At 41.4% G+C, this 144,179-nt stretch overlaps 1 protein-coding gene and 1 non-coding gene across 2 annotated transcripts; one reads left to right on the forward strand and one right to left on the reverse strand.

Annotated features, from left to right (window-relative positions):
* Positions 1-33,907: 33,907 nt before the first annotated feature.
* Positions 33,908-76,076, forward strand: APOB (apolipoprotein B). The gene is made up of 29 exons (XM_059729267.1): positions 33,908-34,018; positions 35,795-35,833; positions 37,113-37,228; positions 37,804-37,949; positions 38,700-38,853; positions 39,019-39,174; positions 40,937-41,061; positions 41,249-41,334; positions 41,672-41,891; positions 43,198-43,425; positions 43,591-43,708; positions 43,828-43,974; positions 44,789-45,000; positions 45,362-45,599; positions 46,435-46,611; positions 47,250-47,441; positions 48,379-48,549; positions 49,400-49,611; positions 50,110-50,292; positions 50,592-50,713; positions 52,162-52,372; positions 53,727-53,902; positions 54,044-54,231; positions 54,526-54,671; positions 59,384-59,757; positions 61,571-69,148; positions 71,077-71,191; positions 71,612-71,795; positions 73,129-76,076. Exons 1-29 carry the CDS (start codon positions 33,961-33,963, stop codon positions 74,953-74,955), a joined length of 13,899 nt encoding a protein of 4,632 aa, XP_059585250.1. The 5' UTR covers positions 33,908-33,960; the 3' UTR covers positions 74,956-76,076.
* Positions 76,077-125,130: 49,054 nt separating this feature from the next.
* Positions 125,131-125,212, reverse strand: TRNAS-AGA (transfer RNA serine (anticodon AGA)). The gene has a single exon. It is a non-coding gene; the product is annotated as a tRNA-Ser (tRNA).
* Positions 125,213-144,179: the final 18,967 nt, after the last annotated feature.

Here is a 144,179-nt window from a genome sequence, read left to right on the forward strand (position 1 = left end):
TTTAACGCTATGCATCTTAGAGAAAAGGAGACTGAGTAAGCCTTATGCTATATGCTGCACTAAGACGCTACTGCTAGGTAAGGACCTCTGACATGAGAAGTGACTGGCAAACCTGTTTTATGATGACCCTATCATTTATACTTTAATATAACTCAGCTACTCTTTCTAGTCAGCATGTTGTAGAAAGAGGAATTATCTCACTACCTGGAAAAAACATGAAACCAGTGACTTACATATTATCATTGACTCTCCATGGCATAGTGCAGATTCAAGCAAACTTTTTCTTCAGATTCTGTTAGGAAGAGAGGAATTGGACGACATTCCTAAACATTAAAACCTGAAGAAAAGTACTACAATTTAGCTATATAGTTAGAAATAGCCCCAAATCATTCAGCTTCCTTATTTCTTACACCTATAAATTGTGTTTTCTTGGGATGAATAATCCTTTAATTGCTAAGATTCGGGCAAATAAATAGTTAATGATGAGGGCAGCAAAATATTCAGTGAAGAAACAGTGACCATCAAATTAATTTTTAACTAAAATGTATTTACCCTGGGTTTCCTTGACAGAGGTCCCAGGACGCTGAAAAGCACACAGAAACCTCCCACTTTTTACACTTCCCAGCATTCTACACTTTTTAGAAATCAAACTTGCCTTAAATTGCTGAAAAGTAGCTATACTACCCATTTTGTTTCTGATAAGAATGAGTTTGGAAAAGATATGTTTTGTTATCTTTATATTATTGGTTCCTGTATTCACGTTATGGATGTTTTTTAGTTAAGGATGCATGTCTCACTATCTCTCCAAGCATTTTATAACTAGTCTCAAAGTCCGTGGTGAATTTGAATCTTAAACAGTCCAGATTCAGTCGTTCTCTGTCTCCATCAGTCTCTCTCTCTCTCGCTCTCTTTCCTAATGCATCTTGAGTTGTAAATGTTGAGCTTCTACTTTGTACTGGGGGGAGCAGAAGTATGCACCTTCCGTAAGAAAAACCCTGCGGTGTATACATAAAATGGTGCTGTCACTGAGAGGCATGGACGGAGACTAGGAGCAAAGTGAAGCCAGACTGGACATATGGTCAAGGCTCCACATGTATTTCACAAAGTTCTTACCTGTGGCTCCTGATCTTATGTACAATTTGAGGGGTTTATGGTATGTACTTTCTGTTCCAACCCAGCTCAGATATGGTATAAAGTAGAAAATGTAATGCCAGAACAACCACAATTTTTTTTTCCTAACCACTCTCCTTTAATATGATTTTTTTATCCGACACACAGACCCCACAACTTTTTGAAGAGTGTGTTAAGGCCTTGTTGTAATTTTCTGTCAGACTCAAAGAGTGGAAGCCTGGTTCCATTTGAACTAAATGGCAAACTTCCCATTGATTTCAGTGGGATAGGATTTTGTCCAAAGTGCATAAGGTAAGTCAAAGTGTAAGTACGCAGACTTGTTATTAAAGTCACAGTTAATGCAGCAAGCCAAAAGCTATATAAGTACTTTGAGAGAGTGTGATGCAGTTTAGATGCCAATACTCAACTTTCTTTTGGAGTCTATAAAGGGTCCAGATGCCATAGTTAAAATTCCTCACATTCAGTCATCTGGGTTTACTGATTACCATTAAAGGGAAATAATTAATATAGACAAAGTGGTGGTGTGGTGTTATTTATGTAACGGCTCAGAATTTTGTGGCCATTAAAAGCAATACATTGTTTTTTAACTCAGGGCACCCAGCTTTCATTTTGTACACTATTAACTCCACCGTTTCCCAGGAGCATGTAAAAAAGAACAAATGGAGCAAACAGTTTGTAGATCAGTAGGGTCAGAAAGTTTAAACATTTCAATAAAAGTATAAAACGTGTGGAAATTTTAATAATTTCCTTTCCATTTTCCATCCAGCTCTACAAATATCTTAATATTCCTTTATACAATTTGTTACAAATGTGTCCCTCCCAGCTCCTAACATCTATGAAACTATAAAACTATGAGCTTATTATCAATACGCTTATACACACAAAAAGTCTAAGCAATTACAGATGGTTTATTTCTGATACATCATTTTAGCGTGTCCTCGAACCAGTGTAAAAGGTGTTTCTTTTTTCCCACTCCAGTGCAAAGAAGGACTCTGAACTATTCATCTGGGAAGAATACCTTATGTTGTTATTTATTTAGTCTAAAATAAATAAGCAAATAAATAATTGTTATTTGTGTTATTTATGTTATATTGCTAGTGATGTTTGCCGTACAGGTGTACAGGAGATGCTCTATCTTTTATAAAGCTAGAGCCCTGGAGATAAAGGTTTGGGGATTATTCTGTAAACTACTTTTGTGGTGGGGGTTTAACCCTATCTTTAGCATGCTGACCATATCCAGGACTAGTGACAGGGGACTGATAAGCCTTTGAATTCTTCACCTTGGTCTAATCATTTCCAGTGTTCTTTCTCACTGAAAGAGTTTGCAAGTCTGGAGTCACAACTCAGGCCAAACATCAAGAATTTTAAGGTGAAAGAGGCAATGCCAATATTTCTGGCCTGTATATGTTAAACGTCCGCAAGGGTTAAAGATCTTAGATTTGTAATGTACATAAGGAGAGGTAAGCTTTACAGATGAACTTAATGTTTGTGTAAGATGAACTGGCAGCCCTCGGCAGCAGCGGTGTAATGTAATCTCTATTATGCAAGTTGCTTTCAGGCTTGGGCTATTATGATCACGGTTAGGGTTATAAAACTGGTTAACTATAAGAAACAGTGCATGTGTCTACACATACCATTAACGCGGAGCAATAAACTCTGGGGCTTACACATGTGCCTGGACAACAGCACATTGAGATGGGTCCGAGCTGGCAGGGGATCCAGGGGGATAGCCTGCCAGCCTGGGGCTGCTCCAACTGGGCTCAGTGAGCTGTGGAGGGGCTGGGGCACAAGGGTGCTTCAGCATGGGGCTAGCAGGCAGGCAGCCCCTGCACTGAAGCACCCTTGTCCACCAGCCAGCCAGGTCAACATCCACACATGCACTGCTGCACATGAAAAAAACTCTGGACAAATCTTTACAAGTCCTACCCCGCTGCAGAATAATTGTTTCCTGCAGCCTAATAGGGCCATGCACGTAGATGCTGAGACATTTACTGCGGAGGTCTGCAGTGAACGTCCTGTATAGATGTCTCTGCCCATTGAATCCTTTTAAGTAACTTATCTCCTCAGTCATAAATAAAAGGTTCCAAGTAACAGCAAGAGTTTACTTTTCATTTTAGGTTTAAAAGCATGAAGTACATGACACAAACAAAAGTCAAAAGTCACAACAAATTATTAAACTTTGGAGCATTAACTTGACTGCCTGTTTCTTTACGCTCCTATGAGGAATTCTCTTTTGCTGCTAAGATATCTGAGTGGCACTTGTATATCTATAGGTCTCAAAACAATATTATATTTATTCTCAAGTAAATGCCTGAATCCAACTAATGAGTCTAAATTTGTCATGAGCCTACATTTTCACTTGTTTAACTTTGTCCTAGTGTGAATGCTCTAGGATGATGCAATACAGCCAACAAGGTATTCAACTCTATTTTTGCTCTGCTGGTACTCAGTAACCTGAGGAGGTACAGATATGCCATGAAACCCCCCTAAAACTGTAGTTACCAAAAACTATGACTAGCAACTATTTGCTGATGCTTAGGACGAGAAGCTTACATTTTGCTGACTACTATACTGGTAAACCATCTGCTGAAGACTTGAGAGACTTATTGTTGGGGCTATCTTTGCCAAAGGGTATTTGAATCCTGACCTCAGACTCCCACTATATAAAACAGCTTCCTTACAACATGGCTGAGAGAACTTTCTTTTTCAAGGTAGGCCACGGCATTGCCATGAGGGAAAGATTCGTAGGAATAGAAGAAAACAAGCCTGAGATGGCAGCCAAGGAACATAGACATTGCCCTGGGGAGAGGCAGTGAATGCTTGTTCCCAGCGCTGCTTATGGATTTGTTATTACAAAGTCATTGGGAGGGCAGGGAAACTCCATAAATAATATTGATAGTGGAGACATGACTTTGTCACATGGTATTTCATATGCTTGGAAACTCCACTCCCCACCCCCCAATGGGGCTAGAATAGCTGTTCATACACTGCATTGGAGAAAGGAAACTATAGCCTAGTGAACTGTTAGTCACAAACCTCAAGATCCCTGACTTTCCTTTCAGCAAAAGTAAGCTATTGTCCTTTATAGACCACCAGCTTACTCTACTCACTGCCAAATCTTGCCTGAAATCATGTTTCTGCTGGGGGCACCTCCCATAGTATGTCCATCTGAAGGGTGGAGTGGGTATACTAAGCGTTGGTGACCAATGTGTTTTCAGATCTGCCTGTGTACACTGGGTCAGAGTTCCTTCTCAGTTGCATTGATGCAACTCTACTGGACCAGACCTTGTCTTCTTTTACTAAATAGTACTAATAGTACCGTTACTATTGGTGGCATTACTGCAGTTCTACATCAGTGCAAGTTGTGCATTTGGAATTAAATAGGTATTGGATAAAATCGACAAACAGTTTTTGGAACAGTCACCAGAATCCAGGACTACTTCTCTGTCAAGGCAGTGCATACCTTCTTGGGCAACAGAGCTGTTTCCCTCTTGCTTGTTCTTCATCTGGTTCCAGGACTCTTTGCCTCTTGGTTGCCCAGAGGGACAACTTCAGTAGGTGGGAGTGGAAGGGAATCACAGCCAGGCCTGCCCATAGCCTGATGATACCTATGATAGTGTACTTCAAGACAGGAGATTTGGGTTCAAATCTTTAAGGCTGTAGAAGTCCTGGAATCCAGGTCTGCAAAATCAAGGGCAAGTGGGAGCAGCAGCTTTCAGCTGAAGTCAGTCCAGTCTATTAAGTAGATTTTGTTATCTATGTAGAGATGTAGAAGTCCTGCTATGATGCGTCTGTTTTATGCGGTCAGGAGAATTCCCAGTAGGTGGACTCATTTTAGCATAGATTACAACTCCTTATTGAAATGAATGGAGGGCTGTAAGGCACTGAGGGATCTAAGAAGACTAAAGCCTGAGGGAGGATGGACTGTTTTAGAAAGGACTCTTTAGAAAGGACCAAAGCAAGGGAAATCCCAAAACTATACAACCTGTAGTCTACCCTGATGTATAAGGAAATGTAGGAAGGAAGGAATTAGCAGAAAAGGGTTGGACTCCAATATTGAATATGTCTGGAAATAACTGTGTGTCCTTGGCAAAGATATGTGGACCACACGCCCAACATCAGAATCTTCAAAATTGGTCTATTAATTTTTGGATGCCCACCTTGAGAAATTTGAGGCCTGATTACCTGAACTCTAGTGACAACCGTTGATTTCAAATGGCATTTTGATTATTCTGTACTTAAGAAAACCAGGCATGCAGGGTCTAAAGTTTGGCTCCAAAATACTGAGGCACTTTTGTTGATATATTTGTCTTCACCTCACCTTTCAGGCCAATGACAATTTGCATTCTTCAAAGGGGTGTTTTGAGAATCAGTTAAAAGGAATTTGAAGCTATGGAAATAATTATTATACTAAAGACTGGAGTAATACTGGAATAATTTCTAAGTCATGAAACATTCATGTGGACATCCATGATTCATGTGAACTATGGCATAATTTGCAATGTTGGGTGGTATCTTGTTAGTAAGAATGAGGCCTTGCAGCGACTTCCTTCTGAAGTCCATTCCTCAGTCCAGGTTCTCTTTTATGTATAGTTTTTATCAGTTTCATATTGGTTTACAAAAATGATTTCAAAGCACTTCCAATGCTTATTGTGCCTTCATTATCTGCTGTCTAGCAGGTTCATGGTAAATTTATTTATAACACTACTTATTATCCCATACACTTTGCTCCCTCTTTCCTTCCTGAGCAATCCCAAGTATAACTTGGGTTACATCTAAACCTCGGGGAATACAGCTCACGTACGCATTCTGGACTAGTGAGCTCAGGTGCTGATAGCAGTGTAGATTCTGCTACAGAGGGTTCAATAAAAGCTATCCACCCAAGGATATACCTAGCTTCTCAGATGGGTATTGGAGGTGGTACTTCCATTCTCCCACACAGAGGCATAACTAGCAGGATTTGTATCCTGGGCCAAACCTTTCTTAGGAGGGGACAAAAGGGGCTCAGCATTACATGTCCCAGGCACGCAAAACCCCTAGTAGCTGCTGACACAGTGGTCTGCCTAGCTGAGCTGTTGCTACTCGTGCTGTTACAACAGCAGCAGTACAACTTTTATTGGACTCCTTGAACCCTTATAGCCTCAAACTCCTTGAACAACTTATAGCCATGGCATGTGGGTGCTGCTGCTGCAGCACTACAGACTCCCCAGAGATCTGCTAATCTAGTGCCCTCTTCAAGTGGATGTCCTGAGCTGGCGCCCCACTCACTCACTCCAAGTTACATTGACGCTATCAGTAATATCTGAGTTACCTAGTTTAATCTTACATGAGCTACCATCACTGTAGTCTTGGTAGTGTAGACATAACACAGAAACAGGATTTTTGGTTCTGTCTAGAAAAAATAGTCTTTAAAATAAGAAGAAGGAGAATCAGGAGAAGTAGAAGACAACTGCTATTACTTGTATTCTACTGGCAAACACCATATCAGAATTGCACCTCTAATGTATTAGACATATAAAAAATTAGCTATTCTACTGAAACAGACACTACATATTAATGTTATATAGCTGATATTATATATATATATCAGCTTGAATAGCTCTATTTGCAGACAAAAGCACAATGGACTTGTTATTAATCCCAGTTCAAGGGCAAGGTATTAAAGACGGGCAAAGCCTACACTTACTGATATCGGTCCACACTATCTCCTACGCATAACACACAAAAATCCCTGCTAATTGCTATACTGCATTTTACGTAAGACTTTGATACTGACTAAACAGTAGACATGATAAAAAGCCAGCTGATGCAGAGTGGAAGGAACCAACTTCTCTACATCTGGAGTTACTGGAACATTGCATTGTGGATATTTACCCAGTAGTTTATGCCCGTATTAAAAATAGTTTAAAGAATAATATATTGAATGTATTTTTGCTTTCTTGGCCAAGTAGTAGCTGAAAATCAGGGCCTTACAAGTCAGTTCTTCATTTGGGAAAGGTAGCTGTGACAGAGGCAGATGTCATCTTAGTGTAATTTGTCTACTTACAGAACCAGAGATTCTTTTAACATCACATAGCATACTGGCATCTTCTTTTTTCAGGTCTATTAGGGATGAAACCTGTTCTCTAAACCAAAAAACAGCTATTTTCAGTTTTTGTTTGTCTTTCAGGGCTTACACAGACTCTCAGCCAAATACAAGGTCTGGATTGCAAACTGCAGTATAGATTACCTGAGCTACCTTTAAACATTTTTGAACAGGTCAAATTAACCTTCACTATGCTCCATACCAATGTGGCTTCTACTTTCATTACTCAAACTAGATCATTTAAAGTTAGTTTGAGAACCCAGTATAGACATACCTACAATTTGCCTCCTTCAGTGGCCTATGCCAAATACAGTGCCCTGACTACCTAACTCATAGGGTTGTTTCACTCCTGTATTAGCAATGAAGATATTAAACAGGACTCAGGACAGACCCTTGGGCAACCCCACTTGTTACCTTTCCCCAGGTGGACTTTGAGCCATTGATGACTATTCTTTGGGTATGATGATCTAACCAGTTATGTATTCGTGTTATGATCTGTCCTCTTTAATATACAGCCAACTTTTCTGGACTCCTTTTGTACTCAAACTTGCCTCCCAGGGAATCTGCTCACCAGTTCCCTGAGTTTTTTAAGGTCTGCTTTTTTTGAAGTCCAGTGTCTTTATTCTGCTTTTTTCCTTCCTTCCTCCCCTTAAGATCTTGAACTCTATCATTTTATGATCGCTATCATCCAAGTTACCTTCCACTTTCATATTCTCAACCAGTTCCTTCCTGTTTGTGAGCAGTAAGTTGAGAAGAGCTTCTTCCCTGGTTGGCCTCTCCACTGCCAGAACCAAAAAATATCCCAAACACACTCCAGAAATGTGCTGAGTTGCTTATGCACTGCTGTGTTTCCTTCCCACCAGATATCACAGTAATTATTATATTTAGGAAGGAGATATATTGGATATTTAAAGTGGGAGCAAGAAGTGAAAATTCCTTTTGACTTTATGGATTCCAGTGTCTTTAAAAAGAAGGGCATACCTCCTCCACCTCCAGATTAAGTTTATATTTTGATGCTAACTGTATTAAATTAAATCCAACAGTGAAGTTATTTCTAACTAGTATCCAGTCTGAGGCACTGAGTTCCTGAAGACTTAAGAAACTAAGGATAAAGTTTCTCTAAGGAGGAACAGTGATTTCTTATATGTAGCCTGCATTTTTTCCCCATGAAATCCAGCTGCTGGGAACTGCAGTGCACATAACAGAAAAGAGATACAGGGCTAGGGCTGTGCTAGGGCTGTCCACAAGCCTGGTATCTGCCCATGTGGGGGGAGCCCCAAACCAGAGGTCCCCCGAGTCTTGGTTTGCCCAGCTGTGATGGGACTGACCCTCCCCATGCAGCCCCGCTGGCATGAGTTACTGATGGGCAGGGCGGAGGGGAGAATGAAGCCCCCCACCCTGTTCTTGGCCACCTGAGCTGAGGTCTTCCTAGCTGGGGATGGCCAGGCCCTGAGGGGCGGGGGGTCCTCTCCCCACCAGCTGGACTGACTCCATAGAAAGACTATTGGGTCCTCTTGCCCAGCATGAGCTCCTGGGACAGGATGGCACATCTTGTCAACTGCTGCTGGTACCAGGCTCTGGTGGGATGTGCCAGGCAGCCCAGGGGGCTTGTGCTGGGGTCCAGTCCTTCCCTCTGTGGAGTGCTTTCCTCCCAGCTGCCCAGTGAAAGCCCTTTGGGCTGCCTGGTATGTCTTGCCAGAGTCCAGCACCTTCAGCGGCTGGGGGCTTGTGCTGGGTGGTAGGGTGTAATACTTCTTTCTATGGAGCTGATCTGGCCATGCAGGGGGGTGAGCAATCACCCCCTCCCCCAACACACACAATTGTCCAGACCGGGGCTTAGGAGGATCCTGAGCCAGCCGAGGAAAATATCCGGCTTAGGGCAGCTCCATGTTGGGGGACTCCTGTCCCCTTTCCCTCAGCTGTTCTATGACTTGTGCCAGCTTGTCCAGGGGGTTACACCCCCACAGACCAGCTCTCAGGGTTGGGGGTTGGGACTTGGGCACTCTGCTCCCCTGCCTCCCCCCTCCACCTGCTGTGCCACAGAGCTCTGACAGGCATAGGCAGGACCAGCCTGGGGAGCATAGGCATTGCTGCCTCAGATCTGTGGCAGCTGTGGGGTGAGACAGCACAGCCCAGGCTAGTCAGCTTGCCCAGTGAGTGGGGCTAGCAGGGAGCCCCAATGCATCTGGGGATGCTGGGGGACTGGGACATAGCATGAGTCAGGAGGGGATCTTGGACAGAAGTTCCATAGACTGGTTTAACCAAATCAGTTAAATCTGATACTACATCTACCCACGTTCAGCCATTTTGAAACCAGTTTATGTGAACTGAACTTCTGTTCTGTTACAAGTTTAAACTAGTTTCTATCACTTATACCGTTTATGTATAACTTGTGTCCCTAGCCGCAGGGTTCAGAGCAATGAGCAGGCTCCCTACCTGCTGCTATTCTGTTACATACTATAAGGAATGATCTTTTTTCCTTTATTCTGCCTTTCAAAAACAAGGTGCATATTATATTCTGAGCCATGTTATATGCAAGAAAATATGGTATATAGGAGCTGTTTCAGTATGAAGGCCAGCTACTGATTATTAAATAGCTCTTCCAAGTGCAGAGCTGAGCACAAAACCTCTTGTTTGTGTCCTTTAAAACTAGACCGCACATAAGACTACAAAAAACACCATAAGACAACAATCATGAAGTTTAATTAATTCAAGGAGTGTTTTATTCTGCACTTAGCCTAAGTTTAATCATAACTTAGATTTTGTTTTTTTTAATCTTAGTTGGGGTCTTTTCCATCATTAATTTCTGTATCATCTGTAAGTATAAGTGGAGAACTGGTTCCCTATTTTAATTAATTGTAAAATATATTGGACAGTTCCTACTGTGTTTCTAAGAAGCACTTACACTTTTAGACATCTAAATCCTATTCTTGCATAACAAGCACCAAATGACCAAAACATCTCAGTTGCGTATGCATCTGCATTTTGACTCACTATGCATTCCCAGAAGCAAACCTACAAAAGGTCTGCCTCACATGCTCTGAATTGATCCTAATCCATCTAGGAAGTACACATACAAGCACCTACTTTGGACTCTTTTAAGAAACATTTGGTCGTCTATCTTGCTGGGATCCTTTAACCCCAGCTGTCTTCCTGCCCTTGGGGCAGGGGGCTGGACTCGACGATCCTCCAAGCTCCCTTCCAGCCCTAATGTCTATGAAATCTATGAAATCTATATTTTGGCACATCTCCAAAACTTTAGTAACAAATAACCCCTTGATTCATAATTGTTTGATGAAAGAGGCCCTGCTCACCTTTCAGTGCAGTGACTAGTGGTTGGGGCATTTCCTCTGAATATGGGAAACCCACGTTCTAGGCCTTCCTTAGCCAGAAGGAGCAGGATTGAAGCCACATCTCCTAATTCTCAGAACTGCTGGATAGGACTCCACACATAATGTTGACTTTTGGCTCCTGGTAGCCAAGAGTGAAAAAATTAGAAGACTACAGAAAGAACATATAGAGATTGAACATATTTATTGAACATATAGAGATACATACAAATGGTTCCAGGCTGGTGTTTCTTTGGTAGCAGCCTATTGCTGGCTTGCAATCCTCACTGCCAAGAGTCACACCAAACCAAGTCCTTTCAGACCTAATGCTATCTTCCAGTCCAGCAGGCTACACATATTAATCATACCATTGTTTCTTGTATACAATATGCCCTGAAATATAATGCTTATTTTGTTTTTAAAAGGCAGTGGGCACATCTACACAACATGCTACATTGCCATAGCAACTATGTCACCGTAGCTCATTGCTACAATGACGTAGGGTCAGAAACAACCCATGCACCGCTGGGACTATGCAGTACTGGCAGGTACTGTGCAGTCATTTAGCAAGTGCTAAATGGCTGCGTAGTACCAAATGCACAGTCAGGGGCACATGAAGACACGCTCAATATGAAGGGAAAAAAAAAAAACTTTCCTTGTAGTAAGTAACTGAGTAGCAGCAGCTAGGTATTTGATCCTGCTCATTGTTCTGTTCCCAGTGGATCTCTGCAAATTTAACTTCCAGTTTTACTGGGTAATTAGCAGTATTTCTCACATATAATGCCCACTGCAATTTCCAGCACCTGTTTTTTGGGGAAAAGGTGCATGTTGTACATGAGAAAGTATGGTATATTTACATTAACTTGCATCATAAAGCATATGTATTCCTGTTTGGAATGTAACAATGCCACTTTCTTCAGATGCGCTAGAATGTGGCTCTATAAATTTTAAGAGAAGTGTCCTCAGTGCCCGTGCCTATACAAGACACTGACCGCACCATAGCTCTTTACTATTGTGCAGTAGCATCATATGCCACGAAGTGTGAAGCGATGTTACTGCACAATAGTAATGAACTACTGCACAATCAGCATCACCAAAAAGCCATTTGGGGATGCTACTACACAGTGATGCTGATTACTGCACAGTCATTTAGTGCTTGTGTATGCAAGTACTAAAATACTGTGCAGTAATAACTGTGCAGTCAGTGTCTTGTGTAGACACAGCCAGTGTACACCAAATTTATACTCAGTAATTTGTCAGAAATTATAGCCTACTTCAATATTTGTTAGTTGCAATATCATAATTGCTTTAATCATACAGCAATTGCAAAGCTCAAGGTACATGTATTTTTATCTAATGGAAAACACCTTTGTGTTAGTAACCCACGTGAAAGTAATGTAACACGGCTCAATTCTACAGCAGTTGTTCAGGCTGATCACCTTCTTAGATCAATAGTTTTGTTATTGTAACTGTGTATATTATTATACAAAATAAAAGTATCATACAGCAAAATGAGATGCAAAATCTTTTGGGCAGAAACAATGGAATAGACTTTCAAAGGAATAAAAGGCACTCAGGCACACAACTCCCATTAACTCACTTTATTGCTGTTTGTACCTTCAAAATATCTACCCTTCTTCTTTTGTGCTTCTACATTGCCACACAATCGTGTACCTAATTATAATAAGGAGTGCAGGGTTAAACTTGAAGCTTAAATAACTCATGAGCTATTTAACCTGTTTTATTCTATACATTTTGCTGTACTTATAGCCATATCTAATTTCTAAGGCTGCTTTGAAATGCAGCCTTTGAAATTAGACATGGCTATAATGTTAGATACAGCATTCCTCAAACCTTTCCACTGATATTAAAGAACAACTCACTACTGTTTCAGGAAAAATGCCATATGATTTTGCAAGCAGGGGATTCACTTTTCAGGTTAATGGTTAACATTGGATAGAAATCAGTCAGATAGAAAGGTCTGTCTGTAAAGAATCTATAGTTGTATGCTTCAGTTGAGAGTGCCCTTTTCTGCAGCTTCTCCAGTATAAATACATGTACCCAGTGTTGTAGATGAGATCTTACCAGTGCCTTGTACATAAGCATCAGCATTTTTCTATCTGTCTTGGAAATATGTAAAATATTTTTGGATCATTTTTGTGCTTTTGATGGCTACATCACACCAGTTGCTTACAGTCATCCTGTTACTTAACTAATATTTCAAGGCCTTCTTCATTCTTGGTCATGTCCTACTCATGAGCCCCCAGGTTAAGACATCAATTCTTAGTGACTTCTATGTCCATGGCCTTGTATTTTTGTACTATTAAATTTCACCTTATTTCCATTGCTACAGTATTCAAAATTGTTCAGTTTTTTCCCGGATGATGTGATCCCCTGTGTACTGATAATGCTTTCCAACTTTGTTATCACCAACTTTTATCAACATACTTCTGCTTTTTGTGCCAAAGTTATCAATGAAAATATTAAAGAAAATTGGTCCCAAATCAATCTTTGAGGAACCTCATAAGTGACCTCCTTCCAGCCCGATAGCTCTCCTTTCCACAGAATCCATACCAGTCATGTCCTTACATACCCTCCAGTTCTCATCCTAACATATGACTCACAATCATTCCCAGTTTACCTAACAATTTTTCATTTGGTGCTTTATTGATAGACTATATCTAACGTATTTTCTTTGTCTAGTCAATCATTTACCTTTTTAAGGAAAAATTTCAGCTAAGTCTAGCATGGTGAACCCATGTTGTATTTGTCCCATTTTCCACTTATCTCCCATTTCTTTAATCTTTTCTTTCAAATTTGTTGCAAAATCACAGATGAGGTCATACCAATTCATTTGTAATTGCTCAGATCACTAGAACCATGAACAGAAATTTAGCTGCAGAGGGCAAATTTACCTGCACAAGGAAAGAATGGGGACACAGAGGCAAGTTAAACATCAGAGCAGGATTCAGCCCATTGCATGGGGTGAAGTAAAACATCATTTCAGACCCTGGTTAACCTTCGTGGTCTACGCAAGAGATTCACTGTGCAACTGCCTAATTAGCATCTCAGTAAACACCTCTCAACATCTATATGTGTGGCTGTATTAGGCTGCAGGAAACAAATGAACTTGACAGCAAGTGTAAATACAAGTACTATTCTGCTACAGAGTTTTTTTTTAGTGTGTAGCAATGCACGTGTAGACACCAACAAGGCTGGCTGCCGCTGGATAGCCCCACACTAGAGCACCCTTGTACCCCAGCCAGTCTCTCTGCAATACATTGAGCCAGGCTGGAGCAGCCCCAGCTGGCAAGCTGACCCCCTGATCCCCTGCCAGCTGGGGCTACTCTGACCTGGCTCAGAGTGCTGTGGTTCTGGGCACATATTCAAACATGGTGCCCAGGAGCAAAAAACTCTGGCACAAGACATGTTGGAGTTTATTGCTTTGAATTAATTGCATGTGTAAAACTGCCTTGAGACCTTGCCTTGACACCTAAAACTGTGTAAGTTCCTCTTAGAAGTGAAGTAGAAGTATCTTTAATCACTATGCTGTCCTCACTGCCTAGAGGTCTATCACCTCTTGTTGGAGAAATATATTAGCACTCATAAATAAATATCTGGCCTCTGCTATGAAAGATAGCATTTATGGGAACACTATAGCTGGGAAGGTCAAGTTTCGTATAATTATACAATTCCCAATTGTATTGATCTCTCTAAAAATGTCGAGGAGCTCTCCATCCATATCCAAATGTGATTCCTTCAGGTCATTAAAAAATTCTTCACACTATTCAAGAAGGATCTTGTTTTCCGTCCTTCTCCATTGTGGTTTTGACCCAAACCAAGTCTCTTTTCGCCAAGGAATCCTTTCATGTAGGGCTTACTGTTATTTCCTGCCTGCCTGATTAGGACCACTGCCAAAGAAGCAATCTCCACTCATATTCTTTCTCCGCATTCATCTAAGCCTGCAATTAGGTGGAGTAAACAGTTTAGAGACGTGTGCCTGATTATTCTTATCAGACTCCATGTTTCAGGCAGGTCTGAGAGCAGCACTGGAGCACATGAACTGAACTCTTGGGAGTTTATTGAAGCTATTTCCCTGCCCTAAATGCCATGGCTGGGTGTGTGCAAAGCAGAAGTCAGAAGGTCAGGACTGGTTCTTTCAGGCTAAGTACAGATATTCATGGGGGTTAGAGGGAGGTTAGATCATGTGAAAAATTACCACCTGATCTAACTTAGCTTGACCAGTGTGGATGTTACACTGAGACCAGTCTCAATGATTGGTAATCACAAAATCATAGAAAATTAGGGTTGGAAGGGACCTCAGGAGGACATCTAGTCCAACCCCTGCTCAAAGCAGGACCAGCCCCAACTAGATAATTCCAGCCAAGGCTTTGTCAGGCCAGGACATAAAAACCTCCAAGGATGGAGATTCCACCACCTCTCTGGGTAGCCTCCTAGTGAGAAAGTTTTTCCTAATATCCAACTTAAACCCCACCTGCTGCAACTTGAGACGATTGCTCCTTGTTCCATCATCTGCCACCACTGAGAACAGTCCAGCTCCATCCTCTTTGGACCCCCCCCTGCAGGTAGTTAAAGGCTGCTATCAAATCCCCCCTCAATCTTCTCTTCTGTCAACTAAATAAACCCAGTTCCCATAGCCTTTCCTCAGAAGTCATGTGCCCCAACCCCCAAATGACTTTCATTGCCTTCTGCTGGACTCTCTCCAACTTGTCCTCATCCTCTCTATAGTGTGTGCGGTGGGGAGGAGGAGACAAAATTGGACAGTACTCCAGATGTTGCCTCACATCAGATCCAGCTGTGGCCATCACATTAGATCCTGCGTGCCCCCCGCCCCTGTTCATCCCACAGCCAATCCCTCCCCCAAGCCTGCTTGTCCCCCACTAAGACCTCCGCATCCTGATTTACCTTAGATTGGGTGGCCATTTTTAATGTGATGTAACCACCTCCTAATCCCCTGAATGTCTGCACTTAGCCTATCAGTACATAGGTAGGCATTATTGACAAAACCATACAGCCTGTAACATCACTAATATACAGTGCTACCCCACTATCTTTGCCTTGATTTCTATCTTTCTTCACCACACTTACCCTTAAATACTCTTATTCAATCATGTTGTTATCAACAGAATCATAGAAAAGTAGGGCTTGAAAGGACCTCTGAAAGTCATCTAATCCAAACCCCTGTGTCAGGAAGAATTATCCCTATCTCAAAACTATTCCATACAAGTCCTTGTCTAACCTATTTCTAAAACTACACAATCAGTCTTGTTGTGTAGTTACAAGTCATATTGACCAGAAGCGCCTAAGCAGCCACAGGGAAAGCAGGTGGATAACAGTGATCAGTGTTCTGCTGTTACAAGGACTCTCAAGAGATCCAAGGAAGAGTGTTTTATTTGTGCTATTTATACAGTATCTAGTTTCACATCCTCCATCAGTAATTGTATGTAATTTTTGCATTTTGTTGCTTAAAGGTCTTTAACAGGGTATGCAAGAAGCTCAGTTATTTCTCAGTGATTTCATCCAGTCTCCTAGAAGAGGGAATACAGTTTGTTTATTGACTATAGTGTCTCCTCTGCTATCTATACTCCTTTTTTTGTGCTGTCTGTACTATACTAATCCTCTCGTTTCTTGTTTCCTGCTTTGAATAATATATCCCCACTTATTTTCCTCTTCCTGCTTGTTAAAACCTAACCTGGAGATTAGCAAGCCTCTCCCAATCTTCTGCCCCATTTCCTCAAAGGTTTAAAGCTCACCTTTTTAGTCATGCCAGCTTAAATCTCAAAAGGAAGCACCTCACATTCTCAAGTGGTATTCCCTGATGAAAACATGCCTCTTTCTTTGAATACTTCCCAATGATTGAATATCTAAAAAATGTCTGATTAGGAACAACCTTTGAGCTATGTGTTAATCTCTGTGACCTTGAAATAACTTTGTCCACCTTTCCTTGAAGAGTTTTAATGAAAATCACCTAAGTCTCCATTTCTTTGAGTGCCTTCTCCATTCTGTGTAATCATTCTTCATTGTTTCCAGCATGAACATGGCAATTGTCCTTGCATGAAGGACAAGCAATGGATTTTTGTCTGGTCCCATCAAGAGACTTGTAAACCTCATGTGCTTGTCCCATGTCCTTGCTGCTGGCAGACAGAACAACATTCTGTCTTTGAGTGGACACTGGTGGCAGCATCTTGATCCTTTTCAGTAAAGAGTTCCCAGCCAGCAGATTTGTGTCTTCCTGTTGGCTACAAATGTCCAACTCGGGATCCTTAAAATTCTAGTTTATTAGGCGGATTGAAACACTGTAATCATAAACCTTGGGGCTGGTCCACACACACACACACACAGTAGCAGGCTACAGAGTCAGGTATACCTATCCTACAAGCGCTGGAGTCTGTCGTTGAGGCTTCTTTCGGTATGGTGTTATCTTCCAGAAGGGGGTCGCCGGCTGGTCCTTCTGGCTGGACAGGTCTGGTCGAGTTGGAGATCAAGAGGGCGCCACTGAGGGTCACTTTTCACTGCCTTTTATCTGTCCCTGGCAGACTTTGGTGACTCCCCAGCTTTCTGGTTTGCCCAATCCAGGGGTCATTGACCCTCGTGGGACTTCCCCCCCCTCGGTGGCTACTGGACAGCATCTGTCAGCCCCAGGGGTCGTCCGCATGTACGTGCAGGTTTGGGAGTCCGTTGATGAATTTAGAATAGGGCTCTGGGAGTGGTCGATCTGGAGATATTCAGCCCAAAAGTTGGTCTCTGGTGTTGATTAAGTCAGGCCAGGGCTTCTAGCCCTTGATCAGTGAGGTATAGAGATTTCCCGGTTGTTACACTGTCTTCTATTGAGTTCAGCTTCCAGGTGATAATTGCTGCCTGCTTCCATGTTACACATTCAATCACTGATTCACTCACTCTTTCAGAGGCCAGCCTAATACAGGGAAGGGCAGTTTGATTCCTGCCTTTGTTAACAATGTTACAATGAATAACTTACTAAAACACATTTAGTTGAAAGTTGAAAGGTGAGGAGTATAAAATATAAGCTACAAATGCCATGGCACACAAATAGATAAAAATACCAAACTACAAGGGAAGATATAAAATGCACACATACACATTTTAAAATACAATTCCTTATCTTAAAGTGAAAGAGAGAGGAAGGAAGAAAAGGTAGAAAAAGAAAAACATATCCAAAGAGGGGAGAGCAAATGCAGGCAAGAGGAAAAGGGGGCTTTCTGCTACATTAGAGGAAAAGGGGGCTTTCTGCTACATTATTCCCCCCCTTGACATTGGCCTTACACAAGGGTGATGTCACTATACTGTTTGAACACCATTGTTCAGCTATATAGACAGGAGCTGTGTCATCTTCAGCTGGTTTGAAGTTAAAACAAAACTTAGGCAGTTAAAAGATATTGACAGAGAAAAGCCTTGGTGGGGCAGGAAGAGAAAATAACATAACGAGGTTGATTTGAACAGTTACAATGGTATAGTTGTCTCTTTGCTTATTAAAATATGACTTTGAATGCAGTTTTTTTTTTTACACACATCTTATTATACTGATATTCTAAATAGCATTTAAATCCTTAAGAGAAGTACAGAGAAAAAACAAAACCAAAAAAAAAAAAAACCCAACAAAGTACACATGACCCTTAATAAATATCGTTTTGCTAACCAAGTGGAATATAAAACCTTTTGAGAATTGCTGCCCTTGTTTCAAATATCAGAACAACTTTCCAGTCCAACCGGACGGAAGTGTTCTGGTCTGGGATCCACAGACAGGTCCAATTTTTAGATGAGGTATTCCCAATTACCCTTATATCTTTATGATATCATATCTTTTTAAACTGACAACTTAAAACAAACCAGACAAACAAACACAAAACATATAACAAGACAACACAAACAGACAAGACAATTTTTGCCATGGCTGTGATGAGGAAGATGCTGCTGATAGTAGTGAGGCCTCATGGTTTCTCGGTCACCTTTGACTATACTGTGGTTTCTGCAAAAGAAAACAAACACACACAAACCTGCCAAGGAAAACTCCTTGCAGCGGCTGATTATTCATATTTACAAAGTGCAATGCTGACATGTGCAGTGGCAGTGCACACAGCATTTTCCATTTTTTTGGGGTACTTTTCTTTTATAGTGAAAAAGTGGAGCAGTTACCTACAGGAGGGTGGCCGTCACAAGTCAAAGGCTTCTCTGGCCTTTTCCTGCCTCAACATCGAGGTGGGCACTGATCAGCCTGTCCGATGGGTATTTTCCAACGGCTCAGAGCCGTTCCTTCCTGCTAGCCAAGAAGGGTGGCCGGCAGGGTTAAGAGATTGTTCCTCGAGGGTTAGGTGGTTGGTGGCTCATTTTTTTTTTTTTTTTTCTTTTCTCCAAGCTGGGTCACTGGGATGCTCTCCTCATGACACAAAGAATCCTATTAACAAGGCTAGATTCAGGGTTAGATCTATTCTGCCCCCTTAAACAGTTTCTTGGGACACATGTACCCATTTTCCTGATTTAGGTCCCATTTCCTCCCATATACATTTAGTGCAGCTCCGGTGTTCAGGAGTGCACTGGTATACCCTTGAGTTCCCATCGTAACAGGTATTTGGGGTCTCCCTCCTGGATCCCAAATGAGGGTCCCCCATTTCTCCCATGAGCCAGGGCTTTGCTCAGGGGTCCCATTACGGGGGCTCCATCAGTGCTCCTCGGAAACCGGGACTGAGGCTGCTACCCTGTTAGAAAGGGGAGGCAGCTCTGCCATTCTGATAAGCAGCTCGGCTAGAGGCTTTCCATGCCATCTCCCTTTTGGTTCCCCATGCTGCATTAAAAACTTCCAAACTGCTGACCGAATCCCATTTTCCCCCTCTCTTTCCTTTGATACCCTGGGGTTAACCCAGTGTGGGCTGGGGCAATAATTTGGACCCCCAACTCCCCTATCAGTTTTGGGGTATGCACTTTCATTAGAATAGGTAACCATATAATTTGGTGTGTCATTAAGCTTTTCTCTGAACTGGGTGGCTGCAATCACCCCCCCTTGACGTCCAATTAACCTCTCTGCATCCTGGGCCCAGGCTAGGACTTCTCCCAGCACATATCTCCCGGTCTCTCAGAGCGGCCCCATCAGTCCAATTATGGGCTGATGCATGCCTTCCTGTACCTCCTTCCAAAACCCAGGAGAGTAATCTATACTTCTTATGTCTGATGTCCTTTTGTTCTCCTTGTCTAGGGGCAGAACCGTCCCTGACAGCAATCCCAGCATAACACACCGGATCACATAGTCTCTAACAGGTTCCCCAGGTGTCTGGTGGCTAGCCCCAAACTGTCCCTTAAATGTCTTTCTTCCCAAACTGATCCCCAAACCCACTATGCTCCGGAGAATACTGTCTCCCCCAAAGCTGTCCTCCTGATTCATAGCTGCCTGAATCTCTGGGGTGGCACAAGCCCTTAGTAAGCGGTGCCATTCCCGGACACTCAGGGTTTCACACTCCACTACATTCAGGGATTTCTGCAACCACTGTCCCAAATTCCTAATGTTAGCAGATCCCAGGGTCTTGCCCAGGGCTGCTAGATCAGCTCCGCTGAGGGGGACTGTTACCTGTGTGGTTTCTGTGGGTTTTCCCTGAGCATCCCGAGTGACTGAGGTCCGCGTGATTGCGCTCACCTCAGGCACCAGGGTCCTTTCCTGATCAGACTTAGGGTCTTCAGGAGAGGGCTCCCCTGCATCCTCTGGATCTCCCCATATCTCCCCACCCCAAATCTCTCCTGGATTGAAGGGGATGTCTGGATCCCTGGCTTGGTCTCCCCGGATGACAGCTGCTACTTGCAGGCTGCGCTCCTGGAGTTCCTTTTTTAAACGGTTAATGGTATTTAGACAGGGGCCATGGTTGACCTTGGCTCCCTTCTCGGCTTGGTCTTTAGCCATTATTTTTACCAATTTTTGCAAGGCTTCTCGGCTAGCCTTTTCTTGGTCCAATAATTCCAATTTTGGGGCATTGTCTTGATTTATTTTTCTCAATTGCTCATTTTCATTTTCCAAATTCCGAGACAACCCCTTTAGAGTCTGATTACTAGTTTCCAATTGAATACATCTATCTTTTAGAATTTGGATTAGCTCCTCCTTTTCCTCAATTTCAGAGGCTCGCTGAGCTTTTTCCTCAACTGCTGTTTTTACAGCATGCCACAGCAGCCAGACCAAGGCACTGTGTTGCCTTTGAACCGAGGGTTTTTCACAAAGGCAAAATCTTTCAAATTGAGATTCAATGTCCCCTATGGAAAAGCCTGGGGTGCACACATCCTCCCTCCATGGGCTGGGTCCACCCTTCAGAATCTCCCTATGGAGAGGGGGAATTTCCTCCTTCCGTACTCACTTATCTTCTTGGCCTCCTGCTCCAACCTTAGGGGCTTTTTTCCTAAACAAAGACATTTTCCTCAACATGCCTCTGCCTCTCAGTTTCCTTGAGTCCTCACGCTCCCAACCGACTCTGCCCCTGCAGTTCTATAACCAAATCCCTTCCTTGAGATATGCTCACCCCCTTGGATGACAACTAAATCCAGACCCCTCCTTGAGTCTGCCCACCCCCTTGGGTGAGTCTAAATCCTAATCCACCCCCTTGGGTGACAACTAAATCCAAACCCTCCTTGAGTCTGCCCACCCCCTTGGGTGAGTCTAAATCCTAATCCACCCCTTTGGGTGACTATTGCCCACCCACCTCCGTGGACGTGGGTTCTATCTGGAGACACAGTCTCCCCAATTACCAATCCGCTAATAATCCTAGAATAATGCCTGCGTTCTCCACCAAATAGTGTTGGCTACAAATGTCCAACTCGGGATCCTTAAAATTCTAGTTTATTAGGCGGATTGAAACACTGTAATCATAAACCTTGGGGCTGGTCCACACACACACACACACACAGTAGCAGGCTACAGAGTCAGCCTGAAAGATAAAAATACCAAACTACAAGGGGAGATATAAAATGCACACATACACATTTTAAAATACAATTCCTTATCTTAAAGTGAAAGAGAGAGGAAGGAAGAAAAGGTAGAAAAAGAGAAACATATCCAAAGAGGGGAGAGCAAATGCAGGCAAGAGGAAAAGGGGGCTTTCTGCTACATTCCTATTATTGTTTTGAATATAATTTTCTCGCTCTTCTATTCTTCCTTCGTTCTGCCAATCACCATTTCTTCAATTTTCCTTTGGAGCTTATATATAAAAGCTCCAAAGGAGCTTCATTCCACATTGTGCTGTGGTCCCTGGACATAATTATCATCTTTTCTTTCTCTTCTGCTGTTGTTGCATTCCCTTCCTGTCTTTCTGGTCACCATATATTCTGCCTCCTCCTTTTCCTCAGTCTTCAGTGGGAAACCTGTTCCACACCTCTGTGTCTCCTTTGCTGGTGAGTTTCTTCTTCGACCCTAAGGCCAGTTCTTCAAAGAGCCACCCTCGTTGTCCTAGAAGTCAGATCCTCTGGTTCAGCAGGTGTCTGTAAATTTTAAGTTGTCTGTGTAACATCCTGTCCTCCATCATCAAATCCCCATCTGAACTCTACCATTATCTCCAGCTGCATTGCTAACCCTGAGCTCTTCCCTTCTATGAGCTTTGTCAGGCAATATTTCCTACATAGAAGCATAGACAATGAAGGTTGGAAGAGACCTCAGAAGGTCATCTAGTCCAAACCGTGCTCAAAGCAGGATCATCGCCAACTAGATCATCCCAGGCCAGGTTTATCTAGACGGGTCTTAAAAACCTCCAAGGATGGAGATTCTATCACCTCTCTGGGTAACCTTTTCCAATGTTTTATTACCCTCCTAGTGAGAAAATTCTTCCTAAAATCTAATGTAAACTTCCTTTGCTGCAACTTGAGATCATTGCCCTTTGGTCTGTCATCTGCCACCACTGAGAACAGTCCAGCTCCATCTCTTTTGAACCCCCTTCAGGTAGCTGAAGGCTGCTATTAAATCCCCTCTAAATTTTCTCTTCTTTAGATTAAATAAACCCAGTTCCCTCAGCCTCTCCCCAAACATTATGTACCCCATCCCCCAAACCATTTTTGTTGCCCTCCACTTGACTCTCTCCAATTTGTCCACATCCTTTCTGTAGTAGGGAGTCCAAAACTGAACACAGTACTCCAAGATGTGGCTTCACCAGTGTTGAATAGAGTGGAGTAATCATTTTCCTTGACCTGCTGGCAACACACCTACAAATGCAGCCCAGTATGCCATTAGCCTTCTTGGCAACAAGGGCACACTGTTAGCTCATATTCAGCTTATTGTCCAAAGTAAACCCCAGGTCCTTTTCTGCAAACCTGCTGCCCAGCCAGTCAGCCCCCAGCCTGTACTTGTGCATGGATCGTTCTGTCCTAAGTGCAGGACTTTGCACTTGTCCTTATTGGACCACATGAGATTTCTTTTGGCGCAGTCCTCCAATTTATCTAGGTCATTTTGAATCCTAGCCCTACCCTCCAGTGTATCTACTGCTCCCCCCAGCTTGGTGTCATCTGCAAACTTGCTGAGGGTGGACTCTATACCATCTTCCAGGTCATTGATGAAGACACTGAACAAAACCAGCTCCAAGATTGACCCCTGGGGCACTCCACTTGATACCAGTGCCAACTAGACATTGAGCCATTGATTACTACCCACTGAGCCTGATGATCCAGCCAATTTTCGATCCACCTTGCTGTCCATTCATCAAGCCTGTACTTCCTTAGCTTGCCTGCGAGAATGCTGTGGGAGACTGTATCAAAAGCCTTGCTAAAATCAAGGCAGACAAGGTTCTTCGGGTAAATCAGGTATCTTATTTTGGACCTCAAATAGACTCAAATAATTGCGAAAATCCCTCTTTGCCAACTTTGGGTACAAACACCAAAATCACATCCACTGGTAACCCTGCATCCACAGAGCCAGTCATCTCATCATAGAAGACAATCAGGTTGGTCAGGCATGACTTGCCCTTGGTATATTCATGCTGACTGTTCCTGCTTCGAAGAATGACATAAGAAACATGTACGTGTAGGCAGTTATGGATAAACCTTTTGAAACCTCTCGGAACAGCAAAAAATCCCAGAGATATCAGTGAGCGGGAGGAAGAAGAGACACCAGACAGATGATGAAAGCTCAGGTGCCGGGAGAGGCAGACCTAGAAGTCATCAACACAGAGATGGCAGTTGAGCTAAACAAATCAAAGCAGAATAGTCAGGGAGACAGTATGGAAAGAGAATAGGGGTCAGCCGGGCAGGAAAGAACAGGATTTAGATACACAATTACATTTGTATATTCAAAAATGAGTTTTGCAAACTGCAAATGGATAAACTTGCACATTGTATGGGATGAGCTTTTAAGAGCCTGCTTTAAAAACTCCTAGTCCTAAAAATATATCAGATTTGCTAATGCAGCTAACAAGAAACAACCTGGGATCCTCATATGGTATGAAGAAGCATATTTCCATTGATTCAGCTGATTTCTTTCATCCCACAATCTGGGTCATATTGTTCTTAGTGACAGATCAATGCTTTAAAAATGTCAGGAAGATTATTTTTATATCAGATGTCAATCCTTTCGTTTTCAGTTACCAGAACTAATGGAATTTATAATATCTTGGTACTTATTGCTAAACAAAAATTTAGGTGTTCTGCTTACCTGGACTAAACTTGTTTTCAAAGAACAACAAACAAAAAAAATGTTTAACTTCTGGAAGTTTTCCTTTTGTTACCAAATAACTTCTGAACAACAGTATGTTCCTTTCTGTTTTCTAAGATACAAAGCTGTTAGCAAAAGATAAACTCTAATCTATTCATGCAGTTTATGGCTTCTCTTTTTGATAAATAAAAAGTTGGTTCAGATGAAGAAATAACATTTTGATGAATCATTGGGCTGGAGACAGCAGACAAAATTAGATAAAAAATGTACGTGCATGCATGACGTAAATCAAAGCTTCTTCAGTACTAAAACATAGGGCTCCCTGTACATGTGCTTGGGGATGAGGTGCTGGGGAATTTTAGTTAGAATGGTTCCCAGACAGCCAGTCTAATTAAAATAGCTCAGCATCATGTGAATTAAGTAAGTCCCCCACAACATATTTCAAAATGGCTACAGGGGTGTTTTAACTAAAGTTCATTCAACAAGGTTTAGTTAAAGCACCCCTGTGGCCATTTTGAAACATGAGACACTTAATACACATGATGCTGAGTTGACACTAAATTGTTCTAGTTAAAACACAGAGCAGACTCCATTAATGAAGTCTGCTCCAACATGTTTTAATTAGAATGCATTACAGCATGTCTATAGGCAGCCTAGGTGTCTACCTATCAAGGTAAAGGTGCTCTGGTCTAGGTGGCGACAATGGGCTCTTTATGATTTCTGTGGGCCATACAATAAGGGCCATATGAAAAGGACACAAGGTACATATTTTCCAATACTCAGCACCCAAAACTGAAGTCAGATTGAAGCTGAGCCATTTTGACAATCTAGTTCCCAGGAACAAAATTGTGCATGTGCAAAGCCAGTAACAGACATTGTACTTTCTAGACAAAGACATTTTTCAACTGCATTTTTTCAATTTAAAGGACAAATATTACAGATGTGTCTCACTCTAAACCCCTAATCTGGGAACACCTGGATCTGGGGGGAAGTTTATCTCCAGAAGTGTGTGCATGAACATATGCTATGTCCAAGCAAAGACATGGTCATTCCAAATGCCAGATGCTTGCAATCCCACTCCAGAAATGGTTTCCATGTGAGAAAGCAGATACCAGTTTTATTATTCTGAATACATAGATTTGTCTCGCTCACACTGAACCTTATCCAAAAGGGCAGTCGTCCATAAAGAAATTGTATTTCCACTCCATCAGAATAATTCTTTTAGCTGCCAATGCTGACTTCAGGAGCCACATTTTTTTCCTGTTTATTGAAATTACACAGGCTGTGGGTTCATCTAAAAGAGATGACTGCTGCTTTTTTTGTAATCTGAATTGGTTTCCATGGACTTTCTCCATTTGTCTGATACACAGTATACAAACTCACTTTGTAGAAAGGGATGAATCTGGCTTTGATTATGTTCCTAAGCTGGGAAAAATGTAGGACTACATACTTCCCTTGACCCACAGAAGATCTCTCAGTGATGTGAATGGGAGGTGTGTAAGAAGATCAATGGTTAAAAAAAAAAAAAGCCTTTATTTAGTAACACAATTTTTAGCTCTCATTGTTTTATCATAGTTCAGGATCTACTTGGAAGTTTTTAAATTCCAGGCTATCACTACTGGCACAAATCAGGAAGTATGACGGAACCCAGGAAAAATTTAGATCTGATATTTTGGGACGTGAAACCTAGAATGAGAAGTTTAAACATAGTTGGCCAGGAAATGATTTAAAGAGGGGACTGGTAAGATAAAAACAGTGGGTAAAGGGCAGTAGAATAATTGGGGTGGGTGAAAAGGACACCCACCCTGGGCACCAAGTTAGGAGGGGCACCAGAAATATCCTCCACTCCCATGGAGTCTGTGCCCCAAAACCAAGAGCAGTCCCACAGCTTACCCATGCTGGGGACTCCAGAACAATCCCTGGCTCCTGCTGGTGCTTTAAGAGCAAGAGCCAGGGAGGGCAGAGCACTTGTCAGCAATGGCAACAGCTCAGCTGGAAACTGTTTAAGAGTTCCCAGCATGGCTAGGACTCCTGTGCCCTTCCCCTCCCTGCCCCACCCTTGGAACAACATGTACCCCCCGACTGCTCTGGACAGGCATTCCCTTTGCTGTCCTACGTTGGCCCAGGATGCCAGCTCTGCTTGTTATGCCTCTGGTAAAGGGGAGAATCTATGCAGCAATATTTTAGTTGGGTTTAAGGGTTGTGGTAAGGGATTCAGATGAGAGAAGAGGAGATTTAACTAATTAACTTGGAAGTTGAGTAGAGCATGGACAATTGCTTTGCAAGAATGAGCAAATATAAAGAACAAGAAAATAATAGTATGGCATATATTACATGAATTACTGCAACCAAAAAACAAGTGGATGTTCATTTACCTCTCATTTTAATCATATGTGTAATACTCCGAAGTGCTTTCATTACCTGCACTATAGCAAGGCTAGATATAAGTAATATCATGTATTAGATTAAATGCATCCTAATTTTTTAATCATAAAACTTTAAAAGGGTACTAATTAGGTTAGTTGTGCTTTAGAAGGACCCTAATGATGACCGTGCTCCTCCTCTTGAAGGTTTTTGATCAACGCTAATTTCTGTTTGTTCTGTTACATATATATGTATTAAAATTTTAATTGTGGTGAACTGAATTGGGTAGTTTAATCAGCAAAGCACTTAAACATATGGAGAATTTTAAGCTATTTGCATGATTAAATTGAAAGACTTGGTCGAATCCTGGTCCCTTGTCTTCCATTTAAATTGGGACAGTCTTTTCGGGTGGGAGAGCTCACTGCCCGTGTTCCTTTTATCCTTAGCCTGTACCAGGAATTCAGTTATGCTGATTATAGCAACCTGTTTAACGTTACAAACATCCAGGAAGTGAACTAACACCATAGGTCATTATAAGGCCTACCCCATGCCGTTTCACCTAGGGCGGATCAAGAGAGACCTTGACTCAGGAGTCTAGTTATTAGGACATGGAGCTGGGATGGTGTCCTGTGTTCTGGTCTCTCACAAAAGTGCTACTTAACTCATTTTATTCAGTAACCATTTAATGCAAAATGCAGAGAGAATCTGGTAACAGGAATATGAGCTCTTCTGACATAGATTCCTAAGTTTAAGGCCAGTGGTAAGCAAAATCAAAGGGATCTTGGAGACAAAGCAAGGTTTGGACTTATGGTTATACATACAAAGACAGGTAATAGATGAATGGCTTTTGGTGGTGTTAGCACCAACCAGGTTTACTTGTTGTCTTGGCTATTTGGTTTATAGAAACATCAAGCATTGTAGGTGGTAGGAATGCCAAGAGCTACAGGAATTTATGATCTGCTCCATACTTTGTCTAAAGTTCAAACCCCACCTAGCATCTATATCTTCTCTGTCTCTTTATGTGTCACTTGTTTTCCTACCATTTCTGGTAACGTCATGCAGTCAGTAATAGATGTCAGGTTTTTTTCTTCTTCATATTTTATAATATGAATCTCATCTTTAGGTTAAGGAAGATAAGAGAAGGTTTAATTCCAAACTGCGGGGTTTACTCATCACACAGCATTTGTTAGTGGCCTGGAGGGCTGGTTAGTCACCTAGTATTAGCTCCTCTCCCTTGTTTTTGACCAGTAAGGAATATTAAGAGGTATTTAAAACCTTCAGTCCTTTTCTGACTTTCCTTCCAAGCTAGTGAAGTTGCTGCAGGGATATAATGCGAGGAAGGAAGGTCTAGGAGTTAGATCACTAGCCCAGGACATGGGAGACCTCCATGAAAGTCCTTGCTCTGCCACAGATTTCCTGAATAATGTTTGGTTCATTGCTTAGCCTCTCTGCACTTCCATTTGCCATTCATATGGTGAGGAGAGTAGTACTTTTCTACCTCTGTGTGGGGAACATATCTTCAAGAGATTTTGGCATGAATTGGAACTGGTTGTTAAACAGCTCATATTATACAATACTGCTTGCCTAAAAAACAGCCGGTGAATAAAGCAGGCACATTGGCTCTGGGTGATTACTGAACACCCCGTGATGGTAGGGCTTAGAAAATATCTTGACTGGAAGAATGGAGCAGTTAAAAGTTTCACCAGAACTGAAACCCTCTGGGAATGACTAGAACAACTGGAGATGGTTTTAACTCTGTGTCTGCAAGGGCTGCCAGCAGACAGGGAGACAGTCTGAAGATTGCTTTATTCCTGGCTTTTGAGTCACTTGGTGTTTCTAACGGTTTCCATCTAATGCAAACAGGGGAGATTTACTGTGAAGCCACATTGCAAGGATGTGAGAAGTACTACATACCCCATGAAAAATGAAATGTGTAGGAGATTTGTTTTAAAACAGAAGCTACAAAGAGAAACTAGCACGTGCTACTGCTCTAAAGCTAAAGACCCAGTCTTGTAATTTTGGTTGGTTAAAAGGGACAACAGATCATAACTGGGAACCAGGAACATCTCAGAGTGAAATTCCTGCAAGAGCCAGAACTAATCCTTGAGAAAGCAATTAGCCAAATACAGGCTGTAACTCTGTTGAGATTGAAGCTTAAAACTGGAGCCCTGACACTGCAAACATGACAGGAAAAGGAATCTGGGGAAGAAAGGCTTGTGGAACTTAAAACCAAAGTCCATAAAAACATCCCACAGAGATGCCCAAGCTGTGGCACTACATCGTTTTATGTCATTTTACAAGCATTTGCACTAGATGAGCAAAGAAGATAGCAACAGCAACACATGCTCAGAGTGATTCTTCAGGGAAGTAATAGACAAGGCTGAAGTAGAAGATGACTAGACTGTCCACCTGGAAGTGAAGGGGACCTTTAATCATTTTAAATTGGACGTGGTTGCACCAGCCAGAAACAACGATAGAAGCACTGAAAGGGAAAGCACGAGCAAAACAGGTATAATCTGAAGCTTACTGTAAGGTAACTCCAGGATAGGAGCATGTGAGCTAAATGCAAGGTATATAACAAACTAGCAAGGACACCATTTGTTAATGTACCATAGGACATGTACTCATTAGTGGGATAAAGTAATATCAAGCCTTAAGCCTGATAAAGAGGGTGCGCTTTAGACAGAGAGAAGACCAAAACATGAGTATGAGTTGGGGAACATCTTTGGGGAGATGAGGAAGCTGTCAGCCCAGTACAGAATGGAACTGAAATAACCCAAATGCCCCACAATTCATGCATCTAGGATAGTATCCCTTTCCCAGAGGCTAAAGGAGGAGCTTGATAGATTTCTTGTTTGATAAAAAGTAAAACACGTAAAAGCTCTAATAGAATGAGTTCATTTTATAGTCAAAAGATAAGAGGCCTCTGCTCATGAATAGACTCAAAAGAACTAAATAAATATGTCAAAAGCAGAGAAGCTCTGGGAAAGAAAGCTGATGTCAAATATTTTTCTATGTTTGATGCACCAGCAGGGTGCTGGCAGGCGCCCCTAGAAAAACACACGTGTCTGTGTTTGTGCACATTTGACACCTCCTTTGGGGGAAACTGTTGGGTTAGGGTCAGCACTTAGGGTGTTTCACAGGACAACACAGCTAAGTTTTGATGGTGAAAAGGGTACTCCGGTTTATATACAAAGACATTTATTCTGGGCAAAATGATAGAAGAGCATGACCAAAACCAAGCAGCTTTGGAAAGAGCAACAGCAAGGGTGAGGCTATCATGAACATGCCAGTTGCAGTGCACGCAACGAATTCTTATCCCCCGTGGAATGGTGAAGAATGCAAGGACATTTTTAATAGACACGGCTGCTTGAACTAGCAGCTTGAGAGTGCTCCTGTGCAAATCCCACCCCCAATAAAGGACGCAAGAGACTGAATTAATTAAAGAGGCCTGACACTGAGGGATAGTAAACAGTGACCAAAGTGGTTTCTGGATTCTTTCTTGGAAGGCAGCATATATTTGCACCTTACAGACTAATAAAAGGGCGTATGTGTGTGTGTATGTACGTGTGTAGCACAATCACTTCATTAGATCTAATGAAGTAAGCTTTAGCTCAGAAAGCTCGTGATAGCTACCCACCTACCTACCTACCTACCTACCTACCTACTTCGGTGACTTTATAAAATGCTTACTATGCCTCTGTCCTCCTTGGAAGACAGTGCACAGTGGACTCTATGTAAGTGCAGAGCCTCAGTATTCAAAAAAGCCTATGCACTTTCCCAGATGTAATGCAAGCAGGCGTAGTTAACTATTGCTAATCACAGAGCAGAACAATTGTCATTCACAATGCAGAAAGACTCAATCAATCAAAATGCTGCTTGCAAGCTGGTAGCAGCTATTTAAACTGCTTGCCAGGGTTACGTAGCAATGTCAGCTTCTTGGCTTTAGCCTTGAAATTGATGGCAGATAATCAGTGTCACGGCTGCTTCCCAGTTTCACCATTTATAATGCAGGACATTGTGAGGTAGGAAGTGGGGCTGAAAAATGCTAGGCCATTTAGTGGATTATACAGTTAACCAGTGTTTGCTATAATTAAGGGCCTACTTAATTTTCAGTTTCATGGATTTCACAGAAACCATGAAAGCCAGGATTGTCCAGGAAATCCCCAACAAAAAAACTTAATAAAAATAAAATGTTGGCTCCCCAGTGGGAGCCATGGCCCTTACTGAGAGGAGAGGAAGGCACTGGCTGGTGGGGCAGCATGAAGGGCTGTTGGCAAAATGGCAGCTGCCCCCTTGTCCTTCTCCCACTACCGGGGCCTCTACCAATCAGAACCAAGGGGTGGAGCTGCCACAAAATCCCTGCAAAATCAGCTCTGTCTGCTGTGAGCAGGCCATGAAAAACTCTTTGTCTTGACACAATTTAAAAGTAAGTCACCAGCTATAATGTATGTGATAGGCATAACACTGGTACCCATATTGTCTTGTGTAGTTAAGCAAGTTATGAGCTTATCCAATACAGGCTGAGTCCCCTTTTACTTTATGCCTGTATATGGCATGTACAGAGCAGAGTAACTGCATTTCTCAGCATTCATGCACAGTTTGCAATGCAGCTTTCCCTATGTGGGCCTACTGAGCATGCTCAGTAGACCTGCATTCTAGCCAAGCATCTACACAGCAAAACACAATTGCCTGGGAATGTGTCAGGCCAGGTACGTCCCAAAATTGTACTCGAAGATGCTGTACACCTAGCAAGATGCTGGCATAGGGTGGCCTTCCTGCTGTTTTGCCCAATAGCTAATGGTCAAGGTAGTTGATCAGGGTGGGCACACCTAAGTTCTGGGCTTCCTTCACATATACAGGTTTTGGACTATGTAAAAGTACCAGAAACTGCCCTTAGGTACATAAAGCAAAGCGAGATTTAGCCCTACGTGTAAAAGTGGAGTTGACTGTATTGGCACAGTATAATATAAAGTATACACTTTTATAATCGTATAGTCAAAGCTATAGACCAACAGTTCATGCGTCATTGGTTCTTATAAAAACTGAACAGTGGGCACATCTACATGTTCATTAATGTGCAGTAATTACTGTGCATTTAGTTTAGTACTTGCTTAATGAAGTAATAACTAAATGCACAGTAACTATAGTTACTGCTCAGTCTTGTTGGCACATGGCTTTTTAGTGATGCTTACTGGGCAGTAGTCTAATACTACTGTGCAGTAGCATATTATTAACATGTTTTTTGTCTTCCATGATACTGCACAGTGTTATTAAGCTACTGCTCATTAAGCATCTTGTGGAGATGCACCCAGTATGCTCAAAAAGAGAAGGCCCAAGTTGGTGGGTGTAAAAATGTCATGTCTTTGGACAGCATATCTGCCTAGCTCCTGTGACCAGTTTAAGAGATCAGTATTTAAAGGGATTTTGTTCAAAGCAGCGGTAGGGTGGTTCTTAAAAGGATATAGAAAATACATTAGAAGAGGATACACAAAGCTCCATTTGGGAATGGAAAATGTAAAAGATGGGGCAAAGACGTTTTAAGCTTCAGATGAACATTGTGGAAACTGCTAAAGCTTGTCACATATGCCAAAAATGCAGGCCAAGTCAAACAAAAAAGCCCAATGCAAGAAAAATTGGTCCCCTTGGAGCAAAGTAAGCACAGATTTGTTTTACAGTGGCTGGCAAGAAAAAAATCTATGTGCATACTGTACATGATCATTGCTCCTTCACAGAAGTAACCTTACTCGGTGATTCTACAGCAAAGCAGGTGATTGTGCCTATTACATCTATTTTTGTTAGGTACATTAAAGCTGACATAGGAATGTCTGGCAATGGGCCGCAGTTTGGTGGGCATGAGTTAATTGGTGTTCATGAAAGTACTGGTTTACACTTGAAACTTCTAGTCCCCATTATCCAATGGGCTGGATGAAAATAAATATCTTCCAAAGACTGTAATAAGTATTTAGTGCTGTTAAATTACAGAGTAGCACTAATGAAACATGGGTTGTCACTTGCAGTCACTTTTTTCAATAGAACAATGTTTGCACTGTTAGAAACTGATATTAAAGTCTCTGATGATCTGTCTAGACAGACAGACAATGATTAGCAATAGGCACAAGTAGTAGTGTCACAAAGGGAAGCTTTATGAGCATCGTGAAATTGTCACTCCAGATGGATATATATTATAGAAAACATTGAAACTGTCCTCTTCAAGTCTCCAAATGGAGGGTGAGTCGAGATACGGAGTTAGCCAATTTGTCCAAAAAGAGTCTCAGATAGGCAAGACCTGAATTAGGCTAAGACAGCTGAACTGCAGAATATGGCACATGCAGAACTAATGAACTTACTAATATTTCATCTTGATAAAATACATCAAAATTAACTATTTTGGTAGGACGGTACTTCCAAGCTTCACAGCTCTCCATTTGCTGACATATTCCAAAATTTGACTTTCCATATTAATTTGGGATGAAAACATTTCTAAACACTGGAATGTCCTGTGGGATGAAATTCTGATTTGACAACTAGCCCTAGTCTGTACCAAAATGCTCAAGGATACTGTATGGTTTTTATTTTCTTTCCTTTAGTTCTGTGCGCAACGTGTCCATTTTATCATTCTTTCATATCCATTTCTTTGTCACAGCAGCTTACAAACAAGGAAACGAAACCTAAACATCTGGACTGGTTGAACCCAACAAGAATTCAGGACATCCAAATTCAAACTCCAACAGTTTGCATGGCCAGTCCCCAAGTATTGCAAGCCTGTCTGAAATGCATCTGTTTCTTTAGCAAGCTATGTTGAGCATTATGGTGGAGCAAAGGACAGTCTTTAAATTGTCCTGCCTCCTATGTCAACAGGTCAACCTGCTCACATTAAGTAAAGAGAGAAGGTCTGAATTGCACAATGGCCTATTTCTCACATATAAGTCTTATTCAAGACTCTCAGCATCCACACTAATTCAGACTTACAGTAGTGCTGGCTTTTTTCCTATACAACCTACATGGTGTATTTTTTTTCTAGCTAAAAGTAGGAAAACTCTTTAGCTGGATTACTATTTTCTATTTTGAAGTATTTCACTTTTAAAACTCCACTAAGGAAAAACACCAATGACCTGACAGAATAACTAATCTCTGATAAATATTCAGTCTTCTTCTGCCTTTTGGAGCTCACAGCAGACCAGTCGGAGCCTGGTGTGGAATTGAAAAGAGGATCCGGGACTCCAACCTTTGGACCTTTTGCAATTTGCTCTGAACTTTCTAAACCCTTTGGCTCAGCTGCTTGCCATGGACTATATAAATGCAGGTCCAAGTCCTGAGGCTCATTCTCTTCCTGAAGCTGTGGTGGGAGGAGGTGAAGGGGGAAAGAAGAGGAGACACAGCGAGGGCTGCAAGAGTGGCCGGTGCTCGCCATGGGCCCTCTGCAGCTCTGGCTGCTGCTGCTCCTGCTGAGCAGCGATGTTCTCGCTCGTAAGTAGTACCTTATATTATACAAGGGCTTGCTGCTGCTTTTCCTGTGACCACCCCTCAGTGAAACTGCAGGGAGGTAAAAATCAAGAGTGCCACAAACCAACTCTTCTAGTTGAGAAAGATGCAATTCTTTGCCATGGTGGGGTTGTCCCCTAGGAGTGGGACCTGCAGTAATTCCACAGAAAGAAACGTTGGAAGTAGCACCTGGTTTCGTTGGTTTATTTTTATTTGACACATTAAGCATGGCTCTGCTAGTTTGCTTTTGCCTCGTTGTTGTTCTTTAGTGTGGTCACTGTTACTTATTATGGAGAATCAGTAAGGTTATTGCTAATTCATTTTACTGTAACGGTGATGGGAGGTGAGCAATAAAACATGATGTCTTTGGTAGGAAACACGGCAGTTTGACACAGGACGTGTGTTAAATGGTGTGGTAATTCTGATGTGTATATTTTGTCATGCTGTGTCCTTGGGAACAAACTCCTTCCTTCCCTGGCAGTGGCTATTTAGGTTGTTTAGTGTTGCTGTTGTTTGTAAAGTGCAGTGAAGGAAAGGGACTGACTCCTGCATTGCTGCAGTGAATGCTGTTTGGAAAATCAGGTGTTATGCATGGCAGTACCATCAGCTTCATCCAAAATGCACCTTTCTCAACTCCTCTAGTGTCATGTGAAGGCTGGATCTGATCCTATATCTTGTTGCTAAAATTATTACATTCCATAAAATACATTTTATTTTTATGGAAAAAGAAATACGGGTCTCTCTCAATCTGCATTGAAACAAAGCACAAAACTCCTATTAATTTCAGTGAGCTTTGGATCGTTGTCTGTGTCCACGGCAGCATGCCTTTTCAATATTCAGACCCATCGTAAGCAATGGCGCAGCCTTGTGGAATCCAAGTATTGCTTAAATTCAACAACATTTTCAACAGATCTATTTACATTTGTCATTACATCAGGTGAATTATATATTGATCTGCTTTTTGCCAGTCCATGAAATTTGAGGTTTCTCCCTGCTTATGTGCAAACAAGTCCCGTATAGTGAAGCTGTCATTATTTTTACAAAGGCAATTAGACCACAGCGCAGCCAGTGATCCAGTCTGCAATATTTCCACAATTAAAAACAAATTACAATGTTCAACGTAATTAATAAACAGCCCGGAGCACATTGGTGCGTTCTACCTCACTCCGTCATCCATGGACTTTATGTAGCACATACTTCATATAGCACAGAGCTTTGTATACATTTGCACTGTTAACCTGACTTTACTATTTAGTTTAGTGAGCCTAAAATTGGGCCCTTGATGGCTAACTCACAAAGTATATGTCCCGAAGTGGCGTACCTTTGAGCATCACAAGTGCTCAATACTAGTTTTAGGTGTTAATGTGCGGACAGTCCAGGTGTTAAGAGCTCCAAGGAGTTGCCCAAAATAATAATGTAACCAGGCCCTTGCTGCCTGACTACGCTGTTGGTATTAATCAGAGTTTTATCGCTTACATCAGCATGTGCAAAAAAAAAAAAGCAATTTAATTTGTTAGTACAAGTTAGCAAGGTCCTACTTGTCTGTGTTTCTCCCCCTAAAACACAATGTTGTGTTTATATTGGTATATCTATATTATATTAGTTTTACCATTTTTGCCTAAATTTAGTTATATTAGGGTTGTATGTTGTTTCCAGGATCATAGCTTTCAGCCAGAATCCTTCATAAACTGAACTGAAATATTACGTTAGAAAAAAAGTTGCACACACTAAAGTTTTAATTCTTACTCTGCTCCTTTACAGAAGAAGAGGGGCCTGAGAACGGAAGTCCCAGCTGCTCAAGTATGAGTTGTTTTTTTATATTCACTTTGCTCTGATAATATGCTAACTCATGATATTTCCCAGACGTGGGGTTTTATTCTTCCATAAATCCTAAGCCAGATACAATAAATGTGATAGACTATATCCTGGAGTTCTTAGGCAAAAATCTCATAGACTTCAGGAACTTGAAAGGATGAGGGAATTGGCCCTATGAATTTTAAACGTCATCAAATTGAAAAACTGTGATTGTGGTTTTGAGCATAAAACAGCTTTCCATAAATACACTCCGCATTTCTTTGCTCTGTTGGTTTTCCAACACATTCCCAGCAGTGAACCCCTTCTTTGGAGACCCTCTTTCCATAACATTGAAAATTTAACACAGGAATCGTGTACCTTTCACTGATAATCTCACTCCTGATTCAGTCCTTCGAGCTACACCCAGGTATTTGCACTTGACTATCTGTCAAGTCCATCAACAACTCTATCAGCAAGGACAATAATTTATTAAAACAAGTCAAGAATAAGGAAATGCTGACTTTATGTGCAACCTTTGTCATGAACCCTGATTGGCCCTGACTTCTTGCTGGATACATAATGTTCTCCAGGAGGGTCAAAGTATCTGATGAGTTGGTGTTGTCCCCAGTGATCTACTTTCCCTTATTTGACACTAGCACCATCTACAGGTGATCAGGATTAATTCATCTGAATCCTTTGACTGATATTCCCTACATGTACTTAGAAAGGATAGTAGCTGAGAGAGGATTTTTAGATTCTTCTCATAGTTCAGCATCCTGGTTTCAGGGTTATGTCCTTTTTGGTGCTAATTTTTGGCAACTTAACTCACAGACAGATCAGTTCTTGGCGGGGTTTGGTCTGTTTGTTTTTAGATGAATGTGGCTCTCACTGACAGTGAAACAAGTACCATAAGACACATAGGCTTTTATTAAAACAGTGGCATTAGTTGTCTGCATCAAATATTCCTAACTCTTTATCAGATGTTAATGGCAATTAACCGAAGCCAAAGAACCAACAATTGCTGTATTAAAACTGTAGCTTCTGTTTGAACCATAGAGTGTGTCTCAGAAAGACATTCAAGTTTTATTTAAAAATATCATGTCCCTTTCTAATGATTTCCTTGAAGTCTTTATGCCCAAAACTTAAAAAGAAATCAACAGTGGGAGTATCTTAACGTGTTTTTTCTATTGTGGGAATTGCTTTTAATGTTCATAATGCTACCTGGATATGTATATCTAAATTGTCTGAACAAGTCATGAAAATGTACTTGCTTTCCTAATTGCAGAAGAAGCAACCAGATTTAAGCACCTCAGAAAATACATTTACACCTATGAAGCAGAAACCGCAAGTGGAGTGTCCGGAACAGCAGATTCACGAACTGGCTCCAAAATGAACTGCAAGGTAGAGAAAGGGGAAGTAGAAAAACACTATAATCTGGAGACAATACTTGGCAATGCGGGAAAGTATTTCCCAGCCAGCTCAATTATAGCTGAATCAAAGTGTCATCAGCAGAAATACTTTAATGAATGAAATATTAACAAAAATCAATATTTTGCATGAAACACAGATGCTTTTAGAAGACAATATGTTGTTAAATCAACATCCTTTTTTCCCACTGGTTCATTAAAGTGTTTAACCAGCCCTAATTTGAGATCTGACTGTTACCTAATTTAGTGAGGTGAATGTAGCAGAAGAGGAGGTCCTTTTTTCTGGGCTCAGTCACTTACTATGGGACTAAGGGCAAGTCAACTTTTCTATGCCTGATCTAGCTTCTGATCAAAATGAGGAATAGATGACCTTTACCATCACTTGGGTACCTGTAAGCCTGCTTGCTTTCACTTCTTTAGACAAAAGCTGCTATTGACATCCACAGTGTTACTTAAAAATGAATTTTAGGAAGTCTGCTGTCATTGAAGATGCTAACCGAGGTAGTGCTAATGAAAGAAGGAGCAAACGCATATCCTGTGTGTTTCCAGGTGGAACTGGAGGTCCCACAGCTGTGCAGCTTTATCCTGAAGACAAGCCAGTGCACCCTGCGGGAGGTATTTGGTACGGATGCTGAGGGAAAGGCTATGCTGAAAAAGTCTAAGAACTCAGATGACTTTGCCAGTGCTATGTCCCAGTAAGTAAAAATGCAGGCTATACCACAGTGTGACAATCTGCCCTGCCTTGAAAAAAAGGCTGAGGTCCATGGCTGTTCTGACCCAGATTTTGAAGCAAATTGGGGGAAACTAGTTGTAGCTCACTGGCTCACTTGGTCTCAATACAGTTCAGGGCTAGTCAGGGACACACATAAGTCATGCTACAGGAAGATGGTATAACTGAGCTCTGCTGTCTCTGGGATGCCTGGCCAGGTCCCTTTCTACTGATGGGTTATGGTACAGGAATTAGCAGTCTCCACTGATACATTTCTAATAGTGGACAAGTCCCCTGCATGGAAAATATTCTCAAATACCGTTTGCAATTGGTACTGCACACATCAAAAAATGGGCTCAGACTGCAGCCCAGTTGTATCTTTATAATCCTTTGCAACATAACTACCTGCCTGCATTTGTAAAGTAATACATATCCTGCCTCTGCTCCACCAGTCTCCAACACTTATTTGTCTCCTATGTCTACACTCACTTTGTCACTTGTTTCAGTGCCTCTGCTTATGCAGGGAGCATCCTTCCGGAAGAAGTCCCAAATGCTACTTTTCTGTCCTGTATTTCACAGACAAAGAAGCTTAAAATAACTTAAGGTGGAGGAGGAACATTTTTTTTTTTTCAAGAAGTTATCCAGTCTTGATACAAAGACATTGGGTGACAAAGGATCCACCGCTTTGCTATTCTACTTTGTCACATTTCTAATATTTTTTTTTTCTTTCTGACAGGCACGAGCTGAAATTTAACATGCAGGATGGGACAAAAGTCCAGCTCTACCCTGAGAAGCACGAGTCTGTGAATATTCTTAACATCAAGAGGGGGATCATTTCAGCTCTTCTGGTGCCAATGGAAACAGAAGACAAAACCAAAATTGTTCCCATGGTAGGAATTTGAGAACAGTTACTTTTATTTCTCCAGCAGATCTCACTTAGTGAACCCAATCCTGAATTTCTTGCTCAGGAATTTTGGTAGAAAGGGTCCATTGTAGCTGAATTTGGACTTGTCTGGTAACATGAACAATTATGCTAATTTTTCACTCCTTTCCAGGATACTGTCTATGGAAAATGTGACACTGAAGTTGAAGTCAGGACCAGAAAAGGAAGCATAGCAACAGATATTTCAATGAACAGAAACCTGAAAACCTGTGATAACTTCAATCCTGTTAGAGAACATGTCAGCCCAATTGCCCTTATAAAGGGACTGGTAAGTTCACAAGGAATAATATTGTTTAAGAGCATTCTTTGATAACTAGAGCTAGATTATTTTCTAGAAACCATGACCATTACAAATAAGGTAAACTTTTATTCAACTGTATTTTTGAAGACCCTGATAGTGCTGCATGCACATCTGTGAGAACTGAATCTGATCTATGACTTTTACTTACTGTCATGGTGATAGTAAATGGAAAAAAAAGAGGAAATACTAGCAATTCCCCTTCTTTCATATTCCTCCCATGAATACTGAATTGTGACATGTTTTTAGACAGCACTTTGTAAAAGCTAATCTTTTTATTAATATATATATACACCTTCAACTCTAAGAACTGCAACGTCTTATAAGGCATGGACCAAGATAAGCTAAATATTTCATTAAACTTTATAGTTCAGGTCTTTCAACTTACACATATACACTGCCTGTAACCAGCCTCCATATGCAGGTACCACATGAACCTAGTTAAACTGTTTGATAAGTCCTATCTTCAGAGACAAATCAGGCTGTTTTCACCTAAGTTGCTCATGCAGAAACGTTTGCTCACACATTTGAAGATTTGCTCCTAGGATAAGTGTGCTTATGCTTTTTGCCCCTCATAGGAATCTATAAATTCTTTGTAAGTGCAGACTCCACAAAAGAATGAAAAGAAACACCAGTTGTTTTAGTGTCTGAATTTTTCTAACCATTGCAAATTACTTCATGAGTTGAGAGTGTCTCCTTTCCCACAGCCTGTAAAATAGGGTTGTCAACTTACATGGGACCCCACTCTGGATCTGGACTTCAGGGCTTTTTGTGTGCCTGATACAATCTGGGGCATGGAAACAGACTGGGTGGTCACCATGATGGCAGTGGCAGTGGGTCTGGAGGTGGTGAGGGGTCCAGCAGCAGCAGAAATCCAGGGGTAGCGGTGGGTCCAGGTAGCAGGAGGTGTTCAAGGGCACAAGAAGAGTTTGGGGGCAGCCATGTCAGTGAGTCAAACTTTCTGCCAGTGGCCATGGGCAACAGAGCCAAAGGGCCTTGCATTCTGCAGCAAGCCATATCCCCCAACTTCTGGTTGCCAGCCATTAGTTCAACAGACTAGATAAAGCCACTCAACAGGCTAGTTCTGGCCATATATTTGACACCCCTGCTATAAAGGATCAATCTATTTGTACCTAGTAGGGTTGGAGGGTTGTTGTAGCCATGATGCTCCAGACAGTACATGAGAAGCAAGTGATTCTTTGGTATTCACTTTTAGTGGGCCAACCGAATAATTGGGGGAGATGTCAGACAAGCTTCCAGACACAAATTGCCCTTCTTCAGGTCAGGGAAAAAAGCAGAGATGGCCAAAGCTAAATACCAGATAAAACAATTTTCATTTGTCAATGAAAACAATGTAAGTCATAGAAAAATTGGGCTTTAAGGGGACTCGGGAGGTCATCTAATCTAACCCCCATCTTTTCATTGAAATGAAAATAATATTCAGTTGGTTCAATAAAATGTATTATCAGAACCCCTCTACTACAGTTCCTCCTCAAGCAAACACTTCACTAATTGGATTGACACCTGAGATAAAGCCTCAGTAGGGTTTTTGCATCTGTAGAGGCTTCAGGATCAGGAATGATATTTGCAGAATTATTTAGCAAAAAGCTACAACGTCAATGACAATTTAAACAGCATTGCTGCTTTCAGCATGTCTGAACTTCTCAGATGCAAACTGTTTGTTTTACTGAAATGATACAAAGAAAAATTATCATCCAATTCATTTTTACAGGATAGTCCCTTGTCAACCCTGATCAAGAGCACTCAGTACTGTCAGTACTCTATTGATACCAAGAGACGGCACGTGTCTGAAGTGGTGTGCAGTGAAAAACACCTGTTCCTGCCTTCCTCGTACAAGTAGGCTGCATGCTATTTTATTTTATCCTTTCTTTGCAAATATGAATCATGAAAAATAAATGGCCAAATTCTATTCTGACTCATTCTCCTGTCAACTGCATGAATTGTAACACAGTTACAATCAGACAAGATCCATCTAAATTATTTAGACTCAACTAAAGTGCTGTATCTTAACTTTGTTTCCTAGAAATCGGTATGGAATAATGACACAAGTCACACAGACACTGAAGCTCGAAGACACCCCAAAGAGCAACAGCAGAACCTTTGATGAAGGTGCGACATGGCTCTGCACAGATACAAATATTTTTTGGTGAATAGTAAACTACCCCCAAAAAGCAATTTGGGAAGACTGAAACCGTTTGGGAGGTTATGTAAAGTGGTCAATACTTACAGTCAGAAAAAAAAAAAAAAAAGAAAAACTTCAGGAAATAACTGTGATGTTTATTCTGCTGTGCATATTCTAGTTTGGGGGAAATGAATGGTTTAGCCACATCAGCAGCTATACAAGACTGAAAAAGAAATGTTATTATGCAAATGGATGGAAAGGAGTAGTCAGAAATAACATACCCCTTCAGTAAACAAGTAATTAATATGTTTTGCTGCTTTTTAGCTGCACTGGAAAAGAGAGGACTTTCACTTGAAAATTCGAATGCTAAATCTTCAAAGTTTGGAGATTCTGTTCTGAAAACCCTTGAGGAACTGCAGAAGCTATCCTCTTCCCAGAACAACCAGCAGAGACCAAGGCTTTTTTACAGATTTGTATCTGGTCTTAGAAGCTTACACAATGACACGCTTGGTTCTCTTGTTCCAAAGATGATAGAAACTTCCAGGTATGTAAGCAGCAGTGTGCTCTTCTGTTATGCAAAAACACCATGTTGCAATATGGGGTTAAATCAATTCCAAACCTGATGTTCTGCTATAAATAGTGCCTAATCCATGCCTAATCTTGCATGTTGCAATATTGAACATTTTGAAAGATAGGTCATGTGAATAGGCTAGAGAGAGAAGGAGGGTAAGCACGATTAAAATAAAATCAGCTTGGTAATCATCTATTTCAACAGGGTTTAGAGCATTATGTTTTTATTCAAATCCTTACCTTTTGCTGAAAAGTAAAATTTTACATTTTCTCCGTATTTGTTCATCATCTTATATTAATTGGGGAACTGGCCTCTAAAAGACAATCAATTCTGCTAAATGTGCGATCAAATCCACAGCATGTCCTGATCTGCTCCCATACTGGCATGCAATTAGTGCCATGCAACAATTAGTGAACCAGCAATCATAGATGCTAGCCATCCCCACATTACTGCATTACCATGCATAGTTTCATGTATAGGTTTTAAAGATTAGATACATATAGGTTCAACCTTACATGGGCAATACAAGGAACAGATTTGCTCAAATACATTAATTATGACCCCGATGCCTGCTGCTACTACGTCATTACTTGTAGGGAGCAGATGATTTTGGATGATCCAGAACTTTTCTGTCCCAATGTGTCCCTCTTGGTTGCATTTTATTCAGTTTACAGATTTGGAAGAAGCAGTGTTAGTTTGGCTTATCATATCATGGAGATTAAGGGTTTGCTTGTGGGCATGGGAAGGGTGCAAATTGGTTATAGCAGTGTTATAAGAACCTTTTTGTTACACATAGCTGGCTATTGTGTAAGCAATATGATGCTGCAATGCACTCACAGACACACATTTACAGCACACAAGTATAGTTTCAGGTAAATGAAACTATGAATGAATGAATGAATGAATGAATGAATGAATGAATAGAGGTTTTACATGTATAGTTGGGATCAAAAAAGCTTGAGGATAAGCCTGAACCAAAAGGTCAGTGATAAGTCCCCTTCTGAAACCAGAAGACTCTTGAATCCTTGTCTGTTTTTGACTTGGACCACTACCTGCAATGTGTTGGATTTGAGAATCTATACTGCTGGGGATGACAAGAAGTTCAGATCTGAATCTGAATTTCAGGAGTTGGTCCTTAGCGATATAAAAAACCTCTCTTAATTATAGAAAATGTCCATTTTCACTAGGATAGAGTTGGAGCTAAGAGTGTCAAAGAAGTGTGGCATGGTTATATCCTCACAAATATGGAGCTGATGTAAACTCTCTCTTTTGCTTTCAGTTCTATCACGATACAGGCTCTGACTCAGTGCGGTACCGTGGAGTGCTACAGTGCCATCCTACAGATACTACGAAGTGGCCATGTCAATCCTCTTGTAGCAGACATAGTTACATACACCCTTGGATTAGTGCCTTCTCCATGTCCGAAAAGACTACGGGAAATTCTTAACATGGCCCAGCATCTGCGAAGTCGAGCTTCTTTTTATGCCTTAAGCCACACTGTTAATGGGTGAGGACTAACTACATATAGTTTCGGGGAACGGAAGGTGGGGGTGGGGTCAAGCAGTCTTATAATTATTGAGACCTAATGTCATTTGACTGAAAACAAATCCAATTAGACACATCCAAGTAAGGAGATTCTGATGGTTCCCCGTTCCATTCTGTCTCTCCATAGATTCTACAGAGAGAGGAATGTTATAACAGAAGAAGTGAAGGATGTTGCAAAATTCATGGAATCACTGCTTGGCAATGAGTGCTCTGGAGATAATGAACTAGCCTACCTCACACTAAGGGTATTTCATTTCCCTTCCCATGTACAGGAGCTGTTCTGTTAAAACAGTAAAAGGGTGCAGCGCTACGTTCTGGGTGGTGAAGAAAAAAGTGTTTATTGCCTTGTTTTCATTGCTCACAGGCTATAGGAAACATGGGCAGCGTACTGGAAGAAGCTCATCCGAGTCTGAAATCTGCTGTTAGGACCTGCATCCGAAGTGAAGCTGCAACACTTTCAGTTCAGAAATCAGCCATCCAGGCCTTGCGGAAAATGACTCTTACTGAAGAGGTAAATCCAACGCTGTTGGGGAATTGAGAGTGCACTGGCTGAACTGAGGACCTGAGCATTTATGCTCCCAGGTTCAATTATATTTAAACAATTTTGAAGTAAACTGTTTTGATCATTTCAATTTTTTTTTTTTATTTTCCCTTCAACATAAAATTTTGAAAATTCAACTTTGAATTTCAAGGTTAGTTTCAAAATGGAACACAGTTTTTTGCAGAACATCATAATTTCTTGTAGAATAGATATTAAGACTTTCAGTTAGCCCTATTTTAAAGTTGGAGTACTTAGTACTACTAGGTATTACATATATCACAAAATCTCTTTGGAAAATGTTTCCCCGCCTCCTCCCCACACCCACCCCCATGGAAAAAAAAAAATAATTTTCATTGTCATTTCATTGCCAGTTGTCTTCCCTGCTTGGTGCAGGGGGCTGGACTCGATGATCTTCCGAGGCCCCTTCCAGCCTCACAATCTATGAATCTATTAATTTTTTTCTGTAACTTTGACTTTTGGGGATTAAAAAAACTGGAAAAATTCTTGTTTTCAACAATCGAAAAGGAACGTATTTCAATTTTCATCCACTTTTTTCAGTTGCTGCAAACAAAATATGAAATCAGTTTTAACAAATACAGAGACGCAACCTTCACGTTAAGTATTGAAACAAATTGCTAAAAAGAAAACTTTTATCAGTTGTGGAAATAAGCGGCTTAACTGTCCTTAAAGGAATAGCATGATCCAATATGTTTCAGACAGGGATAGGCATCTCATTTATTGACCAGATTATAGCACACTAACAGACTTTTCATTGTTGGTATAGGACCGTGCAGTGCTGCTTACCATTTTCCAAGAAGCTGATGCTCCAGTTGAAAAACGTCTGGCAGCCTATCTCATGATCATGAAAAATCCTTCCCAGTCTGATCTTGTTAAAATTGTGAAAACTGTCTCAAAGGACAAGAATGAACAAGTGAAAAGTTTCATCAGCTCACACATTACCAACATTTTGGACTCTGAAGAAATAGGCATTGAATTGTAAGTGCAAAATTAAATTGAGCAGTGCTGACCTCGGAATGAAATTCTGAACCTAACTGCAATGCTCAGGATCATATCCAATGGTTTTATATTTTTCCCCTGAAAGATAATGGTTAACTTAAATAAAATTATTTTAAAAAATCTGAAGTCAGAAGGCTAGGTCACTGGCTGAGGTAAGCCAGTGTTTTGAATACAAACAGTTTAAAGTGATTGAGGATCGGACTACACTACACGAGCATGGGAAAAGCATTGGCTAATTGCAGCCAATATGACTGAATCAAAATTCCCAAATGATCTAAGACTGAAATACTTGTGATATTATATTAACTGTATTTCCATGCATTTTTTGTCCTTTTTTCAGCCTGAAAAACAAATTACAAGAAGCTTTTAAAGGATTCCAGATTCCAACAGCCTGGGATTTCAAAAAGTTCTCACGGAATTATCAGATTTCCAAAAATGTGTCTCTGCCAGGAAATAACTCTTTCTCCGCCAGAGTGGAAGGGAACCTCTTATTTGAGCCAAACAATGCCGTTCCTAAAGAAACCATGTTAAAAACTACTTTGCAAGTGTATGGGTTTAGTCCAATGGATATCTTTGAGGTATACCACTTTTTTTGCTATTTTGCAACTTTTCTTTCTTTCTGTCCTGCTTGCTTGCTTGCAAAACTTGCACTGAAGTAAAATTTCTTTTCAGAAGCATTTAGGACCCGTTCTAAAGCCCTCTTAAGTCAATTGAACTCTTTCCTTTGATTTCAGTGGACTTTCTGTGAAGTCACCTCCTTTGCTGACACCCGTTACCAGCACATCTAGGTGCATTACAGGTTTAGACTATCATGCAAAGTCTCAGTGGGCTTGTCTACACATGTATTAATGTGCTGTTGTTACTGTGCAGTAAGTTTAGTACCTCTAATATGAGCTACTAACTAAATGTGCAGTAACTGAAGCTACTGCGTACCAGCGCCAGCGCATGGTCTTTTTGTGAAAAGTAATGCACAGTAGACTAATTCTCCTGCACATTAGCACATTAGCATGGCTTTTGCCATAACATGCTAATGCACTGTAGAATTAGTCTAATGTGCATTAAGCATCTTGTGTAGATGCACCAAGTAAAAATACAATGCATTGCTAGGTGATAACCCGGCTAGAGTTCTATGACCTGCTAAAGATATACCTAAGTACTTGTGTTAGGAATTAAGAGATATAAAAACACTGCATGAGTTGTGTTGCTAGTCATCTTCACGGGGATGAATTTAATTGTAAGTGGTATGCAGCAGCCTGCTTCTCAGCCTTGCTGCACAGGAAAAGTTTTTTCTAAAGCTTTCTCTGCATGCAATATATACTTGAAACACTGGTCACTAGATAGTGTCTGTGCTGCAGAGCTTTCTCAGGAAATGGGGAAGGTGTCTCACTTATGATAATGCTTTACTTATTTCAGATCGGCTTGGATGGAAAGAACTTTGAGCCAACACTAGAAGCACTGTTTGGACACCAAGGGTTTTTCCCTGACAGCACCAGCAAGGCTTTGTATTGGATCGATGGCCGAGTTCCAGAGCAGGTTTCCAAAATGCTCTTTGATTATTTTGGTTACACCAGGAAGAACACACAGGAACAGGTATACTTTCAGACTGTTCTTTGATTAGAGATTAATTGATCTTTAATGTCTGCATATATAAGGCTTCACATATATATAATAAAGCATATGCAATATGCACTTCTTGCATATCAGAAACACTATTCAGTTGTGGTTAATCTACAAAAATTAAAAAAACCCAAACATTTAATGATTCAGTGGCTGCATCTGCATGAGACACTGACTGCACAGTAGCTCCAGACTACTGTGCAGTAGCACCTCACGGCACAAACCATGACGCGATGCTACTGCACAGTCGTCTTGAGCTACTGTGCAGTCAGCATCACAAAAAAGCCATTTGTCAGTGGTACTGCGCAGTAACTCAGGTTACTGTGCAGTCAGCATCTCATGTAGATGTGGCCTGTGTGATGTATATCAACATCCAATCCACTTTTACTTCAGAGAAAGTCAAGTTACTCCAGAATACATGTCATGGGCTCTCACTCTAATTCTAGGTAAAGATGCTGCTTTATCATATTTAAAAAAATCAAAGATCCTGGGTTTTATCAGCAATAAGAATGTGTGTGCAGATTAGTGAGTGTTCATCACTTAGTTGTACTGGCTGTACAGAGTGACACAATTTTTCAAAGGGATCTCATTTCATTCTACTTTTGATTCAGGAGCTGATGACTGGACTAGCACGTAATCTTGAAAAACTGATAAAAGAAGTGGGAAACAAAGACTTCCCTGAAGCTAGAGCTTACCTCCAAATACTTGGAGAAGAACTAGGGTACATGAAACTCAATGATTTCAAGCTTCTTGGTAATATGCTTTTGAAGACCATTAAAACTCTGCCGAGCATTCCAGAAAAGGTATGTTTTTGAGTGCTGAGTGAATATTTCTGATTAGGTTTTTCTACCAGATATTTTTAATGGTTTAATTTGTGCTTACTTTGAAAAATCATGGCTATTTGAATGAAATATTATTAGTCATTTAAAAAGAAAACTACAGAGAAAAGTATTTCAAGTATAATGTCAAATGAACTAATTTAATACCATCTCTTGATCACAGCATATTGGTTTCAATTCAATCTCAGTAACATCTTCCCAACTATAAGAACAGTAAGATAGTGGAAAGACTGGTCTAGGAAAGTTGTGCAATCTCTTTTGCTGGAAGTTTTCTAAAAGAGGCTGGATAGGCATGGCATGGTTGATGAGCTATGATAATTTTGTTTGTATGCAGACAATTGGACTAGAAGATCCTTTGGGTCCTTTCCAGTCCAATGGTTTTGCAATAGTTGTTTAAATCTAATTGCTAATCCAGAGAAGAGTGAGAAGGTTCAGATCATTTGAAAACGCCTGGATTTTGGAGATTTGTTACTCTGTGTTTTGTATTTCTTACTCTGTTTTATATTTGATATTTTATTTTTATATTTATATTTGATTTTCAGACCATGGAGTTTTGTCACTGACTTCAGTAAGGCCCAAATCTTGCCAAGTCTGTCTAATTAGATTTTTTCAGTATTACACCTGTCACCGCTTGTCATCATCACTAGTGGTCGCTAGTTTTTTCTCAGGCTTAGGTGATGAAAAGATGCATTAACTTTTCTTAATTTTTCACTTCTGCCATGTAAAGTAATATGTCTGTATGTCTGTGTATCTTAGCCTTTGTTTTGAATAGTAATTGTTAACATAGAAGATGTGATGCCTTAAAAATATAATATACCACATTCTAGGTTCATTTCAATTTTACCAAGTGTACCTCAAAGTACTATATTGTCCAGCATTTGTTTTCTTGTTTGATCCACAGATTGTGCAAGCCATCTCAAAAGGCACCGAGGCAGATTTATTTGTTCACTACATGTTTATGGACAATGAATTTGAGCTACCAACTGGAGCAGGATTTCAACTCCAGGTTGCTCTATCTGGAATTATGACCCCTGGAGCCAAAGCCGGGATGAAGATGCACTACCAAAAGCACGTACGTCTTAACTACTATCTTCATATTATAGTCTTCCAACAAGCATACTGTCTTGCTTGGGAACACACCAGTGAAATGGGCAAGCAGAGAATGGTGGCTAAATGTGTTAGTCTGAAGGTATGCAGAAGGCAGGGCAGGGTTGCACCTTATAGACTAACATTCAGAGAGGCATGAAGTTTTGTAGGCTACATTCTACTTCATCAGATGCTATGAATAGATTGTGGAGACCAGGGGTACTGAATAAGAAGAAGGTCGTGTAAATGAAAAGATAGGGAAAGCTGCAGGAAAAAAGGGGACACTGCTGAGAGAGGTGAAGGTGAACTGAAGGGCTCAAAGAGGATACAAAGCATTTAACCCATTAACTGTATAGGGGTTATAAAGCTAGTTTAGGTAACAAAATAAGACTCCAGAGTCTCTGTTGAGACCACACTAAACACAGTACTGTCTTTGGATGATTTCGTTTTCTGCAATTTTGCAAAATGAGATCAGAATTTCAGGGTATTTTTATGCATGCTCCAGGAGTGGTGGGGGAGCTCTTTAATTAGAGCAGCTCTAATTAAAGTGTCCAGAGTGTCTCTTGTATCAGCATCCCTGAACTTCAGAAAGGAGGGGGAAATGCTTTAACTATACATGAGATGCAGAGGCTGGCTGGAGCATGATAACTAGCACACTCCAGCAGACTCAATTAATCAATTAATCAAGTCTGCTCCAACACACTATAATACAGGCACCCTTGTGGACTCTGTATTCTTATCCCATTGTCTGAACTAGCATTTATAACCAGATACAAAGCTATAAAATCTTCTTTAGGGAAATAAATGTATATGTAATTCTTGTGTTCATCCTGTAGATGCATGCAGAGCTGATTGCTAAACCCTCAGTGGGAATTGAATTTATTAGTCATGTGGGAATAAACATCCCAGTGTTTGCTAGAAGTGGTGTGCAGATGAACTCCATTATCTACCATGAGTCTGGATTTGAAGCCCATATTGGCACGAAAACTGGACAGTTAAAATTCAGCATCCCTGCTCCAAAGACTCCAACCAAGCTATTCAGTATCAGGTATTTGATATACAGAGAGAGAACATATATTCTTGTCCAAGATTTCAATCGCCCTTCTTTTTTCTTGCTTTCTGTTTTTCAACAATAAATGCTGTTCTGGATTTTATTTTACTTTTTATTTTCTGGAAAACTGTTGGCATTTTAAAGTTGAACTAAATTCCTTTGTAGTACCACCTACTTTCTGAACTAGCTGAGAGTCCAGTCTCATAGATACGAGCAACAAATAACACAATGTCAGTAATATTAGCTTTCCTTTCCTTTTCTGTAAAATAATGGTGATACTATCTATGTAAAAGAGATGTTGTTAATTCCTTATCATTACAACTATTATTATTATTAAATAATTGGATTGTTTTCTCACTAAATTCAGAAAGCTTTTTATGGACTGTTTTCAAAAGTGTTTCATTTGAAAAGAAATGTAATGAATAGGGCTTTTCATTTTAAAGTAATATTTATATAAGTTTCTTGAAAATAACTAGGTTCACTTTTGTCTTCCAGTAACACATTACATTTGGTTTCTCCAACCAAAACTGAAGTAATTCCACCTCTGATTGAGAACAGAGAGTCACGGACATCTTGCAAACCTCTCTTCACTGGTCTAAATTACTGTACCAAGGTAGAATACTCTAATTCCAGTACCACAGAGGCAGCACCGTACTATCCACTGACTGGAGAAACCAGGTTAGCCATATGATCTTTCACTATGTCCATTTTTGTCTACCCCTCATAAGTCAACCTTTCCTTGTAAGGCTCACATACATAATACTGTTCTTCATGTACTTTCATAACAAACTTCATACCAGACTTCACGTACTTTCGTATCAGCTCGGAAACAGCTTATTGGGAAGCATATTGATTTTTACTGTTTTCTGTCTTAAATAAAATAAGTGACTTCCTCTCCTCCCTGTTCCTCCCCTTTCTCCCCCTTCCCCCTCCCCCCCACTGCTCCCTCCCCCCGCTTCCCATTTTGCATACTCTAGTTTTGAAGTGGAAATACAACCGACAGGGGAAGTGAAGGAATATTCTGCAACTGCCACCTATGAAGCAAAGAGGGAGGGACATGATCTGATAGATACCTTGAAATTTTCTGCTCAAGCAGAAGGTAAGAATAATATATATATATATATATATATATATATATATATATATATATATAGTTCAGCTAAATTTTCCATTATGATGTCATGACAAAAATCAGGAGTAACAATCTTACACCACTATCTATAACACATAATGCAATCATTTTAGCACATAGCCCTATATTAAATTTCATGTATGCACATGGTCCCAGGCCACAAATATTTAGGAAATATTTTGCAACATAATATGCTTTATTCTGTTTTACATTGTGTAATTATATTGATAAATGAATGCAACAATGTGGCAAATTTAATAGGTACTATATATGCAAAAGAAAATCATTCATGGTTAAGAAAAATACGAAAAGAAATAGAGTCAATAATGCATAGAGATACAGAAAATATACTCAGAAAGCAAGAATTGTATCATAGATTCATAGATTGGAAGGGGCTGGAAGGGGCTGGAAGGGGCCTCGGAAGATCATTTGTTCCAGCTCCCTGCACCAAGCAGGGAAGACAACTGGGGTAAGGTGACCCCAACAAGGCGACCGTCCAGGCTCCTCTTGAAGATTTCCAGAGTAGGCAATTGCACCACCTCTGGAGGGAGCTTATTCCACAGTCTGGTCACCCTAATTGTGAAGCAGTTTTTCCTAATGTTAAGCCTGAAGCAGTCTTCCAAGAGTTTGTGGCCATTACTCCTTGTTTTCCCCTCGGGTGTCCTGGTGAACAGTTGCTCACCAAGCCCTTGATGTAATCCCCTAGGGTAGCGATAAGCTGCTACCAGGTTCCCTCCAGCCTTCTTTTCCACAGGCTCCAGAGTCCCAGATTCCTCAGCCTTTCCGCATATGGCTTGCCTTTTAAGACTCTGATCATACAGGTGGCTCTTCTTTGACTCTCTCAAGCTCTACCATATCCTTGTTAAAGTGCGGCACCCAGAACTGGATGCAGTACCCCAGCTGCGGTCTCACCAATGCTGGGTATACAGTGGAAGAATCATTTCTTTGGTTTTGCTGGAGATGCATCGACTGATGCATGCCAGGGTATTGTTAGCCCTGCTGGCTACAGTGTCACACTGCTGGCTGATGTTCCCAATGTGGTTTATTATTACCCCAGGTCCCTTTGATTTGTAGTGCTTGTTAGGTTGGTGTTGCCAAGCCTGTAGGTATGCAGGGACTTGTTCGTCCCCAGGTAGAGGATGGACAATCCAAATTGAAGGAGACTAATCCTAGATAAACAGTAAGAACAGGAAGGTAATTAAACAGAGATAATATAGCAGTGTGGTTCAAATCCTTTTTTTCATTTTTTTTCCATCAAGGAAATGCAAATTGAATTTAATCAGAATTTATGCTTCTCAGTGCCTGATTTATCTCTTCAAGAGGGTGATATTATTGCTTGCTTGTTTTTACATCCTCTCTCCTAAAGCAGGGTATCATGATATAAGCTTAGTGAACAGACAATTAACATTTTTCAGGAGCTCCGGATTGTGAGGCCACACTAACTTTCAGATATAACAGAGGCAAGAGGATTTTGACCAGTGCTGTCCAAATTCCAAATTTTGATGTTGATTTTGGTACCAACTTCAGAGTCAATGATGAATCCACTCCAGAGAGGAAGGCATATACTTTTATCTTGGACCTCAACAACAAAAAGATTCCTGAAGTTACTCTTACTGGTCGTGTAAGGTAATCCTGAAACACTGTTACGCTTCTCCATAGACTTTTGAATTAGGAAGTGCAACATTTCATTAATAGGCGAGATTTAGGATTATGCTCTGTACTCATAGATGGACAAAGATTGCACGTAACCTGTGCACACCATATAACCAATCTTCATTCAAATAGTTTTAAATACATGCCTCCCATAAAGCTTTTCATCTGTAACCAACCACAGACAGATAAAAAGGGAAAACAGGTATACTCCAGGTTTGTGACTAACCCCTTACACTGGATGTGGCCTGTAAAATTTAGACTAAAGGTTTATTGAGGTATTTCTTGGATCAGCTGCCTTTGGACAATATCTAGGATGCCATGGGCACATAATGCTGAAATAAAGTATAAGAAAAAAATAACTCAGCCCTGCCTCTTTAGGTTTCCACGCTTCATGCTGAGAATATTCCCTTTGGTATCTGTAGGAGAACTTTTAAAAATGTGCAAAAATTGTCAGCCTCATGGACCCAAGGTGAATCGACAAAATTGCTGTTTTAATAACCTTCATTATTCCATGAAATTCTTTATCCCCAGGGATCATCTCTTGTAGAATCTGGAATAGTTGTAGTTCTACTCAAGTCAAGGTACAAAAGTGTAAAACAAATGGTAAATCAGGTCTGGTAGTACAATATGGCCCACCCAGGGCAAAACATTTAGTTTTCCCTCATGTTTTAGTCAGAATGACGTCTGACATCAAGAGGTATTTAGTCCAAGTGAAGATTTCAGAAACATATGTTACTGGACAAGTATGAGAGAAGCAAGGGAGTTTTTTGGTGATATCTTTTATTGGATCATCTGTATATTTGGAAGGGATGTTGGGCACTATGGGCATTTATAGATATGCTCCAGGAGGCGGTGGCGAGGTGGCATTTTAATTAGTGACCCGCGCTAATTAGAAGTGCCCGAGCATCACATGTATCAGCACACCCTGTGCTGATAAAATGGTGGTGTGGTGCTTTGAACCAAAGCTTATTGAATGAGTTTTAGTTCAAAGTACCCCACTGCCATTTTTCAGTGCAGGGACACTGATATACTTGATCCTGGTGGCTTTTGGAGAGCATTAATTTCTGCACTCCAGCAGACTCATTTGAGTCTGCTCTGACACACTGGATTTATAGCACATCAGAGCAGGCTCACTGCATGTGTGTAAGTGCCCAAAAATGCCCAGACCTGAGGGGTTAAGAAACCTAGGCTGAGCCCCGAGGTTCAGCTAAATCTTTTTTTTTACTACCTGTTCTTTTATCCAATTCTAAACGCTAATCTTGTTGCTCAAAACTGACGTATAATAAAACCGCTGATAAACACACTGTCTACTATTTTACTTTCTCAGGTACGATGGGAAGGAAGATGCAATGCTAGGAGGTGACATTTCCATTCCTCGCCTGCAAACTCAGCTTACAACGGAGACGTTGCTTCATTTTTCAGCTAACAGTGCATCTCTTCAGATCAACTCAGCTGCAACAGCTCATGGGAACTCCATTTCAGAAAGCATTGTTTTCAAATACAGTATGTTAATTTAATATAATAATAAAACCCTGTCCACATGTAAAAGCATTAGTATCATTTTAGTTCTACAGCACATCTCTGTGCATGTTGAGCCTTTTTAATTTTTACCTTGCTTACCTCTTGAACTCTTATGATTTTCAGATTCTGAGAAAGTTGAACTGGAGTGGCATATCGACACGAATGCTGCGGTGAAACAGATGTCTTCCAGCTTCCCTGTTGACTTGGCAGAATATCCAAAGACTTTACGGAAGCATGCCAATGAGCTGCTGGACCGGAAAGTGGCTCAAACAGACATGACGCTAAGACACATTGTCTCCCAATTCATTGTGGTAAGAATGAACACACATTATAGAAATATTAGAGCCTAACTAAGTCCCTGGTGAAAATATACTCACGTGAGCAATGTCACAGACTTTAGTGTGAGCGTGTAACAGCTTCACTAGCAGTTCTGTCTATTCCAGACCAGCAAAGCTCTTTAGCACCAACTTCATCTGAAGGAAATGGGTAGTCCCGGTGACTTAGTTGACCACGCATTTAGCCCAAGATAGCAGTGTTCTCCCTCCCCTGCCACCAACTTGTCATTTCATTTTACTCTGGAAACTCATCTGCTCTGGGTTTTGCAGGCAACAAATACCTGGCTGCAGAAGGCATCCAGAGATGTTCCTTATGCTCAGACTCTAAAGAATAAACTCAGTGGACTTCAGGAGCTTAACTTTCAGAAAATGGGCCTCCCAGTTATCACCATTCCAGAGGAACTCTTCCTGAAAAGGTAAAGATGCACATGAGATTGGTCACCTCAGGGAACCAAAACTAGATATTCATTAATGCTCATGACTGGTTTTACTACATTTTTATTTGACCTTGCTTTAGACAACAGTCTATTGTGATCATAAGGAAGGATTTTAAGAGCAGAGATGTTATGTTCAGCAAAATATACACATAATGATGTACAATGGGGTAGCACATTTGCCACAAGCCCGCTAAAAGCAATTTACTCGAGCCATGGAGGTGGCCCATAATATATGACTATATCATAGTAAGAAATGCTGCGCAAGAGTAAGGCACTGGAAACATAGAAATAAAAAAGGAGCCAGAATGACAATCTCCTATGCTATTTCACTGACAAAGTCTATATGATATGTATCCGCTTCCCATGGATTCAGTTCAGTCACACTCTCAGCTAAGATTTAGTTCTTAGGGTCATAATAGACTTGGAGATTTGTAGAAATAAAATGTCTTTTTAGAATATTTGTTTTGAATGTTATACCATTATTTAGGACTTGCATTCATTACAACTCCCAGCCTGGTGTTCTAGCAGACTAATTTCCCCCTATTCTGTTAGTTTGATGGTGCTAATCATGAATCAAGAAGCAACAGAGCTTGGCTTCATGCCCCAGTGGAATACTGATAAATAGCTTTGCATCAGAAGTTCCCAATATTTAGGGGTATGATGCCACTCGGGGGCTTGCAGTCTAACTGCTGGTTGCTTTGCCAGGCTCTTTGAATGTCTATGGGGCTCATGACCACACTCATTGGGGCTGTAACCTAATTTGGGGTTGCAGTTCTTATTTTAAGAACCCTTGGCCTATGCTTAACCTCCATAGGAAAGGCTGTTAACAGAAATGAATACAAGTCAAAGGAGCAGAGATGCTTGTACAAGTCTAGATTCCCAATAGCAAATACGTTTGAAATATCTTTGGCCTTCATCTCTCTCAAACATATTTATTGTTTAACTCTTACACTTTCCTCATGTCCCTATCAGTAAACTAAATAGCTGCATTGCTTTAATTCTGTTAATGAGCTGAGCATGGTGATGGGCCATTTTTATAATCATGATTATTTCTTCTACCCTGCATTACATGTTTATTAACCATTTAATGTTAAGGGCCATATTTTGAGTGGTAGGTAATTTCTATTTGGGAGTATACATTCTTTCTAGTAAAACTATGTTTGTACCATATTCACCACTATAATATTTGGCTACCATCTAAAACCATATTAATGGTTGCATTTTTACATGCAATTTTTAATGTCCTAGGAATGTCTGATATGCTCCCATTTTTGTTGGTTCAGTAAATATGTTTCACAGACATCTCTGTAGACCAACAAACCTTATCAGTATTTTCCACACATCTGGAGAAGTCCTTTTTGTGGGAAACAGGAACAACTGCAATCATGTTACTGGGAGAATAATCCCTTGCAAATAATTTTGCCCCTTTTCTCTGTTGCCAGACTAGTTATGAAGCAGCACTGGTTTTAACAAACATATTTTGTTATTTGTACCTGTTCACAGAATAGTTTATGCAGATAATTTCAACCTAAGGGTTATTGGAAACTGTTCACTTTGATTCTGTAGTTGGCTATTACAGTGAACTTGTTAGTATGCTGGTAAGCCCCTATTCTTGTTTAAATGGGCTCTTATATGTAAAGCAGAAAAAAGTCTTGCCTCAAGGCACTCATCATCAAAAACACGAGTTTAGACAAACAAATCTTGTTAGAAAACAGGATCTTGCCAAAAGTCAACTCTTGTAAATTATGGCACAGTTCCTTCTCATTTTCCTTTTGCATAACAACACTTCTACCCCCACTTTGCCTCTGGCTGCCAGTCAGATTTCTTCAGTCACCACAGGGAATTGTTCCTTAGGCCTGATTGGGTGACTGGAACTTTTTAAGAAAAAGAAAAACAAGTTCTGAAGGATGAGTAATAAATAGTATATAATGATTAACACACTTTCTAGTATGAAATTTGGACAAATAAAGTCATTCTGTCGAAACTTCACAAAACTTTTGAGATAAAAATTGTCAGAAATAACCCATAACTATTAAAGTTCCATCAAACAACATGTATTAATAATGAAACTCCTCATGCCACATTACGCAAACATGTCCCTTTTCCCACACAAGACTATGAATGAATAGCATTATTTCTTTTATTCAACATGATGCATTACATATGTATGGCAACGGTTTCACTGAGGAAGAGCTTCAAACAAGTGACGGCATTTGGAGTGTTTCTCAGTCTCCCCTTATATTCACGAGTAGGTCATTATGCTTGGAATTAGGACATTTGAGTCCAGAATCAGGATTCTGTCAGACTGTGATGCTGATTGTAAGACTTTCCTTGTACAGTACAAGTAGGATTTTTCCCCGTTGTGTGCCTAGTCACGTAAGTAGCCTCTGGCATTTATGTGCAGGTTGCAGTTCTTTTACCCCTGCACTGTGGACTGTGTGTACACTTAAACTGAGCATGGGCAGGCAGCTACACAGTGGCCAAGCAGGTACCTAGCTACCTATGCACACCCATTATGGATGCATAAGAGCATCCAAGTCATGAAAATGTCCCTTTCCAGAAAACCAGGGCTAATGGGTGGCAGATTGTTTAAGAACCTGCCTACATGAGAACCCTAGTAGTTGAACAGTTAGGATATTATCCCAGGGAGCAGAAGACCCAGGTTCTAAATGTCCCTTCTCCAGAGGGATTTTGAGCCTGCATCTTTTTGATGTCCCAGTATAGTACTTCAAACACCATACCACAGATCAGGCTCTACAGTTCCCCTTTTGAAGCTGGACTCCTGGGCAGCCAAGAGCAGGATATGTATGGCCAGGAAAAGAAGAACAAGCTAGAGAGGATGTGGCTGGGTGAGATGATTGCTGTCCTGCAATAGAGTGGCGTGGTGCTAAAACTGGACTGTCTACATCTGGACAAGTGCCCAAACTAGTAGACTTTGGGGCATGAGCAACTGGTGCCTCCTGAGCTGGAGGGCAATTGCCCCCACAGCGGTCAGCCAGTGACCAGGGGGGGTTCAAGCGGGGCTGGGGGGATCCCCCATCACCAATCACACTGACCAGGAGGGGGGATTTCCCCATGGCCAATCGCACTGACCCAGAAGCAGCATTCCTTCTAAGCTGGCTCTAAGAGGGAATGCTGCCCAGAAGTGCCAGTGGTATGCCCAAAAGAGCCAGGGATGTGCCCAGAAGTGCCAGCAGCACTTCTCCTGGTGCCCCCACTTCCCAGCCGGCACTCTTGGTGGGGGGGCACCAATGCTCCCACCTGCCCCCCCTCTCCCCCACCTGCTGCCTAAACAGGGAAAGCTACTGCGAGGGCATGCACCAGCATTCTCAGAAGGTGCACGTGCATCCCAGTGCACCCACTACACGTCACCACTGCTTTGGAGCCAAAGGAAGAAAGGATCCTCCTTGTGCTCTCTGTTTTTCCCTCAAGCACCTATGGATATGCCTGGCCAGTATATGGCCAACTGCATAAGCTCAGTCTTTATACAGATACCTACATGTCCATAGTGCAGGAGTAATTTCCAGAAGCAGCCAAGTACCCAGCTAGAAAGCTGCCATTTAGGCACATAAAGGGAAATAAAGTCCTGCCTTATATGTCCCAATTAATAAAATGCATATTACGATACTTTTCTCACTCTGTCAGAAACCCATTTTCACACTGCTATGTCTCTTCATTATTGTTCGTGGAACAGATTTACATAGCAAGTGCAAAGTAGAAAAGCAAGAGAAAAATGTATTAAGGACTTGCTTTTTTAACACCTTTGCAAAAAAGTAAGAGGCAGTCAGCATGATCTGATCCAGTGTTGCTCTAAGTGGACTATATTTATCCCTTTGGATATGTGATATGTGTTTAGAAGATACATAAGTGAACAGAAAAACCAAAAAAGGGAAAGGGAAATGTAGATGGGGGGGAAAAGAGAGAAAAAGGAAATTGGAGAATAACTCTACAGTTTCTCTTAGTTTGTCAGAGGGGTTGAACTGTGTAGCAACAAGCAAGAGAGGATGTTGTAGTAACATAAAGCATTACTTTTTTCATTATTCATAACAGAATCATAAGGGTAAACAGAAGTAAACAAATATAAAAGGGAAATAAACCCCAAAATGTTTGAGAAATACTAATCTGATTAGGTGAATTTAGGGCAAAAAGTCAGGAACATCAGAGTTCTAACCTAAATTCTGTTGGTGACTTGCTTCTTGGTGTTGGGAAACTTAATCTCTCCATCTCAATCTCCCTGGGCATGTCTACACATGCTCTTTAATGCTCAGTAGCCTTAAAAGGTCACGTCAAAAACTATGCTAATACACTAATGCACAGTAAAAATAGGTTACTGCACACTAAGCATCACTAAAAAAGCATGCACTTTTGCTACTGCACATTAGGGCATCCTAATGTGCATGTATTTAGTACCTCACACCAGAGGTACTAAATTTAATGCAGTAACAAAAGTGCATCAATGAACGTATAGATGTAACCCCTGTCTGCCAAATGAACAGAAGTGTTAGAAGGTACGTTAATGAATGTACACAATCTGCATTGAAAATACCATCATACTACATATTCACAGTGTTTTTTCTTCCCTTCAAATGTGTGTCTGTGAAGAAGCTTAATATCAACATTAAAGTATGTATTATTTGTACACTTAATCAAGTTTTACAGAACACTTACAAGGAGTAACGTTTGTCTTACAGTGATGGCCGGATCAAATATATTTGGAACAAGGACAGTATTATAATTAACATTCCATTGCCTTTTGGTGGAAGATCATCACATGACATAAAGATACCAAAGAGTGTAAAAACACCTCCATTGGTAATGCAATCAGTGGGACTAAATGTACCATCCAAGGAGTTCAGAATTCCACCATTTACCATTCCAGAGTCCTACCCACTTCATGTGCCTCTCCTTGGCACTTTAGATATCTCCACAAACCTATACAGCAATTATTTCAACTGGTCTGCAGCTTACAAACTGGCAAACACAACAAAGACTATACCAAGCATGAAAACAAATTACCACATGACTGCTGATTCTGTTTTTGAGCTACTTTCATTCAATGTGCAGGGTAAGAGTTTTATCGTTATTGTTATCCTTATTTTTATTATTATTTGTATTCTTACTATAGCTCTTGTAAAACTATTTTTAAATGTCTGTATTCTCATATGCTCATATTAAGCACGTTAATTTGTACATGGTAGACAGCTATAGAACTAAATATTAATTTAGACAAGTCAACATTAAAACCCCAGTTTTCCAATACTGAAAGCCCAATCCTACAAATGTCACAGCTAAGTGCTTTCATATCATATATGTTTGTGGGTTTGTGTCCATGTAACTCAGGTAGCTAGATGGCAAACATTATAATATGTGAGCACAGTTCTGCATTCAAAAAATGCAGGTGCAAATATATTACCATTTCTATTTCTAGTGTACAATTATTTCTAAAGTTTTATCCCTAGCACCATTTGCATGTGAGACCATGACTCTGTGTGTGCATGTGTGTACATGTGTGCATGTATGTATGTATGTATGTATCTGTGTGTGCATGCACTGACACAGGACAGTTTATATGAATATATGTACACACATAATATACATGCCCCTGTAGTATGTATAGATATAGATGTATACACATGCATACAATATGTACACACGTGTGTATACATGTATGAACGTAAACAAAATCCTTGCCATAGGAGATCACAATCTCAGGACCAGATTCTTAGAGGAATTACAGGCTAGATCCAGACTGGTCCCATAGATACCTAGACAAGACGAACAATCCTGAATGGAATTGCTCCAGCACCCACAAAATTCAGTCATCTAAATTCATTGGGGGCTTCTGGTTTGGACTGCAAATTTCCCTAGGGGCCTGTAGTTTGGCTTCCATGCATGCCAAATAGCAATATAGTTTGACCACCTGGGTGCCTAATTCCCACCTAAAAAAATGATGTGATTCAGATAATTGCTAGAGAGGTACCTACATTCTACCTAACTTCCCTAAAGAGGCCAAACTGTTCTGTATTCTTCTCAGATCACACCTAATTTACACTCCCAATTTTGACCTCAGTACAAAGCATGGTAGGTGCAGCCGCTTTTACTCGCAACGAAGCCAGGGGAGGAAGTGGTACTCCCCTGGTGACTAATTATCTAGTATTTATAACAACTGTATAAAACATGGAATCAGGCTGGGAGGCACCTCCCACTTTCCAGGACACCGTGCTGACCTCCAGGCTTTTGAACAGGGGAGCATCCACACCACTAAGCTAGTGACTCAAGCTCTTGCTCTTCAATGTGCCATATCTCTTATCTTCACAGGGGCCCAGATTCTTCAACAAGAAGGATGAAGGGTGCCCTCTACCCAAAATATTCAATAGCTTGGTGGTTAGGGCACTGTCCTGTCAAGTAGGAGATGTGGGGTTGAATTCTCTCAACTGAAAGCAGCCTGTAAACCTGGTCTCCCCCATCTGGGGTGAGTTGTCTAATTGCTAAAGCCATTATTCAAAGGATGAGGGCTACCTGCCCCCTCTTTGAGAGAAACTAACTGGCTGCTGTATTTTGCAATGAGCTCATGGCATGTGTGAGGCATGCTCTAAGGCCACTGAACAGCCTAGGCTGCCCTGGGGATTTGGATGGCGTTTAGGTGCTTCAGTTTAGGGACTTTTTGAAAATGTGATGACAGATGTCAGAGTGACACCCTGCATTCGAGAAATATTCAGTATTTACTAAAACACTTTTAGCTTGTTAAACAAAGAAAGATAAAATTCCAGAAATATAATGAGAAAATATAACAGAATTTTTTCCCAGAAATGTAAAATATTTATTATTTCTGTGTCATTCTCTCGCCCCACCTCATTTCCCTACCTCCCCATATTCAGGTAATGGAGAAATATCATCTGATAACCATATGTTCACCTACACGCATGAAAATTCCCTGGAACACATACTCCTAAGCTCCAAATTTAAATTCTCCAAGACAAAGAAGTATGAACCTACATTCAGTTCAAAAGACACCATTTCACTTCAGGCATCTAGCACTCTGGGTGCTCAGCTCTCCTTCGTTAGTGATATGGATTTCAAACAAGACAGTAGCGTGGGAACCAGTAACATGAAAATGGAAGGACAGGTGCAAGTCGCTTCAGTCTTTGCAAGAAGCACTTACACTCTCACAAGTACTTACAATGAAAACAGCCACGAGCTAGTGGGCGAATCAAATCTGAACCTGGACTCTTCTTATCTTCAAGCTTCTAACCAGATGACTGGCAGATATAGCAACGATGTGTTTTTAATTAATTCAGTCACTGATGTACAGAGCGGTATCTTTAGAAACACAGCCTCACTGAAGTATGAAAAGAGCCACCTGAAAGTGATCTCTGAAACAAATGGAAGATACCAAAACCTGGCAGGTCTCAACAAATTTGAATTAACTTTGGCAAAGCGCGGGGCTGCGCTTCGTAGTGAGTTCCAAACCACCTACAGACAAAATCGATATTACACCCTGCTTACAAGTTCTCTCGATTCCCAGGGTTTTGTCCTCAACACTGATGTCTCTGTGAATGATCAGAGAAACCGAGCAGCCCACAAGTCCAGCTTAACTATTAATCAGGATGGTTTGGCCAGCAGTGCAACCACAAACTTGCAGTTTAGTCCACTGATGCTACAGAATGAAATGAATGCTAGGCTGGGTACTTCTGGAGGCTCCCTGATGGTTTCTTCTTCTGGACGGTATGGTAAACACAATGGAAAATTCAGCATAGATGGAAGAGTGGCCCTAATGGAAATTGCATTGGGAAGCGTATACCAGAGCACAGTCCTGGGTGTGGATAGCAAAAACATCTTCAACTTTAGAGTTAATAGAGAAGGACTCAAGTTCTCCAATAACTTATTAGGATCCTACAAGGAAATGAAGCTTGAGCATGTTAATGAGCTGAACATTCCTGGCTTCTCTTTAGCATTTGTTTCAAAGTTAGACAACACTGTTGGCATTGACAAGTCCCACAAGCATTCTTTTGACCTGCAACTGCAGCCCAGATCACTCACAGCTAAACTGAGCAATGATATAAAATTCAATGAATTTGACATTACCAACAAAGCGGAGCTACGACTCGAGCCACTGAAGCTGAACCTGGGTGGCAATGTGAGAGGAGCTTACAGAACAAATGAAGTAAAGCATACATACACCATTACTTATGCTGATCTGGCAGCCGGTTTGAAAACGGACACGCTTGCAAAAGTTCAAGGCACAGCACTGAGCCACAGGGTAAACCTGGAGATCGCTGGACTTGCTTCCTCCATTACTATGAACACAAACTGCGATTCCAAACACCTACATTTCACCAATGTGGTACGGTCCATAATGGCCCCGTTTACTGTTACAACTGATATACACACCACTGGTGACGGGAGTCTGATTGCTATGGGAGAACACACTGGACAGCTATACAGCAAATTTCTGTTTAAAGCAGAGCCCCTGGCTTTCACAATGTCCCATGATTACAGAGGATCCACTGGCCACGCCCTGAAGTCTGGAAAAAAATACACTACTCTACTTGATAACAAAATAGGTCTGCTTTTTACTCCATCAGAGCAGTCAAGTACTTGGAAGCTGAAAAGTCAACTGAACAATAATGTGTACATACAGGAGCTCAGTGCTTACAATGATGCAGAAAAAACTGGCATGGAACTGAGTGGGAAAGCGTTAGCAGACCTCACTATAATGGACTCCCCAGTTCAAGTTCCATTCGTGTCTGAAAGAATTAATCTAATCGATATGTTAGGCCTGAGGGACAGTGTTGAAGAGCCTCAGGAATTCAGTATCTCTGGGTCTGTGAAATATGACAAGAACAAAGATATGCATTTTATTAACCTGCCATTCCTGGATCGCCTGCCAGTGTATTTTGAACAAATCAAAGGTGCAGTTATATCGACCCTGCAGTCTATGCAAAAATACTTAAGAAGCATAAATGTAGATCAGCATATGAGAAAATACAGGGCATCTCTGGATAAGCTCCCACACAGGGTTAATGACTACATAAACAAAATAGATTTAAAAAGCAGGGTTAACCGTATGAAACAGAATTTGGTTGCATTCACAAAGGATTATAGTATAACAGCTGATGACCTGCAAACTACATTGGAAAATGTCATAACCCATTTTCAGGATGCAGTGCTTCAGCTTCAGGCTTACTTGATAAAAATTGAGCAGTACATCAGAGAGAATTATGATCAATATGACCTTCAAACAGCTATTGCAAAGTTGATTGACCAAATAGTTGAAAGAATGAAAATTCTAGATCAGCAGTACAAAATCAGTGTCACCGTGATTAACACTCTCCAGACCCTACAGACCACCATTGCTCAGTATGACCTTAGCACATTAGGAAGCAGCACTTCAGCTTGGATTCAAAATGTGGATGATCATTACAAAATCAGAGTTTGGATACAGGAAAAACTAGAGCAACTCAAGATTCAGATTCAGAATATTGATGCTGGATGGATTGCAGAAAACTTGAAACAGCAGATACAGGCCATTAACATGAAAGAGGTTTTGGAAAAAATAAAGGGTTCATTTCCAGTTAAAAAGATGAATGAAATTATTGAGCAAATTAAAGAGATTCTCCTCAATTTCATAGAGGATTATGAAGTGACTGAAAAGATCAATGCTTTCCGGGGGAAAGTGCATGAACTGATTGTGAAGTATAAAATTGACAAGCAGGCATACCTGTTAATGGATGGGTTGATAGAAATGTTTAATCAGTACAAAGTGAAAGAATTTGTCCAGAAACTAACCATTTCTCTGAAAAAAATAGATATAAAATCACTCTTTGATAAAATTGTATCTTCGATTGATGATGCTGTCAAGCAAGTTCAAATGCTTGATTATAAAAAGTGGGTAGATGAAATCAACAAGTTCCTTGATATGGTTATCAAAAAGCTCGTCTCTTTTGACTATAACCAATTTGTAGACGACACAAACAACAAAATCCGAGAAGTGACCCAGAAAATCAATGACGAACTCAGAGCTCTAGAGCTTCCACAGAAAGTAGAAGCAGCGAAGCAGTATATAAAAGAAGTCAATGTTGTGGTTTCACAATTCATAACACAGTTAAAGGACACCAACCTTGCAGTAATAATCACCTGGTTCAGTGACCTGCTAAACTCAACAGCATTTACGAGTCTGAAAGCCAAGATAAATGAACATCTGGAAGACCTGCGAGAGAGGATTTATGAAATGGACATTACTAAGGAATGCCAGAGGTATCTTGAGATGGCAAGCCAATTCTACTATACCGTTGTTACATACATTTCTGACAAATGGAACATTGCTGCTGAGAAAATTGCTCTTTTGGCTGAGCAATATAATGTGAAACACTGGGCTGAAAATGTGAACCAGTTAATTGAAACAGGTTTTAGAGTTCCTGAAATCAAAACTGGCTTCATCAACTTACCCTCCTTTGAAGTTAGTCTTCGAGCTCTACGGGAAGCAACTTTTCAGACACCAGACTTTGTAGTTCCATTGACTGACCTGCATATCTCCTCTTATCAGATAAACATCAAGAATTTAAAAGAATTAAAAATCCCCATGAGATTTACCACACCGGAATTCACTATTCTAAATACTTTTAAGGTTCCTTCATATACAATTGACTTGATTGAGATCAAGCTTCAGATTGTGAAAACAATAGACCAAATGATGGCCGGTGAATTGTATTTGCCAACACCTATGTACTTCAGAGATCTAAAAATGAGAGATATGCCTTTTTCTGGCATTTCCTTCCCGGAAATACAAATTCCTGAGCTACAGATACCTGAAATGTCAATCCCAAAACTAAATCTAAATGATTTCCAGATTCCTAGTGTTCAGATACCAGAATTTCAGCTGCCACGTATTCCACACGCAATAGCCATCCCCGCATTTGGCAAGCTGTCCAGTGCTTTCAGAATAGCCTCTCCGTTCTTCACTCTCTCTACTCAAGCTGGTGTTCAGAACACTACAGCATCTGCAAAAAGTCCAGAATTTGTGGCCAGTGTTTCAGCTCAAGCAACGTCCAAACTAGATTTCTTTGCTTTCACGATGAATGCAGACGCACGTCTTTCAGCCCCAGAAATGGAGCAGCTAAACCTTAAAGAAACCATGAAGTTCACTCATAGATTCCTTAAAGCTGATCACAAAGGTGAACTGGTATTTTTAGGGACTTCTGTGGAGGGGAAAGCTGAAACCACAGCAAACATACGGACTGCCAAGAATTCAATCGAAGTTCATAATAACTTAATGGTCAAACTACAGAAAAAGGTTTCAATGCAGAGCAGGACAAGCTATTCACACAGACTGAATATCCCACAGGCTGATCTCTCCAGTCAGGCTGAGCTGAGCAATGACATGACAACAGAGTTAGAAGCAGGACATATATTATTTACGTCTAATGGAAGAGGAAACTGGAAGTGGAGTCTCTCTGATTTCTCCGATGAAGGCACCCATGAATCACATGCCACTTTTAAAGTTGAGGGACCCCTTATAGTATTTGCTGCTGAAAACAAGATAAATGATAAATACTTGAAAGTCAACCAAATTGTGAATTATGAATGTGGTTTCCTAAATTATGCAAAGCTTCAAATTAAATCTGAGATTGAGTCGCAGCACGTAGGGCGTAGTATTCTGAACGTACAAGGTAAAGGGCATCTCGGAGAAATGAAAGTAGAACTAACGGGATCTCATAATGCTCAGCTCAATGGACAAATTACTGGAGTCATAAATAACAATATTGCCTTCTTAGTCCAGCCTTTTGAAATCCACACATCAACAAACAATGAGGTGAATGTGAAAGTTAGCTTCCCAATGAAACTAATTGGCAAAATTGAATATCTGTATAATTATGGTCTGGTGCTTAGTTCGTCAGTTCAGCAAATCAGCTGGCAAGCTGGTGGCAGGTTCAATCAGTATCGATATTTCCATAATGTGTCTGCTGGAAACGATGAAGACAAAACTGAAGCATATGTAGGAGTGAATGGTGATGCCAACCTGGACTTCCTACTTATTCCTCTAACAGTTCCTCAATTTGATATTCCCCATACTGGAATGAAAACACCTCAACTGAAAGAATATTCACTGTGGGAACAAACAGGACTGAAGAATTTCTTGAAGACTACAAGGCAATCATTTGATTTAAATTTGAAAGTCCAGTATACGAAAAACAAAGACATGCACTCAATCCCGCTTCCCCTAGAAGCAGTATATGACAGAATTAATAAGCACATCATCTCCTTCAATAAGCATTTTGAGAAAGGAAGAGACAATGTATTAGATTTTCTCACCAGGTCATATAATGAAGCCAAAGCAAAGCTTGACAAATATAAAGTCGAGCCTTCGCTCAGCAAGCTACGACGCACCTTCAAGATTCCAGGATATACCATTCCCATTGTGAATATTGAGGTCTCACCCTTTACAGCTGAGCTGCCAGCATTTGGTTTTTTGATCCCCAAAGAAATAAGCACAACAGGCTTCACAATCCCACTCATTGGCTTTTCAGTACCGTCTTATACTCTAGTCTTGCCTTCTCTGGAACTGCCAGTGCTTCATGTCCCACAAGACCTGCGCACACTTAAGCTTCCAAACTTTAGAATGACCAATCCAATAGATTATATCCTGATTCCAGCTTTGGGAAACATGACCTGTGACTTTTCATTTAAATCCAGTGTGATCACTCTGAATTCAAATGCTGGGTTGTTCAACCAATCAGATATTGTTGCTCACCTCAGCGCCACCTCTCTTTCTGTCATTGAGGCATTGCAGTTTAAATTAGATGGTACATCCAGCTTGACAAGGAAAAGAGGTTTGAAGCTGGCCTCAGCCCTGTCCCTGAGTAATAATAAATTTGTGGAAGGAAACCATGATAGCACTGTTAGTCTTTCAAAAAAGAGCGTGGAAGCTTCACTGACGACAAATGCAAAGATCAACACACCGGTTCTCAAGATGAATTTCAGGCAAGAACTTACAGGAAATACTAAGTCCAAACCCACTGTTTCCACAGTGAATCATTTAGGTTATGCCTTTGATATGGTTGAATACATTGGCAAAGCTAAGGGTACAATTGATCACAAGTTCACTCTGGAAAGCCTTACATCTTACATTTCTCTAGAAACAGCCACAAAAGGAAACATCGATGGATTATTCTATCCCCTAACTCCATTTTCTGGAACATTAATCCATGAAGCAAATACCTACCTGAATGCTAATGGAGCTCGTTCCTCAGTCAAGCTTGAGACTGACTCTCAAGTAGATGGAATTGGGAATGTGAACATGAAAGAAAATCTTGCTGTGGAAGTGTCTTCCCGTCGGATTTACGCAGTCTGGGACCATAATGGGGAAAACCATGTACGATTTACCTCTGCTTTTTCAACCACCGGGACTCAGAACAGCAAAATAACCCTTGAAATGTCTCCTTGGAGTATGTCGACAGCTCTTCAGATACAAGCTACCCAACCAAATTCCTTCGTGGAAACAGCTTTAGTTAATCATGTTGTTTTAATGAATCTCAATACTGAAAATCAGAAGCTCAGCTGGAAGGGTGAAGGCCAAATTCAGTCATTATATTTCAGCCACAATACACAGCTATCAAATGAAAACTCAAAGGCACAATTTAATATTTCTGGATCATTGGAAGGACATGTAGATTTCCTTAAGAACATTGTATGTCCAATTTCTAACAGGAACCTGTGGGATATCTTAAAATTGGACCTCACCACCAGCGCGGACAAAAGACAGTACTTACATGGTTCAGTATCCATAGTTTATATAAAGAGTCAAGATGGTTACAGCTTCCCTATATATGTGAATAAATTAGCAGATGGCTTCACATTCACTATTCCTGAAATACATCTGGAAGCTCCAGGTCCTATCCTCACAACTCCAGGATTTAAAGTTCCTTTCACAACTCTTCAAGTCCCATCATATACCTTTGACTTACGCAACATAAAAATTCCACAGAAGCTAACCACAATGCCATTTAACATTAGTTTGCCCTCTCTCCTGTGGATGAGCTTTCCAAAAGTAGATATAGGAACCGATTATATTACACTGGAAGAATATAAAATTCCATACTTCGAGGTGACAGTACCTGAGTACCAAATAACTATGTCTCAGTTCACTCTTCCAAAAACATTCTCGCTTGGAAACCAAATTGTGGATTTGAATGAAGTGGCCAATAAGATTGCAAACTTTGATCTCCCAACAATTACAATTCCTGAGCAGAAAATTCAGATTCCACCTTTAAAAATATCCTTGCCTGCTGGAATTTATATCCCTGCATTTGGTGCTTTGACTGGATCTTTCGGAGTTGCCTCACCTTTATACAATGTCACCTGGAAAACAGGCCTAAAAAATAATAAGGACTCATTTGAATATTCCCTTGATTCCACTTCGAGTTCAACACTACAGTTCCTGGAATACGATCTTGATGGTAAGAAAAGCATTTGAATTTTGTACTCCAGTGTGGGTTAAAATGTTGCACGCTATTCTTTTTGGAACTTTCCAAACATTATCTTAGCAGAGATCTTCTACTAAGGGGAGGGAAAACACAATGTCTGTGCTCCACCTGAATTAACCTTAATAGCAAAGCATCTTTATTTCTTCTTCCTCCCGTTAATCCTGCCTAGACAGTATAGGAGAGAAACTGTGCCTTTTGTATATCATCAACAGAATTGTTTAGTGATCCACAATTAGTTTCACCTGTGCAGACACTCTTGGGAGTGCACAGGTGTCATTAACAGGATAGTTTGAAAAATATAGAGTTGTGGCACTTTAGTTGAGGGCAGTTTGCTGCATTGAGTTGGGCAGGCACAACATTAGGCTCTGGAATCTTTAAAACTGGTTGAAATGCATAGGAAGGACAGTTTATTTCTAGGTTTAGTTTATACATGAAGAAACTCTTGTCTCTCTGCATACAAAGTGAGGGTGAAGTTGCACATTATACTTAGGTCATACTAAATCTGGAATGTCAAGGGGTGCAAAAATTAGAACATGCTGTGACCAGTCACACGTTAAGGGTTAACACCTTCTCTTGCCTGCTTTAAAATGTTAATAGACTTGCAAATAGAGGGCTGATGAGGAGCGCCATGACTAGGGACCAGAATACCTGGGCTCTGTTCCTACTCTGAGTGGCGGGGGAAGGGAAAAGGGGAGCTGTGCATCCTGGGATGCTGGAGGACTGCAAATTGCTACCTTTTTTTCCCAAAAGAGCAGTCTGAATTACCCTAACACTGAACTGAGTTAACCCTTGCCTGAAGTAGCATAATTTGAGATGCTCAGAGGGCACTTAGAATGAGTTAACAAGCTTTAACGTGTGGACATTCACATTTTAAGTGCCCTCAGTATGGTCTAAGTGTCACATATAACTTCAGCCTAAAAATAGTTTTCTGGAAAATTACTAAAATACAATAAATGCAGAATCCTAAAATACATACAAAATACTAGAACTCTTGGTTCCAAAATGATACCTTTTATTAGACCAACTGGAAAATGGCAAGAAAATTGTCCTTTTCTGCAAGCTTTCTGGAATCCAAGTCCCTTTGTCAGGCTCTGGGAAAAGTGTAGATGGTACAAGATGGTAAAAAGTCCCCATAGGTTGGAAATAAACTTCATTTTTGCACAGAGGGAGCTGAAGATGGAAATCTGTCCCTCTGGGTCCATGAGAGTGTCTTTGTGAGCTGTGTTGAGTAGCTCTTTGATGTATAGATCAGGAAAATTCCTTTTTACCTGGAATGGACTTTTTACCATCTTGTACCATCTACACTTTTCCCAGAGCCTGACGAACAGACTTTGATTCCTGAAAACTTTGCAGAAAAGGACAATTTTCTTGCCATTTTCCAGTTGGTCTAATAAAAGGTATCATTTAGGAACCAAGAGTTCTAGTTTTTTGGATGTCTTTTTGTCTCAGATCAACACAGCTACCAAGTACACTCCTGAATCCTAAAATAAGATTTTATGGTCAATTTTCTGAGTATAACCAGAATTTAAAGTTATGCTAAAAATGTAAGGCAAATATAAAATGATATCACACATAAAACAACTAATCTCAGTTTATATTCTGCGTGAAGAACACAAAGCAAAATGAGAAGACTTTTAAAATTTAAGTTCCAAGGAGAGACACAAAGAAGAAATCGCATATCTTATTTCTCCATGGTTCTATAACAGTACCTGCAATGTTTGCTATAACGTATCGAGCATTTTAAAATATCTTGGCCAAAAAAGGTGCAATGCTAAACTTCCTAACGTACAATAATTTATTGTGAAATATTAGCAATTTGTCCAGCCAAAATACAGGATAGTATTTGATCTCTTCTGTTGTGATTCTGAAAAGTCAGACAACATGAAATCTCTCTTTTGCAGCTGTGTCAACCTACAGATATGAAGGAGAAGTGTTTGCTGTAAAGACAGTAAGCAGCTTTTCACATCCTGACTTGAGTGCTGAATATAAGGGAGATTTTACTATGCGAGGAATTAGGTAAGGATTTGCTCTGATAACATACTTTTTAATAGATAAAACTGCAGATGCTTTGCTATAATTGTAAAAAAAATTATGTGGCTGTCATACATCTTTGGTCCCTGATACTGCCTCCCATATGCCACCCCACATGTAATTGGGAAGCTGCCAGTAGGTTTTTCTCATACTATTTTTCTGAACAGACCTATATCACAAGACTATGAGAAAAAAAATAAGTTAACCAAAGTTCTGCTGAGCTTCATCTTCAACAGTCTGATCCCTTTAGATGGGCATATGCATTGTGGTCTTAATTGTTACCCAGAACTATCCTTTATTGATGAAAGCATTACTGTATTCAGATATATTCCAAATTGAACTTCATTGGGAAATTTACTATAGCATTAATTTTCCTTAATATCCATTTGTTCATGGCTATTTTAGAGTCCCGGACCACTCTGCAGTACTGAACATCACCAGCCCAACTTTTATCAATGTTCAAATAGGGTATAATGGAACTAAAAATAAGATCTCTTCATTGATATCATCACCCTCTGCTGGCACCCTGGGTTCACTTTTTGAGATGGATGATAATCTCCTCAAGCAGAAATTGTACTACCGGAGTCAGGTAGGATAAGTTTGAAATCACTCAATGAGGCTTTGGTTTTGGACTGGGAGAGGGAGGGAATAGGCTATGGGGGCTCTTTCTCTTTTCAAAGTTAACCTAATACTTAGTACAGGAGTCACAATGAGGTTTGAGAGCTGCCAGTTGTCCAAGGAAAAAGCAAACCATCAACAGCAGCAGTCAGAGCTTTCTCTGCTCTTTCCAGCCATGGCAATATGCTTTAATCTCATTCTGAAAATAATATCCCAATGTGCAGTCTGTGTGTCAGAGATTACTTCAGAAATAACTGGAAAGCATTTGGGAATCTCAAAGTGATGACAACCAGAAGCACAGACTAAGTTAAATCCGAAACCCTGAAAGTGCCCATCACAGGACCACTAGAATGTTTCAGGTATATTGTGTGTCACAAGGCTAGAAATCAGAGCCGATCACACGATGTCAAAAGGCTTAATATTCTACGCTGATGTGTTAAAGTAGGAGCCACATAAAATGAATCTAATCTATAGAACATATATATTCAGCAACCTCAAATCACACAGAGGAACAATTCTTCTAATAGCCTCAACAATCAAAAGTCAGGACATCAAAGATATGGCCTATGGCCCAAATCTGGCCCATGGAGTTGGGTCATCCATCCCATAGGGTTACCTACCTCTATAGACCAAAGTGGTGCCACAGGGCATGTCACTGGAGCTGCCAGAGCTACTTTGCCAGAGATGCTCCAGGATCCCCCTGCAACCACCCTTTACTTTTTAGTCGCCATCAACAACTAAAATCCTAAAATTGATGGCACGGGAAAAGGACGGGGCAATTGGCAGCTGCATTAACCCCCTGGGTTCTGGAGCTGTGACAATCAATATAGCATCTACAGCAGCCATTTGGATAAACACTGCCATTACTTGCAGGTCATTCAGCTCATAAGAAGCCCCCTGGTCTAACTATGACCCAGAGTGCCACCCCTGCTCTAACAAGTTACTAGATTTCTATTTAGAAAAAAGCATCTCTTTAAATTCCTTATAATCAGAGCTTAGTGGATGAGTAGAAGTGAAAGCAATGACATTTGAAAAAAAGATGGACCACCTTTCCAATTTTTAAGTGTCGATCTCAAAGTGTAGGGACAAAATAGCCTTTAAAAGCTTTGGTATGTGGTAAATAACAATGGATTTATATTAAGATTAAGTGAGCATCTATTAAAATCAATAGAGTGTAAAATGATGGGAAAAAACTATTTGAAATCTACCTATGATTTAGAGACATGCTTTTACAGCAGAAATATGATGTAAATAATATTGCATTGGTAATTTGCTTTTTCACGTATTCCATTTTATATTTTCAGTCTGCCCCTCATAGAGATATTGACATACTAAAAGGTGAGATATCGTTCAAGAAACGTGACCTGATTCAGATTAAAATAAATTGGAAAGAGGATGCAGCTCCAAACATGCTGAGGGGTCTAAAAGAAAAGATCCCTAAAATTACAGATGCAGTCTATAACTGTGTTAACAAATACCACAAGGAGTACATGGGGATGGACATTAGTGCTGCCACTTCAAAGGCGAAGATCCTAATGCAAAAGAATGCTGACAAAGCATACCAAGTTGCTGTAAAGCAAGTAGATGAAATAGATCTTCAGCTTCGCGCAGCAGCCAGCCAGGCCACTGGAAAATACCAAGAGATGAAGGCAAAAACCCAACAGTTATATCAGAAAGCAGCAGATCAAGCTGCTCAGATTGATTACCAACAAATAAGCGCAAAGATTTTTGGTATAACCATAGACATAATAAAAGAGTACCACATCAAGGTAAAGCACCTGATTGACTCATTCATTGAATTCCTGAAGACCACCAAATTCCAGGTCCCTGGACTGACTGAAAAACATACAGGTGAAGAATTATATGCAATGTCTACAGAGAAGGCAGCAAAAGCTATTGATCAATGCATTTTAAAACTGGAAGAATATTTTGATGCTTTGATTGTATTGATCAGTGAGCTGGAAGTTAAAGTTCCTGTTTCTGAAAGAGTGATCAAAGGTCGTGATGTGCTGGAAAAAATTAAGGAAATGCTTAAAGTTTTGCAGAACCAAGTTAGACAGGTATTTACTAGTCTTAAAGGGGCTGACTTTGCAGAAAAGCTTGAGAAACTTAAACAGTTTGTGCAAGATGTTTTCCAGAAAGTGGAAGAAGTTATTAGAAACCTACAGTCCAAAAACTTTGAAGATATCAAAATCCAAACTCAACAGTTGTACAGGGATGCTATCAACTCAAACTATGCAAAAAAATTAAAATCCCTAGCGGGGGATTTCAAAACATGCCTCTACCAGGTAAAGGATTTTAACCAAAAGGTGTTCCAGGAGCTTTCAGAGAAGCTGCATCAGATACTTACCTACATGAAGGCATTGAGGGAGGAATATTTTGATCCAAGTATAATAGGATGGTCAGTCAAATACTATGAAGTAGAAGAGAAGGTGATAGAGTGGCTGAAGAGTCTGATAGATACACTGACGGACTGGCATGGCAAGTTCATTGAAGATATTGCTGACATGGCTGCACAGCTGATTGATCAAGGAAAAGATTTAGGTGAAAAGCACGCCCGGGTGTATTACGACCTGCTTACAGATACTGATGGAAAGGGAAAAGAGAAAATCAGAGAGCTCTCTTCTGCTGCTCAGGAAAAGATACAACATTGGTCTGCAGCTGTTAAAAAGGGTGCTGCTGAACAACACAAGCAAGTCAAAGCAAAACTGCTGGGCGCCTATGACCAACTTCTCCTATCCTGTGAATGGCTAATTACAGAGACAAGAAAACTAATTGATGTGGCTATTGAAAGTTATTCCACAGTCATTCGGTACATCACAGAGCTTCTCTATAAGTTGGAAAAATCAACTGCAGAAAGCATCAAGGCCTACATAGCCATTCGTCCAGGAGAGCTTAGAATAGATTTACCCAAACCATTTAACTGGCAATCAGTGTCTAAATTTGCCCAATTAAGTGAGGAGGCACTGAGGAAAAAAATGGAACTAACACGTACATTAATGCAGCAAGGCATTGAACAAGGCTCTAAGAAATGGGAAGAACTGCAAATATTCATTGACCAACAGCTTGCTGTTGACCAACTGAGTGTTCAGCAGATAATAGAAAACCTACAGAAGCGCATAAACACCTGAATGGACATGCAGAAGAACAAAAATAACAAGTTTGTGTCACAATGTATTTAAAAATGACAGTAATTAGCATATTGTCAGATACTGTCTGAATTTGAATTTGTAAATGAAAAACAAATAATCTAGAGCAGGTTATTTTAATACATTTAGAAAGCCAATAAATGAATTCTTTATTACATTTTTGTGTCATTCATTACAGCCTTGGGTCATATAACCTGATCCAACCACCATTATGGTCAAAGGAAGTCTTTGCCTTGATTTCCGTATGTGTTGGACCAAGTCAAGATTGTGCAATACATTTTGTAAATAGTCATGAAAGCTATGGAATACATAGAACAAGTAGGGTTCAAGATAAAGGTCACATTCATGAGCCACTTAAAAACAACTTGGAAATATTAATATTTCCTAGTATAGGAGTTAACAGCAAAAGTACTCTCCTCACTATGTCAAGGGAAAAAGAGAGAAGAATATGTGCACTGCAAAGAAACCAAAGAAGAATGTAACTGAATTCTACAAATATGGTCGAGAAGGAAAAAAATAATTCCATTATTTTTATTCAGGAAAGTCAAATAGTATTACTCAGCAAATTGCAAATAATAATAATGTTCTATTAAACGCAAATGATAATGCATGTATTTGTCAGTATTATTGAGAAAAAATATGCCATAAATGTTGGGAAAAATAATTTTGTTCTGGGCTAATTTTGTAACCCAGAAATGTGGGGACAGGGGGATAGGTTTGCTTGGGTTTTTTTCACCTCCACAAAAGTTCAGGTTTCACATCAAATTGTATGACTGTGATTATTTTAATTTCACAAGTTTCATTGACATTGATCTCCATCGGAGTCAAAGAGAGTTTTCCATTGTCTCTGGTAGGCTTTGGATTGGGCCTTGTATGAGAGAAATTCCAAAGTTTGAAATTTAAATAAAAAATGTTGAAGGCTTCACTCAAAAATAGGACCATTCCCAAATGGAATATGTGTGGGTCTAGTAACTTATTTAGGTTTACATGCAGCTGTTAGAATGTTATGTTGATACTCCTTTAAAAAGGTCCAGGAGAGGCTGAAATAATGGGCTTTCTACTCTTTGTTGCCTCTTTGAGAATAAACTCTTTACGAAATGTCACTAGAAACTTTGTGAGTACATTTATTTTGATGTAATTTATTCCTTCCAATTTTTGTTTGCTTGTTTGCTCATAGGAAAGCTCTCAGGTTTCTTGTAAGCCACCTTTCTCGCCCATATCTACCTAGTCACACTTCATATTCTTTTAGAGTATGGTCACACATACAGTTGGAGCCATTTCAAAAGGGCAGCGGCTGTTGTAGTTTAATTGTTACATGTAGACAAGCCAAGAATGATACAAGTGTAGCAAAACTGCTCCAGCTTTAACACTGCTTCATCCAGTGTTAGAGTTGGAGCAGTTTTGCTACATGTATATCATTCCGGGTTTGTCCACATGTAAGTATTACAATATAACAGCTGCTTTCTTTTGAAACATTGCACTTGTGAAACTGTTCCAAATGTATGTGTGTCAATACTATTACAGACTGGGCTCATCCATCGGTTAACTGCCTGGTGTGCTATTAGTGAAGAAAATCCTTCATGAATGATGTCTCGGGCTGGCTAAACTAACCCTGAGAAACACCAACTCAGCCAAAGCTGCCGAAATGCATACACCTGTCTAGCAGTAGGGAGGGAAAGGCTGGCCCTTCGAAAGTAAAACTTCCTCAGCTCCAGCATCAGGTCCAGTTTTGCCAGGGATCCCAGCCAGGATACATCATTCAATAATGCTCGGAGATTAATCCCTTGAGAACTGCTAAAGGAGTTGTGATTTTGAATTGAAGTAACCTACACCTATCCTCCTGCCTTTCTCAGTCCCTGAAAATAGGGAAGATCACAACTGTAACAATCTGTTTGCTCCTTCTCCTGAGATAAAAAAAAAAAAAGCCTTGATTTAGTTTAGCAGCTTTGGCTAAAGAAAATCCTTTCATCTCCCTTCATAATAAATCTTAAGCCAGTAGGTCATTGGACTACGACTTGCCTCAAATTACCTCTGCCCCTTCTCCATGAACCTCAAAAACATGTGAACATAACCAGATTTAGCAGGCACAAACAGAACCTGGTTATTCTGATGACAAGGACCCTGTAAAACTGAATATCTTGATAAATATTTACAGCAAGAGATTAAAACATTTTTCCCCTTTTCTTCTGTCCTATGGCTATTTATTTCTGTCTACCATCCACAGTTTGTGGGCAGAAAATAAATTCTACAGAAGGTTTAGCATGTAAGGGTTGGGTTAACTGAATCATAAATTATCTGGATAGCATAAATATTGGCTCTATCTGGCAAGATTAAAGATCCCAAGAGCAAACACAATAGTTTACACACGAAACTGTGGTTAGAGGGAGACTTCCAAGTCTCAAAACAGCATTGCAGCCAATGGATTAAAGCTCTCAATTATGTAATCTGTATGGCAGCCATTTTGCAGTCATTCTACATTTGGTCTGGGGTGTTCTGCTCTCAGTACAGAGATCTCATCGTTGCAGTACTTCCCAGCTGTCCATTGCCATCCCAAAACAAAAATCAGCCAATCTCTATAAAATCTGGACTTGGTTTTGACATGAAGACGTACGTGTGTGTGTGTGTGTGTGTGTGTGTGTGTGTGTGTGTGTGTGTGTGAGTGCTTAACTGCATGTACCTTTAATAGATAGCACAAACCACTTTTTCAACACAAAACTAAGAGTTAACAACTGAGCATAACTTTAAATTCCTTGGCTTTTGCCAGATGGTATCAAACTTGACCCGTATTTTTTTTTTTCTGTGTAATATTTTACAGAATTTTGGACTAAACCACAATTATTCAAATTACGGTGCAATTTTTTCCACTTATGAAATGTTAGCAACAGCTCTCAAAATATTAGTATTCCAATCCTGTCCTTTTTTGAGCCCTAGTTTATAATATAAGAAATAAGATATTTCATTAAACAGAATAGTGTGGGAGATGCATATCAGGAATGAACAGCTATCTGGGACTCAGTGACATTGCTTCGCTTTTTCCTATAGTTTTATCATCTGAATTCTCATAAATACTGAAGGGGCTTTATAATTTACAACAAGTATTGGACACAGAGCAGAGCTGGTTGTAAAAGTTTAATTAAGTGAAATATTTTAACAAGAAATTCAGAGAACAATATGCCCTGCTCTCAACCAAGTGATCGTAGAAATAACATTGACAAGAAACGTGTGTGTTCCTAAATGAAAAACTTTTGCAAGAAGCAGGAAAGTAAAAGTTTTCCAGAACTCAGGCTGTGCAACATTATCTAGAACTAGCTTAAAATAAGCATTATAAGATTACTTCCAGTATATACCAAAGGCCCATAGAGTGTAGTATCTGTCTCCAACACTGGATTATGCCAGTAACATTTGTTTGGCATCCATCACTATGTTCTTACATGGGATAAGTTGAACCATTCGATTGCTCAGTAAAAGACACTAAACACCATACACTTCTGCTGCAGGCAGATTTACTGGTCAAATGGGAAACAAGGATTTATTAAGGGGCAAAGCTGATGTTTGTTCTGTGCATGGAACTCCTCTTGACATCCAGAGTTGGTTGCATTTCATTGATATAGAGCCAAATCCTGGCCCAAATTAAATCAATGGCAAAATATCCATTGGCTTCAATGGGAGTAGGATTTGGCCTGTTGTGTATGTATAATTTGAGACGCACTTTGGGATCCTACAGAATGAAAAAGCTATATTATTATATTACATACAAGAACCTCTGTTGAAAGAACTCAAAGGCTGGAAAGTTGAGCACTTATAAGTTCAGAAACTCCAGAGCGAAGGTTGCCTGTGCAATATTAATTTGGCTTCTTTTTTGCATATGAATTATGATACTGACTTGCCAAATATCACATAGGAAGCCTGTGGCAGAACCAGGAACAGAGCCAGCAAGAAAATTTCCCTACTCTTCTTGCAATTCTCTGCCTCATTTCACTGTTCATCAGGGGCATGGAATAAGGCCGGGCTCTTGTAGACCAAAAACCTTTGTGATCAAGTCATTAAAGTAACAAAGTTGGCCCCTATGGTGACTTAAGTAGAAAACATTGGGGATATGAGAATTCAGCTCACTCTAATTCTATTTTACAGTTATATTTTTTTTGTGTTTGCACTGTGGCACTGTATGATAAAAGCCCTGATACTCCAACTGCAACGGTGAAACAAAGACCTTGATTATTGCTTCTAGCTACTACCACCTAGCTAAACATTTCCTACCAGGGTTATAAATGCTGTGCCAATACCTAGCAACAGGCATATTGTATTATATCATTAGTAATAATTCTGCTGTGAAACATATAAACACTCATCTTCTCTTAAAGAAACAGCATCATCCATGTGCACATTCCCCAAGAAATAACTCTTGTGACACCTCCATAAGCAAACAAAACTACTATAGTATTGCTTATTTGGTTGAACATGCCTCTGTACCACAGTATTCAAAATCACCACTTATCAAGCTACTCGTTTATTTGCTGTCAGATCTTGCAGAAGTACTCCTTGTTCCTATTTCACTGGGAATGTTCATATTCATAAAGAGGGTTTTATTAATGCTCTTTAAGGTCTTATTCTTACTACATGGCTGTGCCCTGTCATAGAGTGTTAGGCATCCCCTCTGCCTCCCATGGAAGTAGAAAGCACCTCAGTACTTACCTGCAAGGCCAGCATGGACTTCACGGGACTACTGTTCTCATCATCTGCCACCTAAGTTTTGGCATGCTTACATCCCTTGTATCTGCAGTTTTTGGATAGCCATGTTGGTCTAAGGACATAGGCAGGCAAGGTTCTTTGATTAGATGTGATATCTTTTATTACACCAACTGAGTAGTTAGAAAAAAGTTCTTAGCAAGCTTTAGGGCATAGTAACCCATCCTCAGGCATAGGGAGTCTGTGTTGGTCTCAGACTCCAAGGAAAGAGAGAAGCTTAAAGTGTGGCAGGATATCAGTGAGAATGTAAATAGGTAGAAATTAGAAAGACAAAAGGTAAAGCAAGGAAGGGAGGGGGAAGAAAGTGGGGAGGGGGGAGGCCAAAGGGAAATACTACAGTGGTAATAAGAAAAGGTAAAAAAAAAAGGCTCTCGGTGAAAAAGGAGATAGTTGGAAATCAGGAGGACAAAGGGCAGAAAAGTAGAGGAGAGGAGGGGAGAAAAGATAGGAGAAAAGAATGCAAGAGGTCAGGGCAGGCAGGTATGTGTTGAATCAGATGTCAGGCAGGTTGTAATGCGTCATAAATCAAAGGTCTATATTGAGTCCATGATTTTTTGTATTCAGTAGCATTGGCAACACATAGGGGGAGCACAGAGGGGGCATGTGCCCCCCTGAGATTGGCCCCCACAAGAGCTTTCACCAGCTTCTGCTAAGATGTAAGAGGTGTGGGTTCAAACTTCCTGAGGCTGAAGTGGGCCTGAATCTCAGGGCTAACTACTAGGATATTTACAGAAGCGGAAGATCCTTGCTCTGCCCATATAGGTAACTTGCCTGGAATCTGAGCAACCAGATGTGCATTGTAGCAAAAGTTAAAATTTCCCAGTGGAGTGAATGAAGAGCCATATGCTTCCTACATAACTGAGGATCTGTTTCTGGAGTCATTTAAAAGCTGCCCATTGAAAAGAATGAGAACTGCATGCCCCTTTAGGACAAAGAAGAATTTGCCTTTAGGAACACACAAGCTGTATGGTTATGTTCATTGAAAGCATAGGAGAGCTCTGCAGCTACACAAAGGAAATGGGATGCTTCATGACACTGGCTGTCTACCTCAGAATTTTTCCAGCAGTTACATGTTAGAAACTGAAGGTAGTGGGTGAAGGAAAAATTAGCTCTCAGTGTTACAAAGGCTACAAGGGAAAAATTCACAAAATTAATTTCCATAACTGTCTTTCTCCTCCTATCCTTATGCCTCTCCCCCACAGCCAGATACATTCCAAAATGGCTTCCAAGCAAAGGAAATATTAAACATGAAAATACCAAGTTTCATAGTGGTACCTTTGCAATTATTACCCTATTGAAAGATTACATTTGACTATATGGCCACATTTTTTTAAACAATAGCTTTTTTTTTAAACATAACATAGAGTGCTTTTATCCTGATGAGTTGAGCTCTTCTTTTCAAATATTCATGATCATCATGTTTGAATAGAATCAGAGTATCATAGAAAATGATGGTTGGAAGGGACTTCAGGAGGTCATCTAGTCCAACCCCCTGCTCAAAATAGGTCCATCCCTAACTAGAATATCCTACCCAAGGCTTTGTCTAGCTGTGTTTTAAAAACCTCCAAGGATGGAGATTCCACAATTTCTCTGGGTAGCCTACCTTCCTAGTGAAAAAGTTTTTTCCTAATATCTAACCTAAACTCCCCTTGCTGCAAGTTGAGACCAAATAGCAGAACTGTCATGTGACAAATTCAGGCCCATGATAAAATGAATGAAAGTCAAGAACTGTGGCTTCCTGTTGATGCCAAAAATAAAACAGGGGTATTCTTTTTGAAAAATTAGACATACATATATGCCCATATAATGGTAAATGCATGGCCACCACCTCAAATAAGAGGCTAGACATGTGGACATTCTAGCGGCAAAGAAAGCACCAAGCAGCCCAGGTTTCATAGTCCCATAGTTTCATAGATGTTAGGGTCGGAAGAGACCTATTAGATCATCGAGTCCGATGCCCTGGGCAGGAATGAGTGCTGGGGTCAAATGACCCCAGCCAGGTGTCTGTCCAATCTCCTTTTAAATACCTCTAAGGAAGGGGACAGCACTACCTCCCTTGGAAACTTATTCCATATTTTGGCAACCCTCACTGTAAAGAATTTTTTTCCCAAATATCCAATCTGAATTTGCTCTCTTCCAGTTTGTGGCCATTATTTTTAGTTACCCCAACAGGTACCCTGATAAACATTATATCCCCTATTTCTTGCTGGCCCCCTCTGATGAGTTTGTAGGTAGTAACGAGATCACCTCTCAGCCTCCTCTTGTGGTTGTAGGACAACATGGAGGAGCAAGCAACACAAGGAATTTTAAGCCCAAAAAGAAGCAAACTCAACACTGATTAAGAGATTTCTTGAACAGGAGAAGTTTCAAGTGGAGAAGGATCATGTTTATAGAACATTTATTCACCAGGTTATTCAACAGGTTCTAATATCCGGCTCCAATACCAACATAGGTGCCAGAAATAGCAGTTGTGTCAGCATATTGCCATATTAGCATGCCACCATTTTTTGCTGTCTGGACTATCATGCCTCCTTCAGCATGTTTCTGATCTAGTATATAATTGAATTTTCATTTCCCAGCCAAATGAACTCTATGTAGCTTCATGACCCATGGAAGGAGAGGGTAAGTAGTAGCTCCTAAAGTTACAGTGGGCACCAACACTCCATTGAAAGCAAAGCCACCATAAGGGATTAAGACACCAGCCTGTCCCCCCATGTCAGATATCCTCAGAACTCTCAGAGCATGCATCTTTCATATATTTCCCAAATTAATATTTATAAATTGATTCCCATCTTCCACCAAGCACTGAAGAATAATGCAAACTCCTTCGTCTTTTTCTTCAAGAGGACAAATTGGCCAGATCCAGACGTGCAGGCACGTGTGGTTTGTAGGACCACAAACCTTTTTGACCTTGCTCAAACTGCATATTTGAGTATACCTGCTTGGCTCAAGCTTGCAGGGAAGCAATGAGGAGAGCCAAAGTGGAAATGGAGATTAGGCTGGCAGCAAAAGTTAAGGATGACAAACAGTCATTCTTTAAATACATAGGAAGCAAAAAGAAATTGCAGGGTAACATAGGGCCCCTTCTAGATGGACTAGGGCAACTGATAACAGATAGGATGGCCAAAGCGGAGCTCCTAAATGACTTCTTTGCATTTGTGTTCCTGGCCATGAATTTAAACAGGCATCCAATTGGGACTTCAGGTAAGTGTGAGATAGATACCAACCCACCAACTGTTAGTGCTAACCTAGTAAAAGGGCACCTGGAGGGGTTGAATGTATTTAAGTCAACAGGCCCTGATTATCTTCTTCCTAGGGTACTTAAGGAATTAGCTGGAGTCATAACGGATCCTCTGGCACAACTGTTTGAGCACTCATGGCACTCAGGACAGGTCCCAGAGGATTGGAAAAGGGCCAATATGGTCCCTATTTTCAATAAGGGGAGAAAGGAGGAACCAAGTAACTATAGGCTGATTAGCTTCATCTCTATCCTTGGCAAGACCTTTGAGAAAATTGTTAAGGATCACATTTGTGGGGCACCAGCAGCTAAAATATTGCTAAAGGGCAACCAGCATGGGTTCATAGCAGGCGGATCCTGCCTGACTAACCTCATTTCTTTTTATGACTGGGTCACAAAATGCTTGGGTAAAGGAATAGAGGTACATGTTATTTACTTAGATTTTAAAAAGACCTTTGACACAGTGTTGCACCCATTCTTATAAATAAACCAAGCAGTTGCAATGCAGATTATTACACAGTCCGGTGGGTGGAAAATTGACTTATGGGATGCACCCAGAGAGTGGTGATGAATGATTTGGTTTCTACCTGAAGAAATATGGGCAGCGGAGTCCCCCAAGGTGCTGTCCCAAGACCAGTACTGTTCAATATCTTCATTAGTGACTTGGATGAGGGAGTAGAAAGCACCCTGTCTGAGTTTGCCGACAACACCAAACTATGGGAGAAGGTAAATAAACTAGAGGGCAGGGAGCAAATCCAGGTAGATTTGGACAGGCTGGGAAGTGGGCGGAACAGAATAGGATGCAGTTTAGCAAAGATAAGTGTCATGTGTTGCACTTAGGGAGGAAGAATCATCAACACACCTACAGCCTAGGAGGTACCATTCTAAGTAGTACAACCGCAGAAAGAGATCTCGGAGTCGCAGTCAACTCCAAAATGAACATGATTCACCAGTGTAATAAAGTAATAAGTAAAGCTAACCACACTCTTTCTTGCATAAGTAGGTGCATCACAAACAGGTCTAGGGAGGTGGTACTTCCCCTCTATGCGGTATTGGTCAGGCTGCAGCTGGAGTACTGAGTCTAGTTTTGGGTGCTGCACTACAGGAGGGATGTAGACAACCTGGAAAGGGTTCAGAGGAGGGCCACCTGTCTGTTTAAAGGCCTACAGAAAAAACCCTACGAGGACCGATTGAGGGATCTGAACCTCTTCAGCCTCCGCAAGAGAAGGCTGAGAGGTGATCTTGTGGCCATTTACAAACTCATCAGAGGGAGACAGCAGTAAATAGGAGATATGATGTTTACCAGGGCGCCCACTGGGGTAACTAGAAACAATGGCCACAAACTGAGGGAGAGCAAATTTAGACTGGACATCAGGAAAAAATTCTTTACAGTGAGGGTTGCCAAAATATGGAATATGCTTCCAAGGGAGGTAGTGCTGTCCCCTTCCTTAGAGGTATCATAGTATCATAGCGCTTAGGGTCGAAAGGGACCTAAACAGATCATCAAGTCCGACCCCCTGCCCCAGGCAGGAATGGGTTCCAGGGTCATATCACCCCAGTCAAATATTTGTCCAGCCTCCTCTTGAAGACCCCCAAGGGCCTTCTCTTGTGGAGGCTGAATAGGCTCAGGCCCTTTAGCCTCTCTTCAAGGGGCCTGCCTCGCTGCCCCTTGACCATGCAAGTGGCCCTCCTCTGGACCCTCTCAATGCTAGCCACATCCCTCTTGAAGTTAGGTGCCCAGAACTGGACGCAGTACTCCAACTGTGGCCTGACCAATTCCTCATAGAGGGGAAGGATCACCTCCCTGGTTCTTAAGAGGAGATTGGACCAACACCTGAATGAGGTCATCTGACCCCAGCACTCTTTCCTTCCCAGGGCAGGGAGTTGGACTCAATGATCTAATAGGTCACTTCTGACCCTGAAATCTATATTAAATCATGCCATGTGCTGCTAATTTGCAGCATGGACAAAATTTGCTACTGGGATTTCCTGGTAGCAAAAAAAAACAACCCTAAAAAAGAAGCAGCCCAAAGCACGTCAAAGTGCAGTGTGCCAGAACAAATGTGGAGACTGGGGAGCAGTCTCATGCTGTGGAGCCCATATGCTGAGGCACCCTGCACCCCAGCCAGCTGCTCCCTGGCTGGCTGGGGTGCAGCGTGCTTTGAGACAGGGAGCAAACAGCCCTGGACTGGATGCTTCCTCATCTCCGCATGCCCCAGCTTGGAGGTGCTGAAGCATGGGGGGTCCACATGGCCCAGCATGGGGGCTCTGCTAAATACACTGTGCTGAAGGCCACCCAAGTAAGCAGAAAGTACTGTTGTGACAGTAAGAAAGGGATATGTATGATGATGAGAAAAATCATTATATTTTTTGCTCTAGAAGTCTGTAGTGGGTTTCATGTGCTAAATCACTCAGGATCTCTCTAGCCTACTCCTACCCTTATTCCATATACCAGGCAAGCAGTCTATAACACTCTCACGCAGATAAATGATCCGAGGAACAGTCTATATGACTGCTAGTACTTAATTTATATCGTGGTTTCTTCATATGCTTTTAACTTTGGAAATAATCTGCCACCCATTTCACTTCTTGGCTGCAGCATAATACACCTTTGTGAAGTCACTATTCTAATAGAGGTGTTTGTTTCCACTCAACGAATATATATATATTTTTTAGAAATAACAAATAGCTATCTCATTTACTGTTCACACAATGCAAGCCACTTACTGTGAATAACTAAGCCCCATTTCAGCTGCTTTAATGTTTGACATGGCATGCAGATAACTAGCTATTACAGAGGACAAAAGATTTATTTAATAAGAATTACATTACTTTTTCCATAAAAAGTAATGCAATTGTAAAAATAAAAATTGAAATGAGTAAGATATAGATGCAAAGCCTCCAAAGACTGACAAAGAAAAGTCCTAAAGAATAACTGGAAATCCTGCTTCCAAACAATTTTTTTGCCTCTTTTTTGGTTGTTTCATGTCTTGTTCCCACTTCCATACCTTTCCTCCAAGGCTATTATTCATAGGATGCATGCAATCTGGCCTTTAGAGTGAACTTTTCCCATCTCCTAGGCAATTACAGCTACAGCAGTTCTTGAAGTTTATCATGAAATTTATTTCGTTGCTGTACAGTTTGTCCTGCATGCAACTCAGGTTGCATTAGTATTTCTATAATTCCACAATACAATATTCTTCATTAGGTACAGTGTAGATTTAAAGCTTAGGTATCAAAAGATATGCCATGCAGTAACTTGGTGCCCCAGGACTGAGCCCAGCAGATTCTTCTCATCCTACCTTCTCCTAACATATGCAGCAACAACAGCATATTTCAGTTGTTGAAGGTATCCAAGTATTTAGCAATAGTCACTTGGTTAGCCTCAAAAGGCAAGAAGTTAAAGAGGTGCCACAACTTTCAGGATGACAGCGCTGTGTGAGGTGCTGTTATTAAGTAACAAGAACTGTGTCTACACATGTGCTTAACTGTGGAGTAGACTAATTAGCCGCATAGTAAAGCATCACCATCTACACATGCAATGGTATTGGGCGACAGCAAACTAATGCTGCAGTAAGATAGTACTGTCTAGAACAGTACTATCTTACACCGGAGTAATTTACTGCTATTAAGTGCACGTGTAGACACTGACCACAGATGCAAATTGTGCCTGGTCAGCCCAGCCAGACTCCTGTCTACCTAGCCACATGGTTTCATGCTTTCAGCACCCTTGTGCCCCAGCCAGCTTCTCCACTACCTGACAATGTCACTCAAAGAATGGGGTTGACTCCACCCCCCATACTCTCTGCCAGCAGGGCAGGAGAAACCCTGACATAAACTGCTCTGCCCCAGCACAAATTGCTGCTCTCTTGGGTGCATGTGTAGATGCTGCACCTGGGAGTAGTTTACTCCATCTCAAACTGCTCCAGAGTTTATTGCTTCAGATTAATTGCACATGGATATGCAGCCACAGGGCATGTCTACACAAGATGGTTAATATGCACAATATGGTAAAAGCTGTGCTGATGCACTAATATGCAGTTGAATTAGTCAACTGTGCATTAAGCTTCACCAAAAGACCATGTGCCTTTGCTACTGTGCAGTAGTGCCAGCTACTGGGTATTTATGTAGTACCCCATCTTAGAGGTACTAAACTTAATATGCAGTAGCAAAGGCTCATTACTGCATGTGTAAACACACCCACTGAGATTTCAAATAGAATCCATAGAATCAAAAACATTTTGACCTGTTGTGGTCTTTCTCAGTTCTTTGCAGTGAAAGAATTACTCTCTTATTTTTTCTCTAATTGAATATTAGTGAAAACCAAGAGTCAGCATTTTCCAAAGGGTATCTTGAATTTATCCAGGGGTGACTTGAGTTTAATATGGGGAGCCTGCAGTCCAAAAAGGTTGAGAACCTCTGGTTTATATTAAAAACAAGGAAGCACTTGTGTCAATTAAGCAGAAAGCAGGGACTAACTCATTCAGAGAGGCATAAGGCATTATAAATTGAAGTCAAATACATCTGACAAAGCAGGCTGTAGCCTACAAAAGCTCATGCCACTCTGTATGAGTTAGTCTATAATGTGTTAAATGCTCTGCATTCTGCCTAACTTCAGACTAACACAACTAACTACCACTCTTTATCAGAAATTAGTTGATCTTGGTGAATAATAATTATTTCTCATGGGGATTTAGCATGAGTAGAGACTAAATCTTGCCTTAAATACATAGAAACTCATCTTAAATATACAGAAGACCAAGAAATTCTGTGTGGATGGAAACGTTTTTCCTCATATTATTAGTAAGGTATTTTTGATATAAAAAGAAGTTTAAATTACTCTCCTAGAACCAGAACATAATATATCCATCTCTTCCAACTTTCTAGGCTTAGTCATTGGTCTGAGTGGTGCCCTAAAAAAATAAACAATATAGGTTAATAATTTGGTTGCACAAAACTGACATAGTTGCCCCTCTCCTACTTCTTCCCCTCCTCTTCAACCTAGGATTTATGGGGAGGCTGGGGGGGGATGGACGAAGGGAGGAGGGGCAAGGAGTAACCCACACATTTTATATATCCTTTGTGCGAGATGGCTTAACTTAAATGAGCCTTGAGGTTGCCCTAAATTATACCAAGGTCTATTTTACTTCTACCTGGCACAGAAACAAGGAAATAGATATGTGGTCTAGAGGCACCTTCCTTAGACATACTGAATGTAATCTCAGAACAACCAAAGACGCAATCCCACCTTTAGAAATGGCTAAAACCTGATGAATGCATGCTACTGATAATCACAGAAGTTGACCTTTGCCATACATAGGATGACAGCCCACATGACATTGGATCCGTTACATTGTTTTTCATGTATAAATTCCTCTTCATCCTTAACTTATGTTTTATTTTATTCTTTCAGTCATAAAGAGATTATACGCCCCCACTCTCACTGAAAGTCATGACAAAATTTGACCATTGTAGAAATATTTTTATAGGCACAGATTGCCTACCACATCACTCTAGTTTATCTCCAGCACATGCCATAAACTGCTTTTGGAAAAGGAATAGTCTATAAATGTGATCTTTTGTTTTGACATAATGCATTCCTATTAATCATAAAAAGCATCTAACTGTTAATCTAAGAATGTTGCTCTTGCAGTCAACCAGATAAGGCATCTTTTTGGAAAAAAAGTCTACAATTTTTTTGGCTAACGTAGCATCAAAATTTCATGAAATCATGCCTTTCTTTTAAAAACAAACACATAAACTTGGCTCAAAATGAATGTTTGCTTGTCATTATCATGTTGCACTAATAATTGAGACAGGCAATATGAATTTTGAAATGGTCTCCATTTATAACACATCCTTTACCTATAGCTGACCCTTAGTGAGATCTAGGGTTATCAGAGTTTTCCCACATGTTTATAAAAAGAAAAGCATTGTGCATGGTAAACACTGATAATAATGGCCTTTTAATTTGGTTTATTGCACTAAAATTTGTAAACCAGCAAGTGTGAACAGGCACAAGAAGTCTCCTGCAAGGACATTTTCAGCAGCACCAAGAACTGGCACATTAATCTGGACAGTGAACTTGTATTGCAAGGGCTCTGTGCTTCAAACATCCCTGAGCTGTCTATGTTTTCTTATAGTGCTGGATGGCTGCATACATTACTCCAAATGTTGCCCTTAAAGAAAACAGGCTGTATCAACTATATGCACATTGTGCGGAGGATGCCAGTTAGGGACACATTCAAGGGTGCCATAATAGTGCAGTCACACCTCCTGTGACTACTCATTCACCTCCAGAGCTTCAGCCTCAACTGCCGGATGCACGCACAATAAGCTCATGCACTTTTCACTGTCCTGGCTCCACAGCTACACCATTCTTTATTAAGACTAATGTAACATTGCCAAGGGCAGTTCTCAGCTGAATGTCCCTGAGGCATTCACAAAAATGTAGCTTATGTAGACCACACTAACTGCATAGCAGGGACATTTTGTCTTCTTCCATTATGCCCTATTAGTTCTGTGTGACACCCTCCTGTTTTCCTCCATTTCAGGGCTTTTTTGTAACTACCTCACTCGATCTCACACCAGGGATCTGTAGGAACCATCCTTATGGCAGGACATCTCAACTCCCTGTCCCTGCAATACCCACCTCCAAAAAGAAAGGGCTTTTCATAGAATCATAGAAGTAGGATTGAAAGGGACCTTGTAGATCTTCATGTCCGACCCCCTGCCTGGGCAGGAAGAAAACTGGGCTCAAATGACCCCAGCCAGGTAGGCATCAAGCCGCTTCTTCAAGACCCCCAGGGTAGGAGCCAGCACCACTTCCCTTGGAAGTTGGTTCCAGATCCTAGCTGCCCTAACTGTGAAGTAGTTCTTACGGATGTCTAATCTAAACCTACTCTCCTACAACTTGTGGCCGTTATTCCTTGTTATCCCAGGGGGCACTAGGGGAAACAAGATCTCCCCCAAACCCTTCTGGTTCCCCCCTAGTGAGTTTATAGATGGTCACCAGGTCCCCCCTCAGCCTTCTCTTGTGAAGGCTGACCAGGTTCAGGTCTCGTAGCCTCTCATTGTAGGGTCTGCCTTGCTGTCCCCAGATCATGTGGGTGGCCATCCTCTGGACCCTCTCAATGTTGTCCACATCCCTCTTGAAGTGGGGTGCCCAGAACTGGACACAGTACTCCAGCTGTGGCCTGACCAGTGTCACGTAGAGGGGGAGGATCACCTTCTTGGACCTACTTGAAATGTACCTGTGGATGCACGACAGGGTCCGGTTAGCCCTGCTGACCGTGACCTCGCATTGTCGGCCCATGTTCATCTTGAAGTCAACGATGACTCCAAGATCCCTTTCTGCCTCCATGCTCTCAAGAAGGGAGTTTCCCATCTTATAAGTGTGCTGCTGGTTACTACTGCCCAAGTGTAGCACCCTGCACTTGTCCATATTGAAACGCATCCTGTTTTTGTTAGCCCACCCTTGCAACCTATCCAGGTCTTTCTGGAGTCTTTCCCTCCCTGCTAACGTGCCCACCTCACCCCAAATTTTGGTATCATCAGCAAATTTGAACAGGTTGCTTTTCACCCCGTCGTCCACATCACTGATAAAGAAATTGAACAGTGCAGGCCCAAGGACCGAGCCCTGGGGGACTCCGCTGCCCACTTCCCCCCAGGTCGAATATGACCCATCCACCACCACCCTCTGAGTACGACCCTTCAGCCAATTCGCAATCCACCTGACTGTGTAGGCATCGATGCCACAGTCGCCTAGTTTTTTAATGAGGATGGGGTGGTCGACAGTGTCAAAGTCCTTGCTGAAGTCCAGAAAGACTACATCTACAGCGACACCTGCATCCAATGCTTTTGTGACCTGATCATAAAAGGCAATCAGGTTGGTCTGACATGACCCGCCTCTAATGAATCCGTGCTGGTTGCCCTCGAGCATCATCCCCAATGCCGGCCCATCACAGATATGCTCCTTGATGATCTTCTCAAAGAGTTTCCCCAGGATTGAGGTAAGACTGACGGGCCTATAGTTGCCCGGGTCCTCCCTCCTCCCTTTTTTAAAGATGGAGACCACATTGGCTATCTTCCAATCCAATCCAATCCAATCCAATCCAATCCAATCCAATCCAAGAATGCCACCCATTCTTTTTTCCCATTCCCTCTTACTTCCATGCTGAGCTTCTTTAATTTCCCTTCCTGTCAGAAGCTCTTTGGAGACCTTCTCTCCCCTCTTCCTTCACCACCAAGGGATCACTGTATTCCCACAGTTCCTCCATGCCAAAAGCTGTGTTGTCCACTCCCCCAAACAGAGCCACAGGTATGTGTGTTCTGTTCCCCGCCCTATTATTATTCCTTTTCTTTCAGAGAAATAATTCATTCAGGGTGGCAACATGTTACACCGTACTGGTATCATGGATTCCCCAGTAGAGTACTTGCTTGGGACTGCAACCATATATAATCTGTTGGACTATCCCATTAAGCAAGCCTAGGTATGGCTTCTAAAGAGACTGTGCCCCTGGGTCCTTAGATGCCAAGACCATGCATTTTGTTCCCTGACCCTCACAGTTAGTCATCAGTTGGCTTAGCCCCTGGAGGGGGACTTTGCCTCTTAAAGGAAAAGGAATGCACCCAGAGTCACCTGCAGTGAACCTGGCACTTCTTAAACAAAACAGCATTTACTAAATAGTTGCAATACAGAAGGCAGAAGTCTTGTGTCATAAAGCCTTAGTCAAATCTTAGCATTTCAGTCAGTCAGAAGGCCACGCTATCCCTCTGAGCCTCTCAGACCCTCTCCATCATGCTTTCCTCCCCCTCCTGCATGGGTGGATCCAGGCACATCATCACATAAGACAACTCATATATTTTTCCAGTTAAAAAGAAATGACAGGGGTGTAGAGTTATATTAGTGTTGCTCAAGCTATCCAGCCCCAAATGGATGACATGGGGCCAATCTGTGGCCTGGATCCACTGCCCATGGGCCTGACACAGCATGGGATTTGTCAATGCATGTGATCTGGCAAAACAGTCCAGCCCCATGTGCTGGATCCAGCCTCAGCTCAACCCCACATGCTATCATGGGACCACCATGTCATCTGGCTCTGCTTAGGGATGTAAATGTGGCAGCTGAGAAGCAATGGCAGCATTAATTAATGTTGGAGAGCACTTTAATTGACATGGAGACTGTGGCAATTAACTATTAAGCCAGATAGACAAGAGAGACAAAGGGAAAGAATTGTGACCCAACATCACCAGGATCTACTCCTTCCTCCCAGAACTATTTGCCACATCTGCAGTGGAACATGCAGAACTTGGATCAGCCTCCTCAGTCATCTATGGACTCACCACTGACTTCCCTATTTACTGGAAGACCATCATCCTTGTATCAAGGGACTGCCAGCAACAACATTGTGGCGTAAGCAAATTAGTTCATTGTATTCTTGCCACCCATTCTCCAGAACCTGAAGGTGTGGACACATGAACATTTGGAGACATTTCAAAAGGGAAATGTTTCAAAGGACAGCATCTCTTACATTCTAATTGTTATGTGTAGACAAGCCTAGAGCAATACAAATGTCATAAATCCACTCCAGCTTTAACACCGGATGAAGCAATGTTAAAGATGGAGCAGTTTTGTCATGCCTCCCAGTTTATCCATCTGTAACAATTAGAACATAACAGGCCCTGGCCCTCTGAAATGATCCACTTGTGAACCAGCTCCCAATTTGCCATGTGGTGGCTTTGCTACGGCACTGTGCTTTAGTACTTTTGGAAGTACTAAAGCATGGCACAGTAACTGCCCATAAGGCGCCATGCATGCACGGCATAGCTAGATTTTGTTGCTATGTCGCCATAGAGGCATGCTGTAATGGGGGAACATGCTGCTATGGCAACGTAGCTGCTGATCGTATGTAGACCCATGTGATCACTACATCACTGTAGCGCACTGTACGAGCCCTAAGGGTCTGAGCTTCAACTTATAGGAAAAAATCTGAATACAATGAACAAGTGACCTATGGGCTGACTCTGAAGGGCACTGTCTATTCCTGCTATGAATGGTCAGAGAATAAGTGCACTTTTAAAATGTTAATGGTGCTATGCCTCACTGCTCCTTTTTTCCTCATTCTGTGTAGTGGGGTGATGTGAAAATCTAAGAATCCATAAAATAAACTTTAAGCTTCATAGCAATGTGAAAGTTGTTTCCCAGATTTTTTTCTCTTTTAGTTTTTTTTTTTTTCTTTTCCTATATGGAATAAAATGTGTTGGGAATACATTGTTAATATAGACCATTTTTATCAGAGTTTTGCTAGCAGAACTGTTCTTTGTAAAAAAATGTCAAGCTTTCAAGGAAAAGCCACAAATCCTAAACTGTGTTCCTGCTGTTCATATTTGCCTGTATCTTTCCAAGAGTAAGCAGACTCTATGGACTTCAAACATTTGCTCACCAGTTGGTGTCTGTGTTTATTTTTAATGTGGTCTAAATAATTCTATTCAGATTTGGAGAAATGTTACCTCAAAAAATAATAAAAAAGATCCTTAGAAAAATTCCAAATATAACATTTTTTTCCAATCAATGTTCCAAAAAAATCCAGGCACGGTTTACATCATATTATGTTTAGTGGTAATAATATGGCCCTGTCATATACTGTAAAGTAGTTCAAGTTACATCAGGAAACTGAACAGCTTCCACATGAGATGCCTATGCAAGATCCTGAAAATAAAATGGGAAGGCAAAATGCCAAACACAGAGGTGCTAGAGCGCTCAGGATGGACACACTTAGAAACCACCATCAAGAAGCGGAGGTTGCAATGGCTCAGCCATACCAGGAGAACGGGAGGAGACCATATCCCCAGGAACATTTTGTACATTGAGATTCAAGATGGCTTTAGAAAGCAAGGTCACCCACTATGGCGGTACCATGGTGTGTGCAAAAATTATATGAAGTTGTTCAACATCAGTGTAGGAAGCTGGGAGGAATGCACAAAACCCCATCCTAGCTGGAGGGAATATCTGACACAGAGTCATGAAGAGGCTTTGATCCAGAGGATGGAAGAAAAGTGAGAAAGCAGCAAGCAGCATGCTGTAAAATTGGACTCCACACCACATGGATCTGTGAAACATGTAACAAGCTATGTGAATCTCAAATAGGACTTACCAGCCACAAGTTGATCATCAGTGTACACCATGATTCATATGATTGATGGTTGCCTCTATATATAGTTCAAGTTACTACGTAGGAGGCCAGGGCGTGGGGAGTGGAGTGACTTCTGGGTTTTCTGCCAGTCACATTATCAGGAGATGAAAAATTCTGTGAAGCATGTGTTAAGGTTTGAAGGAAAAGCAGAGAAAAGCTAAAGTGCACATTGGACTTTGGCATCTCGAGGAGAGCAGTTTATGAGTAGGCATCTCCATGCAAAAGATATGCCAACTGTTGCAGTGCAGCAGTTAATCAAGAGTGAGGAAGACAGAATGGCATGCTTTAGCCAATCAGTTGGTGAAGTGAGGCCAGACATAAGAATATAAGAACTGTCATATTGCCGTGACATTACTGGGTGCATCTAGCCCAGGATCTTTCCTCCAGTACTGGCATGTTCTGCTTGGTGTCCCCCTTGCAACACTATTAACCACTGTTAATATTAACCTTTGACCTATACTCCCATTTGTGTTTTCTCTTTTTGTCCTGAGAAACCTGTTGGTGGGCCTATGCCCACCATACCTAGCATAACAAGTAGGCCCGTCTCCAACAAGGGAGGTTTCCATATGTTCCTTAGCTAAATTCAAGAGGCAGCAGGTGCTAGCCAGAGTTCTCCACTCATTGTCTTCCCTTGGCACCTTAAGTTATTAACTTTTGACCTGTATTCCCATCCCTATTTTATCATCCTTTGTCCCAAGAATTTAGCTGTTACACATTTGATGGCCTCCCTCCAGCCATTGAGGGGTGCTTGCAGTGTATGGTGGGCCGAGGCTCACCTTCACTGTGAAGCAAATAAGCCTGTCTCCAACAGCAATGAGTAGCAGATGATTTAGAGGAAGAATATAAGAAATAGGGCATATGTAGAGTGATCCATGCCCGGTAATACCCACCTACTCATCCTCAGTAGGTTATATATGCAACTATGGTTTTTAATAGCCCCTGATGGACCTACTCACTATACATTTGTCTAATAGATTTTTGAACCCAGTTAAGCTATTGACCTCCATAATATCTGGAGGTATGACTTCCATACACTAATTTTGAATTATATCAAACTTGTTGGTATAAACAGATAGGAGCAAAAGTGTGAGGATCTGTGAGGATATATGAAGCACAAAAAAGAGGGAAAGTAACAGAGCTGAGGTGCTGCCCAGTTGTTACCATGATATATGATATGACATGACATGATTACATGACTGCATTGCCTTGCATCATGGTTGTATACATAGTATAATTAGATGGTGATATTATGTATTAAAAATATATTAATGTATTTATAACAAAAGCTGCACATGCAAATCATTAACTCTATTATAATATTAATAATCTTAGTGTCTTGCTTTTATTTAATGCTTATCATTAATAGATATAAAAGCACTTATAAAAAGATAAGTACCATTGCCTCCATTTTACAGATGGAGAAACTAAACCACAGAGAGATAAATGCCCCAAAATTCCTTGGCATCCTAAGAATAAACCTTGGTCTCTTGAATCCCAAATTTGAGCGTTATCCTTTAGGCAACTCTGCCTGGACCTGAACTGTTTTTTTAATGCCCTAGATGAATTTCTCAGACAACATCATCAAAGAAATCTGAAAACAATATTATCGATCAACATTTAGTTGCCAGATCCCAGAATAATCATAAGAAGAATCAGTGCCAAAGAGTGGGTTATTTATTGAGGAGGAGAAAGCATGGCACTCATGGGAGAATCCCTTCCTTATGGCATAGGACAGAGGAAAGTCTCTTAAGTAGAAACCCACAGTTTGTGCCTCTCAAGATGTTGGTGGTTACAAATTTGGTTCTTCCTTATGTCAAGGTATTTAGCAGAATTAACAGGTTTGTTGGAATTTGACAGTGCCGAGCCATGAGCATTTCTGCTACGACTTCAAACGTCCAAACTCTGCATTATCAGCCATGCACCTTAGCACCTGCACCACCTCTGTCCCCCACAAAGCAAATGATTTAATCCAATACAGAATGTTCTTAAAATTTCACAGTACCAAAGGTAATGTGTGTTGTTTCCTCGCTGTTATACCTTTATTATTAAATACAAATATATTTTTAGCTAACAGACAGGATACATGAAAGGAAAACTTATTTTTACTAGATAAAGAAAAGGTAAATTAAACATTTTTTAACATGATTTCTTCCACCAGTGCAGCTATTACTGCTTTTTTGTCACCCTGTTCCAACCAACATGGTATTTAAGGTTAAAGGCTTATCTAAGGGTGGAAAAACCCAAACTCGAGTCACTGGAAACATTGGTATGAAATGTACACACTAGAAAGTATAAACCATTGTTCATGTGTTTTCCACAAGGCAAAAAACTGCATAAAGGTAGGCTACTCTGAACGCTGAAGCTCAGCTGAGTTGACTTTGATTGTCTCTATGCTCCTGGAAGAGGTTCCTTGATTTCCAGTAGCAGACTAACTTCATCAGGAACCACATCATGTCCATTGGAAGATGTGTCAAAAGCTGCAACTTGCACAGCAATTAGTTAAATTAACCAGGATTCCAATAAAAAAAATCACTTGTTTCCCACAGGAATATAACATGTACAACAGCTGTTCTCCATTCAAAAAGCCTTGCTTCTACTCTTGATCCTGATAGCCAGTACAGCATGGAGAAGATATTGCAATATCTCTGCATCTACACATGCCGATTTAAGGTACTTTAGCCTGATTTAAAGCACATTAAGGGCATGCATCTACCTGTGCATGCCCTTACTGCTCCTTAAAAATGGTGATTTTAGGCTATTCACACCTAATTGGATACCTGCAAAAGCAGGTATTAAATTTAGGTGCAAATAGCTAAAGTGCCTTAATGCATATATAGACATGTTAAGGAGCATTAACACTGTGTTTGTCGACTGACTAAGGACTAACTTTAGTCCCAAGTCAGTCCACACACTGCGTTAATGCACCTTAGTGTATGCACATATAGATATGCACCTAAATCACCTTAATGGACATTAGGCAAATGTGCATTAAGTCTAGGCGCATGTAAAGCATATGTAGACATGCCCTCTGAGAAAGCACCCAATAGGGCTCCCCTTCTCCCATCTTTTTCATCATTATTCTGTACCGACCTAATCTTGTACAGTCTTGATTGCCATAGTAAGTGCTGTAGCATGCAAGAAACAACAGAGGAGTCTGTGGTATCATGTACCTTGCAACATACTTGACAGACTCTGAACTAGATCAGGCTCCGCTCACACAGTGCTAATAATCCTACCTTTACAGCGAGTGCCTGGATTGTGCAGGCTTCATGTATCGAGGAAAAAGTTCAAACATTAATGTAATGCTTACTGCTTATGTTTCAGTGCCACATAGCATGGAGTACAACCTGACTAGGCACACTGGAGACTTAACTTAATAATGTAGAGAACCTTTTCCAAGCAGAGATATTTTGTATGTTTTTCCCATATGCTCATGTTTAAAAGAGATCCAATAACTATTCCACTAATTCATTCCAAAACCTCTCCATCGTTCTAAGAAGTTTCCCTGTTCTCTCTTCAAACAGGTATAGGAGTTTTGAACAAGCGTACGTGTCTGTGTAAGAAACAACCAAATTGCATGTTATGCTGTGGCCTTTCACTGGGCAGCCCACCCAAATTGTTTTGCACAGGGCTTCTATGTTGGCTTTCAAGTGGTTTGAAACTCCTGCTGCCATCACTCAAGAAGCAAACAACATCAAAACATTCAAAGAGTAAAATAAAATGTGCCACATATTACTGCTATAATGACATCCAGTCTTACCTCTATGGCTTTATTAGTGGGAAAGATCCTAGCAGTGTTTACAAAGTTTCAGCTGAAATACTGTCGCTCTGTCAGATGATGGCACTACAGACAAAGTTCCATCAGGAACATTCCTTACTCATTAAAATGTGTGTTATGCTGTTCATTATTCTGGATTCATTCTCTGTACTGATTTTCCCCTGGTTACCTGGTTGGAAACTGTACCCCCTGATAATTCATACACTCACACAGACAGCCTATAACAAATGTTGCTAAGAGAGGGACTGCCACCTGTTAAGAATCCATGGTTTGGGGATGCACTGAAGTGTGCTGCTTTCCCACACTAGTATTTTAAAAGGTTATAGATCATGTGTGCATAATAGGCAGAACATTAGGTCACTTGTCTCACTTACAACAATAATCCATTTTGATATGGGTCAGGTTGACACAAAGAATCCACCCATACCAGGTCTATTGATGAAACTGATCCCTTTCCTCCAAACTAATGAAATTTTCAACTAATGGGTACTTAAGTTAATAAAGTGTGCCACACATCTGCTAGAAGCCATTTGTAAAATAAAGCACTGGAGTTCAATTTTGAGATCATTGACATAATGTTTGAGTGGCATCCCACAGGGACACAGCATGGTACCAAATTAAGGAGAGTAACACAATAAACGTGTGAGAAATAACGTTAGTATATAAACAGTAAGTGAGAGCTACTCTTTCTTTAAAGGGAGCATAATACTGTTTGGGTTTCATACCATCACTAATGAACTGAACAGGCCAAATCCTGGTTTCCCCCTGCACTCAATGGGAGTTTTGACAATGACTTCAGTAAAACCAAGATTTGGCCCAATGAATTATTTTAATGGCAGCTGGCACACAGACAATTCTTAGAGCTAAAATCACTCCGTGTGTATATATGTGTCTGTGCACGGGTCAAAAATCCACAACTCTTTGTAACACTGGTCGCTCCATGCTGAGGAAAAGAGAGAGCAGATATTTCAATAAAGCTAGATTTTTTTTTTTAATTCCTGAAAATTATGCAGCCTAATGCAATCCAAGCCAAACGTCACATTTGCAAGAATCAAGCCTTACTCCTTCGCAGCACTTGCAAATTGGAACTATGTCCATTTTAGAATAAGACAGATCTGAAGTTCAGCCTGAATCTGAATTTTGAGTTTCCCAAAAAGCAATGACAGTTGGTCCTAGCTATGGACATTTGCCCTTAGCAATCAGACATAATACGACAACTTTATTATCTATAGAAAACCTGTTTTAGGTAAGAAGTATTATTACAGATGGCTGATATTTGTCTTATGTAAATCATTTTTCATTGAAAAATGGCTTTGTTTAAGATCCATAATTTAGCATTTCTTCTTTGGGGCAGTTTAACTTTTGAAAAACAGAATTGAGAATATTTTCATAACTGTTCTTAACATTTTCAATTTACTGAAAAGTGATAACTATTTTAATAACACTTTCAAATGTACTGAGACAAAATGTACTGTCAAAAACCGCACAAATTTAAATAACAGCATTAAAATTGAATAATTGTTCAACTGCCACCTTCTCCTAAAAGTAGGTTAAAACTGGCTTCCATTTCTTTGCCAGCACTCTTTATTAACTATGACTGGGGGGAAGAAAGAGGGGGTTTATACAGAGAAATGATATAACAGTGATGCTAGAAAAAAACATTAAAGTTCTCAAAATAGAATTGCTTGAATATTTTAACACACTTCACCAAAAAAACCTGCAAGCTTTTCAAATAAAAATGTATAGAGATTTTTCAAAAATTCACAACTTTGAGGTTTTTAAAAATAACAACAACAAATAGTTTTCAACCTGCTTTGCATCAAAGGCAGGTTCACACCTTAAACCCCAGACAGGTTTTCATTGTAAGCCTAGTTCCTTCCCTGTTTCACTCACATGTCCTCCCTTTCAAATTACACTTGGGGGAAACAAATTGAAGCACACTTGTGCACAGACTGATACATGGCAAGAACTGTCTTTCTCAGATTCTTCTACTGCTGATCCCAGGTGCATGACCTGGAAAATAATGGAGAGGAGAACATGAGCAAACCCTGTCATGATAAGATACTCTTTTTATCCAAACTGTTTTGCTACGTGAGAGAATTGTGCAATAATATATTTTCCCAGAATAGGTAATTTCCACACCAAGGGCCTTCCAAAGCAAAATCATAGGAGTCTTTCTACTGACTTTAATGGGCTTTGTATAACCTTCCAATACAACTGGGTTTTATGTTTTCATTTCATAAAACCATCCAGACTGGTTGTGTAATAGAGCAAAGGGTTGGCTGCACCCACCTTTGACTATGTATGAATCTACCAGGTAAATTGATCTGGGATTTGAAACTCTTAGTACAGCTAGATTCTCTTTTTTTCAATTTTGATTTTAAGAACCAACTCATTCTTTTCTGTACTACAGTCAGTTGGAGCAGATTTAAGGATCCTATCTCTAGAATAGCATTGTTCATACATAGGTCTCAGGCCTCAAAGCACTTTAAGCAGGACAGATGCTAGGAACAGGTGTGTTGCATTTGTCCCAGCTCAAGTTGTGCCTGTAGTTGTTCTGAAATAGAAAAGTTCTGGGGGATTGGTGTGTACACACATCACCCTTCCGGCCAGGGTTTAGTGACAGGCTGAATACACTGCTGCTTTTCTGCATGATCTACTGATGCAATCCCAGGACACCCATTTAGACACACTTCACAATATCCTGGAACAAACTCTTAACACTTCTTATCCTGCAAACTTTTTTAGGATTCCTCCCGAGTGTCACAGTCACCCCCTTTCAGGGGAAGCTCTGCCTTAGGACTCCCCAAGACTAAGCCTTCTGCAGTCTCCCTCTCCTGTAGGTCCCCCTGAAGTCTACCCTGGTGTAGCTTCACAAGGGTAAGTCTTGAGATCCTAGTTCCTCTTTATCCCTGGCTTCTCTGGCAATTCATAGCAAGTCACACACACAACTCAGAGAGCTCTTTCTGTTTGGTCAGCTCCCAGGAAAGGGAGTATTTTCTTCTTCAAAGAAAGGAGGTCGCAGTGCAAATGCTCCAAATAGCACAACAGACAGCTCAACTCAAAACAATTTTTACTGCTAATTAGCAGTGCAGTGAACACCTGTATGCAGTTTTTGGTGCCACAGAAGGGTGTGTAGCATCACAGACCATACGTGCACGCCCATCTGGATACGCCGTATGAGGACATTGTGTCACCACCAGGTGACAGTGGATACATTTCCCCTGAATCGGAAATGTACATTGTTGTTGCCGTTATTTTGTGCCCTCTCTCTCAACAAATGGATGTTCTGTCATTTTTTTTCCTAAGCACATTGGCAACACCTTCCTACTTAGAATAACGTTTAATAACGACAACTATAATCCAATAGAACCCCAAATTGATATGCAAACTGTTTGCAGGGTTCATACTTTGAGATTTCTTCAACAAATCGCATTGCTCAAGTTGCTCAAGAATGAATTGAAAACAAAAACGTGTTAAGAAAAGAGAAAATGGCTGGTGGGAAAGAGACTAGGGATTACAATAATACAAGTTAAAGCGTATCTGTTTGTTTCCTGTCACACTGCTATTCATTTACTTCTCATTCAGTGATATATGTGGTCGACATTCCTAGGCCTAGATTTTGCCTTAGCCTTTGTAAACTCCAGTGCAGACCCATGCCACCCCAGCAGAAGCACCAGGAAGGCATTCTGCCTTCCAGACATGTAAGTCTTTCCCTGCTCTGTTGCTGCTCTGAAGACTTGCTAGTCTGCTGCAAACATTGAGAGATTACTGTGCTGGCCCACACCAGGTCAACTGTTTGAGTCAAAAGGCAGGTGGGGCAGAATGGTGTATGTCAATCACATCACAACTGCAGAGTCCGCACCGGTCAGTGCTTGTCTCTCCTTTTCTATCCCCTGCTTCATTCATTGAACATTATTAGTTATCTAATTTCGTTTCCTCTGTATTTCTGCTCTCATCAGCATCTCTTCAGTTTTATAAACTCACAAGTGGCCCCCAAAACATGGCTTACAGATTGAAGGATTGATCAATAATGATATATATCAGGTCAAGTCCAGGTTGATTTGTACTATATAGACCAATTACATCAGGTCAGTCATCCATTTCAAGCCTAAGCGCAGATCAGGTTAAGAATTTGGGACCCTTGCTTGAAAGATATGTGAGATAGGGAAGTTGGAAGGGAGAGAAAACATTGCGGTGTTCCAAAGAGCATTGTGAAGTCACCGCAAAGAGATTAGGTCTCATGTTGGTTGACAGGAGGAGAAAAGGTGTAGCTACTGGTTCCAGTCCTTTCTACAGCCTGCGCATGCTGTTTCTTCCCATTCTCCAGGTGCTGCTTTGCTGAGAAGGGTTTGGTAGCACTGAGGGGCTGCACTCCATTCATGACACCTCACCTTCAGCCCTGTTTCCATCTGTGCGGTGGAATCGTTGAATAGATCGTTGGGTTTGCCCTGTCTCCATTGCGTGAACAAAAAAATAATCCTTCTACATTCTTCTAGACTTAACTGTTAACAATGACAGAGAAGTTTTGTCAATCAAAAACAACTCTAGATATTGCAGTTACTGTCAGATATTATGCCAGCAGATGCAGTGTCCTTTTAAAAGCATAATTTAAGTTGACTCAGACAGGCTGATCTGCTTTGCCAGTTAATCAAGACGTATGCTACATTTGGTCATGCCTGAATACTGGAAGAGAATACAGAGGCATAAATTTTAATGTAGCTGCGTAGACAGAATGCCTAACCAAAGGAAAAGCGCCATTCATTCTCCCATTCTTGTATTTTATGTTTATCTATACAAAAAGGTTTAATTATCATAATTTTTTTCCTTTGCCAATCACTCAAGTATGTCCTAAAATATTTGTTGAAAATGAGGATTTGTTTTCCAGCTGTCGTGAATCACATGTCTAGAGGGTGCAGAGAAAAGTGCAGCTCCCCAGTGTAATGGAGAATGCTTTGCACAAAGCATTTTGAGTGACGACGATCCCCTGGAATAAACTGAAATTCACTGTTGGTTCCAGGGGAGAGAGGAAACTAGCTGCCCCTCCTCTCTCCTGTCCTGTCCCTGTTTCAGGAGGGGAAGGCAGAAAGAGGGGAGAAGGAGCTTGTTCTAGGGGTTTCCCAGCCAGCGATGGAGGGTGGTGTGGGTGAATTGGAGCTCCCCAAACCCCAGGGGAAGGGGGCTCCAATACACCCACCCCACTCTCCAGTGGGGGCTGAAACCACCCCCCAAACTGAACTCCCTCCTTTTCTTTCCCCCCCTCCCATTCTGAAAACAGCTCAAGGCTGGGAGGCAGCACAGACAAAGGTTACAAAAGACCCCGTTTTCAAACATCTTCATCTGACCCCTCAAGCAATAAAGTGGTCTGCAGCCATGCACTTCTGTTTGGTCCCCAATATAGACTGCTTTCTATGGCCAAATTGGGTGAAAATTGTCACTTCTTTCTGTGCCCGCTGTGGTCTCCTGAGTACCAACAGCTTGTATTTCAGCCACTATTTAAAATATTTGCCATTAAGTGATTTGTGTAAAATAATTCAGAAATCTCATCTTATTTTTCAAGTAAATGTATACCCATACTTCACACATCCAGTGCCACTTCTGATGAATGCTTGTTGGCCATCTCAAATGAGACTCTAAGGCTTGAATAGGCCCCAAAACTAAATGCTCTCACTCTTATAAATTACAGAACTGTCATTTCTCCCATGACCCCAGTTTTCCACTAGTGTTATTCCACTTATGTCAGTAGAATTAGTCCTTATTTAAGCCAAGTGAGACCATAATGCTTAGTAGTTTTTACAACAGAAAGGCCTTGACTCTTCTTTCATGTACTCCAGTTTCAGACTCCTATAACTCCATTAATGTCAACAGATTTGGTCCTGATTTGCATGACCACAAAGGAGAAAAGAAAGAGCCCTGCAGAACATAATTCTACCCTCATTTCAAAGAAGACAGGCCTTCTGAGCCAAACAGGCCTAGTCAAAGCACATCAGTTTCTACAGTTAATGGCACACAGGGGAGCAATGTGGCTGTCATCATTTCCAGCCATCTTTGATCCTATGCCCATTTACAGCAGGCTTAACCTGGGCCACTTCCAGTTGGGAGGCTTTGGAACAGGCCCTCAGGGCTTTTAGAAACAAAGCAGGGTCCCTTACTTGTATTGCCTTCATGCTATGACCTGCTTTCGTGTACTGAACTGTAACTCCAACTGATGTGTTTCAGACTAAATGCAAGTGACAGGGTCCGTAGCTCTTCAGGCCAAAGGCTCTTGCTCTGATTTATTTGGATTGGTGCTGAGGAACTGAGGTAATGGGAAATAATCTTTCCTTTGGGCTGCAGAGTAAGCAGAGTCATCAGTGAATGGCTGGTGAAGTCTTCTCAAAATGACCAATTAGAATTAGTGAAAAATAAATAAAACCCTCAATGCATCAAGTTTCTTTCTCCTATCAAGGAGTCTATTTTCCACTTTTCAAATTGTTTCTTGATTTTTTTCTAATTTCTAACGAATAATGACATAGTACATCCACTTTTCATTTACAAAGGTTTCATTTGGGATTGAGTTAAATATAATAGTTTGATAAACATTTTAGTAATGGTTTCTATAAACATTTCTTTTAATGTGAATGGATAAAAAAATGAGTTCTTTTGCAGAAAAATAATGTAATAAAAAGGACTACTGGTCTGTGGAATGATTTGTATTAAAAAAATTCAGGCACCTCACTTATTGGCCCTCCCTCTTTTAGGAAGTATCTGTGGGGTTTGCATAGCAGTGGAATCTCTCACAGCACACCTCCCTAAGCCCATCCTGACACATCCTCACTGCTACAGTAAGGAGCAAATGCCCCTGGTAACAAATATTTGTGTACTAGAAACAATGTATAGTGTCTACACTAGAATTTCCAATCAAAATATATTACTATAATTAACAAGAGAATGTACTTTTTAATGCAATGCATAGTTAACTTATGGAATGAATTGCCACGGGAGTCAGTGGAGGGAGATTGCATCACCAAGTTCAAAAAGGGACTGGAGGGGTTTAAGTTGTAGCCGTGTTGGTCTAAGGACATAGGCAGACAAGGTTCCTTGGGTGAATTTAATCTCTTTTATTAGACCAACCCAAATAGTTGGAGAATATTTATTAAGCAAGCTTTCAGGTTCAAAAACCCTTCATCAGGGTAAGGAAGTTTCAGCAGTTGGTGTGTGCTCTTCCCAGATGGAATGAAAAGGGACTGGATACATTCATGGCTGATAAATCTATAAATGGCTATTGAACAGAATGGCTGTGGTAGGAGATGTTTCCTCTGGCATCACTAAGCTAATAAATGGTGGATGACAAGGAGGGTATTCACTAGGGCATAGATCAGTCTAGAGATATCTGGTTTGGCACTCTCTGTGTATAGCATCCATTTCTGCCACTGTTGGAGACAGGCCTGTTTGTCATGCTATGGGCAAGTGTGGACTTACACCCACAAAGAAACACTATGAACCCCCCTTAAAAAGGGAGGCCACTGGAGACATAACTGAATTTGTGGGACAAATAAAAAGAAAATAGGGAAGGGAGTGAGGTCACAGGCTAAAAACAAGGGATCCGGAAAAGGACACTGAGCAAAGCACACCGGCCAGTGCCCACTGCCCCATTAACAAATTGAGGGAGCCTGTGGACACTGACCAGTGAAACTCTACTTGGAGACATGAGAAGAGGAGTGAGAGGAAGATATCCCCACACTTTCTCAGGTTCTCCCTGGCCAGAACCTCCTTACTGGTCTGGTAGATGGCCAGCTTAGCACAAGCCAGAAGAAGGTTGACCAGGAGGTCACAGGGCTTGGTGGAGCCATGGATGGGGAGTGCATAAAAGAAAACATGGAGGAGAAACGACTTGTTGTCTGGGTAGGATATGAGTACAAAGTGGTGGAGTGTGTGGACCAGGAGCATGTAGAACTGGTGGCATTGGGCTGTTTGGAGGCAGACTGGCTTGGTATCCTCCAGCCTGAGGAGATGGTCAGGCAGGGAGCATCACAGGTCCTGACTAGGCAGCAGCCCCATGAGCTCCAGAGGGCTGAGGATACTGGTGGGTGCGGCTGCACTCATGCAGGACCTGGTTGATTTAGGCAAGGGCTGTAAGAGACCGGATATTGGGTTTGATGGACCACTGGTCTGACCCAATATGGCACTTAAAATATTCTTATGTTCTTAAATCATGCTAGTTAACATGACAGTTCAAACACTCACTACACTGATACCCTTTCTACCACTAGCTTTCCACCAACTGATTTCATAGATTTCATCTGTAAGAAATACTTCAAAGTAAGGGCAGCTAGGATCTGGAACCAGCTTCCAAGGGAAGTGGTGCTGGCTCCTACCCTGGGGGTCTTTAAGAAGCAGCTTGATGCCTACCTGACTGGGGTCAATTGAGCCCAGTTTTCCTCCTGCCCAGGCAGGGGGTCAGACTTGAAGATCTACAAGGTCCCTTTGACCCTATGATTCTATGATAGACATTAAGGCTGGAAGGGACCTCGGACGATCATCAAGTCCAGCCCCCTGCCCCAGGGGCAGGAAGTCAGCAGGGGTCATAGGATCCCAGCAAGATAAACATCCAAATTTCTCTTGAAGGTGTTCAAAGTAGGTGCTTGAACCACCTCCAGCGGCAGGCTATTCCAGACCTTGGGGGCTCGGACAGTAAAGAAGTTCTTCCTTATCTTTAGTCTGAAGCAGTCATGAAGGAGTTTGTGACCATTGGACCTTGTCATCGCCTAGGGCACTCTGGTGAACAGACATTCCCCCAGATCCTGATAAGTACCCCTGATAAACTTATAGGTGGCCACCAGATCACCCCTGAACCTGTGCTTTTCCAGACTGAAGAGTCCCATGGCTCTCAGCCTCTCATCATAAGGTCTGTTTTCCTGACCTCTGATCATGCACGTGGCTCTCCTCTGCACTCTCTCAAGCTTCTCCACATCCTTTTTGAATTGTGGAGCCCAAAACTGAACACAGTACTCCAGTTGCAACCTCATTAAGGCCGATTACAATGGGAGGATGACGTCCTGGGATTTGCTTGAGAAGCATCTATGGATGCAAGCCAATGTTTTGATTGCTTTACTAGCTGCAGCATCACACTGAAGACTCGTGTTCATCTAGTGGTCAATCATGACCCCCAAGTCCTTTTCATCCATAATGCTAGCCAGTTTAACACTGTCAAGCCTATAAGCATGCTGCAGGTTTTTCTTCCCACGGTGGAGAACCTTGCATTTTTTGGTGTTAAACACCATGAGGTTCTTGTGTGCCCATTTCCTGAGCCAGTCAAGGTCAGCCTGGTGTGGACCCAGGTGTGGACACTTTACCACAAAGTTTGGTGTCATCAGCGAACTTGGCCAGTCCACTTCTGATACCAATGTCCACATCGCTGATGAAGGTGTTGGATAGTGTTGGCCCAAGGACAGAGCCTTGAGGAACCCCACTGGTCACAGCACACCATGATGATTGACATCTGTCAACCACCACCCTCTGAGTCCAACCACAGAGCCAATTTCCAAGCCAGTGGATCGTGGTGAAGCCAAGGCCGCAGTTGACCAGTTTTGCTAGGAGGTGATCATGGGATACCATATCGAAGGCTTTTTTATAGTCAAGACATATGACATCAATCTCTTCCCCCTTGTCCAGGTGATAGGTCAACTGCTCATAAAAGTAAATAAGATTGGTCAAGCAAGACCTACCCACAACAAACCCGTGCTGGCTATCCCTGGCCATCATCCAGTCTGTTAAGAATGGTCTCTTTGATAATCTTTTCTAAGACCTTCCCCAAGACAGAGGTCAAGCTGATGGGCCTGTAGTTTGCCAGATCCACTTTCCTCCCTTTCTTGAAGATAGGCACCACATTGGCCTCCTTCCAGTCTTTGGGCACTTCACCAGAGCGCCAGGAGTTCTCAAAGATCCATGCCAGGGGCTAAGCAATGATGCTAGCCAGCTCCTTGAGTACCATGGGGTGTAAACTGTCAGGGCTGGCTGACTTGAAGGTGTCCAGACTCTCAAGGTGTTCCTTCACGAGGTCAGCATTGATGGAGGGTAAGGAATCACCCTCACCCAGGCATTCCCATCCTGTAATGGGCAGGGTTGCCCCTTGGCACTGGTGAAAAACCAATGGAAAGTACCCATTAAGCCAGTTGGCTTTTTCCTGGGCATCGGTTGTCAGTTGTCCCATCTGGTTTAGCAGGGGTCCGATGTTGCCCTTGCTTTTCCTCTGGCTCTGCACATATCTAGAAAAAGACTTTTTATTGTCCTTGATACCTGTAGCTAGTTGGAGTTCCACTAATGAATCGTGCATTTTGTAATACAGGATTGCAACAAAGTAACAACTATAGTGCATTCTTCCAGGAGGAAAAATATAGTCAAACACATGGAAATAAGATCTAAAATTCACATAACAGGCAGTAAATACCATTTGCTCATCTGCCCTTAGATAACTGAGATTTGGGTCTATGACTTCGCTGTTGCTATTAATTTTATATGGATAGAGCTTAGACACTTTTGTGGTATGTGGCAGCATAAAACTCTGTGTAGGTAGACAGGAAGGTAGACAGACAGATCAGACGCTACAGAAACACATTTTAAAACACAATTAAATTCCAATGTAGATCTACCTTATGCACACTTAACATGAACTACCTCATACATTTGTGAATCTCAAATTTTATGTACCCATCCTAAGTGTCTCCAACAAATTTAAAAAGAGTTAACAATTGGGAGATATTTTCTTTATGCCCTGGTATAATGAGAAGAACATGCAGAGTGGCTTGCCAAATGACAAGAAGTTACGTAGTTCTATTAGTGTTGGTACATGCCAGGAACACAGAAGTCTGAGAGACCTTGCACTCTTGAAATCCTGTCTCCTGGCCCTTTAACCAAATGCAGGTTGATCTTTCATACTGTGTGGGTGCACTTAGCCTATTTTAATGTGCATTAAAGCATCATAAAAAACTGCACGCTTTAACTAATGCACATTAACATAGGCTAATGTTTTCTAGTACCTCACAATGGAGGTACTATATTTAATGCCTATTACCTCAAGCGCATTAATGAACATGTAGACATGCCCTGTGTGCTGCAGAACTCTGGAGCAGTTGCAGACATCTGGGACAATACACATCTTGAGCACAACCCCACCTACCTAGCGTGTCACCCACCGGTGAAGAGAAAATCCAATGGAATGTCTGCACTTCCAAGAATGCCGTCGTGTTGTACTATCACACAGAGGCAAGAGAAGAATCCAGCCGAGAAGCATTGCAAGATAAAGCTTCAGTCTTAAATTACCATCCTCTGTCTGCTCATTTGTTGTGGGTGGAGAGCTGAGTGAGCCCAAGGACCTTTGGATGCCTCTGGAGAAGGCATTTGAGCTAAAAGCCATGACATTTTATAAACTGCATCTCACTGTATTTTCCTTATAACTCCTATCGTTACAACAGCCTGAGGAAATACCTAGGCTCACAACTATTTCTGTGAAGCTTTAACAATGTGCTGCCTTCCATACATGGCATAGAATGAGGGAGCCTCATATTCACTAGCCATTTGGAAGACTGTCAATTATGAGCAGCTATGTATTTTATTATTGTGCATCTATGTTTATTCACCCATATATATTCTCAGTCATACAGCATAGCATGTGTCAGCACATACACACATACACGGCTTACATGGATTCAGAACTATATCTGATGCTTGTAAATTAAGAATAAAGAACAATTTGGATTTAACTGTATGTGGCTAAGCCATGCACACAGCAGACACCAAGGGCCGATTAGGTGTCTAAATGGGCATAGGTACCTAAATATGATTGTATTCCACCCTGGTCATGTCTTGAAAATCCATTAATGAATTTGGCAGAGCATCATGCAGCTCTGCCTCCCCACTGGACTCTGGTCTGAGACTTTTGACCAACTGGGACCAGCCTACAGAATCTGGGACTGTTCTGGCCAAACTGGGATGTATGGTCACCCTAATCAGAGATCAAGCAGGGTGGAATAGAATTGCTCTTAGGTGCCTACGTCCATTTACAGCCTATTATTTGACGTGGAATCTGGTCATAGGCGGAAGAACAATATTAGAGGCGCTGCTCCTCAAACATATTTAGTTGCCTAATGCCTTTGCCGTCCTCAGCCTATGTGCCATCACAGGTGGACACACCTTTGATATCCAAAAGAGCACTGCTCAAGAAGTAATGAGGTCAAAAACACACTGATGTAGTATAATAGAGGCGGATTTGGCAAGCAGCATACTAAACATATGTTGTAAATATTGTCCCCCAGTGGCATGTACTGATACATGATCTTTTCTGCTCTTTGGTGATTAAGAATATTTGTCAAGAATCACTAGTTTTCCAGCACTCCCACATGGGTGGCCCCTATAGAAAGTGAAAAGGATATAGCAGTGTTGGAAAATAGTTACATTAAAACTTTGGCAAAGAAAAGGATTTTGTAGCAAACAGGGAATATTAGGGACAAGTGAGAAATAAAAAAAAGCAAAGAGCCCCCTCCAGTGTCACCATGTACATGATTAATGAGACTTAAGGAATTCGCCAATAGGCTCTCCAAGCAACTGAGTCTTGCTTTGATGGTATGCAGTCAGGTTGTATTTGTATTCAGAAATCCCAGCTGTATTGGAGCACCCAGGACCATTGCATATTTGTGAAAAGAATTACACTGTTAACAACCCTTCTCCCCCTCCCCGCCCCAACCCCCCCGAACTTTCCTGTTTGAGAGATATTTAAGGGAGGGAGATTGCTGTGGGCAATTGAGTTATCTACCATTTGTTCTTTGCCTTTTTTAACTTTTATACTTCAGGGAAATTTGAAAAAGGACTATAGCCATAACAAAATGTTATGCACCATTTGCAATGGGTTTCAGAGAAAGCTGAGTCTGCCCAGAGAAAACTATGCAGACATACTTTTTTTTTAAAGTAACATAAGAACGTATCCTAAGGGTGAAAGCAGCATAATGGGATTCAGGGCTCATTGCTTCTGTTCCCATTGCTACCACTGCTTCACTGAATGGCCTCATGTTTCCTTACGGTGCTAGGGGAATAATAGCTTGTCATGCCTCACCCCTGCTTTGTCCTGCAAAACGTCCCCGTGGGGTTCAGGGTTACTGGGTGGCTGTTCCCAGATTGCAACTGTGCTGCTGAATACTATCCTTCTTCCCCAACCCCAAACCCACCACAGTCATAATGGGACAGCAATAAAACTACAGTACCTCAGTGGACATACAGGGTGGGATTTACTAAAATACTTCAGTTTTGGCCTAACTGATTCCACTGAAGTCAATGGGAGTTTCAGTGAAGGTAGAGTTAAGTCAAAGCTGAATGCTTTACCCATTCACAGCCTATGTTTAAAAATCACATTTTATGCATCTAAACCATATGGTTCCTTTATAGAGCTTTTACATTTTTTTCTGCAGTAAAAATATGCTGATAGTTTCTTAATGGTTGATACTGTGATATGATAGTATCTTAGTAGTTACAAAAGAATGAACATATACACCAGAAATAGCTACCTAGCTTAGAAAGCAGGAATCCACATTTTATAAACAATCCAGAGAAGTCCTACAATAGTTATTTGGGGTTTAGATGGAATGTCCTATGAGGAAAGATTATGTTTAGTCTGGCAAAGATTCACTTGAGAAGGGGCTTCATAATGGTATACAAAATACAGACAACTGAGATCTGAACAAAAGACAGAGGTATCAGAGAGCATAATTTCTTCAGATACTGTAAGATAATTAAAGTAAAAAAACAACCATATCTTATTCTAATGGACAACTGTTGGTCTTGTGTAGCCCTTCAGCCCTTTAAAAATAACCATGTGAATTGCAGAACAATTAGCAGAACAAATATTTGTTCTTACAAAAAGCATATTGAATAGATTTGGAACACAGGATGCAAGTAATTATTAGAATCAAAATAGACTAATGTTCTCCCGATGCTATTTCTAAAACAATTTGAGTTTCATTATTAGTATGTGTATTTAACATATCATTTTGAATCTCATTACATGCTATTTGGACTAAATTTAATAGGATTATTATGTTTGGCATTCATGGTCGTGAAATGTCCATAAACAATGTTTCTAAAACTTTTAATACAAGAAACAGCCGTATGGTGTTAAGAAATTAGCGGATCTTTCCACATTTTGAACAGTGCATTTATATCATGCTTTTCATTCTTTTATTGTTATATGTAATTGCTGGAATGTGCCACAACTGATATTCTATCTGTCTCCCTGCCTAAGACTGATGATGTCCAGTGGTGGCTACTGTACAGAGTCCTGGCCATCGGGAGCATTGTCCACCACTTAGACCTGGTTCTGTGAGGGCAAGTAGCTGGAGGTGTAGTTCTATTCACACCTTTTTTGACTCCCCCAAGCTACAGCCACTCTTTGCTGCCCTCAGTGGCACACTGGACTTGGATTTCTCTGACTGCATACATTTTCTCTGTCCCATACTGGGAAGCCAAGGGAGCATAGCAAGATGGCAATCCTGAAGACTGCAAGAACCATCTTGAAGGAGCTGGCTCTGATGATACCTTCCACCTCTTTTAGTTCCTGATCCAGATGCATCATTCCTTTGAGTTTGGGTACTTCACCCTGCAACAGAACGTAAACCAATTTGTGTCATGCTGGCCACCCCAGGCACCACTCTCAGGACACGCACATAGGTGAAACAAAAACCATTATTACCTTCACAGCACCCACCCCATCCTTCCTCCCCCACCCCTCAACAAACAGAATCCCCTCCCCACTCTCCCCTCAACCAACAGAGCCCCTCCACTACCCTCCCCCCTGCAACAATAAAAAACCTTACAAGTGGGAAACTATATACAAGGGGACAACTTCATACAATATTTTGAGTCTTCAAGCCCAAAGTGGGGGTCCATTGTTGGGAGGTTGCCCAGTACCCCATCCCCTGGATGTTCCCTGGAGCTGGGCTCAGGCCAGCCCCCTAGTGTCAGGGCAGACCCAGGACTCAAATTAGTGCCACATTTCATCTACACATGTATTAATGCTCATTAACTAATTGCGTGTAAATTTGATGCCTGCATTTGCAGGCATCAAATTTAGGAGTGATTAGCCTAAGTTAGTGTGCAATAAGGGTATGCACATGTAGACACAAGGCCATAATGTACATTAACTTAGGCTAATGTTCAATAACATGTCTCATGTACATGCAGCCATAGACAACTTCAGAAAAGTACACAGAGTCTGGGACAAAATACATCGGTAAGAAATTTTCATAGATTTGACTCCTATGAAATCATTAATTCCTAGTCATTCATACAAATGGAATGTAAAAAGAGTATTGACAAGAAAACTAATTACGAAACTTGAAAGAGAAACCATAATTTTGATTGTGTGCTCTGTCAATCCGATCTAGGCTCTTAAGCAATGTCCATCACTGTCCTTTCTGAACATCAGAGGTTACTTTTTCCGTGTACTTCACCTGAGATCACTAATGAAATGTTTTTTGACATAAGAGGCAATGTAGTATTTTTAACCATTAAAAATAATATTGGCATACGGGAATGGGGAAATGAACTCTGTTTAGAAAAGGCTTCAACAGTCCTTCAGCAGATAGTTTATTTACATTCACCTGATATGTACCTATTTCAGCCTGATGGTTCATTTGTATGTTTTGTTATTCCCTGACCTTTTCTCTGTTAATCTGTCTTTTTAAATTGGGAGCAGTTTGGGGTAGCGACTGTGTCCTTGCATGCGTTAGCATTATGCTTTCTCCAGTAGGGTCAAAATTATGACTTGACACTCTGACATTAGGAATAATGAAGAAAATAAGAATGAGAATTGAGCTCCTGAACAGCATTGTTCAACTTTCAGTATCCCACAAAGATACAATGGAATGTAACTAAATAGTGAGCTTAGTGCCACAGGTCTAAAAGAAAGCCTGGAATTTCTAAACACTTCAAAATAACAAAAGAAGCTGCCAGTTTGGCATGTAAGGATATACTGGTGCCTGGTAGAAGTCAATTCCTTGTTAAAGACCGACACTTCAATTACACAGTGGCAAATTCTGTAGCAAACGCATAAACCAAGAGAGTATACAAGGCAGTGAGGGCTCAATTACGCAAGACGCTGAACAACCCCTGCCTCCTGCCTTGCACACGAGAGCCTCAGAGACCATTTTCCTATATTCTCTGATTCATTTGAGGACACAAGCAATGGCAGACGTTTATAAGCATTTCACCCTAAACACCCCAAAGCACTTCACAAACTTCAACCGAAGACTATCTTGTAAATGGGTTCCTGTAACATTGAACCTAATAGCAAAACTGAACAAAAGTTTATGGCAGGAAATAAAGAGCTGAAACTAAAGAGCAGTAAGACACGTATACCCACATGCAGGCCATCAGCTACTAACATAACTTGACAATGGTTTACCATTGCTTGTTTAATGACCATAAGTAATCAAGACTGGATATGGTCAGGAATTTTCCAACGACTGTATTTCATCATAAAATAATAATTTGTTAAAACCAAGCCTGTTCATAGGAAAGGGTTGGTTTTGATGAATCCCATTCAAGTTTGTTTTGGTGTTTGTTTTCCTATGCCAGGGAAATATTTTAGAAATTGACAACAGGTCCAATTTCAGTAGTTTCTAAGTAAATGTTTATTTTCCAGTTTGGAAAAATGTCCATTTTGAAATTTTACCTAAGCTTCACAAAGCCAGATAAACAACTGAAATAACTGTTGCAAAACTATTAAAATGAAATATTTTGTGTGACCTAGTCCAAAATTCTTCTTAATGATAAGTTTGGATATTTTTTTAAAGTTTTTGATGCTACTCTGTTTCAGGACAGGAAAAAAAAAAATGAAATCTTTACAGAGTTCATGGGACAATCTCCTGTCTAGCTCTAGTTGTAACATTATTTTTTCAAGTCATCTTTAAGATAAAAATTTCAGCAACATGCACCTTCTGTACAAATACTGGAGCACTGCTTTACTGTTAACTAAGAACAAAAAAAATTTGAATCATCAGTTCCAAAAGAGCTTAGATGTGTCTTAGAACTATCTTAGTAATGACTTAATTTTGATAAACTTGACTAATGATATAGAATGGGAACCAGGCCATAAAGTAGAACATAGCGTTATAGACTTTAAAGCCAAAAGAAATTGTTATGTTAATCTAATCCAATATACAAAGATGAAGGAGTGTGAAGTACTATCCCTTTTAATTCTACTTCCTCCATTTAGCACTAAAACAAATGGCAGGTGAAAAAGCATGGAGAACATGTCTGATCATTGCTTGGAAAGAACTGGAAAACGTTTTTCTGTTTGATGTATTTGTTGCTCTTTTCCCTGCAAAAAAGGGAGAGATCATTAACAATGTGTGATTAATTAAGTATAGGTTTTCCTGCCCAGATTTTTTTATAAGCATAGCCAAATCAGTACTAAAACAGGGTTAAATAAATGGGTGCAATGCCATAATAATAGGGACCTACCAAATTCATGCCAGAAGTAGAGTGCACAGCGGCTCTTTTAAAATTGTGTGTTCCCCCACATGCACCTCACCACACGCATGCACCTCACCCCTCTCCCCCCCACTCCTGTTGTTGATTAGTGGAAGACCCTGCCACTCCCTCCTGATCAGCAGGGAAGCTAAAACCAGTTTTAAACATGGCACCATTTTTGCCTTTCCTCCAGTCAGCAGCAAACAGCAGGACTGTCCAGGGGCCCCCAGCCAGTCAGTGGCAGGAGGTAAAAAGTGGTGCCATATTTAAAACTGAAGTTTTTGCCTCCCTGCTGATCAGAAGTGAGCTGCAAGCAGGGCTCCTCCACCAATCAGCAGGGGAGGGTGGTGGTCACCAGGGAACCTGAAAGTTTAAAGGAGCCACAGCACTTCCCACTTCCACCATGAATTCGGTAGATCCCTACATGTTAAGGAAACAGAGACCGGGGAGCTCACTGTTGATGCTTGTTGGTACACAGGTAAAAAAAGGACACCAGAGCTGCTTGAGCACTACAGATAGGCCAAGGCCTGAAAGTAAGTCCTTTACTGGCATTTGCTAGTGAACCAGGAGAAATGACAGAATGAATGGTCTATTTCATTTGAATTTTAGTGAGCATGTCTACATGTGCAATTAATTCAAAGCAATAAACTCCAGTGCATTTTATGCTGGAGTTTATTGCTTCTGGGACCACAGCATGTTGAACTGAGTTGGAGAAGCCCCAACTGGCAGGGGATCTGGGGGGTTCAGCCTCCCAGCCCAGAGCTGCTCTGATCCAGCTCAATGTGCTGCAGTGGGGCCGGCTGGAGCACAAAGGTGTTCCATTGTGGAGCTACCCAGCAGGCAATCCTGCCCCCCCCACCCCGACTGAAGCACCCTTGTGCCCCAGCCATCCCCGTCAGCATCTACACGTGCATTGTGATGCACTGAATCAGCATTTCTCAACCTGTAGGTCATGATGCAAAAGTGGGTTGCAAGAATATATGAAAGGGTTGTGAACGAACTTTAAAAAATGGATCAACAAATGTTAAAAATGGATTCTCATTTAAAGGAGAAAAGGATTGGAAACCATGGGTTTCCCCCTTCAGGATGGTGGAGTTCCAGCCTGCAAGGGGCTGCTTGGGGTTGGGGGAGTGGGAGGAAGGCAATCAGGCACAGGGCACCATGTGCATGTGCGCGCGCGCGCACACACACACACACGGAATCTAGGCAGCATGGCGAGCATCTCCTGCAGCTCCCCGCAGGTAAATCTATGGGAGGAAGAGGGTGGGCATAGATGACACATCAGGAGAGTGGAGGGGGCCACAGATAACACTGAGTGCTACCCCACCTCCTCTGTAGGGTAGAGCTGTGTCCTAAAGGAAGCAGTGGTAATGACTGGGCCATGGCAGGGATGTAGAACCATGGCCCTGAGAACAAGTGACTGGCAGAGGGAGAACGTGAGCTCAGCGTGACTCCCACCACCCCCATCTGTTACTCCTCACACTGCTGGCAGTGTGGCTGCTGTTGGGGTTCCAGCAGCAGTGGCAGCAATGAGTCTCACTGGCCTGTGCTGCCCTCCCACGCTGAGTCCTTCCCACTGGCCAATGGAGGTCCATCCAGGCTGCAGCCACGCACACAAATCTGGGGGAGCACATGCCCCACCATGCCCCACATCACCCCTCTCTGCCCCACACACCTACCCCCCCACCCCACACACTGAAGGGCTGGAGCCTGGCTGGGGGGGGGACAGGTCTGGAGTGTGGGGCATCACCAGGGCTAGGGGACTGCTTTCTACTTAAACCATTTACTGGGTTGGGACTGGCCATCAATATTTACAAATGGGTCTTGGAACAAAAAAGGTTGAGAACCACTACACTAACACCGCCACAGGATAGTACTTTTACAAGTACTAATCTACAGTGAAGTTTATTAGTTTACTGTGGCCTATTAGGGCCGCACATGTAGACACTGAGACTAATTAGTCAGCTCCACAGTAAACCTGTTGTGTAGACACACCCAGTAAGTGCTAACTTGATGCCAGGCATGGATATAGGTGGGGGTGAAGAAGCAGTGCTACAACTGAACACCCCCCTTCTCGTTGGCTCCTGCAGCACCCAAACTTTACAGTCAACTGCCTTGGAGGGATAGCATCATATCTATTCAGGAAGCACCAGGGGAGTCAACTGACTTACTAGCTCATTATAATCTACATGATTCCTACTACTCTTTCTTACTCCACAGATGTTAATGACCCTCTCTTATTTTTAATGGTCTTGATGTTCCATTCATCAAGCTATCTTTTCTTTTACAATTCTGATGTCTATTGGCCATTCTTGGTAATATCTCTCTTCCATTTCACAGCCCTGTAGAATGTTTTTATCTCTACCGACAAACCTTAACTCCAATGTGGTAATATTAACACAGGTGAATGTTAACTCAGGTATGGAAATGACTGATAGTGAAGTGTTAGCTGCACTTTCAAGATGCTCAGGAAGGCTAGATTTTGTTTTAGGAATCTGAATAAGAGATGTACATTTAACTATAATGACAACAGCAATTATAAAACTATTTCTTTTAACTATTTTTCCTAGTTTATTCTATTTTTCAAACTTTGCATATAATGCAGCGAATTAGCGCACATTTCTATAGGTTTTTTTTCTTTGATTTTAAATCAAATATTGTAGCACTAGGCCTGTAGCATATTAGTAAAGTTTTTAGTTTCCCTCTAACCAGGGGAAAATTTGTGTTGTCTTAAGATGTGATGATGCATCATACTAACTTCCTTTTTAAAATCCTAGGGCATCTGTACACATGCCCAATGCTTGCTCTGCACATTCTAATCAGAAAGTGTGACAGCAGATTCGATTAATTGATTAATTGAGTCTGCTGAAGCATGCTAGTGAACATGCTCCAGCAGCCTCAGTGCTACATGTATACAGCATCCCCAAGCTTCAAAATGATGGCAGGGGTGCTTTAACTAAAGCTCATCGAATGAGCTTTATTTAAAGTGCCCCCGCTGCCATTTTGAAGTGCGGGACACTGAATACATGAGATGCTGTGGACACTTTAATTAGAGTGGTTCCTGAGAGCTGCTCTAATTAAAGTGCCCCCTCCACCACAGAGTACATGTAAAGACACCCCCAGATCTGCCCAAAAGCTTGCGGCATTTTTGTTTAAATGCCTTAAATATCTATAGTTAAGTTTTTAAATTGGGGTGACTTAAGAAACGATGGGCCTCCTGGTCACCCTCGCCTCAACTGTTCTCTGGACTGGTGGAGTAAAGGAAAAAAGTTCAATACTGAAGTGTCTGATTTGCAACAAAATTCTAAGAATCTACTGGTTCCTCCCTGAAAACGTGTAATGCTGCAGATGCTGCCTGATCAGCAGAGCAGAAGTGAGGTAGAGGCAACTTTGAAGAGCTGCAATTGCTTGGAAAGAAGCCACAATTTAACCAGGGGATTCTGGCAAGGCCTCCGTACCCAGCATCAGTGCTGTATTCACTGCAATGTGATGGCTGGCAGAGGCCCTGGAACAATGTGTGCTATAGTGGCAAGAAATGGAGCTACCTAAACTTTGGACTCCTCCAAACCTGTTCAACAAACTGAGGTTTTTGAAGGAGAGCAGTTACATATGGGCTAACTACTTTATTAGTCTGTCACAGTTATGAGATGACTGGCATTAAGACTATTATCAAGATGTCCGTGGGGTGCCAGTCTCATCTAACATTGTTGCTTAATAATTAAGGATTTCCTGAGTTTTTGCTGCTCCTGATTTACTTCCAAAAATAAAAAAAAAAAGAAAGTTCTGTTTGTTTTAAAATCCTGGACTCATTGCTTGCAGGTAGGGAATTATAGCTCATCATCCACTTCTAAACAGCATAAATTAGTTTCCCAGGTTGCTTGTGGGGAGGTGGGAGGTTCAAGCAGCATTATTTGCAGAGTGGGGTTTCACTGGATATCCCTGGAAAATTGAACCTGCTTTTCTGTTTCTTTCTTTCTTTGTTTTTCTTGTCAACCAGAAGGCTTATGCAGTCATTAATATGGTTAATGCTAGCTATACAACTCTTTTACCATTCTGTCAGTAATGATGGGCCAGGAGGGTGCTGCATGCAACTCATCAGACCAGCCTTTCTAGCAATGAATTACATTGGTACATAAATGGCATATGGATATTTACAGCTGTTCACCTAAAATATAATCCTTTTATTTGTTCTTAGTCTGTCAAACCCAGCAGCTACAGTGCTGCTTCTGTTCAACTGAAATCACTGGAAAATTAAGAATGCAGAGCAGACCTTGAAAAATAAAATAAGGTAGCCACATCTACACATGTGTTTTGCTACAGAGTAGACTAATTAGCTGTGGAGTAAAGCATCACCGTCTACACATGCAACACTATTAGTCCTCAGTAAACTAATGTAATGCTGCTGTAAGATAGCACTGTTGGGGTTATCTTACAGTGGGGTAATTCACTGCGATTAAATGCACATACAGATGCTGACCATCGGTATAAAATGTGCTTGGTCAGCCCCGCCAGCAGGGGCCCAGACTCCTGCCTGCTACCTGGCTACACAGCTCCACACTTCCAGCAGCCTTATGCCCTATCCAGCCCCTCTGACACCCAACACTGCTACCCAGAGCCCAGGTCTGACCAGCCCTGACATAAACTGTTCCACCCTGGTTCAAATTGCTCCTGTCCCAGGTGCACATGGAGACACTGAGCCTGGCAGTAGTTTACTCCACCTGAAACTGCTCCAGAGTTTATTGCTGAAATTAATTGCACATGCAGATGCACCTGGTTGGACCAAAGAGCAGTGAAGGTGCCAATAAGGCTGCAGGATTGTACTCCATAATAACTTTACCAAAGAGTGTGAATCAAGTGCCATGGGGAATATGCTGGGTTTTCTTCCACATGCTTCAGACAAACAAGTGCTCACTTGAATCCCTGGGGCTTGAACCTTTGAGACATTTTTGGAAGCTGATGCAGAAGAGTATAGATGAGGACAAGAAAGTAGAGAGAGCAGGGGCAGATCTGGGACAGCTGCAGGAAGACAATTGCACCCTGTGTTCCCCCCCAACACTCCCACCACTCCTTTGATTCCTGCTCCACCCAAACTTTAAAGCCAACTGCCCAGAAAAGATAGGTTATTTCTATTCAGGCAGAACTAAGGGAGTCAATTGACTTAATGGGCTCATTATAATCAACCTCATTCTTGCTAAACTCTCTTCATTCCACAGGTGTTAATGACCCTCTCTGTTTTTTAATGGTCTTCTTGTCTTATTAATCAAGCTACAATTTGTTTTTTTCTGTCAAGAAGAAGTGTTAAACAGTCATTAGTAGCTTGATGTTCTATTAATCAAGAGTTTCTTCTACAATTTTGCTGTCTGTTAGCCATTCCTAGTAAAATCTCACTTCCATTTCAAAGCCGTGCAGACTATTTTTAGCTTTACCTACAAACTTTAACTCTGGTGTGGTAATATTAATTCAGGTGTGGAAATGGCTGGTAGTGAAATGTTGCCTGCACTGTCAAGATGCTCAGGAAGGCTAGATTTTATTTGAGGAATCTGAATTGGAGATGTACAGTTAACTATAATAACTTCAGGCTGAATACAACTTCTTCACTATTTTTGTCTAATGCGTTATGTTTTTTAAACTTACATATCATTTAACAAATTAGTGCTCATTCATATCAACTTATATTTGGTTTTACTATCATTTTAAATTGAATAATATAGTGGTAGGTCCCTAGCATGCTTTTTAGTGTGACGGGCTAGCTGGCAGTGACCTAGCCCAGGGGTTTGGAAAGGGCAAAAGATGATTGGAGGACTTGGGATTCCCTTTCCTCACCAACCAGGCCCAGAGATTCACCCCTCATGTCCCCTGATTGCCCCTTGGGTCACCTGGAGGGGGATAAAAGGGGCAGCATGGCTGACTCAGGGAGAGACCAGTGAGGAAGGAGCTTCAAAGAGCTGATCCAGCGGGGCAGAAGCACTTGCCCCAGAAGTGCCTGAAGGAGCAGGACCTGCAGGCAGCAGTTGGACCCTCAGCAGCACGGTGTGTGGCTGGAAGGAGAGGCTTCCTACTGGGCTCCAGGCTCCCCTATGAGAGGCTGTGGTCAGCAAGAGAGGCTTCCCGCTTCAGCAAGGATCTGAGCAGTGACCTGAGAGGTTCCCAGCTCAGCTTCCAGCTCCTTTAATCAGAGACCAGGCAGCTTGACATGAGGCCGGGACTCCAGGAAGGTCAAGATCCCTAGCAGATTAGAGCAGCACTAGTACTGGTGGCTGTGTGGTAGTGTTCCTGCCTTCTACATAAGACATCTGAGTTCAAATCCCAGCTTTGGTAACTTGGGTTGAGTGAGCTAACAAGGAGGAATTCTTCTTGTAGTGAAAAGGGGCCATTGTGTTTTCTCCCCCTCCAGGTACCCAGGCCCTATATTTCTTTGTCCTTTGACATTTTGTATTTTGTACCTTTTTATATTTCCCCAACCAGTATTGTTTGCTCTGCTGTTTGTGTTATATATTTTGTTAACCCTGTCTCTTGTCAATGATTATAAGTGTCTAACCTTTGTTGAATCCTGCCCCTTGAGGCACTGTAGTGTCCACTATAGCCCCTGATTATGCCTGTTTATGTTCCCAGTATAGTTCCCTCATTAAAAGGTACATGGTTAAATCCCAAGTGGTGGTCTGGCTCTGCTCTACAGGGGGAGGAGAGTCCCTACACCTCCCACAGCGCTTGTGCACCTGCTTTGATCCCTTCAATTGGAGAGGGGGTACCTTTTGGAGTACCGCCCGGGTTACATTAGCATAAAGCTTCTTGTTTCTCTGTAACTGGAGGAAAATATATGTTGTGTTATATGTACACCACACCACCTGGGCTCTCCTTTTAAAAAATCCTAGATTTACCCATGATGGAGAGTATTGAAGTGAAAGCATCATAGAAAGTGGGTGTAGGGAATAAGGGGCATCACAGAATTTTCCATTCCAGCTGTCGGTGCATTTAATTCTATAGTTCTCACTTGACTAGATTATTTGCTTCTCAGAGGGCCTAGCACAGAAAGCATAGGCTGGGTAACAATGTACTACCCTTCATGTTTGCATTTTCTTCATTCTGAGTAACTCTAGGAGCCAGAGAGGACCATAAGAGACGCTGTGCTGTAACGGTTGGCATTCATGAAGTAATGGTTCCACAAATACATGCAGTGGAATTGTGCTCTGTTGTGTCTTCTCCCACTCTCAATAAGCTCCTCACTCGACAAGGTAAAAGAGGCACAATGGAGAAATTGCCCAGTTTTACACCAAATGAGTCCCCCTCCCTCTGCGATTTTTTTTTTTTTTTTTTTTTTTTTTTGGGTTGTGCAGCTCCCTTCAGATTATAGTCCCATTGCACCACTCAGGTTACAAGAAGGACTTGAATGGGGTAGAGATCCTGACCCAGTGGTTCCCCACACCAATTGAAACCATCTGTGGTTTTAAAATAGAAGAGAAGGAAAAAAGAAGAAAAAGAGTTTGAAAAAAACCCAGATTGATCAGCCATGTTAAAATGATGCATGCTTAAAAATGTGAAACCTAGCTTCTATCCTTGTGCTTTAAACATCTAGTCCTACAGCCTAATATGCCCCCAGAGAATAATCCCAACCTGCCCTGTATAGCATGTAACTCTCCTAATTCTCTTATCTGATAAAGGGCACCCTTTGTCCAATCCTAACCATCCAGCTCTCTTCTGTTCTTTTAAGGTAGGGATCCTTATGTGGCTACATGTTATAAGAATCCACTACATGCTGGCTGCATCCACAGGAGACACTGACTGCACACTAGCCTGAGACTACTATACAGTAGCATCGCATGGCAGAAACCGTGACGCAATGCTACTGCACAGTAGTCTCAAGCTATTGCACAGTCAGCATCACAAAAAAAGCCATTTGTGAGTGCTACTGCACAGTAATGTGGGTTACTGTTCAGTCATTTAGGACTTATTTATACAAGTCCTAAATGGCCATGCAGTAACAACTGAACAGTCAGCATCTCATGTAGATGCAGCCTCTAAGGGGAAATTCCTGAATCCCCTCTGAGGGAGTATAATGGGCCTTCTTCATTTCCCCATTACAAAGAAGAAAGTGGCCTTTAAAAGGAAAGGCAGGCTTTCAGGCACTGCTGAGGCAGGAATATAAAGGGAGGAGACAGCAGAGAGGGCAGAAGAGCTTCAGTAATGGGAGGAGGTATGGGTTGCTAAGGACATAGGCAGTCAAGTTTCTTTGGGGAAAAGTGGGTCCATCTACACATGCCACTATGGCACCATTGTTACTGCACCATCATTTGGTACTTCCTTTTGGAAGTACTAGATGACGGCATAGTAATAGCCCGTACTGAGCCATGCACTCGGCACAGTTATTTCTAGGCACTACATTGCCATAGAGACACACTATAATGTGGAGTGCATCACTACGGTGATGTAGCTGCAGCATCATGGTTTTTGCCCTCAGATGCTATGTTGCCATAGCGCATTGCTACAGTCATGTAGCATCACATGTAGACGCACACAGTGATATCTTCTATCTTTTATTAGGCCAACTAAATAGCTGAAACATTGTTCTTTGCAAGCTTTCGGGCACAAACACGCTTCTTCAGGAAAAGGGAGAGTCTAGTGGTGTTTTGTGTGCTCCTATACACACAAATGAAGCTGTAATATACAGCCAAGCCCTCTGATAGCACCAAACTTGCACTGAGAACACCTGGGATTGCCACTTCACAAATCTCAAAAAGGCTTTCACTCAACAAGGACACTCCTCCAGAGAGATAGATTGAACTTTGAAAGAGCCACCCAGATACCACATGAAGAATTGCTGCAGTACAAAAAGAAAACCCCCACAAATCACACACCATCAGTTATGACATATCATCCCTCCCTGGAATGGAAAATTCTCAAACAATTGCAACCCACACTAGAACTCAAGGAGGGCCCAGTCCATATTTACAAGGAGTCACCTAAATATCAGAGGAAGAGGGCCTAGACACCTTTTAACCCAATGGACTAGTAGTTAGGACACATAAACCAGTATGTGGGATACCCAAACTCTAGATTTCTCGCTGCCAGAAGGGGCTTGAATCCACATGTCCTATGTCCCAGCAAAGTGCCCTATCCACCAGAGACAGGAGCATCCCCCTGAGCCTGTTGAAGCTTCATAGATGCTAGGTGTTACTGTTGGAAGGGACCTCAACAGATCATCCAGTCCGACCCCCTGCCTAGGAGGAAAAAGCACTGGGGTCAGATGACCCCAGCCAGATGCCCATCCAGCCTTCTCTTACAGATCCCCAAGGCAGGGGAGAGCACCACCTCCCTTGGAAGCCCATTCCAAATTTTGGCCACCCTCACCGTGAAGAAGTTTTTCCTGATATCTAGCCTAAGTCTGCTCTCTGTCAGTTCCTTGTTACCCCAAGAGGCGCCCTGGTGAACAGAGCATCTCCGATCCCTTGCTGTGTCCCCCTATGGTTTTATAGGAGGCCACAAGATCACCTTGCAGCCTTCTCTTGCAGAGGCTGAAGACACCCAAGTCCCTCAGTCTCTCCTCATAGGGCTTAGCCTGCAAATGCTTAACCATATGAGTAGCCCTCCTCTGGACCCTCTCCAGTCTATCAACATCCTTCTTGAAGTACGGCACCCAAAACAGGATACAGTACTCCAACTGCGGTCTGACCAGTGCCACATGGAGGGGAAGTGAAAAGCAGAAGCGTAGTCGGCAGGACTCGAACCTGCGTGGGGAAACCCCAATGGATTTCTAGTCCATCGCCTTAACCACTCGGCCACAACTACATCTTCCAGACAAAAAGTGCCACTTGTAGAGCCAAAAAGTTACACTTGCTTTCTTTCCAGACATTTTACTGTTTCTGTCTAGGTTGCCCGGGAGGCCAGCTTCAGTACGAGGGGCAGGACACCTCAAATAGTCTAACTGCTTTATTTTTTTTCTTCAACTGAAGATTGAGAGCTAGAGTCAAATGAACATTTTGATGAGGAGAGAATTGCAGCAATGAGGAGCACCTATTTCCTAGCTCTTGCTATGACAGAAAATTATCACTTTTAACAGAGAGATACACGATTCTTGATTGAATAGAAAGTCCAGTTTGCTTCCCCTTGCAGTGTCTCCTACCAGCGCTAGTGCATTAAAAACATGTTAAGGCAAGAGTTCAGGGGGAACGTCATGTTCAAGGCACATTCAGAGGGATGAACTGCAAAAACAACATTGAACAGTCCCTACTGACAGTGAATTCAACTACTGAGTCCCTCGGGTCTGCTGGGGAGACAGACAATGCTGTATTAAAGGTAAATGCAGCCTGAAGAATTCAGACTAACCTTCAGTAAAACAAGCTAATTTGCCAGAAATCCAGGAGCTTGAATTTTATGTATGTTGGTAATGTAGGAGAAAACCCACGGCAACAGCCAAGGGGCTGCCAAGAAGCATAAAGTAAAGAGTTGCTGAACAGTTGGGGCCATTCTCACACCTTGCCTTTTATTACAGCTATCCGTTCCTTGCAGTGTTTCATTAGATTGTAAAACAGGGTTTCCCCCCAGAGGAGTTTTTATTTCAAGCCCAACACTGCTCCCATTTACACCATTGTAAATCTAGAATGATCCCAATAAAGTGACAAGACACTGAAGTCTGTTGCACTGCCACTCAGCGCAGAATTTAAACCATCATCATGATCAGAAGTGATTGCCTCCAGCTTGATAGGGCAAAAGTTCCCAAGGTCACCTTTTCTCACCTTGCCAGGATTCATCCATCTGCCTTTGTTTTGTGTTTTTCTAATATTCCTCAGTAGCTAGATATTATGTAACTATATTGGGTCATCCTTTCTTCTCGTTTCAATTTCAAACATAAATAGTATGTTCTAAAAAGAGCTCATACATTAGAAAGAAGGTCAAAAGCCAGCCCACATTAAGACCTGCTACACTTTTAGACCTAGGGGAAGCCACCCCTTGCTAGTTAAGGCAGGTTTGTTTGTTTTTTAAATCTGCTTATTCTACCATGGGATCTGAAAAGGGATACATTATTCAAAAGGCAACTCCAGCTTTTATAAGAACTGGCAAGACACGAGACAGCCAGCCTTTCAAGTGGACACACTCTGTATTTTCAATTTATGTTGTCATTCAGTAGAAAACAAAATACAAGTCAGTGGTTTTCAAATGAGGCCACTGAAAACCAAGACCTGGATTTATAAGTGTCTGAAGACAGATGTGATTGCCTTAATGACTCCCATATCTTTGATTTTTAAAGTTACACTTTGAGAGGTGGATTTCTTTTGGTAGGGCTGTATGCATTGAGTATTTGTTTAGTGGCTAATGAGTAGCTACAACATAACTTTAGCCAAATGTGGCTTGCAAATGCTACAATTGCTATGAAAGCACCTCCTGGGTGCTGTTTGTTAGGGGGCTTCTTGTATCTTCTTAGACTGTTTCCCTCTTTTTGAAAGGATGCAAGTAAAATTGTGTGTGTGTTTCTGTAAGGGTATATATATTAGCTACCATTAAAAAGCAAATGCTGAAGTACAATGTAGTACCATCCCGGTGCTGTGCACAGTAGGTGACACTGAAGTTTTTGGAGAAGTAGAGTTTCTCTGCATAGGACATACCACAATAAAGTCTGCACTTTCTGTAAAATATTTGCCTACAGTTTAAATAATTTATTGTAAATTATTTAATTTAAAGAATTAAACCTTCTTCTGTAGGAAGGAAATTACTTCTGTACATTTTTGGGGGTTGCAAGGAAATTTGCCATAGAAGACAAAGAAGAGCTAGCCCCTTAGCTTCTAGGAATTCTTATGTGAAGCCCATCACCACCATTTAACAGGTATTTACTGTACCATACATCTGCTAAGAGTCCTGTTTGCCTCAGGAAACGTCCATTTCCATGCATTCCCTGCTGAGATGCAGTGGCTGGTTGAATCTCCCGGTGTAGGGTGAGCAGGCCTACTGCCTAAAACAGTCACCTAGTTTTACAGACATAAATGAGATTGCCATTCAAGCAGAGCTGCAAACACGGCACTGGTTCAGTCATCCCAGTAGAGCAGTGGTTCTGAACCTTGCCAACTGTAGACACCCCTTGCTAAACTTTAGGCAACTTATCTGAAAATGCCAGCTCTTAGTTTTCACTTGTTCTTTGCCTACAGAAAAAAGTAACCGAGCAATTCTTCTGTTGCAAAGAACACAGAAAGATTACAACAGACCAGATTGTTTCTGACACTAGATTCCTACTCAAAATCACTGTGGATATCTTGTGAATCATGTTTGTATACCTAGCAGTTCTGACACTGTGTAGCACCCTGTGGCACCCTTGGGTCTGAGAGGATCTCAGGCACCATGTGGCACCCTTGGGTCTGAGAGGATCTCAGGCACCCCAGGGTGCTAGGGCACCCTGGTTGGGAATCACTGCACAAGAAAGCCCCAAGCAGAAAATACCCTGGAGTGAAAACCAGCTTCCTAGAGTAAATAATTACTCCTAGCTAGGCAAGAGCACTCAAAAGCATGGGGCACATTAGTATAATCACTATTCTATGGCCTCTGTGATTCACAGATTCATTGGAAGACTGGAAGGGACCTCAGAAGATCATCGACGATTCGTCTAGTATTTGCTGCTTTAAAGCCGTGGTTTATGGAGTCAATTGACTACACGAGGCTTTCAGCTTCTGTTTTATGTCCTAGCATTTTTTGTTATCAAGAAAAGCTTGAAGTGTGACTCCTAAAGGCAGGAGCAGCAGAAGACATATATATGTATATATTTAGAAACTGTGTGATTTTCAAACTGGTGCTGTGTTGGGAGTGTGAGTTAATGTGTGATTTTTTTTGAATGCTTGAACTCCTACTCAACAAATTTACACATCAACGTTCTAACCCTCTCTTTCCCATTCCCCATTCTGTACCCTAAAGCCTAATCCAAATGTAATCTGCAGCAGCAAAGTGTGTATGCATGAGATTTTGGAGGGTTTTTTATAGGTGGAAAAGGTTTATCAAGGTGTTTCCCCGGTTGAGAGTCTGAATGTTAAAGACTCAGTGGGTGAGGGAATTGCATAAGGTAATTCTGGAAACCAAATGCTCTAACTTAGAATTGTATATACATAACTTGGGCTAGGTTTACACCAATAGAGTTGACATTATGTTCATCCTCAAGCCTATACACATGAACCATCTGTGCTGTAAACTCCAAAGCTCAAACCCCAGAGGCAGCTTCAGACCCTGAAAGCTCTGCTTAACTTCTAGATATGTGGTAAACCCCATTACCTGTTCAACTCCTGGCCCCCTCTCCCTACAGCGTGTTTAGAACTTACCAACTTACTGAAAGGTTCAAGTGCAGGACGTCTACCAGGAACAATCCCACAACTCCATGCTCCTATTCTCTGGCCCCTATCTCCCTACTTCTATCTCTATTGTAAGTAGGGACAAGCCCTGAAAGAAAGGTAAAATGATGCCTAGAAGATCTACACTAAGGAATGTGGGGTACATCATAGTGACCTGTTTAAGTAGTAAGCAGCATCGTGTGAGTGGCTTTGGTGTTGACTATAATATAGAAGGAGAAGGATGGTTTACATGGTTTAGGCTGGTTGAGGACAAATGCAGAGGGAGTGCCTCTACACATGCACTTTTTTGCGCAGTAGACTAATTTACTTCACACTGAAGTGTCACTTGGACCAGTGTAGACTAATTTACAGTGCTGTTGGATAGTCCCATCAGTCACAGGTACTGTCTAATCATGGAGTAAATTACAGCATGCATGTGGAGATGCTGATGTCAGGATCAGTTTACTCCAGCTCAAATTGCACTGGAGTTTATTCAGTCACTTTAATTGCACAGTTGACCCTAAATGTCAATGTAGTCATATCCTTGATGTCAATTATGAAAAAAAAAATATTAACCAGACACAAAGTAGGATCTTACTTCATTTGCATATTGTGAATCTTCAGACTTACTGGCTATGACTGTATGCAATAACAAACATATAAACAGAGAATAATTTAGATATGATAGTAAGCAGAAGGTACATCAGATAGTTTTAATAAATTACAGCTAAGTACCAAGGTGATAGCTACCTTAGAAATAACCTTTTTAATTAAATTGCAGAGGAATAAATGAAAATGAAAAGATAATCTTGAAGCATATTTTCCATTATCAATAGTTCATCAACACAAATAGATTTCAGACCAGTATTATTGGTAGTTTTTTTGTTTGTTTTTGCTTTCTGGAAACTCTTGGAATATCCAATGAATTTGTGAAGCAAATTTATTTATTTAAAAGCTGTCTTCCCGGCAAGTTGACCAGGCCAAAATATACATATGATTTATGCAGCAGATCTGTTGTAATGTGACTGCCATTACACATAGACATAAATGATGCAAGGCAAGCATTAATATCTATAAGTCAATGTTCAAAGGAGTTTGTTTAGCCATGGCCAGGCTTTGAGGTGTCGAAATAGATCCCTACACAAACAAGACATTCATCCATTTTTCTACAGCAGATAAATGGTATTTCTATTTCATAATGTTTGTACACTATGGAAATTACTTAACATTATAGATGGGATACAATTAAACTTTGAAAATATTTCCCAGTCTCCTGAATCCTTGTTTGCAGACTGTTGATGGCACTGACTTAGTCCATCAAAAGCAGTGGAGTGAGATTTTCCACTGTGTTCATTTCATTGGACTGGATGTGTAATTACGTTTTGGGGAAAATAAATCTTTCTAGAATAATCATTTAGCTCAACAAGCTTTAATCCAGTAGAGCACCCTGGCATCACCTACTTTATATAATAAATAAATGTTGAATAAATACATGTCCAAAAAGGCTTTCAGGGCAGCAAAATCACATTAACAGAGGTCAGGAGTTTATATCAATGCCTGCTAGAGCCCTCTCCAAATCAGTAGGCTGTTTTCAGGTCTACTATGGAGGTTTGCTTTCTTATAAACGCAAATGTGGTTCACCTCAGGGGAAAAGAAAACAGATCATTTGATCCTCTGCAGTAGGCCTGAACGCCACACTGCTAATCATGAAGGAATCATGGAAACACACCAGGTGCAAGGCACCACAGTTTAAATCCAGCAGAACTTTCTCTGTAGCAGGCTCCGGGGACTAAGTCCTTCAGAGAATAATAAAATTGTAAAGGAAAATGCAAAAACAAAATGCAGAAAGATTAATTAAATAAAGGGCATCCTTCCAAAAAACCTCTAACAACTCTATGAAATGTGTTTTCAGCACCACAATGCACATTTTCTGTTTTGTGTCACAGCAAAGCCATTACGTATAAGTGTTACCTTTGAAACTCCAGAAAAAGACACTGATGAATGTTACACAGTGGACCAAAGACTGCCAAAACTAACAAATTTCTGCTTAGAGACCCTCAGAGTGAAATCCCTGTGAAGTAGCAGAGCTTGAAGAGTAATTAGCCACAACCATAACAAAACAGTGAGCTACTCACCACTCAAATCTCTATGACTTCTCTGTTGTTTTAACTATCACTGCTCTTGCTAGGAGTTCAGGAAGGACTGTCTATAGAAGAATTTCTTAGAATGAAACCAACTAATTTATCAAGACTTAGAAAGGATATTTGTCTTTGCATATTTACAGTCTTTTGACACAGATAACCACCATCTTACCTGTTCCCATTCTTTGTAGATTTTAGGCAACATTCATTCCCAGTATAACTCTACTTATTTCAATAGAGATACATCAAGCATGGGACTGGCCAGTCATCATTGTTGTGAGAAATAAGCTCAAGTAGTCAGGATAGTGTTCTAGGTTGGGGGGAAATGAAATTTTACTTCTTTTAGGACAAAGGTATTTGTCTTAAATTCTCCATTCAGTGCACTCTGAAGAGGGACATCTCATCAAGAGGTCCAAACAATGGGAGGCATATTAGTTTGAAATACTCAAATCTGTGTTAAGCCTGACTTGTACATCAAATAAACTGGCATTCTTCTCAGTGTGTTTTGTAGATCTGCTTTGATTAGATTCATGGCACATTAGTAAAAATGTTAGTAGCAACAAAGGTGATGTTGTGGTCTGCTAAAGACCACAAGACTAGGAGGAAGTGGTGGATGAGGCTTTCTTCCTACAGCTATCAGAAGTTTCCTGAATACCGGCCCTGGTTCTTCCATCACCCTGACATCTGCTGGGAGGGCTATACAGCAGTGTGCAGGCAATCCAGGTAGTTTTTGGAGAGTGTTGGGGACAACATCCTGGTGCAAGTCCTGGTGCTGCCAACTAGGGGCTGTGCTCTTCTTGACCTGCAGCTCACAAACAGGGAAAGGGTGGGAAATGTACTAGTAGATGGAAACTTGGGTAGCAATGGCCATGAGATGATTGAGTTCAGGATCCTAAGGAAAGGAAGGAAGGAGAGCAGTAGATTAAGGAAACTGGACTTCAGAAAAACAGGCTTCAACTTGTGCAGGGATCTCATGGACGGGATACCCTGGGAAGCCAGTCTGAGGGAGAGAGGTGTCCAGGAGAGCTGGCTGTACTTTAAAGAAGCCTTACTGAGTGCGCAGGAACAAGCTATACCAGTGTTCAGGAAGACTAGCAAATATGACAGAAGAATAGCTTGGCTTAGGAAGGAATTCTTCAGTAAATTAAATCACAAAAAAAGAAGCTTATAAGTGGAAACTTGGACAAATAACTAGGGTGGAGTATAAGAGCATTGCTCGGGCATGCAGGGAGGAAGTCAGAAAGGCCAAAGCACAGTTGGAGTTGCAGCTAGGAAGGGATGTGACGGGTATCAACAAAGGTTTCTACAAGTATGCCGGTAGCAAGAGGAGGATCAGGGAAAGTGTGGGTTCCTTACTAAATAGGGGAGGCAACTTAGTAACAAAGAATGAGGAAAATGCTGAAGTACTCAATGCCTTTTTCACCTCAGTCTTCACAGGCAAAGTCAGCTCCCAGACTACTGCACCTTGATTACTACTCTCTGATACCAATGCCCCAGTCAATTTTCTATCCACCTTACAATCCATTCACAACCTGTACTTCCTTAGCTTGCCTGTGAGATTGCTGTGGGAGACCATATCAAGAGCCTTGCTAAAATCGAGGTATTACACATTCACTGGTCTCCCCACATCCAGAGAGCCAGTCATCTCATCACAGAAGGCAATCAGGTTGGTGAGGCATGGCTTGCCCTTGATGAATCCATGCTGACTGTTTCTAATCACCTTCTCCAAGTGCTTAGAAATGGATTTCTTGAGGATCTGCTCCATGAATTTTCCAGGGACTGAGGTGAGGTTGACTGGTCTGTAGTTCTCTGGATCCTTCTTTTTCCCTTTCTTAAATATGGACACCATGCTTGCCCTTTTCTAATCATCTGGGACTTCTCCTGATTGCCATGAATTTTCAAAGATGATGGCCAGCTTCTCTGCAATCACATCAGCCAACTCTCTCAGCACCCTTGGGCGCATCCCATCCAGCCCGATGGACTTATACATGTCCAGCTTTTCTAAATAGTTCCCAACCTGTTCTTTCACCACTGTTGGCTGCTCACCTCCTCTGCAGTCTGCTTCCAGGTGCACTAGTCTGGGGAGGAGGTGAGCAGCAACAGTAGTGAGGCCACATCTGGAGTCCTGTGTTCAGTTTTGGGCCCCCCACTACAGAAAGGATGGGGGCAAACTGGAGAGAGTCCAGCAGAGGGCAACAAAAATGGTGAGCGGGCTGGGGGACATGATTTCTGAGGATAGGCTGAGGGAACTGGGCTTATTTCGTCTGTAGAAGAGAAGACTGCGAGGGGATTAGTCTTCAACTACCTGAAAGGTGGTTCCAAAGAGGATGGAGCTGGACTGTTCTCAGGGTGGAAGATGACAGAACAAGGAGCAATGGTCCTTTGCAGTGAGGCAAGCTTAGGTTAGATATTAGGAAGAATTTTCTCACTAGGAGGGTAGTAAAACACTGGAGCAGGTTACCCAGAGAGGTGGTGGACTCTCCATTCTTGGATGTTTTTAAGACCTGGCTAGACAAAGCCTTAGCTGGGATGGTCTAGTTCAGGGTGGTCCTGCTTTGAGCAGGGGGTTGAACTAGATGACTTCCTGAAGTACCTTCCAACCTTAATTTTCTATGATTCTACCTTAGAGTTTGTATGGTTGCTGCTATATGTAGTCCTACACAGGAATTAAAGCTCAGAGAATCTCAGAAAAGCTCAGTGTAGATGTAATGTTTGTTTGACTTCCCCAAAGAGGATATTGTTTTAATAGACATTCTAGTCATCTATACCAAGATGATAGTTGTGTAATGCTTTTCCTACATTAATCAATCACTGTTTCATATGAAGAGTTTTTACACTAATGATTTCTTGGCTTCCATATTATTTTATCAATGCTTAGTTTATTTACAACTTTTATGGTAAAACAAACTTTCACTTAACCTTTCACCTCCACAAAAAAGACAAAATATAAAGAAACAAAATACGCAAGCCATTTTCCTCATGTTCATTCATTAAACCTGAAACAGTAACCTTGTTTTTCATGTAATCCTCTCTAGTTTCCCTAGGATAAAACTGTCACTGTTGTTACTCTACTGATAATGTAATATGACTATCCATAAATTCTACTGCAAACATTGTATAATTAAGAAATGGAGCCATGCCAATTTTTCTCACCCACAGGGATGTTTGCATTCAAGGATTTGGGCTGTCCCAGAAGTCTTAAAATAGCATGTCTGGAGTTTGATCCAGTCACCTACAAGAATCTAGTTAGGCAATAGTTGCCTTCGAATGTAAATGAAAACTGCAGAAATTTTTTAAAACTCAAACAGTGAAGTCTCTGCCATTTCTACCTCCCTCCATCACTGTCTTCTTCCTAGAGGCCTCATGTTTTATTCTCTTTCCATGCCCTCGGAGGAGAACCCCAGAGGCTTCAAACCCCGTCACAAGGAAGATGGTAGGTGGCTTGTAGTATCCAGTCCTGCATTCCCCTGTGGTACCATTTAACATGAGCTACTCCCCAATGCATCGCATGTTTGTACATATTGCATGGAGGTGCAATGCGGAAAATTATTAGGGCTCCCAGTGCCTGGTGATCCCTGGTTGATTAAAACTGAAAGCATTGAATACTTGACCTCCAACACCTTCCCCCTGCCACCCTGAAGAAGGAGTGAGCAAAAACAGCTAATCAGTACCCAGCTAAGAGACCCAGAAAGGGCACGGGGCATGGAGGTGTCAAGCTTTTCCTTTCAGTAGATAACAACAGTCAGCGGGATTCATAGGAAAAAGATGGAGTTGGAGACATAACTTCATGTCTGATTCTGAAATGAATTATCTTTTTGGGTTTTAGATCTCAAAATATCATTGTCCGTGACCTTCATCAACCAAACCTTGCAGATGTAGGTATAGAATATAAGAAAAAAGCTGGTTTTGCCACTGTAATTTATTCTACTATCCAGAAGTAAAACAAACTCTACTGGCAAAAGTGCTGTTTTGCCAGTGTGACTGCCTCTAAAATAGGGTTCCACATAGGTATATAGGTATAGGTATATATAGATGCCGTCTCACCTCCCTGATAAATGTAACTTTATGAACAAAAGTCTGTAGTATAAACCTTACATTTCTTTTGAGTCTGTTTTCTGCATTATACATATAAACCCTTTGCACTACCTAATCTTTAATAAAATCAGTCCCCCAGGGTCCAGCAACCCCCGTCTCCGCAGTCTAGGAGGGATTAAGACATTGTTTTCATGTCATCCTCTGTCTCCATTACACTGGGCACATCTACATGTGCTATTAACGCACATGAATAAACTCTGGTGCAGTCTGTGCTGGAGTTTATTGCTCCCAGCCACAGCATTCACACGTGTGCCCAGGACCGCAGCACACTGAGCTGGGGTGGCACAGCCCCAGCTGGCAGGGGGTCCAGGGGGTCAGCCTACCAGCCCAGAGCTGCTCCATCCCAGCCTAACGTGCTGTGGAGTAGCTGGCTGGGACACGAGGGTGTTATAGTGCAGGGCTAGCTGGAAGTCAGCCCGTGTGTTATAGCACCCGTTTGCCCCAGCCAGCCCTGGTCACCGTCTACATGTTTCGCAGTGCACTAAATAACTCCACCGTAGGATAGTACTTGTGTCAGGCAGTACTGTCGTACAGTGGATTTAATAGTGCCACACGTAGATGGCGACACTTTACTACAGAGCTAATTAGTCAACACCACAGTGAAGTGTACATGTACATGCCCCCAGTGTGAGCCACATCCCATTAATGACCAATAGGAAAGAGAAGTATCTACAAAGTCAAATCTGTGCCTGTACCACTGCTATATATGGCGAAAAAACACCCAGTCCTGACTCCTGCCTGGTAAATTTTTAGATTACCTTTCTCTATAGCAGTGGGGCATGGCCCTCCACTGGGAATCTCTGTGTATATTAACAACCTTTTACTGAAGCAGGGCTTTGGCTGCTTGTGGCAGCTTAGGTGTTATGTCTTTGTGTTGTGTTAGGGTTGATGGTTGTCCTATGAAGAGTTTAGATTATGGATTGTATTTTCATAGACATTAGGGCTGGAAGGGACCTCGGAAGATCATCGAGTCCAGCCCCCCGCCCAAAGGGCAGGACGTCAGCTGGGGTCATAGGATCCCAGCAAGATAAGCATCCAGTTTCATCTGGAAGGTGTTCAATGAAGGCGCTTGAACGACCTCCGGTGGCAGGCTGTTCCAGACCTTGGGGGCTCAGACAGTAAAGAAATTCTTCCTTATGTCCAGCCTGAAACGATCTTGTAGTAGTTTGTGACCATTCAACCTCGTCATCCCTTGGGGCGCTCTGGTGAACAAACGTTCCCCCAGATGCTGGTGGTCACCCCTGATAAACTTGTAGGTGGCCATCAGATCACCCCTGACCCTGCGCTTTTCCAGGCTAAAGAGCCCCAGGGCTCTCAGCCTGTCATCGTAGGGTCTGCTTCCCTGACCTCTGATCATGTGCGTGGCTCTTCTCTGGACTCTCTCAAGCTTCTCCACATCCTTTTTGAATTGTGGATCCCAAAACTGGATGCAATACTCCAGCTGCGGCCTCACTAAGGCCGAGTACAAGGAGAGAATGACGTCCCGGGATTTGCTTGAGAAGCATCTATGGATGCAAGGCAGCGTTTTGGTCGCTTTACTAGCCACAGCATCGCACTGCAGGCTCATGTTCATCTTGTGGTCAATGATGACCCCCAGGTCTCTTTCTTGCATAGTGCTGGCCAACATAGCACTGCCGAGCCTATAAGGATGCTGTGGGTTTTTCTTCCCAAGGTGGAGAACCTTGCATTTATCGGCGTTGAACACCATCAGATTCTCATCTGCCCACTTGCTGAGCCTGTCCAGGTCAGCCTGGATCATCCGCCTGTCTTCTGGCGTGGATGCTTTGCCCCAAAGTTTGGTGTCATCTGCGAACTTGGCCAGTCCGCTTCTGACTCCAGTGTCCACATCATTAATGAAGATGTTGAACAGAAATCATAGGATAGTTTGTATCGGGGTGATCCAACCTCAGACAGGGAGTTGGACCTGATGACCTCTGGAGGTCCCTTTTTTCTCTATAATTTTCTACAAAATGCAAACTGGCAAATATTTTTAAGTGTTTTGAATGTAAGCTCCTGGATGTTAGAGTACATGTTCATCCCTGAGCACCTTGAGGTAGCACAATAAATAAGAAAAGGGAATGTTCTCTACATCATTGTGAGTTTTCATCCTCCCAATAATAACAATAATCAAAAACATCCAATTGGAAGAACTTTAAAAAAAAAAAACACAAATCCAAAACCGCTTGGAACTTATGCATGACTCCTTTTTGGATAAGGTAATAGAGATCAGATGTTTGGGTATATGTGACCTTCCCTTTCTTCACCCCCAATGAGGAGGAACCTCACAGCAAAACACCTTTAACGTCAGGCAGACACTAGATGTGAGATTTCCTGGCACTTTTATGAACCCACATCCAGCATGCAACATGTGTATAATACAAATAATTGGTCTGCATAGGTGAAAACATACAGTGAGGTCATATTTTGGTGAATTCTGCCTCCCATTTCTTCAATGATATGTATTTTTTTTAGTCAGCTGCCATGTTGGCTCTCCTGCATACCCTTTTGACAATTTAGTTTTTCTTTAATTTTGACACATCAAGAGAGCATACTTGGAAAAATGCCTTTCCCACCAAAACTACCCACAAATTGCAAAATCAACATTGAACTATTTTGTAGCTATTACTCCAGCGACAGGATTTGAACTTAACATCCTCTGATCCAGGGTACTGAGATAATTTTTTTCGCTCTTTATGAAAATAAAAGCCAGCAATGTCTGAAGGAATTACCCTCTTCTGTGGGCTGCAACAATTATATGAAATGGTTTCCTTGTCAGTTGCAGGAACAGTAGTTCTTTTGACATCACCGGGTTTTTTTCTAATGCTGTCAAATATTAGTCTAAATGGAAATATTAGGGTTTGGCATTATATTCTCAGATTTACTTGCTAGGAAGTGTGAGTACTGCTGATTGATTTAGTTAAATCATCATATATCTCTCTCACTCTGCATGGGCAATTATTTAGTTTTTCCCCATAACAGCAAGTCATATTTACTTACTGCATTTAGTTAAAATTTGTCTTTCAGTCAAGCCAATCTACAGGTAAATTCAAACGAAAATAGACTCTGTTGAATAAATAATTTGCCACAAATATAGCCACTTACTTAGTTTTGCATTTAAAACAATCCTCTCCAAACAACAGTATTTTCTCTTGTGCCTATTTGTATTCCTGTCTTCTTGTCACTATTTTTGTGTGGTGGGCAGGGTAAGGAGGGCTCAAAAATGAACTCAGTATTCGAAGTATGATCACACCAGTTACACAGGGAGAGGAATTGTGACCTTTCTCCTCTCTTAAACAATGTCTATAGCTTTGAAATGTAAAATTGACAAAGCTCAGGTGTCTTGTTATCTAACTCCGATTTACAAGGGAGAGTGGGCTAGGCTTGGCTCAAGCTGTCTGCTCCCACTGAGCAGGGAGGTGTGCTCTAGTGCCCTCCAGCTTCTGGCCTGGGTTACTGCAGGCATGTGGCTGCATTTCTGGAATCAAAAGTGACTGTCTATTCACTTGCTTATCAGTTCAATCTAAGCAGCTTCAACTAACTGGTGAAGATTGAATCCATTGAACCTTGGGTTGTTCGATTGCCTGTACTTAGCCTAAGGGGGTGAAAGAAATGGTGGTAAAAAATACATAAAGAAACACTACATTTTCTGCTGTCCCTCTGGATAAGGGACCTACACCAACAGTTGATTACATGTCCAAGTCTACTTAAGTTTTAACAACTCTTATTACCTGCCTACCTATTTACCCCAAAAAATAGCAAGCTAATTAACTGTTTCTGACTTTGCTGCTCAGCTGGACTAGAAAATACCTCCTGTTTCATTGGTTTCTTGTGTTACACGAAGATTATTGAAGCTACCACAGTTTATCCATCAAATCTCTCAAAGCACTGGTCTGTCCTATCACTGAAACCTCCTGCTCCAAGTTCTAGAGGTATCGTTAAAGCAAAAATTTCTTCTTATAATGTAACTACTGCCAGAGTGCTGCCAGCAGTATCATGAGTGATAGCAGTGTGATATGGAGTACCACATACACTTCCAGTCTTCCATGCTCAATAAAAAAGAATTCAAACTGGAGCAGGTGCACAAAATAACTAAAAAATTATTAGGAAAGCTGACAATCTCCCTTATCTCTTTAAGTATTTTGAGGGAACATCTGAGTGGGAAAAGAGCTATATAAGCTACAACACACAGCTGATGCAAGAACAAATGAATGTCAGCTGGCCAGAAATACATTTAGGCTGGAAATTAAAAGAAGATTTCTAACCTTCAGAGCAGTGAGGTTCTATTACAGCAAGTTATCTGATGAAATATTCCATAAAAAGTGCTTCCTTCACTATGTGGAGTATCATATCCAATTTTGGGCCCCACTCTTCAAGAAGGATGTGGACACATTGGAAAGAATCCAGGGTGACAACAATTACTTGACACCTGGGAAGCATACCTTGTGAGGAAAGGCTGAAAGAACTAGTGTTATATAGTGTGGACAAGAGAAAACTGAGAGAGGATTTGACAACAGTCTTCAAGGGTGATTACAAAGAGAATGGAGACAGAAATTTCTCTGTGGCTATAGGGGCAGGACTTGGAGCAAAGCAGAAGTTGCAATGGAAAAAAAACACTTGGCTGGGATAGTTTAGTCAAGGATGATTCTGCTTGAGCAGGGAGCCAGACTAGATGACCTAATGAAGTCCCTTTCAACTCTACTTTCCTACTTTCGTATGATCTCTCCAAAACTCAGCCATAATCCTACTGAATAGGGCAGCAGGGAAGGAAAGAGCTGTCACTGGGGGTTGTTTAAAAAAACGAGTAACGTCACCACCTTTCTGCATATGGCTTTATCTCCCACTTGTCTAGTGTCCTCCTTTTCTATATCTGGATATCACATATCTAACTGAAAACCTATCTTTTCTCTAGTATTTGCTGATTGTAGTAAGTATAATTATACTCATTCTACAAGTAGGAAATATGAAAGCACAGAGACATGGAAGTGACATTCCTTATGTCAAATGGCCTGATGTGCCCATAGCTGATCTTCTTCCTTCCAGGCCACTTTCCCATTCATTGTCTCCTTTTGATTGCAAAATGCTTGGGGTAGATCCAGTGTCTCTGTTCTGTCTGAAAGCTCCAGCTCACTTACAGTGCTTCATAGAAATATTAAATAATAAAGAATGAAAGTGTAAATGTGTTTAAAAGAGCAAAATAAGGCTTTTATTCCAGCTGGAAAAAACCCTATGGTATCTACATATTAATTACATTTTTTAAAAACTCCTTTTGAGATCTTTGCTAAGTGTAGTTCTCAATTATCTAGCCAGAAGACATTATGAAGTGATAATTGATGCTAAACACTAGCCATATTCATATAGCCACACTGACAACCATTTAACACCTATTCAGGTGTTAACACTATGAATTGTGTAATAAATCATACAGTAGTTTGAAAGAGGGGGCTTGCCTACATGGAAGAGTTTTACCAGTTATACTAATACAATTAGGCAGGTATAGAAATACTAGCATATCTACCTATGCAGGTACTGTCATTCTGGTAAAAAAAATGTCTTTAAATCCTTTCCCAGGAACTTAAGCCAAAAAAATAGCTGTTCTAGTGCAGAAATAAGGAGATTAAGTGGTTGTTATCAGTTATGCATTCACACCTTAGATATAGTATCTACACAAGGCCTTCTCTCTATAGACAAGGCCTACACAACTTTACAATTTAGGCCCAAATCCTCAAATGTATTCAGACTTCTAACTCCTTCAGGGTACCACTGAAATTAGTAGGAGTTAGGAGTGAGATTCATAAAGACATCTAGATGTGGCAATGTCTACACAAAGTTTTTCAGGCCATCTCCCAAAATGAGATGCATAAAGCCAAGCTAGGTGCCTAAATTCCTTTTACATTACATGGGTAGAATTAGGTAGATAGGACTGGTATTCCCAAAAGTTTAACACTGGGCATGTGAGGTTGAAGAAGTGCCTTAGCTAACCAATAGGAAGCCTGGATGTCTGTGATTCATTCTGCTCAACTGCGGTGCCTAAATTCCCCTTAAATCTCAGTTTAAATACCTAAGGTTCTTTATTTAAGGGAAACCTTGAATCTGCTCATGCTTCCATTTATCCCACGTACACAGCCCTATATTCACTTAGTGTATTGGAAAGTCTTATCCAAATACTTTCAGCAGGACCAAAAATAAGAAAAGAAAATATTAACACCACTAAATATAGGAATTTGCACATAAGTATTTTGCATTTATGTGCAATAGTCATATTTTATGCAATTTCTTTTGTGCAATTCATCAATGTGCTGCCTAAATATTTATATGCATGTAACGCTGTAGCATATACCAGTGTATAGGCAGGAATGGTCCTATACCTCTTAATAGATAGGTCTTGTGCAGTTGGAAAGTAGGGCTGTGCAAAGCTTTGGGTGCTGATTCAATTTGGAAGAGATTCGGCCCTATTCAGCAGCCAAATTTCCGAATCCAAATCGAATCAGGAGACCAGTAAAAAGGTCAGAATCAATTCAAAGCTCTCTGAATTAATTTGGAAAAGATTCAGAGAGCTTTGGAGACTCAGGCAGTCCCCACTCACCACCGCAGGGAACTGGACCTGGACTCCATGCTGGTAAGGGGGGCGGGGGGCTGGAGGAAGGGGGAGGGGACCATGGGGGGACCCCCACATGGCAGAGCCCCCCACACAGTGTGGGGCAGCTGGTGAGTGCGGGATTTTGTTTATTTTTAAGAGGCAGGGTGCTGGGGCTGGGAGAGTGGGCAGGGGATGGGTGCTTGTAACAGAGCCCTCAATGTAGCACTAACCAGTGGGGATCACTCCCCCTACCTGGAAGCAGCCAGTGAGTGGGGGCTTTTTTTTTTTTTTAAAGAGCCAGGAGGCTAGGGCCGAGCAGGGCAGCCATTGATGGGGCTTGGAGAGCAGGCGGAGGATGGGGCCTGTTTCATTCAGAGATTTGGCTGATTCGGCGGTAGCCAAATCTCTGAATCAGATTTGGCTGAAAAGATTCCCTTCTCACCCATGTCGAGACAGAAAAGGATCTTGGAGTCATCACTGATGCCACAATGAACATAGACCAACAAAGTGGGGACGTGATCAGGAAGGCCAACCATACTTTGTTGTGCATCCACAGATACATCACGAGCAGGTCCAAGGAGGTGATCCTCCCCCTCTATGCGACACTGGTCAGGCCACAGCTGGAGTACTGCGTCCAGTTCTGGGCGTTGCACTTCAGGAGGGATGTGGCCAATATGGAGAGGGTCCAAAGGAGGGCCACCCACATGATCAGGGGGCAGTAGGGCAGGCCCTACGAGGAGAGGCTGAGGGACCTGAACCTGTTCAGCCTCCAAAAGAGAAGGCTGAGAGGGGATCTAGTGGCCTGTTACAAACTAGTCAAGGGAGACCAGCAGGCATTGGGAGAGTCCCTGTTCCCCCGAGCACTCCCAGGAGTTACAAGAAACAACAGACACAAGCTAGCGGAGGCTAGTTTCAGGCTAGACATTAGGAGGCGCTATTTCACTGTCAGGGCGGCTAGGACCTGGAACCAACTTCCAGAAGAAGTGGTGCTGGCTCCTACCCTGGGGGTCTTCAAAAAAGTCTGGACAAACATCTGGCCAGGGTCGTTTGACCCTAGTACTCTTTCCTGCCACAGCAGGGAGTCAGACTAGATGATCTGCTCAGGTCCCTTCCTACCCTACCAACTATGAAACTATGAAACTATGATTCGGGACAGTGATATGAATCACCAAATTGAATCACTGTCCCCCGAATCATCCAAATCCAACCAAATCTGAAGCGAATACTAGCCATTTCACACAGGCCTATTGGAAAGTCAGCCATTTTGTCTTAGATGCGTGCATTCACATAAAGTAAGATTAGGGTAAACTGCATATCAGTTAGGAAGTGCTGGCACATGTCACCTCTTAGCCTGCTTTCCTATGTGTGTTTAGAGTAAGCATAGTTGGCCATGCCACATTGCAACTTACAAAAAGTCCAGGTTTCCAAGTGTCTTACTATCTCCTTAATGTTCAGTAGTAGCATAAGAATGCATATCAGCATACTTGCTGTTTGTGGTACACTTAGTGGTTTTATGGCTTGTTGGGCGCTTAGTTATGTCTTAGCTGCTTCTACATGTATATTTATGCTGGCTTAAGTTTACTCCTGGCGTAGATGTTGGCCTATTCCTGCTTACTGCGCAGTAATTTACTGCACAGTAAGCAGGAATAGGCCAACATCTACGCGTGCAGATGACCTGGAACTAAATTTAGTCCCAAGTCAAAGCAGCCTGCCATGTGCCCCCGTGGCCACCAGGTGGAGCTCCAGCCTCCAGCCACATGGCTGCCAGCACTTGGGACTAACTTTAGTCCCAAGTTAAAGCCAGAAGAGGTGGCTAGCTAAGAGCCCTGGGGCTGGGCCCATTTTTTTAAGCCCCCCAAAAAGATAAAAGCAAGTTACCATCAGCATCTTTGGCACCAGGGGAGGGTTTCAGGGTTTGTTCCAGCCTCTTGGATTGCTGGCTTGGATCAGGCCCGGTGCTTGTTCCTTTCTGGTGGAGCAACTACCCCTTTTTTTTTTAAAGGCCACAAAAATGGCTCCCATTAGCATGTTTGCCCAATGTGGTCCATGTGTTTTATAGTCATGCTCAGTGTTGGCTGCATTTAATCAGCTTCATAGTTCGGTTCCATTGCTGAGCATATGCTGCTTTTGGCAGAGTTTAGTGATAGACTGTATATTTAGTGAGATTTTCTTGATTACAAGAAAAGGGTTTTTTTTTTCCCTCCTATGCCAATTGAGGCAAAAAACCCTTCATCTTGTATTTCTGTAAATACAGTAAATGGGGATTCTGGTACAGAAAAAGGGATACTGATACGCAAAAGATTGCGACAACTGCCTTGGATATATAGATAATATTTACATCAGACATTTCATTGCTGCCTCTACAACTTCATACAGAATTTTGTAAACACCAGGGCAACATTGTTTTGTACCATAAGGCAAACTGGCATATTCTTCAAACATACCTTGTACAGTAAATATTGAGATAGTATTAATGTATTGTTATGCCCTTAGTAAATGATGTTCAGATTGGCAGTCTTTGGTAGGTTTTGTTTTTAAATAGTTAGTTTTAGATGAAAAAAGAGAACTGGACATGAGTTTCTTGAGTCAATTTTCTGTAGTAGAACAGAACTGGTATAAATCACCCTAGTTACAATGAC

The sequence above is a fragment of the Alligator mississippiensis genome, chromosome 1 (genome assembly GCF_030867095.1).
Source record: "Alligator mississippiensis isolate rAllMis1 chromosome 1, rAllMis1, whole genome shotgun sequence".
NCBI classification, from domain to species: Eukaryota; Metazoa; Chordata; order Crocodylia; family Alligatoridae; genus Alligator; species Alligator mississippiensis.

Coding starts and splice junctions, on each gene's coding strand:
- APOB (XM_059729267.1), top strand. CDS start 33,961: ATGGGCCCTCTGCAGCTCTGGCTGCTGCTGCTCCTGCTGAGCAGCGAT. Junction 41,892..43,197: donor AAGATGATAGAAACTTCCAG/GTATGTAAGCAG, acceptor TTTTGCTTTCAG/TTCTATCACGATACAGGCTC. Junction 59,758..61,570: donor ACTTTCATTCAATGTGCAGG/GTAAGAGTTTTA, acceptor CCCCATATTCAG/GTAATGGAGAAATATCATCT.